The sequence below is a fragment of the Pollachius pollachius genome, assembly GCF_949987615.1.
Source record: "Pollachius pollachius genome assembly, chromosome: 3".
Taxonomy (NCBI): Eukaryota; Metazoa; Chordata; class Actinopteri; order Gadiformes; family Gadidae; genus Pollachius; species Pollachius pollachius.
The window spans coordinates 41,695,901-41,802,905 of record NC_136936.1 but is presented as its reverse complement, the minus strand read 5'-3'; the positions used below and the strand labels follow the sequence as shown (position 1 = coordinate 41,802,905).

Genomic DNA, 107,005 nt, shown 5'->3' with positions numbered 1-107,005 from the left:
CCATACCGGTGTATTTGATTACACAACGTTCGGAACGCTGCACCGCGCGACACTGACGGGACCCTTTTTAATGTCTGCGACTTCCATGACTGCGAGGCGTGGTATTTCAGGCCAACTGGTAAAAGAGTGTGTCAAGGCTTTCAAACATATAAACCATAGCCTATGGGCGCCTCGGGACGGAGTTGTCAACGCGCTGCGGCGTCACTTGCTTAATGTTGTTTTGATTGAAGATCGGCAGGTTGTAGTGGGTGCGTGCGTGAATGAATGAACGTGTGTGTGTGTGTGTGTGTGTTGCGGGCGTATGTGATTTCAAAGTAACAAACAAACAATCTCAAAGCCGATGCATGCATCAAAAACTATCTGTTCAAAACCAAATAAACAAATCCAAAACAGAGTTGCTTATTTGCTTCAAATAATTTCTTTTCTTTTTAAAACTTATGAATTAATACACTGCGGTACCGAGCGGTTGAAAACAATGTTGGCGTATATATATTTTTAAATGTTTATCAGTCACAGCACTCACAGCAGCCTTTCCTCTTTGTGTAAGTTGAGTAATTTAATGCCAACCGTAAATCTTGCATATCAAGTAGGCTAGCAAACACCGTTGCCATTCAATAGCGTGTGTGACAACGTGTGCTATGTCCTAAACTTCAACTCAGTGTCCGCTGACTTTCTGCTTAATGTGAAACTCATAACAAGTCGTGCATGTATGCAATTGTGTGCGGTTACATTTTTTTAAGTACCGGTTCGAGAACCGTTTTAGCACCGGAACTGTTTAAAAAGTACAGAGAAGGCACCGTTATCGGATAAAACCCAAACGATACCAAACCCTACTGATAAACCTTTGTCACGATGACAAAGACACTACTGCATGGGAAATTGCAGCCACATAAATTCCATTCAGGTGAGTTTCTCAGCAGGCAGCCAAGACCACTTCTGTTGAGAAAAATACTATGGTCATTCAATTTAGAATATTCAAAGAAATGGAAAATAAATGGCATGAAAAGTTTTTTGATTTCTCCAGCAATCCTTCCAAAAATACTAATTAGGTGGGGATTGAACCCCGGATGACCAGGTGCAAGTCTGACACGTTACCTCAAGACTATCTCCCTGATTACTAATCTTTGGGTCAATATAACGGTGTTCCCTTTTTGAGTTATTATATGCTTGTACTCCTCATAGCCCTCCCAAGCAGCTTCTGTTCGCCGCTGGAAAAGATCCCGCTCTGTCCTTTTCGGACATTTGATCCATGATTTGACATTCACGGTTCTGGGCTGGTTACATATCTCGTGACCGCGCTTAATCCACGATAATGTTAGCCTGGCTTGAACTAATCTGAGCAAGGCGCGGCTGAACTGGGTTGATGGAACGGCTTGAGCCTCAAGTGGAAGTTGGCGTTAGTTCTAACCGGGCTTAATCAACTAAGCGCCGCTTGCATTAGCGTCTGGAATATCCCTCTGGTAGTGCCGCAGCACCACGTTGTTGTTGTTGTTGTAGTACAGCATGGAGATGGGCGAGAGGCAGAGGGCCCGCTAGCACGGCTGCGTTGGTCCAGAGCGGCTCGAAGTACCTTGACACGTCAATGGCCCGGGGCCCCAGGAAAAACTCTGGGGCCTTGAGCACCTGACCACTGAAACTTGACCTCCAGCTGGGCCAGAGAGAGCTGCTCCACGGGCTGCAGGACCGACATGTTGAAGAACATCTGCTTCTCCACGCAGTCCTGTCCGCCCCAGCAAGACACCAACCTTCCTACAATACAGGAAATAGACTTAGCTCAACCATGTGGGCCTCCAGATTAGGGCGACAAGATTTCTGAAGTGAAAAACAAGGCACTTGTAGTTTGGTCAACAAAATATCCGACATCATCAAAAGGGACATTGCCTGCTCGTTTAATATTAAATGTGGAAGGCCAATTATAGTAAAATATTTGGCAGTACATGCAAAATGGTTTAATAGCCTATGTTGCATTTGACGCTTTCGTAAGACCAAAAACCAGCAAAAGTAGGCATCTTGAATGATAAATAGTATTGTTGATTGATAGCCTATGTTTATGATCTGCCCTGCCTGCCTAAAGACGTGTGTGTGTGTGTGTGTGTGTGTGTGTGTGTGTGTGTGTGTGTGTGTGTGTGCGTGTGTGTGTGTGTGTGTGTATTGATTAAAACTATTTAGATCCTTTGTGGTATGGCCCTGTCGGGCTATGTATGACTCGGAGAGTGGTAAATGTTCAGCACGTGGTTTATTCTAACAGAGACACAAGGTAAACAAGCTTGCGCTCTGGAGGTGGTTCATGAGACATCTTCCGAACACAGGTAAACAAACAGTTATATTGGAAGTGGGCGGAATGGTAAATAACGCCTACATGTTCTAATTTACCCAGGTAAACCTTTGGTCGGTCTTGGCTTAAACGGAAATGGCAAAGTGGCCATGTTTGTAGTCTTTAACTTAACTCACTTTTTTTGTTAAAGTATTTCGGTATGGTAACTATGAAGCAAAAGGAGGGGAATTGTATGGACACGCGTGTGAGCGACAAACAGCAGGCCTCTGTACCTAACTCCCTAGTATGGACTGCCAGATGTTTCTGATTTTGTTGGCTCCAGGCCCTGCTTTAAAGGGGTAGTTCGGAATTTTACTTTACGGCAGCGGCGGACTGATACCTAGGTTACCGGCTCTAATTTTTTTTACATGCCGCTGTCATTGCTACAGACGCAGAGTACAGTGAACGAAGGAATTCTATTATCGTATTCAATGAACGAGATATGGCCACGTTTGGAGGACTTAGCGATGCGTCTGCTTTTGAAGAAAATTATGAGGAATTTGTTGTATCCCACGAACCGTACATGTACGAGCCGGAATACACGGATGAAGAACTGAGAGAGATGGATGCTCAAAGGGCAGAACGAGAAAGAGCGTCTTTAGAGACGGCCCCCGCTGGAGCTGCAGTAGAGAACCGGGACAGAACAGCGGGAGGCTGGTGGTGCCAGTGCAGAAAATGTATTCAAATGCCGACAGAGGACGAATGTTTTTGCTGCAAGGAGTGGGACTTAGTCATCCCACAGATGCAAGAGCTGGAGCTGGACACTAGTTTTCAGGATCTCGATGTGTCTGGACATAGCGCCTCCCGAGACAGAGCAATCTGCATTACGGAGCACCAGGACTTTCCACCCCTTCTAAATCGAAGAGTGCAGGAAACATTCTTCTCCTTCGATAAAATAAATTGAGAAAGCGTAGAATAACTAGCCAGCTATTATTTTTTATTAACTAAAACAGTTTCTTATTAACAATACTGATCTGGTTCAAAAGGTCCCACCAGGACTAAAGGAAAAAAAAGTAACACACGAGCGTGACTTACTTGGACAAAACAGTTTTTACTGTATAGGCATAGGCCGTAGGCTTTTAGCCTGATCAATTCAGCAAATCAGTCTACCACCATGAACAGCAGTAGGGCCATTGTCTCTATGTGGTCTATTACCATAGCGTAGCTGTCTTTGGTAAGAGCTAACTTGTTTTCCTTCTTGTTTTAGGCAGTACCAATTGGTGGCTTACAGAATCGTTCTTGAGTGGGGGTTGAAAGGAACACAGGTGGGAAGAGGAAACCGACGTGTTCTTCCATCCTGTGTAGTGACCAGCATCCGAAACAAATACCCTTCGGCCACTGGACAATATGTTGGCTTCAGGGAAGCACAAGATGCTCTAAGATTGTTCTGAACACAACACTACTCTAGGCTACTAGAAAACATTTTCTACTGCACCAAATCCTTTATATCAAACACAGAAAGAACACATACATTTGGTTACAGATGACACAATACGATTGTGAAGATACTTTGTATAATTTTACTTTTTTATACAAACAATTGCACCAAAGAGGAGATTTGAACAGTGTTCTAATGTTTAAAGAAAAATTTAATAACAATGTATGTAAATGGTTCAATAAAAATATGTTTGCTGTTGACCTTTTGTCTTTTTACGATTTTACTAATATCTCTAATATTTGTCTGTTTGCAGACAGTATTTAGCACCACACTAACTACAGTTAGACTTTCATTTTCCCCTTTTAATCAGGTTTTAAAACGGGAGACGTGCTCTGCAATACTCTGATCTTTGTCCGGTCTTGGAGTGGTGGCTATGTTGTCGGATATAGTAGCTGGTTGCTGGATATAAAAATGTGGCTCTGCAAACTTCACAGTAGGATCCTTGCGCCTTTCCAGGACCCGCTCCACCAAATCCTTCCTGAATGTCTGCATGGTTGGCTCGTACCTCTTCCTGGCAACCCATCTTTTAGTTTGTTTGGGAAAAACCAAATTGTATCTCGGAGTCCCTGAGGGAGACAAAATGCATGACAAACACACAGTAAATTTACAGTGTACTTGTTAATGAAGGCTTAAAATTTTTGCTGTTATCTATTATGTGTAGGCGTGGGCGTGGTGAAGCCTGTTCTGGAGTGGAGATGAACATCTTCAGTGCACCAGAACACTCAGTTGAGTCCTTGGATGATACTGGTCCGGAGGAGTCCTTTTTAGGGGTGGACTGTGGTACAGTGCACATCTCATGTGTTTCCTTTTCAGATAACAATAAGATATAATAATTAAATGTATTACAACACACAACATAAAGACAAACAACTTTCATGGATTTTAAAGTCGATCAAATTCAAGTACAGCTGTACAGTAGGCCTACGAGGTATGAGAGACTGTTGGACCAACCACTAAACCACTACACTTCAAGGTTGCTAATCGATGGCTGCATCCATGATTGTTGCCTGTAGGCCATGCACAGAAGCCTCTTCTGTTGCCAATGCCATACGTTTTGCCCCAAAGTTACAGTACAAAACGTTAGCATAAACTCATGCTCTTGTTATGGAATATATCCTATATGTTTGCAAGATTCTCTCTCTCCCCCTCTCCCTCTGACACTCAACACAGGCCCTGGCCCTGACACACACACACACACAATCGCTTTTGTCCTGATGTGAACTCTCTGCCAGGGAAGTTTGCATGTACACTTTACGAGCTTACATTACTTTTCTATCAGCAATTACCTAAAGTTAGCAATTAGCCATTCAGGTACCAAGTGTGTAGCTATACCATTAGCTAACGTTGTCACTCTCCAAAATGCATTGAACTGTAACTTTACCGCTATGTCCACTAACGTTGTCATCATGAATCTAATCGTAGGCTAACATTATGAAAGGGGCAACTTTTATTAGCTAGAGTCGATTTCGATTTCAACAATGTCTTGCTCTTTAGATTGCTTGGTTTCTCAAAGTCGTCCGGTCTGAAATGATCGCCACAAATTTTCCGATTGCGAGCAGTTTCCACCAGTGATGATGTCCAAGCCAGCAGCAACAAGCCACAATTGAGTCCTTTCTGGATCTCGCAATGGAAATTGGTGAAAACTTTGTGGTGCCCATCTGTAGCGTTTATTTCTACAATTGCTAAATGCACACTGAACCACCATGTTGCTGAGTCGTTCAATCCGCTTCTGTCCCACGCTTGTCTGTTTACATTCTGCTGTAGTGATTCGGTTACACATCTAACCGCAGCAAAGTGAAATTCCGCTGCTGCTGAGAAAGTAGTCCCTCGATGATTCATGCGATGCAAGGTTAGTTTTATTTCTGAAATTATTCTATCAACACAGACATTTAAATCTATAGTCTGTCGTTATAATTGATTTACCTCGGGTGTACTGTGGAGTGGGTAAGACTGTTTTTAATAGCAGGCTAGCATTGCCCGTTGCCCTGCGCTAGCCTAGCACGAACGAACTCTGCAACTAGAAGGACTGAATGAAATGTGTTGAAAACTGTCTCCACTGATAAAGAACACCAAGACTCACTTGGGAATCAGGCCCTATGTCCAAAATTCCAAACTACCCCTTTAATACCGAGTAGGCATGTCCTATGTGTCGTATTGGCTCCGCCCTCCTCACCTGTCTAAAGGTGCTAATAATTGACATCAGTGTGTGTGTGTGTGTGTGTGTGTGTGTGTGTGTGTGTGTGTGTGTGAAACTATGTTTTTTAATCATGTACAGGCTTACTGTGATAATCTAGTCCAGATTTGGAGAGTGTTGGTGTAGTGGTTTTCAATCAGGACCAGTTCTAATGCAGTCTGGACCCCTAAAAGGCATTCAAATTAGTCTTTATTGCATTTTCACAAATAGGGTAAAACTTTCAAAAATCTAAAACTATGTTTTTAATCATGTATAGGCTCACTGTGATAATGTAGTCCAGATTTGAAGAGTCCAGCTGTGGTTTTCAATCAGGACCTGTTCTTATGCGGTCTGGACCCCAAAAAAGCGCTGAAATGTGTCTTTATTGCATTTTCACAAATAGAAAAAAGGTTTCAAATATCTGAAACTATATTTTATATAATGTTTAGCGACGAATCAGTCTCGCCATGCCGCTCGTGAAGAATCCCTTAACCTTTTCCTTAACTGCCGAATCGGATGCTGTGAATTGGATGCTAACTTCAGCGTCGTGTGAAACGATTTCATATGTGTGTGCAAGAGGACATTTTTCAGCTGTGTGTATAAAAACATTTCACTAGTATGTGTGAAAGCATTTCAGTAGTCCATGTAAAAGGTTTCACTCGTTTTTATGCAAGCTTTTCAGTTGTGTATCCGAGCGTATAATTTTTCAGTTGTTTATGTGAGAGTGTTTCAGTTGTGTATGTAAAAGCTTTTCACTTGTATGTGTGCAAGGTTTTCAGTATAGTATGCGCATGCTAATTTAATGACCCATACGGCCCCTCATTTGTATGTATGTTTGATTTGTTTCTCTATGTCTTCTTTTAAACTGCTGTCAATTGTAAAACATTGGAACAGAAATCAAGAGCTCTTCAACAGTAGAGGTATATTTGTGCTTCCTATTTTTTATCACTATGTAGTGGATGAGGTTAAACACCTACATACTCACTATGTAAAGCACTTTGGGTACCTTAAAAGGGGTATATTAATCAATATTATTATACTTATGGTTTAATTAAGATTTCTAGGTGCTTTTTTAATGCATAAGGAGTGTTGGAACCAGTGATTGTCGCCCTTGTGTTGCTTATTGTTCGTTATGTCAATGCCTCCTAACAAAAACTGTTTTGTGATGGCGTTGCACCTACATCCTTCTTTCTTCATTCTATTGTTGCAGTCGTAGGCCTTCATATACATTCCTTAGGTAAGTGTCATTGAAATTCTGTGGATATTCAATGCTGACAATAAACTATATAGAAATGTACACACGTTGTTGATTTTAGGGTACACTATTTCGAGTGACAATAAAAGATTCGGACCTTTGCTGGGAGGAAATTTTAATTTTAAAATTTCTCTTTCAATTTTAATTGAATACCCCTGATATAGAATATATGATCAAAATAAAAAATATGATACAGCGCTAGCAGTGCTTTTTAGCAATGTTGGTAGTATAAAAGCTAGGAATACATAATGTTGAATGAATACGTAATGGGAATACGACAATATAAACAATATAATAATGAAAGGTTATAAGATCCCTTAGCAAAAAGTAGTTTATTAAAGTGTACTACAAGTATACTTATTTTATACTAAAACTGCAGCAGTATACTTGAAGTTTACTTTTTACATACTTTATTTTATATACTTAAGAAAAGTATAGTGAAGTATACTTGGCTTATACTTAAAAGTATAAAGAATAGTCTAAGACTTAGTACATTAATAGACTTATACTTAAATACTAAAGCTTATACTTGTACTTTAGTATATTTCTTACTTCTTTCTGCCACAAAGTACTAATACTTAGTATATCTTGATCCAAGTACAGAATAAGGTCAAGTCATTGACTTGTGCTTACCTTTAATTTAGCAGAATAAAAATGTTTTTCACTAAAGGTATTACCCCTATAAAACTGTTCAAGATCGTGAGTTAGAGCTTAAAAGTTTACAGTCAATAGTATGTGTGCTCAATTGCATCATCTTTATGTACGGTACCTTAAAAACATACACAAAAACAGAGAAACATTTGACTTGACTTTATTGATCAAGTTCTAGTCCCTTTCATAAGGGTTTGGCAATGGTGTTATGTACACAGCATCATCTGTTTCAACAAGAACACATTTTGTTTTAATCATGTTAGGCCAGACAGCATTAACAGTTTCAGTCTTTTTAACCTGATACATGAAAGTACTTTGTACATTGATCTGTGAATCTTTACATACAGGCCTGTGTGATTTAGAAAGTACCTCGACTAAAACACAACATAGTTTAGCACACGAACAGAATGCAGAAATTTGATGTGAACACACCTGTTTAAAAACAACCAAGTCAGTAACTAAACAAAATGTACCATCTTTCAAGCATACAGCACTGTTGTATCTCTTCTTTAGTCTGTCATAGTTTTGACTGTGATACAGAACTCCATCAACCAAAAAACGGTTGTAAGACCAGAAGCAGTTGCTTAGATTTCCACACAACTTTGCAAGGGCAAGCCTATATAACATTTTAATACTTTCTTGCATCGGGGGATGACCAAAACCTCTGACACTTTCATTTAGTATTTCACAATTTTTTGTTTTTCTTTTATTAAAGTAAAGTTCTTCAACAAAAGATTGTACTTTTTCATGTTCTGGGTGGATAGTGTTCTTGGCCCTTTGTGGCAATTCTCTCCACAACAGAAATGTTCTAACTATTTGTGAGGGGACACACTGTGTTCCATGAAAATACTTCTTGAGAGTGCCCATATTGGATTCAAATGAAAAAGTTGATACAGCCCATAATGGCCCCCAGTGTTTGACACTTTGAGCAGTGTGTGTTAGCAAGTGTATATTAAAGGTCATGTTGTTTTTCCCATACAGTCTTTGGAACTCAACGACAATTTTTTTTAAAGCAAGCTCTGCCATCTGGATGCTTTTGGTCTTTATGGTATCCTGCAATAAAGTATATATGCCAAACACCAGTAGGAACAAATGGTTCCAAAATGTTGCAGGGAGTATGCCTTTCAATACAGGTAGTGAATAGAAAAGGAGGAATGCTCGGCACTCTGAAGCTTTCCAGAACTTCCTTTCAGTCAGTGATCTTGGTGTCCTAGTAATCTCCACAGGTGGTTTGATTTTTACAAGTCGCCTATCAACTTCAGCCATTTCTTTACCTATGTACCAGGGGGAATCACTGTTTGTTGTATCAAACCATAGTGTTGAGAGCTGCCGAGTGACTCCAAGGCACACATTGTGTTGATATTCAGGTACAAAGCCATTTATCATTTGGAAGTGTTGAAGCTGCATTAAAGGAGATGGCCCTTTGACTCCAAACACTGGCTCATCAGTTGTACCTGACATTGCATGACTGAAATGGTCCCTCTCATTTCTACGTGGGGGTTCAGGTTGTTCGTATGGATACGATTTACCACCTCTGTGCAAGCAAAAATCACAGCCGTAAAAACCATTGAACTGTTTAGTGTTGCGAAGCAATGGACGAGCCACAGAATCAGAGCTACAAATCAGCACAAATACTTTAGAAAGATGACTGTGTCCTTGTCTGTCTTGCCAGTCAATACCTTCAGTCTCTAATAATGAAGCTTCTTTCACAAATGGTGTCAGCAATGTTAACATGGATGGTTTAGTTGGGCCAAACCATAATGCTGACATCAAAAAGTGCCTTTTTCTCATTTCTGGTTCCAGTTCAATTATCTGGCACTGAATCGGCCAAATGCTGCATTTAGAGCTTTTGAACACTGGTGCACCATCACAATTCCAAATCAGAGTCAAATCATCTTTTCCAAGAACGCCTGGTCGCGCAGGCGCAGCAGCAGTGCACTTCCCGCCCATGTTCCCGCCTTCCTACCTGACTGCCAATGGGAGGAGCCCAATTTAAAATTGGCGCCCATTTACGTGGTTAACGGTCTTTTTTAATTTTTCTTTAAAAAAAAAAAACCCAAACCGTCCGTCCTGTTGTCAACAGGGAAAGAAAGGAGAGGGAAAAGGAATTTTCCGCGTACCACAATGGAATTTGCCATTTATTATTTCAAGGACAAGAGTGTGGAAGTTGGGAATACTTCATGGATGAGTATTGAAGACCAGCAACGATGTCCAAAATTAATCACCCAGTGCCCTAATCTAGAAGATGACGGATGGATGAAGGTAAAGTGGGACACTGGCAGAAAAAAGTCAGACGGTCCAGCCTTTTTCCCAGCCAAGGTTTTGATGTTTGGTGGTAAGTTGTTGAATTTTATTGCTTTCTTTGCTATCCACCACTTTATTTTGTTGGGAAAAACGGTCTGGCTAGTTACTGGACCAGATGAAATGAGACGGAGAGGTAATAAAGTCTATCGGCACGAGGACCTTGGATTTATTAAGTAAAGTGGCAACGGTTATACAGAGTCATAAGCGTGAGAAATCGAATATGTCTAAGTCCCTAATCAGCGCTGATGGTTCGTCCGGAGCTTCGCCTCCGTGGAAGGTCTGCTTCGGAAGAAGGTGAAGAGTCTCAGAGTGATACAGTTTTATGCTGTATCTCCTCGTGATGAGGTGTGTGCGTTTGAGATGTGTGTGGTTCTGTGTGTTTTTACTTGACCTTGGTTCCCAGGCTCTAGTGTATGCATGTATATCTTCTTGTGTTCCTCCTTACGGGGGAGAGCTTCAGAGCATTCATCCGTTGTGGTCCTCCCGTCCTTGAGGATGACTGGTGCATTGTCTGAGTGTCTACTATCTGCCGGGAGGAGATATGGGGCCCTGGCTCTGGCCCTGACCTGGCTATATTCTCATGTATGTGTTATGTGTTAAAAGTTGACTATATTATAAGGTGACTGCCATGTGATGTGCTCATTAAGCTAGGGTAGGAGTTAGCTATATTTATAATGTACATGTGATGTGCTCAGCAGGTTATTTTGCCCCAACATATCCCCCTCAAGTCGTCGCAAGACGACTTTTACTCATTAGGGGTACGAGGGATAGGACTCCAGCGCGGGACTACCATCATAACATTATTAAACAATAACAATATAAATGCAACAATCACACAAATACACTAACGATCACAGGAAAGAAATGTAACCACGAAACGTGTCCCTAAATAATAGCGAAGATATGAGGCAGATAGCGAATGGCAATCCCCCTCAACCCATCCCCAGAGGACCACACACTAAGGATGTGAGGAGGAGTTGACTGGTCGTGTTACAACAAGCAATCACACGCATGGGGCATCCAGGGTAGACCCGGGGCACGGGAACAACTGAAACCATGGAATAGTCCTGAGCGTCATCATGGGCAGGTGGTCGCAAGGCGCCACCTGAGCATTAGACCCTTTTATTCAACTGCGCTCAGGACCTCGTCTGATAAACGGGCAATCAAGGCCCCTGGAATCTCGCCCGTGTGAATCCCCGAGCTCCATCTAGTGGGACAGCGATATAAACAACAACATTTACGTTCCCGGCGTCGGTTGCGTAGACGCGGGCATAGATATGGGAGCGGCTAAAAACAGTGAAGCGTACAGAAGCGAATACAGCCAGGGGTGCCCTCAAGCCGTAAGGGAGCGGGCCGCAGCCCCTGGTACCGGAACGCAGATCCCTGGTCCGGGCGTCGTGGGTGCTTCAGGTGGGAGGGGGGTGATGCCGTTGGCGGGGACGGGAATGGGGCAGCCCACCTGGAGAGGTTACTAGCACGTCACAGGCGGGGGGGGGGGGAAGAGGGAAGGGGTGTTGCGGTGGGGTGTCAGCCGACGGTGATGGAAACAGGACGCCGGGGCCGTGCATCTGGAGAGGCCACTCGCACTCACGGGTAGATGTCCGGCTCGGCGGGGACACAGTCGTCGGCGGGGGCTGGGAGTGTCTCTTCGGAGGCGTAGGTTGGGAGTGTGTAGGGGAGCTCGTCCTCAAAGTCAGAGGCTGCAGGGCGAGGGAAGGTCCCTTGGAGGTCTGGTCGTGCTCGGAGTTCCGACAGGATGCGAGGCGCGCAGTTGTGGGGGGTGCCGTCTGTGTCTGCGGGATACTCTCCGGTCATATTTACTCCTTTTGTTGAGTAGCTCACCGAGGGATCTGTCAGGGCCTCGGTCAACCGGATCTGGGTAATGGCAGCCGACAGGGTGAAGAGTGAGCTCTCCACTGCAGCCTTGACTCCGTGGGTGGTGTGCACTACCGTGGGGTTGTTCATGGTGAGGAACTGTGTCTTCCGTAGGGCGATGGCGATGGCCATGAGATGTCTGGCACAGTGAGGGAGTCCTAGGCCCGGAGTGGGTAGGGCCGAGCTGTGATAGTGGAGGATCCTTCGGGTGCCGGGCTTTGCCTGCCAGAGGGTGGCCGCTACATTTCCGTTTCTCTGTGTGACGTCCAGATGGAAGGGGGCCGTATAGTCGGGGGCTTGGAGGGCGGCGGCTGAGTGGAGGGCCTGTTTCAGCTGATGGAAGGCGGTGTCTTTTCCTGAGTCCCACTCCAGCGGGGCCCGTAGGTTTCGGGCCCCGGCTGTGGTGACCATCTGGCGGAGTTCGGACGTTCGCTCTGTGAATTCCGGGAGGTACTGGCGGCTGTAGTTGCACAGGCCCAGGAAGGCCAACATTTGCCGAACCGTGGCGGGTTTTGGGTAATTCAGGATGGTTTCTCGGGTATCCTGGGTCATGTCTCTGGTATCTTCTCCGATCAGCCTCCCCAGGAATTTCACCCTGGGCCGGACAGCCTGTAGTTTGGGCCGCTTGACCTTGTACCCTGCTTTCCCTAGGGTTTCGAGCAGGGTCTTGGTAGCATCCACACAGGTTTGTCTGGTAGGCGCGGCGAGCAGGATGTCGTCTACATATTGAACCATAACCACTCCGTCGGGAAGTACAGTGTCCTTGAGGTCCTTCCGCACACAGTCGTTGAATATGGTGGGGGTCGATCGGTACCCCTGTGGCATTCGGGTGTAGGTGAGTTTTTCTCCCCTCCAGGTAAAAGAGAAGATGTCTTGTGAGTCTTTGTTCAGGGGGATGCAGAAGAAGGCGTTGGCCAGGTCTATTGCAGAGAACCAGAGGTGGTCGGGGTTAACCACGTGGAGCGCCACCTGCGGGTTTGGCACCCTCTCGGGGGGTCCTTCCGTGGCGTCGTTTATTAGGCGGAGATCATGGGCCATCCTCCACGTGAGTCCGTCCGCCTTCTTTACTGGGAGAATCGGGGTGTTCCAAAGGGACTGAGAGGGCCGGAGCACTCCTACCTCTTTGAGTCCCTGTATGGTGGCAGTGATCCCTGCTTCTGCCTCGGGTCTGACCTTGTATTGGGGCTGATGAATCGGGGTTTGATCGGGTTTGAGAGGTATTTGGATGTTGTGTTGGGGGGTAAACCCCATGTCGTAGGCGCCGGTGGCCCAGAGATTCTGAGGGAGGCCGTCTAGCATGATCTTTACGTCGGGGTCTTCGGCTTCCAGGGGGCTGGGGGTGTCGACCTCCTCAGGGGCGAGCGGTCGGTCGCACTCCACTCGTTCTGCCACCCCCCAGGAGGCCGTTTGGGGGAAGGAGACCCGGATCAAGCCTTTGTCAGGGGCTAGGTGAATGTGTGGGTTGTCGGTGGGGGCCCACTCTCGTACTTGAGTCGCTCGGCAGACCATGGGCCCCAGCTTCATAGCCGTGTGGTGCTTGGCTACTGCCAGGGTCACGTGTGGTCGGGACTCGGGTTTGAGGCGGTACCAATATTCTTGATCCGGGGTGAGAAGGGTGAGGGCCGCCACCCCCTCAGGTCCGATGAACATTGTTTCGTAGAGGCACTTCTGGCCGGTTCCCTCCATGGTGCGTCTCCATTGTTCGTCGTAGCTTTCGTCTGGGTCTCGAAGGACATTGAGGGTCGTGTGGAGGGGGTCGTGCGGTGGGTAGAAGTCCCCCTGTTGATGGATCCAGGGGGCCCACTCTCGGTATGTTTCTTCTAGGGGCTTGAGTCCGTCCGGGGTAGTCATGTTCCGGATCCAATATACGTCTGACGGGGGGCTTCGGGGCGGGGGTTCATGCACCAGCATCATCTGGAGCGGTTGGTCGGCTTCTGTCGTCATTGTAGTCCCTTCGGGGGAACAGCTGATGAGGCAGTTGATTTTGCTCAGGATGTCTCTACCCATGAGGTTGGTGGGACACTTGGGGGCATATAGGAGGGAGTGGTAGAAGGTTTGTCCCAGGATGGTGAGCGGCAAGGGGGTGGTGAAGGGGTTGGTCTTTTCTATTCCCGAGAACCCCATGGTAGTCAGGGTTCGAGTGGAGAGGGGCGGGATTTCATGGTTCAGGTCCCCGATGGTGGATACTGTTGCTCCGGTGTCGACCATGAAACGAATTGGTGTTTGGTTTACGAGTCCGTCCACCATTGGGGCTCCCGTTCCCAGGTTCACCACCTGGGTCCCTCTCGAGGCTCTCGGGTCCCGTCAATATTGGCCATTGTATCCCGGGTCCTCCCAGAGAGGGTACATCGGGGTCCCGAGGTTTGAGGCATGTGTCGGTCCATTTCCAGGGTTACCGCGGGTCGGGCCGGGGTGCTGCTGATGATTCTGTTGGTGGTGTTGCATCGCTGGCTGTCCCGTTTGGGGGCACTCCTTCGCCCAGTGTCCCATGAGCCCACAAATGAAGCAGGGGTAGGACCGGGGGTTTGTGTTTGGGGTCCGGCCTCTTCCTCTCCATTTGAATCCGCCTCTTTGTTTGGACTGTTGGTTCTGATACATCCCGGGTCCCGTCTGTGTTGCTGGGTTCGAGGGTGGGTGTGTGGGGTATGGATACGATGGGTACGGGTACGGGTACGGCGGGGGCTGGGGCCCCCATGCTTGAGCGGGAGGGGCTTGCATCTGGGTCGGAGGGGGTCCGCTGGGCTGTACCAAGGGGTTGGGGGCAGGCAGCGGGGCCGGAGGCGTGGCCACTTCGAGGGGCATGATCTCGGAGGCGTGGTCTTTGTTGGACTCCTTCTTGTCCCGGTTGTGTTCCTGGGTTGCTTTCTTCACGTCCATGCGCAAGAGTCGTTTCTTCAGGTCGCGGTCTTCTTTGACGTCCTCGTCCTCCCGTTCTTGCTCCAGGTTCACGTGGTGTGTAATGGCCTCCTCCCAGTCCATGGCGTTCATTCTTCCGAGTCCAATCACTGTTTTGAGGCCTTCGCGGGTCTTGGTGCAGAGACCCGTCTCAACCGCGATCCGGAACATGGCCTCGGTGGCGGCGGAGGCTCCTGGTCGGGTTCCGAATCCGTCTTTCCATCGTTCAGTGGCTCTTGTGAGGTATTCGCCCGCTGATTCACTGGGTTTTCTTTTCAGGCCGGTCATGCATGCTGCTGAGTTCTGAGGGGGGTATAGGCCCCTCAGGGCCTCCCACCATATGGGGCGGAAGGGGTCGAAAGGGGAGTCGTCCGGCTCTCTGGTGGTTCTGGCTGCGGTTTCCACGTCGTTGACTGCCCGGGGTCCTTCTCCTCTCATGAGGACCGCTCGGATGTCCCCCATGGTGAGCCGGTCAGCTGTGGTCAGTCGCTCGAGGTTTCTGATCCACTTGCCCGCCCCCTGTTTGATCGGGGGAAGGTCTTCCACTAGTCCCTTGAGGTCGCGGTGGGTCCAGGGAACGTACATCGCTCGTCCTGCAGGGGTGTCCATTAGCGGGAACATCAGTCCTGGGCCCTCATCCAGGTCGCGGTTCGTCTGGTGGCCGAGGGCTTGGCTCCGTTGTGTCGGGGGGCCAGCTTGTGGAGTGCTGGTGATGGCCAGGGTCGCGATCGGGGTTGCGGTACTTCGGGCTTGTAATCTGCCCGGGCCAATTGTCCTGTGGATTGCGCCTCTTCCCCACCTCTGATCTCTGCCTTCGCTCCTTTCCCGCAGCTGTCGAGACAGGAGATGGACTTCTGTCTCGATGCCGAGGGACATTCTTTCCAGCGCTTCTTCTTTCCATCTCGTTCCCACTGGGTCCCACTCCACGGTGTCTGCGTCTTCTTCACCTCTTTCGTCTCTTTCCTCGTGTCTTTCGTGTCTCCCCTGGGGAATCCCGGAGTGTCTTCTCATTTCTGTTGTTGCTACTGTCACTTCCGTTTCTTCTTCTTTAGACGATAGGTTGATCAGGAAGGAGGCCAAGTCCAATGTGTTGGCGCCAGGTACGCCGATCCGTGTACGCATCCTTTCTGCTTCCGGTTGGGCTTCCCCTGGTGTTGGTGGCCTGGTTTCGGGGGCCTGGGCTTGGCTGTAGCTGGAGGAGGGGGGTGTCCAGTTCTCGGTGCTGGATGGTTCTTGCCCCAATGGCCCGGTCCTTCCTGGTATCATCGGGCATGGGGAGGGAGCTGTTGTCAGCTTCGGGCTTTCCTTGCTTTGTGGGTGGTTTGTCCTTGTGAAGTGGACCCCTTCTTTGGCTCGTTCCGGTTCCGGGGGGGGGGGTCTTTGCCAGGTCACCGTGACCGGGGACTGAGATGTGGCGTGGGTTATTTCGATAACTGGGCACATGAGATGGGGGGACCCGGGAACCTGGAAGTCGGTCGGGGCATAGGGGAGGGAGTGGTTGTACGGCGGTGGGCGGGCCTGCTCATCGGCCTTCGGTAGGGAGGGATAAGGTGAAGCTGTCAGGCTCGGTTGGGTAGGGGTTACTTGGTCCGTTAGGAAGGGATTCCTGGAGGAGGGGGCTGGTTTTAGGGTGTGGGGCGGGAGGCAAGAGGCCAATGCTTTTAATACTAAGATTCTCTTTTGTCTTTTCCGGTCTTGGGTTTCGAGTGCATCCGTTCGTCCCGTCTTGGCTCCGGCGTTGTCGCGACGGACCTTTGCCCGCTCATACTGGCTGCCAATGTACGCGTGTATGGCGGCCCGGCCGGTGTGGTCGAGGGGTCCCATTCGGATCACGCCCTCTTTCTGCCAGGTTTTAATGTAGACATCACATCGGTTCTCCCATTTCTTCCGGTCTTGGCCTTTCAATATTTTTCCCCGGTTCAGCGTTGAGGCACAACCAGCCCAGCGCTCTGGTCCGTTGCTCGTCCGACATGGTGGGTGTGTTCGCCGTTCCTTAGCAGCCTGGTGTGGGGGTGGTCGGGGTCGTGGACGCCTTTGCACTGGAGGCCGGGTGCGGGGAGGTTTGTCTTTTTATCTTTATTATTCACCGGGATAATTCTTCTAGCAGGGGGTGATCGAGAGTCGGGGTTGGATTGGTATTGATGTTGTCCAGTGGGGGGCGCTGTGGCTTGGGAAGGGTAAGGTTGGAGTGTTCCGGCAGGGGGCGCTGTAGTTGGGGAAGGGTAGAGTTGGAGTTGTCCAGTGGGGGGGGGGCGCTGTGGCTTGGGAAGGGTAAGGTTGGAGTGTTCCAGTAGGGGGCAGTCTAGTTGGGGAAGGGTAAGGTTTGAGTGGTCCAGTAGGGGGCGCGGTAGTTGGGGAAGGGTAGAGTTGGAGTTGTCCAGTGGGGGGCGCTGTAGTTGGGGAAGGGTAGAGTTGGAGTTGTCCAGTGGGGGGGCGCTGTGGCTTGGGAAGGGTAAGGTTGGAGTGTTCCAGTAGGGGGCAGTCTAGTTGGGGAAGGGTAAGGTTTGAGTGGTCCAGCAGGGGGCGCTGTAGTTGGGGAAGGGTAGAGTTGGAGTTGTCCAGTGGGGGGCGCTGTGGCTTGGGAAGGGTAAGGTTGGAGTTGTCCAGTGGGGGGCACGGTGGTTGGGGAAGGGTAAGGTTGTAGTGGTCCAGCAGGGGGCAGTCTAGTTGGGGAAGGGCAAGGTTGGAGTGGTCCAGTGGGGGGCACGGTGGTTGGGGAAGGGTAAAGTTGGAGTGGTCCAGCAGGGGGCAGTCTAGTTGGGGAAGGGCAAGGTTGGAGTTGTCCAGTGGGGGGCACGGTGGTTGGGGAAGGGTAAAGTTGGAGTGGTCCAGCAGGGGGCAGTCTAGTTGGGGAAGGGCAAGGTTGGAGTTGTCCAGTGGGGGGCACGGTGGTTGGGGAAGGGTAAAGTTGGAGTGGTCCAGCAGGGGGCAGTCTAGTTGGGGAAGGGCAAGGTTGGAGTGGTCCGGTGGGGGGCGCTGTGGCTTGGGAAGGGTAAGGTTGGAGTTGTCCAGTGGGGGGTGCTGTGGTTGGGGAAGGGTAAGAGTTGGAGTGGTCCAGCAGGGGGCAGTCTAGTTGGGGAAGGGCAAGGTTGGAGTTGTCCGGTGGGGGGCGCTGTGGCTTGGGAAGGGTAAGAGTTGGAGTGGTCCAGCAGGGGGCAGTCTAGTTGGGGAAGGGCAAGGTTGGAGTGGTCCGGTGGGGGGCGCTGTGGCTTGGGAAGGGTAAGGTTGGAGTTGTCCAGTGGGGGGCACGGTGGTTGGGGAAGGGTAAAGTTGGAGTGGTCCAGCAGGGGGCAGTCTAGTTGGGGAAGGGCAAGGTTGGGAGTGGTCCGGCAGGGGGCAGTCTAGTTGGGGAAGGGCAAGGTTGGAGTGGTCCGGTGGGGGGCGCTGTGGCTTGGGAAGGGTAAGGTTGGAGTTGTCCAGTGGGGGGCGCTGTGGCTTGGGAAGGGTAAGGTTGGAGTTGTCCAGTGGGGGGCACGGTGGTTGGGGAAGGGTAAGGTTGTAGTGGTCCAGCAGGGGGCAGTCTAGTTGGGGAAGGGCAAGGTTGGAGTGGTCCGGTGGGGGGCGCTGTGGCTTGGGAAGGGTAAGGTTGGAGTTGTCCAGTGGGGGGCGCTGTGGTTGGGGAAGGGTAAGAGTTGGAGTGGTCCAGCAGGGGGCAGTCTAGTTGGGGAAGGGCAAGGTTGGAGTGGTCCGGTGGGGGGCGCTGTGGCTTGGGAAGGGTAGGGTTGGAGTTGTCCAGTGGGGGGTGCTGTGGTTGGGGAAGGGTAAGAGTTGGAGTGGTCCAGCAGGGGGCAGTCTAGTTGGGGAAGGGCAAGGTTGGAGTTGTCCAGTGGGGGGCACGGTGGTTGGGGAAGGGTAAGGTTGTAGTGGTCCAGCAGGGGGCAGTCTAGTTGGGGAAGGGCAAGGTTGGAGTTGTCCAGTGGGGGGCACGGTGGTTGGGGAAGGGTAAAGTTGTAGTGGTCCAGCAGGGGGCAGTCTAGTTGGGGAAGGGCAAGGTTGGAGTTGTCCAGTGGGGGGCGCTGTGGTTGGGGAAGGGTAAGGTTGGAGTGGTCCAATAGGGGCGCTGTGGCTTGGGAAGGGTAAGGTTGGAGTGGTCCAATAGGGGGCAGTCTAGTTGGGGAAGGGCAAGGTTGGAGTGGTAGGGGGCGCTATGGCTGGGGAAGGGTAAGGTTGGAGTGGTCCAGCAGGGGGCAGTCTAGTTGGGGAAGGGCAAGGTTGGAGTGGCTAAACTTTTGGCGGAGGGGGAGGTGTGGCTTCGGACTGAGCGAGAGAACTCAAAAAATGGCGGCCCTGATGCTATAACTCTGTGTGGCCTGTCTAACACACAAGAGCGGATGAGAGACTAGGGGGTAACTTTTGTCACTCTTGGAGGAGGAGAACGAGAAAAAGGAGGAAAAAACAGGGGGGAGGGAAGCAAAAAACAACAACAGGGCCTATAGACGTTATTCAATACATCCAGATATTCTTTATAGCCAATAATCGTTATCTATCTTTATTGATTAATCTGCGTCAATCAGACTAAACCGTCAACCAACGCGGCAAAGAGATGTTGTTTAGTATTGTGGTTTATCTATGCGACAGGTCCGGCAGTAATTCAAAGAAACACAGTAAAAGAGATATCATTTATCCTTGTCAACTTGTCTAGGTCTAGTTTTAACGGTTCAAACAGTAAATTGAAGCGACACAGTAAAAAAGGTTATTTATCATTGTCAATTTATCTATTTCCGCTGGTTACGCCATAGAGCAACGCAATACGTCAGAGAGACATTTATTCATTATTATCAATCTATCTATTCCTACATTTACCCGTTTTAACGGACAAAGATAGAGCGGATCACGCATACACACCCACTGATTCACTCACAGATTCCCTCTTTCTCGCAGACGCACCCAGAAACATATCGACAGACTTCTCATTCTGTGTCCCGCACCCACAATCATCAGACACAGCAGAATAGCGTTAAGCATAGCAAAGCAAGCAAGCGTTGCACACATATTTCCATATTTTAGCCGGCCCAAAAATACGCTCGCTCTCTTTCTTTCTCTCTCTCTGGGCCTCTTACACACACACACACACACACACACAGCCACTCCGTCTCTCTCTCTCTTATTCTCGCGCATACACACACTGTTTCCTTTGCAAAGGGACTTTAACCCTGATAAAGGACTCTAAACTTCTCACCACATAGAATTATTTAATACACAGATTATTCCATCTGGGTTCCGAACCCGGCCCAGGCATCCCTCTGAGTCCACTCAATGGCTCAGGCATATATTCCATCTGGGTTCCGAACCCGGCCCAGGCATCCCTCTGAGTCCACTCAATGGCTCAGGCATATATTCCATCTGGGTTCCGAACCCGGCCCAGGCATCCCTCTGAGTCCACTCAATGGCTCAGGCATATATTCCATCTGGGTTCCGAACCCGGCCCAGGCATCCCTCTGAGTCCACTCAATGGCTCAGGCATGTATTATTTTGGCCATCGGTAGTCTTGTATCACTGACCGATTCTTATAGGCCCTATGGTCTCGAGGGTATTCTTTCACCATGCAACGAGCCGATATTCGATGTGTCACGCATTCGGGGTCAATCGGGTTTTACGGGGAAATGCTGGGGTGCAGTCCTATTAGTCCCCACGAGATATCCCGTAGCGAACCGTTCTCACAGTCTCATCTCCTAATGTGGTTCCTATATAACTATGCAGAGTTTGGATTTTATCAACAGGTTCTGCCTACCTTTTGTTGGGCGATCGCGAGGTGAGACTGCAGGAATCGGTCCGGTTCTCCGGGGTCCCGAGGCCGTGCCGCTCTCCGTCTCTCGTTTCCCAGTTGCGGTCCAATTCAGAAAAAATCACGTCGGGGTCACCAATTTGTTGGGAAAAACGGTCTGGCTAGTTACTGGACCAGATGAAATGAGACGGAGAGGTAATAAAGTCTATCGGCACGAGGACCTTGGATTTATTAAGTAAAGTGGCAACGGTTATACAGAGTCATAAGCGTGAGAAATCGAATATGTCTAAGTCCCTAATCAGCGCTGATGGTTCGTCCGGAGCTTCGCCTCCGTGGAAGGTCTGCTTCGGAAGAAGGTGAAGAGTCTCAGAGTGATACAGTTTTATGCTGTATCTCCTCGTGATGAGGTGTGTGCGTTTGAGATGTGTGTGGTTCTGTGTGTTTTTACTTGACCTTGGTTCCCAGGCTCTAGTGTATGCATGTATATCTTCTTGTGTTCCTCCTTACGGGGGAGAGCTTCAGAGCATTCATCCGTTGTGGTCCTCCCGTCCTTGAGGATGACTGGTGCATTGTCTGAGTGTCTACTATCTGCCGGGAGGAGATATGGGGCCCTGGCTCTGGCCCTGACCTGGCTATATTCTCATGTATGTGTTATGTGTTAAAAGTTGACTATATTATAAGGTGACTGCCATGTGATGTGCTCATTAAGCTAGGGTAGGAGTTAGCTATATTTATAATGTACATGTGATGTGCTCAGCAGGTTATTTTGCCCCAACAATTTCCCCATGATCGATTGTGTCACACCACGACAGAAGTCGGTTTTAGTAGCATTCTAGCGAGCGGCTAAGTGGTAGTGTTAGCGGCTTAGTCGTAGTGTGAGCGGCTAAGTGGTAGTGTGAGCGGCTAACTGGTAGCGTTAGCCACCGGTGTAGGCCCCAAATGTGGGCTGCCAAAACCGTTGTGACTAAATCTGATGTTTGTTAAGTCTATTAAAAAAATGTAGCAATCTTAAACTGGTGGTAGCCTGTGGTAGTTTCTCTCCAGGTTTTCCCAGGTTTTAATAGGCTTTTGTATACACACACGCACACACACTAGGGATGACCCAAAAAAAATCGAAGCTTTGTTCGTTGTCATGGTAATTGATCATGAAGTTCGTGATCGATTTATTTTCATTTATTTATTTATTTTTTTCCTTTTTGACACCTGTTCTTATCAGCAACTACATTGAAATAAGGCCCCGTTCACACGAAGCCGATTTCATGGCGAAACCGCAAAGGTCTTGTACGGTTCGGCCTTCCATCCACACGAAGCCGGCGAATCCGCTGACCGAAACCCCAAACTTCTGAAACCACCCTCGGAGGTGGTTTCAAATCTACCCGGTTTCGCTTGGCTTCGTCTTTACGGAGATACTTTGAAACCGGATAGATCGAAACCGTAACGGTTTCGCCCGTTTCGGCTTCGTGTGAACGGGGCCTAAGTAGGCTACTTGGCATCCTGGAAACCTGCCTGAATTTGGGGACATGCACTGTTTGTCTGCCACACACACACATATCTAAAGAGATCCCACGTAGTCATGCTTTTAATTTGATCACGTTTCCCACACAGCCAACTACAGTGATCTGTGTAAGAAGAGACAGGGATTCATAAAGGGTGAAGACATCTGGCAAGAATCACCCAAGAGGAAGAGTAAGCCGAACAACAAGTGGAAAGCTGTGGAAGAGGAGGATCAAGAAGTTCCACCAAAAAAGGTAGTTGCCTGGATACAGTGGGAGCCACATAGAAATTCCCCTGCCATGCTGCTGCCATGCTGTTCCCATGCTGTTCCAATGAGAGCTCCAGCAAAGTCCCAGCAGCTTGAGTGACTCCCTCCTTATCCTGGGTGTGACTAGTTTTTAATAATATAATTATTATTTTGACAGAAGAAAAAAAGAGAAACATGTTCAGCAGAAAAAGAGTCTGCAAACCTCATGATCGAAGAGCTGAAGAAGCAACTTGCAGACAAAGCATCTTCAGAGGTAAGATATTTGACTATATTTTAATTGTGATAATTTGAGTTGATGCAGTAATTATAGGCTGATTTTTTTTTTATTTCCTGTGTTTTGGTGTTGTTAACTAACTCAAATGAGGAGTCATCAGATGAGGAGGAGATGCCCAGAAACTGGAGTGTGGCGGTGCAGAAAATGAAATGGCTTCAGAGAGAAATCAAGAGCCTGAAAGAAGGCCATGTGGAAGAAATACTAGATGCGATGAGAGGTATTTTCTGCACACCACCTTTTAAAGACTTTGGTGGTGTGCCTATACTGATTCCTGAAGTCAGACAAACTGACAACAATCAAAGCTGGTTTTATCTAAATAGAAACAGATAGATATAATTACTGAAAAATCTTCCCAAATACAAAGAAATGACCATTTAACTGATAATTCAATAAATATACTGTGCAGCCTTGAACCAACGTAATTTAACACGGATACTCCAATATTGAAGCACTGACATCTGAATAATGAAAACAAAGAGACTCACAAATCACACAGACAAACAACGGCTGCCAGGGAGAGCTGGGATCTGCTGCCAAGTGTGGAAAAAGGCCCATACCTGGCGACAATCTTCTTTTTATAGGTTATGGCTGATTCAGCTCCTCATACCTCCTGCTCCTCCTTAATCAGCTCTACCTCCAGCCATGCTTTTCATAACACAAATTACTATGTAATGTTTTAAAATTGTCTCAAAACACAGTAATGACACAAAAACTTTTGTTCCCTTGTTCCCCCTCTTGTTTTCATTCCCTTTAAAGAGCTCCCAGCAGTGGTGACACAGCTAAAAGAAGTTATTGAAAAAATCACAGTACAGAGCTCAACTCCTGCATCCACCTGGTCAACATCCCCATCTGGAGACCCACCATTTTCTCCACCCGGCTCTCCTCAAGTGTCTGACCCTAATGAAATGGTAAATACCTCTACATCTTTTGATTGTACACATAAGCTAGAAAGAAACCATATTCATCAACTTTGTGGTGGATTTATGCCATTAATGATGGATTAGTTAGTTTATAGACTATGACTATGCATATTCACTGCAAAGATGAATAGATACAGTAGATTTCCAAAGAACACCGTATTTGTTTAATAATTATTTGGTAAGTAACATTCAAATGTTTTGCAGGTGCTTCTTGTGCCAGGCCATGACGTCAAAGTACCAAGACGAAAGCTGAAGTCTCTGCGGACTACAAATTCAGCATTGTACATTGGGGATCTTGCGGTGCTCATCTATGGTAGAGAAACGCTGTCCAATTCAAGTTTGACCGGGAGGCAGTCAGGGGCTCACAAAGAAGTGGAATCAAAGCCACAACTGGATAACACAAAGCTCGATGCTATACTTGGTGAGTGCATTATTGGGGATTCCAATAACATGCGTGTTAATGTGGATAGTGCATAAAAAATAACACTGAAGTAATGTTGTTTTCTATGTCTGTTTTTTCAATCACAGTCCATGTCCAGGCGAAGTTCCCTGACACCACCATTCAAGATGTGAGACGCATCATAAGAAAGAAATGCAACAATATAAACTATGCCAAGCAAGTGACTGAAAAGAAGTCATAAAAACGTTTTTGGTTTTTATCAAGCTATTTTGTTTGTTCCAAAGATGTGTACCTTTCTTACACCTTTTTTATTTTTATTTTTTTTTTTTACAAAGAAAGACTTTAAGTTTCGCTGGCTGTTAAGGGTGTACAAAATGTGTGTGAGCTGTGCTTTGTGTGCGTGCGTGCGTGTTTGGAGAAAGGGAAAGGGAGATACGGAGAGAGAAAGATAGTGTGTGTGTGTGTGAGAGAGATTGTATGTAGCGCATGTGTAAAATACGTGTCTGTACTGTAAGTGAACTCTTTGTCAATAAAAATGTGAGATATAGAAATATATCTATGTGGAAAAATATACAAACCGAAACATGAATTTGCTACCTACGGTATATGTTGTGCATGTGAACTGTGTGTGTGGGTTTGTGTGAAAGAGAACGTGGAAAATGTGCATACCTCTATCACACCCAAAAAGGATACCAATCAATTATACACACTTACTGAAGCCTATGAACGCACACATCCACATGCTCAGCACATAACGTAAACAACTTTGAAGCAATAGCAGCTTTGCATGCTCGCTCTGTACATTTGTCCATGCGCATGTGTAATACTACCTTTGTAGCTCAGCTCATCAATATTTATGAGATTTTCGTAAACCTGTTTGGGAAAAAAAAAATTGCGGCCTGGTGATGTTTTATTTACTGTGTATCTAATAGGGAGTGGTTTGATACGATGAGAGGAGCGATGGGAGTTGCCGTTGATGCATTTTCGTAAACAACCAAGATGACGACGGACCTCTATTATTTTAAGAAATTAGATTTAAATTAGAAACACAACTGTATAAAATTATCTTCTGTTGAGAACTTATCCGAGATGAGTGCATGCCTAATCCAGTTTAGACTTGTTTCCGTGTTCCTCATACAGAGAGATCAAATTTCTCTAAATAGCTCTGGGTGGGGCTACACATTAAAGTCCAGTGTTCAACAGGTATGCTTGTTCTCTGTTGTGCCAACTGCCACAGTTCACATGGGGTAAACAACTGAAACGTATGTTTGGAGGAGCTGATTTGTATCACCTGGATATGCAAGGTTTGTGAAGAGCAAAGATGACTTCTGAAGCAGGTTGGTTTATTTAAAAACATTTGATTTAATCCCCGGAGAGCTAAGCTGAAATTGTTATTTGTTACAGACTTACATCTATATAGCCTAGACACAGAATGCTGTGTTTTAAAAGCCTAACCCTAACCATTTTGGGCCTGCCTGGGAATTTATTGGATTTAAGTGAGTAGTCTATATGTTCATACAAAACACATTTAAAACAGGTCCAAAGACACCTGTAGACAGTCAATTGAAAAAGACAATCAAACATCATCTCAATTTCATCAAAAGATATCATGTAACTTTTGTATTAATTGTATGATTTTTAGGCAGAAATCGTTTTTTGTTGTGGACTGGAAATGTTAAAGTTACTTTGACTGAGTAGCAATTTGCATGTGTGATGTGCAATGTGTAACGGCATTAGTTACAGTGTTGGTGGTTGTCTAGTGCATATCACATTAAAGATATGCTTTGCTTTCACCATGTTTTACAGAGAGAGATAGACCTGCTGGCAGTTACAGCAGCTTTTGTCCTATCAAGGAGAAGAACAAAGTAAAAAAAATCAACTCAGAACCCTTTTTAAAGCCAACATTTGCTCAGGTAAGATACTCATTAAAGCTACCAAAATCCTAAAACCAGGGTGCAGTGTTTCACCTATATGCATTTTGGATTGTCAGCGCCACTGCAAAAAAATAGTTTCTGCCATGTTCAAGGCACATTTGCACAATGATCTGGTCTCAGCACATACCTTGACTCTGTTGGTTGTTATGTCATATTTGGAAGTTCAATCTGTAATTTTTTCCCCAAAAAATCTCACCAGAAGTAACCATTTTATTTCTCCGGGAGGGCATGCCGCCGGACCCCCCTAGCGTTGCTAGGTGACCAACTTAGAGCACTACTGCTACAAAGAAATCTATGGGAAACACTGAGGGTGTGAATTACAGGGGGGGTCATGATCCAGAAAACAAAATTGTGTTTTGAAAAGAGGTTGAGGGACCAATTGTCGCCAGATATTTCTCACATACACACTCAATTTTTTTTAACAGTTTGCTTATTATTAGTTGATTGTTGATTTAAGAAATGCAAAACATGGCTTGGTCATTTATTGTCTGTGTTGTTGTATGCCTTACAAAGCGGAGGAAACAGCTTATGAAAAAGGTCTGCAAATTACTACACTCAAAGGTGAGAACAAAGCCAGTCTAAGCCACTTAGAAGATAAACAGCATGAATTTTGGAATGTGACCAGGTAGTTTGAGTTGTTTTCATGTCGTCCTTCATAGAATGCGGATCCCACTGCACCGGAACCTGTGGACTTCACCCTGGATGAATCTAAACTCATCCTCAGAGAGATTGCTCAGGAACTGGACCGGATAATGCAGGTGGGTCCAGTTGTGGTCCAATGCTTTGAATGGTATTAACATTACATTACCTGAGATGAACCTAACCACACTCCTCAATCGTAACTCTACACAGACGAGAGATCTCTCACTGTCAACCAAAGTCTGTAAAGATGGGTCTAGTCCGGAGGAGAGACAGGCATTCCTTCTTCAGTTGGCTCAGGCCCTCCCGCCACAAGCACATGCCCCAGAGGTTGGTCATGAAAACAGAAAACAGTATTAGAATTGATTGTAATACAAACATTTAATGTATTCAATTAAGCTCAGAAATAATTATTGCAGGGCCATGATCGGTATAAGAACGATCGATTATTGACATTCATCGTTATTTTGTAAAGAAAAATTCAAGTTTAAATGAAAATGTGGAAGTTTGTTAATTAATTGTGGCTCTATTCTTGAAGTGTGTATTTGTTAACATAGTTGTGATCTGAGCTGTATTTTTACCTTTCTGTACAAATACAATACATGCGAGGTAAGTCACATTTAGGTCATGATTACATAATTGTTCGAAGAGTTGAATGTACACTTCAAAGATATATCAATTTGTGAATTTAAGTCTTAAATGCCTATTCAGTATGATGCAGATACAGGAGAGAGTACTTATGTACGGCAGATATGCCCCAATATAGTGTTTTCTTGGGGCCCATACAGCTCTCCTTCCCTGCTCAAACAGTGTCAACTAACGAAAGAAAATGTGATTCAACTGCTGTACATTAACTTAACTTGCCTTCCTTTGATGTAAAATGTATTGTTTGTGGACATTCTGCATGTGCAGTGACAAACCCCAAAGTACATTGTGTGTTTACCAGATGCTCAATGGAAAAACAGCAGTGTTGAGCCCATGCAGTAATGGGCTGCAGGAGAACAGGGGAGAAGCTTGTACACCAAAGCCTGAAGAGGACAAAGGACTAAAGAAGGCCATTGGTGATCTTTCTACATTGACCTGGACTCTGAAAGGGATGGAAGAGGTAAGGCCAAAACAACCCTCAAGATACAAGACGCTATGGAATGCTGTGGCAGTATCGATGTTAGGCTGATGTTACAGTTCCCCAAAACCAGCTTCTGAAGTTTGTGTATCAGTCTCATTTTCTACATTCTAAAAAACAAGGTGTTTTTGAAGGACATGGGGTTAAGTTAATGAGCATTGCTTTAATTTGCCGCCTCATTGCAAGGTTAGGCGTAGGCGTAGAACAGATAAACATTCTTGAGGGTTTGTGTCATGCTGTATGTGTGGTAGAAAATAACCGCGTTCTATCACTTCAACTAAGAGAGCAAAAGAAATCGAGGGGTCCGGAGCAAGTATGACAAAAAAGGCTTTATCGTTAAAAAAGACAACAACAAAGCCGAGTAGTTTGCAAAGCACTGCCGGTCAACAGATCCCGGCCTCTTTTTTATCCTCACGTACAACGCTGTTTCTCGTGAGGTGTCCGCCCACGGCCCCCCATGGCCGTTCAATCAGACATTCCTTTCCATCAGTGTCCGGCAACACTAATCAATACCCCTGGCTTGGGGTCAGTTCACTTTGACCCCATAGCCTCCGGTATTGTGTTGGCTTCTCAGCTTTAACCCCTGAGAAACCCATTCAGCTCTAATCCCAGACTTCTTGGCGCCGTGCCAAGTCCTAGATGAGATTCAGAGGCGCTTCTAGCTGCTTTCTACCATTAGATATATTGGTATAATAATAATCATGGTTTGTCTTAGAATATAGTCATTAATTTCTTCCACATATGTTGACAGATACAGGCATTGCAGGCAGGTCATGGCAAGGCAGACAGCATTCCATAGCAGCAGCGCATGAATTATGTAGCAATAAAAAGAGTGGAAGGAACACAATACTAACTGAACAAATTTGCAGGACTCGGTCTGTCTGGATACGGATGTGGATGAGGTGGTGAAAGAGATGTGCAAACTGTGGAAGAAGGGCAAACTGCCCAACATACTCCCTGTGCTGGACTTTGTTATCTTGAGTATCCTCAAGCAGGAAGGACAAAAGGTTCCCAGAAACAATGAGATTTCAAATTTATCCAATCTGTAGATTCATTAGGTTCTTGCATTGATTGTTTTTCTTTCTTTTTTTAAACAGCTGTCTATTGCAAAACATTGGAACAGGAATCAAGAGCTCTTCAACAGTAAAGGTATATTTTTGCTTCCTATATTTTATCATTATGTAGTGGATGAGGTTATACACACAGACACATACACACACATTCTCACTATGTAAGGCACTTCGGGTACTTAAAGGGCTATGTAAATGCAATGAATCAATATTATTATACTTATGGTTTAATTTAGATTCCTAGGTGGTGTTTTAACGCACATGGTTTGTTGAAACAAGAGATTGCCGCCCTGCTGTTGCTTATTGTTCAATATGTCAATGACTAAACAAAAACTGTTTTGTGGTGGCTTTGCACCTACATCCTTCTGTCTTCATTCTCTTGTTGCAGTCGTAGGCCTTAACAGGTAAAGGTAGACATAAAAAGAAAGAACATTGTTCCTGCTGAATGTAACCTAACCGGTCCTCTGTGTGTGTGCTTACATGTGATTGTTTCTTTCAATTAGCTGATCCACAACATGCTCCAGATTCTGGTAAGTCTTACAAATTTTTACTTTAGGTTTCATGTAACTTCTTTTCATGTAAGTTCTGTTGTAAGTTGACTATTGAAGATAAAGATTGTTATGGATGACTATTTCTCTTGTACGTTACAGTATGGAAATGGATTACCAAGACTAGAGGTCAGTACGGACGTTTTTTTTTCTTTTCACCAACGCATAGAAAAAAACGTGTTGCATCAAGTCTTATTTTCCCCTGCCTTCTATTCTCTAATACCAATTCACAGCTGAGGTCCGACTAGACCCGTCTACTGCAAACCCTTGTCTGAAGATATCCCCAGACAGGAGAGCGGTGGAAATGGGAAAGATCGTGGAGATGGTCTACGACCCATGGGAAGGCTTCACAAGAACCAAACACCAATATGACGGCTGGTGGTGCGTGTTGGGCAGAGAGGGCTTTGCTTCCGGAAAGCACTACTGGGAGGTGGATGTCAGAGGCAAGACGGAGTGGATGATGGGGGTGGTCAGGGAGTCAGCACCCCGAAATGGCTTTAAAGCTCTGAACGAGGAAACGTATCACTGGACTTTGAAACTGCAATTGGGCCAGCTCATGGCCATGACGGGTCCAGTCACTAAGCTAGCCAGATGTGCACCCAGTGTTGTGGGTGTGTTCCTTGACATGGAGGACGGGAATGTGTCCTTCTACGATGTGAGAAACAGGTTCCACATCTACTCGTTCAATGTCAGTTTCGATCTTGATGAAAAGATTTTCCCTGTGTTTGGCACTGTTGAGACGGGGAGAAAGATGCGCATCTTGAATTAAAAGGAATTGCACTGCATTTAGATGTGTGCAAATGATGACTGGAATTGGACAACTGAAAAATTCATATCAATAGGACTTATATATATTATAAGAACAAAGCATAGTTGGTGTGTGAGCTTTAATAATAGTTTTTGCCCTTTTCCTGGAAGCCGGAACAGCCTTTGCTACATTTCATTTGTTTTTGTTGATCACACATCACACATGTTGGTCCAATCATTTAAACCAGTCTCATGCACACAAGCCACTTTAAAAATGTAGAACACACAGACCTTGTTAAAAGTAGTCAAGTAGGTTAACTAAAAACATGTGTTTAAATATGTACATAATAAGACAATAAGATAAGATATTATTAGTCATTGCATATTGTGGGGGACAAGTTGCATGCACTTCACTTGTAGATGGCATCACAACCTTCAAATCTCAGCACAGACTCTCCACAACATTCTAAACAAGGCTAGCTCACTGCCACTCTCAGATTGAAGTGACAGATTATAGACAAATTCTGCACTTTTAGGATTGGGGTAAAAAAAAAAAATTCTGACCACGGTAGCCTACCTTAGGCATTCGCCACTTTGAATTTTCCCCCCATTTTTTAGAAGTAATGCTTTCTTCTCTTACACAGAGAGACAATCTTCAGCTGGGCCGGTTCATGGCCATGACGTTGCCAGTCACTAATGGTTTCACTTTGTTTGGCACCATAGATATGGGGATACACATCTCACAATTACACCGCTTTGTGTGGTCACATGAATTGGCAAAACTGATAGTCAAGTCATATAAATAGGCCAATTACCAATGACGTTACCACCACAATGCATGAGACTGGTTGGAATTATTGAACTGGGTGTGATATCACGGAAGAGAAATGGAATGCAAAGCAGTGCAGCTTCTTGGAAAACAGAAAAATGAAGATTAGCTGTGTGCGTCATCGCTCCTTTCCTACTGCATCACTGCCTAAATAAGTGAGCCATACAAATATATTATCCTTTTTAATTTATCTCAGGAATTTTTAAAATGTTCTCAGGTAAAAAAAAAGATTCTATTGAAATCCCGCATAGAATAGTTAACTTTGACATTAATCTACAGCAAGTTATAATTTAACCACCCCATCTTTAATTTTTAAGCATCCATTTATCATGACAATGATGATATTTCCTCCTCTTATCTGAAGAGGGCAGCCTGGTGCAGCGTACTGTGCAGCCATTCAGCCTATAAAAAACATTATAGTATTAATCCAGAAGGAAATCCCTTTGTGTCTACCGCATGCCGAAATCGAATATATTAAACATAAAAAAATATGAAATAGTCCTCCTTTCCACAACAATGTTCTTTACTTAAAAAAATAAAGTAAAAAAAGTATCCTATACAAAATGTAAAACTTCTGAACCCCTGTTCCACCACCAGGGGTTTGAGCACTAGTGATGACCAGACATGTCCCCTCACATGCTCATCGATAGCCGCATTCGTCCACCACCATGTCCTGGGGGGTATTCCATCAACCAAGCTAAAGGCAAAGCCGGGCTTATTTCGCTTAGCCTCGCTACTTTCAGCTAGAGTTGCGTTCCATCAACGTGACTTAAGGGAATCTCCGCTAAGTAACCATGGCAATTTATCCGACCAAATTAACCTGGTCGGTACCAGGCTGTCAGGCTTACTTGAGCGGTGTTTCAGGGGTGTTTCAGTCTCATCTGTCAGAAACAAGTGTACCATCAGAAGGTTCCGCCAAGCCTAGTCCTCACGATTTTGTCATAAATGTACATATATGAAATACAAACACCCTATATTTTCAGTAAGGGTCTAAAATGAAATGATGCAAATGAAATAATTAAATGAATTGCTATGTCTTGTTATCGTGGATATTTTCTAAACACATTTTTAGACAAATTAATGTATTGTATCAAAATTCGGAACCAGAAGTTGGGTGAGTGGTCTAGTAACTGCCCTGTAGTACGGGCGACCCGAGTTAGCGTCCTGGGCAGATCCTTGAATTCTTGCTGTTGGCTATTTTTGTAATTTCCTTTATATCAGAGAAATTAGGCCTAACAATTGACTTTTTATATAATAAATGTCTTACAATATCCCTAGAACCCAAATATAACTTGCAAAAACCCATGGTAAAGTTAATGTCAATATTAATGTTACTGATAAGTAGGGTTGAGCACCGAAACTCGGTTCCAGTAGGGAACCGGTTCCAACGTAAACGGTAGTACCGGTACCTCATAATGGTGCCTGACTTTTTGTTACACCCCCTGCCCCGCCCCCATGGTGTTACGCCGTCAACTTGCGTTAGTGCTGGGCGGTATACCGGTTCACACCGAATGACGGTGTGTATTTTCTTTATGATATGATTTTTTTTATATACTGCCATACCAGTGTATTTGATTACACAACGTTCGGAACGCTGCGCCACGTGACACTGACGGGACCCTTTTCAATGTTGCGCTTCTAAACATGCATTGGTATGACTACGACTGCGACTTCCATGACTGCGAGGCGTGGTATTTCAGGCCAACTGGTAAAAGACTGTGTCACGGCTTTCAAACATATAAACCATAGCCTATGGGCGCCTCGGGACGGAGTTGTCAACGCGCTGCGGCATCACTTGGTTGATGTTGTTTTGATTGAAGATCGGCAGGTTGCATACCTGCAAACTAGTCACCTTTCGGCGAAATTCGCCGTTTCGAACTCAAAATAGGTCATTTACGTGAATCGTGTAGATCCAAAGTTTTTTTTATGGGGGGGAGACGACTGACCGACCAGCCAACCAACCATAGACTGTATAATAACCGACTGTATTATGAGCGAGAAACAAGTTTGCTATCTTCACAATAAAAAAAATCTTTGGCCAAATGACTCGCGTTCCACGACCACCAATCATAATCAAAATAAACCACAGCGCGCGTCCCAGTCCCCCGCCATCGTTCCAGTCGATCGAGTGGACAGCTCAGTCGTCAGCGAGTTACAGATACAAGTTTTGAGGTAAGTCTAGTAACCTTACAAAAAAATGTATGCTGTATTTTAACGTTGCTTAAGTAAATTATTAGCAAGACCAGTTCTACGTCACCCAGTTAATGCGAAAATAATACGTTTGTGAAGGCTAATCTCCACAGCATCCGTATTGTTATCTGATATTACTGGCAGCTATTTCATTGTGGTCAGATATTAGAGGGATGTAAACGAACACGTAATGAAAAAATACACATCCGTGTGTGGTTTAACGAGTAGCTAGCAGTAATGGAAACGCCAACTCTTACGGATCATTAAACCTGGACGGATGCAGTTGGGTTTAGCCTTAAACGTTTATGATTAAAAAAAAAATGAGCCCTGACCCAAACAATAAATATTCTGATGATTATCTTTTCAGAATGAGAGAGCTTAAAGGGTAATTCCGGTGTAAAATGGATTTGGGATATGTTTTGTATGATAACGAGTTGAAACGTTCGTTTTGGAGCACAAAAACCACATATAGACGCTTTCTTCAGTTGGCTGTTTTTAGCCGATTCTATCAAAACGCTATAAACTTGGAACGATGGGGGCACTGGTAATGGTAAAAACTAAATCGCTATTTTAAACCACTTAAAAGGCTGTAAGTAGCCCGACACTTCTTTGGTAGTATAATAAGGGTCTTAACATATAAAACGAGGCAATGAGAACTTTGTAAGTGTATAGATTGTTTATTAAAAACTACATTTTATACACACATTACCATCAGTAGATCACCCATCGACGCCATTTTGTTTTTAAGACTTGATAAGTAGATTGGCGAACACAGAGCTTGCGTGTTGCTGACGGATGTCACAATCTCTGTGTTCGTCAATCTACCTATCGAGTCTTAAAAACAAAATGGCGTCGACGGGTGATCTACTGATGGTATTGTTTGTATAAAATGTCCTTTTAATAAACAATCTATACACTTACAAAGTTCTCAATGCCTCGTTTTATATGTAAAGACCCTTATTATACTACCAGAGAAGTGTCGGGCTACTTTTAGCCTTTTAAGTGGTTTAAAATAGCGATTTAGTTTTTACCATAACCAGTTCCCCCATCGTTCCAAGTTTATAGCGTTTTGATAGAATCGGCTAAAAACAGCCAACTGAAGAAAGCGTCGATATATGTTTTTTGTGCTCCAAAACGAACGTTTCAACTCGTTATCATACAAAACATATCCCAAATCCATTTTACACCGGAATTACCCTTTAAAGAGGATGAAGCATTGTATGTAGCACAGCTTGAATCAGGGCTTAAGTGCAGGTGGAGCTGGGCTTGGCTAAAGCTGGAGGTAAAAACGGAGGTGAAGGGACAGCAGTACAACTTCCCGCTGTTACAATATTTTTAAAAAATCGACAAAGCGGGCTATTCCAAATGCAGCCTTTGCGCTAAGGAAATAAATTATGGCAAAAAGGGCTCCCATGCTCTCATGACACACTGCCAAACAGAGGTGCACCGGCAAAAAGTGTGCACTATATTAACAACAGCCAGTGTTCTACGGCATCCTGGTCCAAGCCCAACACAAAGTGCTTCCAATGGGCCTGAAGCAATGAGGGATTGAGTTAGGGTGCCTGTACCTATATTCCAGCGTGTTGCAAATGCAGAGGTGTGTATACATTAAATAGGCTTGTGGTTTACTATGTAAAAAAAAAAGATAACTATTATTTCACCTTTTTCATAGTAGGCTCATGCCATAGCCGTAGGCTACATTACCAGGACAAATTGTACATGGTGTGAGTCAGTTTAGAGTTAGTTTAGATTCAATGTATTGAAAACACACTGGGCAAGCACTAACAGCTGTACAGTAGCAATGGCAATGTATGAATACTAGCCAAAGCCATGGTCACAGGGTTATAATAAATGGCAGGGCAAGGTATTAGCAAAAGTTGTACTGATGAAAATCGAATAATGCTATCTTTGCCTAGGCAATGGTTCTCTCTACTATGGCCGAGCATTCCCTTCCGTTTTCCTTTACACCAGTGATGGTGAACCTGGCCCAAGAGCTGGCAAAAGACAAAGTAGCTCTGAGTCGGCTGAAGCTGTCACGCACATCAGCAGCCTATAAAATGGTGCATGGATTGGGGTTTACTTTTTCTGAGAGGATCTTCACCCATACACAGAAGTATCCATTTTCCATCAACCTCGATGAGAGTACTGCCAACGGTGATAAGAAAGTGCTTACCATCCTGGTAAGCTACTTCAACCCAGACAGGAACACTGTTGAAGTAGAACACCTAGGCTCTTTGGAGGTATTTAAGGTTAATGCTGTCAAGCTTGAGCAGTTGCTGGTCAAGTTTTTTAGGGATAACAACATCCCATGGGCTAATCTTGTCAGTATGCTAATGGACTCCTGCGGTGTAATGCGAGGCTGTAAGATGGGGTTGGAAGCAAGAGTTCGCACTGCCCAAACCTTCTCGATGTTGATGGTGACAGTTGTCACCACATTCACAACGCTGCAAAGGTTTTTACAGCTCCTTTCAGTAGTCATCTTGAGAAGCTGTTCAGTGATCTACATTCCGATCATCAATGGGCCACAGACCAGGTTGATTAATAATATTACATTTTTGATGCAATGCTACTGACTGCAATGCTTTCCTCTACACTAAACTAATTTCATCTTTACATTATACATATCTGCTGCTATACTTACCTGTTGTATACTTACCTGTTGGGAGAGTGCATTTTCTAGATGTGTATTCTAGATCTAAAGGCATACGTTCTAATCTAAATCATTAACATTATTTCATACCTAGCCTACTGTCATTGTATGTATGTATCTTTCTTAAGCCCTTTGGGTGGGGCAAATGATGTGCTCGTTCTCTCTTTTCTCAGTTGGTGTACCTAAATGAGATATGCGAGTTCATGGGAATTTCTAGTACAGCTCCCAAAAGGTTTGGTATGCATCGCTGGCTATCGGCTTATGATGTTATCATTAGCACCAAGAGGCTTCTCCCTGCATACAAGGTTCTCTACTACGGCTTCATGGACAAGGAAGACAAGGCCCTCTACAAGGACCCCCTGGAGCAGCTATTTGCCGATTTCAACATGAACGAAAAAGCGCAGAAACGGATTCGGTACTTTCACGAGGACCTCAGAAAAAAAGGTAACTTATCGCAGTTGTTTCTCCTTGGTTTTGTGATTGCCTACCTGCACTATGGTTACCTAAGGATTGTTAGGTTTTGTACAGAACCTTGTTATGCCTTTGATTTTTCCAGCAATGACGCAGTTGGGAAAAGACCGGAAGAAGAGGGTGATTCGGAAGGTGTGGCATGAAGCAACCATAACTGAGCTGCTCCTTAGTGTTTACACAGGAGTGCTGTCAATACTGAAGGAATATGTCATGGTGTTCCAGGTGAGTTGAACATTGAATGTTCATCAGGTTCTTCAAAAAGAGTTATGAAAATTGGATTATGATAGGACCTGGGTCTAGAAAAATAAATTATGCCAACCCGAAGTCTAATAATTCATGATATTTTCTTTGAGCACAGGGTATCTGTAGTTCCTTATTATGTTGTTATGCTTTTTCATAGCAAAGTGATCCCAGTGAATCCTAATACTTTTCCTGAGATATAACTGGCATGCATTCCTTGTGTGCTTTTTTGTGCATTGAACCACAATGTTATTTTCTTTAAAGGGCAGACAGACACTTGTCCATACACTGCATGACAAACAGCTGCAAGTTTTCATGAACTTCCTGGCCTGCTTTGTCAAATTTGAACACCTGAACCTGATGCCCAAATCCCTGGCTACTCTTGAACTTGACAACAAGCTGCTACCTTTGAGGGAGATGTATGTGGGACGGGTGGCTAGTAGATTCAGATCAGAACATCCACAACATCCTGTGAGTACATAAAAATGAATGACACCAAATGACACCATACTCAGTATAGTGTATCTCCATTTTAAGGGTGCCCAAGAACGCATAACGTTTTTCCATATAATTCCACCTACTATAAGTATTGTTGATCTGTTTCAGCTGCTGAAGCCATTCCTGCAGGAAGTGTCCCAGGCATACAAAACCTGTGCAAAATACCTGCAAAAGAAGCTGCCTTTGCAGAGTGAAACTCTGCAATCTTTGTCAGCTGTGGACCCAATTGTGAGAGGGCACTCCCTAACCACGGTCAACTTGAGGAAGCTCACACAAATGATGGGTCACCTGCTGCCACCAGATGCTGACACAGACCAAGAAATTCTGCGTTTTAATGTTGACCAGGCGCTTCCCAGTTTTCAGAATGGAGAGGATGTTGTCAAGTGGTGGGCCGTCGTCTTCAATACAGGGAAGTATCCTGCACTGTGTCAGGCAGTCAAGGCTGCCCTCTCAATTTTCCATGGTGCCCTGGTTGAGTCGTCCTTCAGTGTCATGGGGAACATCATTGATCAACATCAATGAAAATTTCCACCCTCAGTGCTGTGCAGACTGTTAAATACACTTTGCATACCAGGAACCAGACTGGGGTGGAAATGTTCAGAAGGGATGATTTGAAGTTTGGGGAGGTAGATAGGAGGCTGTGTTCCAACATTAGTGCAGCTGGAACTAGGGACAAAGCCCAACGACAGGAAAATCAACTTGAAATCAGGGAAAGGAGGGTTGAGTTTGGCTGCCAGCCATCTACCAGTGCTGCTGGTAATAGGGCAGAGGTGGTGGAGAACGATAGTGTGGCCCGAAAGAGGCACATTGCCAAGCAGAGAAAACGGGCCCTTGAAAGGCTTGTCCAGGCCAAAAGGATGAAAAAATGAAATTAATATTATGTTGATATTTGGCCAATGGGATTTACTGTTTACCTGTCCTAAATTTTCATGTGTGGTATAACGCCCCCATGCGGCAGCAGAAATAATGGTTATAGTGGATAGACCTTTTCACATTTAAAATGTTCTTAACTGACCAGTTTATGGGTTAATAAATGTGCCATTTTTACCATAAGAAAATGTTGTATTTTCCCTTTATTTTCTTCATGGAGTACACCAGAATGCTTAATTTACATGTTAAAATAGCAAAATTTGGCTGGGGGGATGCCCCCAGACCCCCCTACAACAGTTCAGTTTGTCACCTTTTTCAACCCAAATGAGTTTGCAGGTATGAGGTTGTAGTGGGTGCGTGCGTGAATGAATGAACGTGTGTGTGTGTGTGTGTGTGTTTGTGTGTGTTGCGGGCGTATGTGATTTCAAAGTAACAAACAAACAATCTCAAAGCCGATGCATGCATCAAAAACTATCTGTTCAAAACCAAATAAACAAATCCAAAACAGAGTTGCTTATTTGCTTCAAATACTTTTTCTTTTCAAAACTTATGAATTAATACACTGCGGTACCGAGCAGTTGAAAACAATGTTGGCGTATATATCTTTTTAAATGTTTATCAGTCACAGCAGCCTTTCCTCTTTGTGTAAGTTGAGTAATTTAATGCCAACCGTAAATCTTGCATATCAAGTAAGCTAGCAAACACTGTTGCAATTCAACAGCGTGTGTGACAACGTGTGCTATGTCCTAAACTTCAACTCAGTGTCCGCTGACTTTCTGCTTAATTTGAAACTCATAACAAGTCGTGCATGTATGCAAGTGTGTGCGGTTTCGTTTTTTTAAGTACCGGTTCGAGATGTCAGAAAAGGACCGAGCGGGATCTTTTCCAGCAGTGAACAAGCTGCTTGTGGAGGTCTATGAGGAGTTAAAGCATATAATAACTTAAAAAGGGAACACATAACAATTAATAAAAACAGAGAGGCCGTCTGGCAATAAAATCGCAGATCTTTTGAAATCAACAACTTCTCATGCCTTTTATTTTCTTCATATTTCTTTGAATATACTAAATTGACTAACCATAGTATTTATCTCAACAGAGGTGGTCTCGGCTGCCTGATAAACTCACCTGAATGGAATTTATGTTGCTGACAATTTCCCATGCGGCAGTGTCTTTGTCATAGTGACAAAGGCTTCACTATCAGTGACATTAATATAATTATCTTTACCATGGGTTTTTGCAAGTTAGATTTGGATTCTAGGGATATTGTAAGATATATTGATTATATAAAAAATATATTATGTCTAATTTCTCTGATATAAAGGGAATTACAAAAATAAACCAACGCCAAAGAATTCAATGACGCACTCAGTACGCGAACTCGGGTCTTCCGTATAGCAGGGCTAATGCCGACCACCCCAACCCAACTGCTGGTTCCTGATTTCGATCAAATACATATATTTGTCTAAAAATGTGTTGAAAAAACATCCTGGATAATGATAGAAGGAATTCATTTAATTATTTTATTTGCATAATTTAATTTTAGACCCTTAGTGAAAATATAGGCTGTATGTAATTCAAATAGCCTATGTAAATTTATGAAAAAATCGTGAGGGCTTGGCGGAACCTTCTGATGGTAGGCCTACACTTGTTGATGGTAGGCCTACACCGACAGGTGGACTTCTCTGAAACACAGATCAACTAAGCCTGACAGCCTGGTTCTTTATTAGGTCCATGCCTGCTACCGACCAGGTTAGTTTGGTCGCAGAAGAAAATCTCTTCGCGTTTGCCGCATGTCAAAACCTAATATATTTAACGTAAAAATAAAAATAAATGTCAGTCCCATAAACAATTCTTTATTTTAAAAAAGTAACCTATACAAAATGTTAAAGTTCTGAACCCCTGTTCCACTACCAGGGGTTTTGAGCACGAATGTGGACCAGACATGTCCCTTCGCACGCTCATCGACAGCCGCACTCGTCCACCACCATGTCCTGGTAGTGCCGCAGGACCACGTTGTCGTTGTTGTCGTAGTACAGCATGGAGATGGGCGAGAGGCGGATGGGCACGCAGCACGGCTGCGGGGTCCCGCGTGGGTCCAGCGAGTGCACCAGGGTCTGCAGGATGGCGTGGTTGGTGCCGTTCAGGCTCTCGCTGAGCGGGAAGGGGCACTCGCCGTGGCAGTAGTTTGCCAGGTAGCCCTGCGGCGCGATTATCCAGTCCTGCCACCCCACGTCCTTGAAGTCGATGTAGAGGCGCCGCGGTTTGCACACGTTGCTGGGCGTCACGGGGAGGTGGACGGCGCTCCGCCGCCGTCTGGAGCGACACTGCTGGGGGTTGAGGGACACCGCCACCAGGGCGGCGTGGACCTCTGGTGGCGGCACAGACACGGCCGCCGGCTGCAGCGGGAGAGTGTTCCCGGGGCGGAAGGGGAGTAGCTTCTCCTCTGGGTCATGGCCCTGCGGCTGCAGCGCCAGCACCAGGCCGTAGTTGCGGCCCGCCTTTCGCCAGGTCTCGGCCAGGGAGGTAAGGTCCAGTGTGAGGGAGGCGGGCTCGGGTCCAAGTGCCACCGACTGGGATAACAGGAGCCTTCGGTTAGCCTCGTGGCTCGCGCCCCTCAGAGTGGTTCTAACTACTTTATACAGGGACACGTCGAGGGTCCGGGGCCCCAGGAAAAACTCCGGGGCCCTGAACACACCCCACTGAAACTTGACCTCCAGACGGGCCAGAGACAGCTGCTCCACGGGCTGCAGGACCGACATGTTGAAGAACAGTTGCTTCTCCACGCAGTCCTGGCCGCCCCAGCAAGACACCGATCTGCCTGCAATACAGGAAATAGACAATATAGACACAACATGAGGGCCTCCAAATTAGTGTGACAAGATTTCTGAAGTGAAAAACCAGGCATTTGTAGTTTGGTGGTCCATATGTCAACTAAATATCTGATATTATCCGTTCAACCATTTCGGCCTCCAAATTGAAAAACTGACTTTGGTCGTTTGGTGTCAAATATGTAAAAATAGCTGCCATTTCTGAAACTTCAAAAAATGAATTTCTGATTATTCTAATGGTATGTATAATGCCAACTGTAGTAAGATATTTGCCACTACATGCCAAATGGTTTAATGGCCCATTATCCAGACTCAAAACAAATTAAATTAAAGTGACCACAAAAGTAATCTATCGCTTGTTTGAATTTTTTATTTTTTATTAAAAGTCTGATTAATAGGCCGAAATGTTTTACCCTGGTCCTGCACGTATCGAATGATGTTTCCGCGCACGCCGTACTCGGACACCATGCACGACTCGCTTTCCTGGACCTCGTCGCCCTTACTCCTTCGAAACATCCGCCACAACATGGACGGAACCCGTCTGGGGGCTACTGCGGCAGTCGGCCTGGTGGAGAGCCCAAGGGAATCTAAAAACAAACGCTCTCGAGAATCCACCTCCTCCACGTTAGTTAGGGCAAATGTGCCCGTAAATAAAACGCTTAAAAACATGAAACAAGGCATCTTTTCAAGAGGCGTATTGATTTGACTTATACGCACAATCGCGTCTCGCGTGGCAGAGATGCCTTTGTTTTTATTGCCATTTTAACTCCTGCACCGAGACTCAGGTGACTGAGTAGTGGCGTGATTGGCCGAAAGGACCAGCTATCTATTGGCACCATGGCGAGAGATATCTTATGCTAATTAGTGTCAGCCAGCACATGGGACAGAGGGTGTTGGGGTTTCACTGGATGGCCCTTTGCAAAAAATATATAATGTGTAAAAATAAAAGAACCAAAAACGTCTATTCATTTATAACATTCATCCTAGTTACACTTTATATGTTTAAATCAATGACACATATTAGTTATTCAATAAATAACAGTTCAGTAGGGTTAGGATTAGTGTTGGGAGAAAGGTGGAACCTTTTACAAAATTATTCGACACAAGAGAGTGATAGGTCCATGCCTGGTACCGACCTATGTGTGTGTGTGGGTGTGTGTGTGTGTGTGGGGGGGGGGGAGGGGGGTAGTATGTGTGTGTGTGTTAGAGAGAAAGAGTTTGGGTCAGTGTGTTTGTGTGTGGATGCGCCTGTGTGTTAGCTCACGTGACAACTCTTATCAGTATGAGCTCAACTCTCAGATATGCGGAGGCATTCCGGAGGGTTCTCTGTATCTGTAGCCGTGGGAGACTGGTACTGGGGGACCGCTCCATCCCCCATGGTGCCTCTGGGCCGCTATAAGGACCTCCCCAACCTCCCCTCAAATATGGTCAGAGTTGTGGGGGTTAAAACACTGCCAACACATACAATATACTTTGTGTGTGTGTGTGTGTGTGTGTGTGCGTGCGTGCGTGTGTGTGTGTTTGGGGGAGGGGGGGGGGTTTTGGGGTATTACACAGAGAGAGAGGGGGAGAGGGAGAGGTAGACTTTGAGAGCGGTAGAGAGACAGCCACAGAAAGAGAGGGAGACCAAGGGAAAAACAGGGTGGCACATCCTAGCTGTGGTAGCAGTTATCTTGCAGCAGTGGAGTAAAAGTGCAGGACAGCCCTGTCCGTGTGGGGTCAAGCATTACTTGCTCACGACACAGAGTCAGTGTAGAGCAGGATTCTATTTTTTGGTCGATTCCAAATAACCATTCTGGAGTCTCATGGATCCCAGAAGAGTGACATGCTGGTGAGATAAGTTTTGGTGTTTTTGTGTGTGTATGTGTGTGTGTGTGTGTGTGTGTGTGTGTGTGTGGGGGGGGGGGTTGAAACTCACAGGGAGATCTAAAGAGATACTATGTATACTTGTGTGTTTTTTTTTGCAGTGTATCTGTGTGTGTGTGTGTGTGTGTGTGTGTGTGTGTTTGTTATGCATGTGTGCTTTGTTCTGGTGTGTGTATATGAGTTACACGGACACACACACACACACACACACGCACACACACACACAAACTCAATCATTATTCCCTGTGCTGTAGTTGGGCCTGGGCTCTCTGTATTCTGTGGATAGCAGCAGCAGACCGGCCATTATCCGTCCCCATAGCAAAGGTCTTCACAGGCATGGTTGACAGCCTCACTTCCACTCCAGAACCTCACAGCACTGCCCACACTATTATAGGCTCCAGGTGAGTTCATAGTTCTTTGCTCGATTTGTAAATATATGCTGAATGATTGTATTTGTTTTGTGCTAGTTCTCCCAAAAAAAAAAAAGTAGTTGCACGTGATTCATCCATTTCTGACTTTAAGTTAACTTGAACATTTGACTGATAAGACGCCCGCTTCTTTGCCTGTTTGTTTATGTCTAGAGTGTTTGAAAATGCCTCTGGAGCGCCTGCGTTCTACACCACAGAGTCTGCATCAATACCTGCCGGCGCGAGCGTAGCATCTACCTTTCGGTCAAAAGGGCCGCCTGCACCCCCAGGGCGAGTGGTGCCGTCAGAAGCCCCTCTGGCTCTGTCAACATCACCTCACACGCTGTCCTCCCCGGTGGTTACGTCCATGATCCAGCAACCAGCGAGCCCCAGCCCCACACAGGGCCCCACCAGCAGAGAGGAGAATACTCCATCTGCTTACGGACCTCCAGCCACCCCATCCAGGAGCTCCACTCTACTCACACCAAGCAGCAGCAGCACCCCCCCGCCGGCAGAAGAGAGGAGCCCTCAGGAACCCGCTGTGGAGCCGAGTACAGAGCCCCGGACGGCGCCGGCTCCTCTGTGTGACTACGACCAGTGTGTCCATCTGCAGAGGCCCTGCCCCGAGCTCCAGCGCCTTCAGGGCTGGACCTGCAGGTGCCCGGCCCAGAGCAACGCCGCCCTCTCGGGGACCCCGGGCCCGGTGGTGTCCCTGGAGGTGACGAGGGCGTGGCCGACGGCCGCCAGCGTGCGCTGGTGCGCCCCGGACTCGCCGCTGAGCGCGTTCCTGGTGTGGGTTCTGCGCGCCGACGGGAGCGCGGTGAGCAACGGCAGCGTGGGCTCGCGGACCCGGCGGACGGACGTCTTCGGCCTGTCGGCGGGCGGACACGCGTACCGCGTGTGCGTGAGCGCGCAGAGCACGGCGGGCGCGCTGTCGCACACGCGCTGCGTGAACGTCACCACCCCCGTGGACGCGGAGGCCATCGCCATGCACGTTCTGTCGGGGGCCAGCGGCGTCCTGCTGCTGGCGGCCGTGGTGCTGAGCCTGTGTCTGTACCGGCAGCGCGAGAGGAGGAGGAGGAGGAGGGGAGAGGCGTCGCGTGGTGAACCCACGCACCTCCTCCCCGCGGCGCACGCCTTCCAGGACCAGCGCCCAGCATGCAGCATGGTGTCCATCGCCAACCCCGCCTACACGCCCGCTAGTGAGCAGAGAGCGCCCGCGGCTGACCAGTGTGCCCACAGAGCGCCAGCCAAGAAATCTGCCAATGTGTGATAGGATCTAGGGGTTGTGGTGATTGCAGTTGGGTCTTTTTCTTTCTTGTTATAGTCACGCCTGCACTATGTAACTTTATACCGCAGCTATTTACTGCATCAAATGCCCGAACTGGAGGGTTTGTCATACATAAAACGCACCCATCCATGAGTCAATCCATCTGTATTATATTATTAATATTATTTCAGCTATACCTGCAGCTACAATCCAAGCCGCCAGAGGCTGCTAATTGACAAACATCGTGCTGGTTTAAATCCAGGGTTAATAAATCTACTAGATGGAGATTTGTTTTTCACAATTATTTTTTCTTATTTTAGTCAGTAGTTGATATATTATCTTCATATTTTGCAGGTAAAAATGTTAAGCCATTATGACTGTGGGACTACCTTTGAGTCAAATACTAACAATTAAGTTTTTTTTATTCAAATATATGATAAATGAACGAAGAAAAATTATATATGAACTGCCCGTTTTCCCCAAAAAATATCACCATCTCTCAAACAGCTTCGGGAGACAGTGTGCGGGGCAGCGAACCAAAGCCATAACCAAAGGTTAACTAACAAGTGCTTGGTTTGGAAAGTGAAGGGATATTGTTTGTGTCGGGTTGAATACATGTACTCATACTGTTTAGACCTCACTGCTGTAAGTCACAGGTTAGGCCAGGTGTAGAAGTTGGGCTATGGAAATTGACTACAGATGTTTATTGTTTCATATAGCGTGTTAAAAAATTGATGTTATGCTAGGTCTTGGTAAAGGTCAGGCTGGTGATACATCTTACTGAATAATAAGTGAATAAGTTAAACAGCAGTTTTCAGGAATACTACATACTTACTACGATGAGATATTGAGTATCTCACTTTCTGATTTCTTTGTATTCCAATTAAAATATATTTGCACAAGTTTGACAACTTGCTTGGCATTTTGAAAGAGTAAAAAAATCAGTAAGTTATAAAGTTATATTTTTATTTTATTTTTTATTTACAAAACCCCACTGCACAAAGTCAACTCCAATGCTTTTTTTTAATATATACTTGGAAATCATAGATTTTGTTGAAGATTGAAATCACATTTATTTACAGACCAGTATGTACAGTGCCCAGAGAAATGGAGTATAATTACAATGTGGTGAGGAAGGGCTTTTACGGTCAGCTAGAGCCAGCTTCGAGGTGACACTCTGTTCCATGAGTAATCCTTTCATTCATTTCTACCAAGTCCTACAATACGTGTGCATAGCTCAGACACAGATTCAGCAATGCTTACGCACCCCTTGAGACACACACGCACTAGATATACACAAACTATAAAATGGACAAAGACAATATAGAGAGATATTGTCCACTGGCTCATCCTTAGTTTTAAGAATCACTCACTAGATCACACATATTCCTATGAGGACATAGAGACACACCCACACCCACGCACACACACACACACACACACACAAACACACACACACACGCACACACACACACACACACACACAGTCAAAATACAGTACTTCAGTAGTCGAGCAACTCCCAGTAGTCTTGCGTTACAGACAGGCTATGTGGGGCTTTGGTGCATCTGAATTCTAGCATTTTTCTTCAAGGGAGGCGGACACTGTTCCTGCATTAGCCCTTGCCACGAATGTCTGGCACAGGGTTTGGCAACAGGTGGCCGCAAAGCATCACGGGACAGCGAACATTCATAGTTCCACAGAGCGGGAAGGGGTGGGACTTTGTTTGTCGCGTATGAGATGAGCGGTCAAATATATAGATCTCTAGATTGTGTTAATGTGCTAGGTGGGGAAGTGCGTGGGTGGGGGGTGGGGGGGGAGTGATGGAGGGATGAGGGTGGGGTGACGGGGACGGTGGGGACGGTGGGGGAGGAGGTCAGCAGTAGCAGCAGATGTCCTTCGTCCGTCGCGAGTGTTCTTGGGGGACGTCTCCGTTGACGATAAAGTGTCCTTCTTGCAGGGGTTGGGGGCTTCAAAAGGGGGCTGGAGGGGGTGGGGTTGAGGGGGTCCAGCGACCCAGACTTCCAACCCCCCCCCCCCGCCAAGTGCTCAAGGCCAGCTCAGTGCCGTGTAAAGGTGGGAGGAGAAGGGGGGGGACGCGAGGTGAGGTGAGGTGGCGTCGGGCGGTGAGGACATCAGGACGGAGCTGGTAGGAGGGGGGGCGGGGTGGTAGTAGTAGTGGTAGTAGTAATAATAAGTCCAGTCACCGGGTGGGTGGGGGCCTGGGACGGGGGGGGCTGTCACGTGGCGTTCACCTCCATGATGTGGTCGTCGGTGGCGGGCAGCACCAGCACCTGCTGGGCGTGGCTGTGGTTGAACACCTGCCCCGGGCCGAAGGGCTCCAGGCGGGGCATGGGCAGGCCCCGCTGCTGCTCGCCGCTGCCCAGCGAGTGCACGCTGCCGCGGCTGCGGATGCTGGCCGTGTCGCCCTGGGGGTCGTCCAGGTTCTTGTCCAGGAGGGAGAGGGTGTCGTTCTCCACGCAGCTGTCTGTGGGGCAACAGGCAGCGGGACAGGCGGTCAACAGAGTTCAAACGCAGGTAAGGATGGGTCATCAGTGCTGCTATTAGGTATTTTCCCTCAAAAGGAATACACTAGACATAACGCAAAAAATAAAAGGGGGAGATGTGCAAAAATGAGGGCTAACGTAACCACCCCGATGGCGAGAATGAGGAAGGTTTGCCTACACTCGTACAGTACATGACATTTGTCAAGCCACGTCTAAACGCAAGACCTCTAACGATCTCCTCCGATCCGACCCAATCGAACTGGCTAGTGTCATTGTGGTCAAGGCAGTGCTGGGCAATGGAGCAGGACTGCTTTTGTGGCCGAACACAGACCAAAGCGTTGCATATCATATGAATAACAATAATTTAAGTAAATTCACAAGAACATTCAACAATTATGATATTGTTATTGAGATAGTAAATTATTAGTATTGTGATAAAGAGTTCAGCCCAAAATAAATTGCATATAGAAAATGACGTAATATTTCTTTATCATAGCACTCAAAGCAATTGACATTGCTCATATAATGAATTTTATTTCTGATTAATTTTATTAATGATTCTCACACTTTTTAGCCAATACATCGCCATGGCTCAATCCTCAATGCACATACTGCGGGTCGCTTTGGACGAAAGCGTCAGCTCAACACATGTAATGTCACGTAATGGCCCAGCCCTGGGTGGAGGTCTGTTAGTACACACATCGGGGTGGGGGGGGACTCACCAGGGTCCGGCTGGATGGCCTGCGTGGCCGTGTGCGGCAGGTACTTGAACACCTTGATCTTTGGGAAGGGCAGGTGGCCGGCGAACAGGGGCATGACCTCGATGTGTGCCCTGTGCGTGGCGTTGGCCGCCACGGGCATCGACACCATGCCGGAGCTCTTGCCGCACACCGCCCAGTTGCTACTGCTGTCGGCCACTGTATGATGGGGGGGGCAGGGTCGTTAGGAATAGCCATACCCGCAAACGATGCGATTCGTCAGTTTAGCTACACATCCCTCTGTTCGCAAAGGCTGAGCCACTTTTGTTTTACGTGTTGGTTAGTGTTGATTGATCGGCCTGCCATTTACTGTCTGAATTGTCACAAGAAAACAGAGCTGAAAGGGATGACTTAAATTAGCTGGTAGCTGGGCCACAGCTTTTAAAATCAGTTGAAACCAGCAGGTCATCCTCCAACACCTCTGTCATTCAAATACCATACAATACCAGCCCATGGGTCATAATGTAATGGATAATCTACAGGGAGACAATATCGCTACATAATCCCCAAAATTCAAGTTCTGTTTATTTATTACAGTTCGCTGTACATTCCCCCACTTATTACACAGCTACTTATTGAAGAAATGAACAATTTCACATAAAATATACAAACAAAAAATATTTGATGGATTTAAAAAATATATTATTAGGCCCGTGGTCGTGTAATACTGCCACCAATACAATGTGGGGCGGGGACACAATCCTCACAGTTATAAAACATTAGATGTAGGCTTCCTTACCTTCATACATGAGCTTTGTGGTCCGGAGGCCGTCTGAGTCGGTCTTGCCCTCCTCTGCCAGCTCTCCCTCAGCGGGCTCTGTCAGCCTTGTGATGCACACCTCCAGCCCACAGAGGGTGCCAGAGCGACACTGCTGCTCCCCGGTCGCAGGGAGGATCTCAGCCCGCACGCTGTACAGGGTCTGGTGAGGGTCAAACAACGCCTTAATGGAAACTCACGTCTTACTTTTCCATTTCCATAACGGTACAGTTGTACTGAGATGGCACAGAGCCTGAACCGGAAAAACAAACAACTGATCTGTCTTTGCATTATTCTCACGGGGAGGCGTACCCTGATCTGATTACATCACCACCGGGAATGTGTTTGTGTGCACCTCTCATTAAAAGAGGGAGCGTGAAAGGTGACCGCTGCTTACGGTGACTCTCTCCAGCTGGAACTGGTAGAGGAAGGGCTTGAAGGAGGAAGCGGGCTGGCCCAGTGGGGAGAAGCTGGCAGAGAACACGCACTGGAGACACGAGGGCAGGTCCGTCTTCCACCGCACCTCCCACAGACAGAACACGCTCTGCTTACTGCACACCAGCTGGACCGACACAGACACAGCCACACACACACACACACACACACACACACACACACACACACACACAACGTTAAAGAGGACCAAACAGTGATGCTTTTGGTATGCGAGATCAACATCATTTTTGTCGTCATCTTTTAAAAAGGTCAAGACAAAAAGGGGCACAGAAAAGTCTGAATTTTTTATAGATACACCTTTAAAGGGGTGTAGTAATTTGAGTGACCCAGTCAAGAAAGCTTTTTTTAAATACAAATACCTTTATCCAGATGACCTCTAGTCTACAGTGTCCTTACAATGGCCTTTGAATTAACGATGAAACGGATGATGTCATTACAAACTATTTCGGCATAGTCATTTTCAAAGTAAAGGAAACATAAATAAGAAATGAAATAGCCACAAACTAAGTAAGATAAGGAGTGAGTTTGTGATGGCCACCTGCTGTGCTTTAGTGTTGAGGGACTGCAGCTCCAGCGACGCCTGCTGCTTCTCCGACAGACTCAGCTCAGCCAGCTGGAAGCTGGCGTCCGACACGTTCTGCACGCACACCTGGATGTACTTCCTGAGAGGGTCAAAAGGTGATGCATCAAGAGGGAGGGTTTCAGCAGAGCAAATTATGTGCATTCAAATAGCGCGGTGCAGGAATAAACACGAAAGATCGAAAAATGTCATAAAAAAAGAAAAGTCATTGTTTATACAGGGCAGCACTTCAGTTTGACTGCAAGTGCCAATCCCCACTAATGCCCCAAGAGGTTCATGGGTGCATTTCCAATATTGGCGGCACAAGCATACAATCGTAACATTTGATATGTATTCTCTAACCAACGGGCTGCTCACCTGCTGCCGGCAGAGAGGAGGGAATGTTTGGTCTTGAAGGGGATGTAGAAGGTGAGGGGTAGCAGCGTGGAGTAGATGGACCAGGGGCAGTCTATAGACATCTAGGGATGACAACAGACACTGTGATTGGTCGATGTCCGCAGGCACTACAATCAATAATCTTTCAATGAGGCTTAAATGTTTTGTGGAGGATTCTGGGAAAGGAAACTGCCAGGCTTGGTTTTGAGGAATGGGAATTGAGCTCAAGATATGCAACTGCGTGTCAATTTGAGGCTTTTAATCAAATACCAGTGTAGCAATTGTGTTGTACACAGTCCACAGTCCACCTAGTTGTCTTTAACTGGGCTCCTCCATAACAAAGATGTTGGAACCGGTTTATTGCCACGGTTGAGTATAATGACACAGCAGGTGTAGCATGCCGCATGCCGTAGGTCTCTTTGAGAGTGTATGTAGGTGATTGCTGGTTTAACCTGTGCACGTTGAGTGCTCATTGTGCATACAGGTGCGCCGCGTCACCCAGCCCCAGAGTCCAACTTGGGCCAGGTGAGGCTTCTTAAACCAGCAAGTCCTTTTTTTTTTTTCTTATTCCTTTTCATCTTTTTCTCCCTTTATTTTTTATAGCATATGTGTAATTTCATTGCATGACTTTCATTATATTGTTTGCATGTACTTCCTCACTATAAATGATACTGTTGTTTTTTTCTCTGTAAAGCACATTGAACTGCTTGATGTAAGAAATGTGCTATACAAATAAAATTGCCTTGTCTTGCCTTAAACCAGCCATTGTTCACAAACACAATCAGTTTCCAGTTTCCACCAATTCTCTACAAAGTATTTGTTTGATAATAAACACAAACTTAAACAGTTAAAGCCTAACTTATTGCAGTTCTGCTTAAGCTGAGCAGAACATTAGCAGACGTATGAGGAGAGGACACACTTTAGTCATAAAACCCTGTCCATTCCCAGCAAATTAACAGACCAGACAATTGCAAGTGTGGGTGTTTGCTACCAAGGCCATGCTGACTTGGTTTATAAATTGCATCTTGAGTTGCTCATATTTTGTTCTCTTTCTCTATCAGCAGCTTACAATTTTACTCTTGGACAGAACAACATGCCAACTGCCCAAATAAATAAAAAGGTGCTTGGTGGGGGGGGGGGGGGGTGCAGACTTTTACATTATGCTTCATGCAGTCAGACTGTTGCCCTGCAGCCTGATATGTACATAGAGAGTGAATGAAGATTTGATTATTTTACACTTTCGTATAATATTTGGGTTAGGCTAACTTTTAATAATTTTTTGGGGACATCATAGTTCAGGCGGCAGGCGTGTGTTGCTTAGGCCCTCAGCTGTATGGTGCGGTGGGAAACCCTGATATTATGTATATTGCACTGTGCATAGAGCCTCTGTGAAAGCAAAAAGACAGGGTGGGAGTGTGGAACTCACCCGTTGGTCGATGGCCGTCATCGGGGTGTCGGGGTGGCTGTAGCTGCGGGGCCGGTGGCGCACCTCCCCGTTGGTGAGCCTCTCGTTGGGGGGCCGGTCGGGCCCCGGGGGGATGACGCAGAGCACCTCCAGGTGGAACTCCAGCGTGTGGTAGGGAGGGGTGGGGGGCAGGCTGATGCTGGTCACCTTCTCCGAGGACTGGATGGACAGGGAGCTCTCGCCCACACATTCTACAGACAGACAGACAGACACACACACACACACACACACACACACACACACACACAGATTAAATAAGTAAAAGAAGAAGGGTTGAACCCAAGTAGGGTTGAAAATCTAATTAATTATTCAAAAGTGTTGTCTGAGTATTTCCTTTCCTGTGTGTCTGTCTGTATGTGGGTGTGTGTCTGTATATGTCTGTCTGTATACGTGGGTGGGTCTGTCTGTCTGTCTGACTGGCTGTCTGTATACGTGGGTCTGTCTGTCTTCTGTAAATGTGGGCGGGCCTGTCTGTCTACGTGGGTCTGTCTGTCTGTCTGTATACGTGGGCGGGTCTGTCTGTCTACGTGGGTCTGTCTGTCTGTCTGTCTTTCTACGTGGGTCTGCCTGTCTACGTGGGTCTGTCTGTCTACATGGGTCTGTCTGTCTTTCTACGTGGGTCTGTCTGTCTGTCTATGTGGGTCTGTCTGTCTGTCTGCCTACGAGGGTCTGTCTGTCTTCGTGGGTCTGTCTGTCTGTCTATGTGGGTCTGTCTGTCTGTCTGTCTACGTGGGTCTGTCTGTCTACGTGGGTCTCTCTGTCTACGTGGTTCCTTACTGTCTGTATTCATGTGTGCGTGCGGCTGTGCCCTCACCATTGGTGGGGCTGAGGATGGAGGCCTTGCAGGCGGCGGAGGGCAGCAGGGGCATGGCGTCGCTGTTGCTGAGCTGCAGCGCGTCGCCCTTCTTCACGGCGTAGTGGCCCGTGAGCAGGGTGAACCTCACGCTCTGGGGCAGGCCGGCCAGCAGCGGCTCTGCACGGCCACAATAGTCAGGCAGAGTTGTTCAGGAACCGCAGTTAAGACAGAAACCGCATGCATTCTGCCACTGACTTTGTTATTGGTTTCGGAGACTTTAATGAGTCCGAGGGTGTGGCAAAGGCTCAACACAATGAACAGCAATCATCTTTTGTCGTCCTGTCAGAGCAAATGTCATGCAGTGCTTCTTGATCTATCTCTTATGACGTGCGAGTGCATCTTCAGCATCTTTGCGTTTCAGTGTCTATAAGTGAGTTGATCAGACATATCTTGATCTCTATTTTGCATTTGGAGGTCTGGCCCTAAATACTTTGGATCTAATCCGATCAAAAGGCTGAAGCCAGGGACACTGACCAGAGAGAGGCTCCACGGTGAGCTGGGGCTCCTGGGAGTACACCTCGTACTGGATCAGTGGGTAGATGTGGGGCAGCACAAACTGGACCTGGCCCACTGTGGCACACAGCTGCCTCAGGGTGTACGTGCCCGGGTCACCGCTCTGAAAGCCAAACACAAAAAGAATGGCATATTTATGAGAACGCATTGTAAGGGAATAAAGGGAAGAGCTGAATAATAGAAATCAGAAGGAGGAGGATGGAGCCAAAGGGAAACAGAGCAACGTAGAAGACGCCAACAGCGTTCAGTTCGCAGTGGGAGCCACACAGACACTGCTCTTACCGGCGCCGTGAACACGATGGCGTTGTTCCCGGGCTCCAGCGTCACGTCCTGCACCTTCAGCATCTGCGCTCCGTCGTCCACGGCGACGGAGGGCGGGCTGACGCTGTTGGCCGTATCGGGCGACAGGCCGCTGTCGTGGCGCCGCATGACCAGGTGGGTGTTCTTGCAGACGATGCCCGTGGAGTTGAGCGAGTTGTCCGAGGGGCTGCGGTCCTGGATCTCGTCCAGCTCCAGCGAGGGCGTGGTGGCCGAGGCCGGCACGGCGTTCCCCGAGGAGTGGGGCTGGGTGAAGTGCACCGTGCCCGGGTTGGTTTGCCTCGGCGGGCCCTTGGACCGGCCGTGGGTGCCCGCCTGCTCCAGGCTGAAGTGGATGCTGGCCGAGAGCTGCTGGAGGCACACGGCCACGGGCATCAGGCAGCGCAGGCTCAGCTCCACCTGCAGGACGGCGCCCGAGTGCACGGAGGCCGTTGACGGACGGAACTCCAGCCGCGTGAGCTGGGCGAAGGCGGTCATGCTGAGGGTGACTTTCTGAGGGGCTGATGGAGGAAGGGAACAACATACGACGATTAACTTAGATGCAATGTGTGAGCTCATGAACATTTCAGGGGGGCTTTGTAGCAGACGTGCACACTTACACTTGTCTGTTGATTTGCTTGCAAAGGACAGGATTTCCTGACAGAACTTTTTCCTCTCCTCGTCGGTTAGATTTGCATCACCCGCCAACAGGGCGCACGTCTGCAGATAGCTACATAGCTTGTCAAGGAAATCTGTTCAGACGCTTTTTCGATTCAATGCTCAAAGTGAACCGGTGGAAAACCAATTGTTTCTCATTCAATTTGTGTTGTTATACAAACATTTCCTCATGAGTTATACCGAACATAATAATAATAATAATAATAATAATAATAATAATAAATTGGATTTATATAGTGCTTTTCTATGACTCAAAGTCGCTTTACACTGAGGGACAGTGGTATAACAAGCAACAGACATACAGCAATGAAACACGGGTGGATTGGGGGGGGGGGGGCTAAGAGAAGGCAGAAGAGCAAAGATGGGTATTGGGTCCTCCCAGGTTGTCGTCAACACCTGGGAGGCCATTTACTCTGCGATCCTGGAATCCTCCACACGTATTTAATGTGACGGCCAAGGTCTTTGACAAGGATACTCCTCCGTCCTCCCCAGCAGCTTCTGGCACGCTGCGATGTTTTTCCTGGTGTGCGTGACAGGCAAGCTCCACCCCTCCGACACGTAGGACTTCAGGGCTTCCTGGAGGAAGACCTCGGCCCGTTCGGGTTCCCCTTTCCTCCTGATCCCACACACACACACACACACACACACACACACACACGACGGCTGAATAAATAGGAAGTGGACAGGGAAGTTGATCTGCTGCAACACACAATGGGACTGTCTCTTCCTCACATGTAGAACTCAGCGAGGCTTTTCCCCACCAGCCTGGCTGACCTCAGCCTGTTGATTTCCTTGTACATCTCCATGGCAGCGTGAGAAAGCTCCTGGAAGATGAAGGAAAAGGAAAAAGCAGAAGGAAAAGAAAAGGGGAAGAAATTGGGTGGTAAAAAGGGAAGGGGGAACATTTGTTTAGTTCTGAAAATGACTTCAAGGACAAATGTTCATGTGTGGCAGCGTGTCTTGTGACTTTGTGTAAAGATATTGAAATCGTGTCTTTGCTGAAGCAAACCATAAGACCACTCACGAGGTAGTGCCTCTCGAAGGCCACCACGGACGATAAGGCCTCTTTGAGCTTCTTGTAAGGGCTCAGCAAGCTGTTGACTGTGGCGAGGAAAAAACAAGGTATGTTTAACCATTTATTTTAGCGAACGATAATATATATAATATAATGTAAACCAAGATACACAAAGGGTGTTCTTAATAATTGGGAGCATATCACACCCGTTCTTGCTTCCCTTCACTGGCTGCCAGTACAACAAAGGACCATTTTTAATATTGTTCTTATGGTGTTCAAAGCCCTCAATGGTCAGGCCCCATCTTATATATCAGACCTTTTACACCCACACTCAGCCACTAGGTCCCAAAGATCCTCTAATAAGGGTCTTCTACACATCCCCCGCTCCAGACTGAAACAAAAAGGTGACCGGGCCTTCGCTGTAGCTGCTCCGCTCTTGTGGAACTAACTGCCACCCGACATACGTGATGCCCCCTCCATTTATGCCTTTAAATCAAGGCTCAAAACCCATCTGTACAACCTTGCTTTCCCTCCCCATTAACTATCTGACCCCTGCGCTACTGCCTTTGTTTGTGTGTGGATGTCCGGTTTTATGTATTTTATTCTAATGTTGTTGTTATTTTGCCTTCATGTTTGCCTACTGAATGCACTATGTACAGCACTTTGGTCAGCACAAACTGTTATAAATGTGCTTTTATAAATAAATTTTACTTACTGACTTTACTAATATTAGTTCCTCCCACATGTCTATAAAGAACTTTTTAAAGGTTATTGTTGAATAGGGATATTGGGAAGGAGACCAGCAGCTAGGGAAGCAACTACAGTGTTTAAAAGAACAAGTATAAAATCCATATAAATAAACGTGGTCACTTATGCCTCTTTTCCACCGACAGTACCAGCTCAACTTGCCATGACTTAGCGTGGCACGACTTGGTTTGGTTCCAGGCACGTCGTGTTTCGATATAGAATAAATTACCTCTTCAACGTGGGCAGGTCGTCATAGCACGCATGCGCGAAACTGCAATTACGTTGCGCGAAACTGCAGTTACATTATCCACGCAACACTTAATTAGACAGGGCTATACACAGGAGCGTCTCCACCTCTGTCACAGTCCACGGCGTGTTCTTGCGCGCTGATCCCGCCATGTTCAATAATCAATCACTATTGTTGACTGAACGCTGATGCTAGTATTTAAAGATGTCGGGTGTCGGGTGTCAAGCCCGGAAGTCTCGCTCTTCATTATTCGTCCGGTGGCGTCACTCTCTGACCAATCAGTGGCCAGCAGCCTGTTTACGTTACACCAAAGTATCAGATCAGCTCTCTTGGAACCTCGACGGAGGTAAGACTAAAAAAGTACCAAGTACCTCATTTTGGTAATCGAAACGCAAGAAAAGGCGGGCCAAGTCGAGTCAAGTTGAGCTGGTACTATCGGTGGAAAAGGGCGATTAGACAACAATCAAATTATTTTATTGGTCTTCCAGTTGAGTTGTAAGGATGAGCTGCAAGGGTTAAGTGGTACAGTCTGGTTGACAGGGTCAAAGTGTGACGTGCACATGAAGCACTCTTACTGGTCTCGGGTCTCTCATCGCCCAGGCCTGCCAGCAGGTCCACAGTCCGGTTCAGATCTTCCGAGGTCGGACCCTTCTCTGACACCAGGCCGCAAAGCTCGCCCAGGCACTTGAGCTTTAGAGGGACACAATTAGGGCAGAGTTAGAAAAATATAAGAAAATTAAACTGAACGATTTGATATATATTCTTTTATTATTTCATTATTTACATTATTTTTAAATGTTCATAAATTTTTATGAGCTTTAAGTTTGTTAGACTCAAGTTGTTTCAGGGTGTTTTGGGGAACTACAAAATAGCAGGGAGGGATAATTATGGAAATTGATACTAATCCACCAGTGGCAGCATTATACTTTGAAAGCTGGTGGGCATCATGTTTTGGACTACAAGGGCAGAAGGAAAGGATGCAAAGCCAATTAGTCAAATCAGGCCTACTCTTGATTTGTAAAACTAAATAAAAAAATCTGGGACTAGCATTGTTGAGGGACTTAATTAATATGTGGATCAAGTCAATCCTCCTCGCGGGCCCCGCTGCTCGGCCGCGGGCTATGGAAAGGCCATTATAACCGAACGGAGCCGCACTGTACCGCAACGAACAGTAGCGCACCGCTCGGTGGAAACGAGGCATACGACTGAGTGGGTTTGTTGGTTTTTTAATAGGTCTATGGTTGGTTCTCAGAGCCTAGACTTAAGGGGATAACCCCTCCCTCAAGGCTACTCCACAGCCAGGGCTCCTGCTTATTGGTTCATAGCGCAGCCAACAGATGTAGGCGGGATCCAGATCCCTTAGCTAGTCACACCCACTCAGAGGAGCACTTTCCTCCTCTCTCCAATTGAACCCCATGTCATTCACCGGCCGCCAACACTTTCGGGGAAATTAATGGGAGTCAATGGAGGCTGAGGGAGGAACGTCCTCCCTGAAGTAATTGTCAATAGGCAATGGGGGGTGCTAATGTCCCTTTACAGAGGGAAACAAACAAATTACATATACAAAGGCATTAAAGTAGTCATATTTAAGGGCATTAATTCTTTAGTAGTCTGGGCAAACTCAATTTTCTTATTCTCAACAATGTTAAGGAGGATCTTCCTCCCTCTCCTCACTGGAGAAGCCTCCACTGGCACAGCCCCTCCGTTACCTTGTCTGTAGCGTAGGCCCAGAGGCCCACCATGTGCGAGCAGTTGGCGGCCAGCTGGGCCGGGTCACAGCAGCCCTCGATCCGGTGCAGAACCTCCAGGCAGCTGAGGAACACCCAGCAGTCCAGAGCCCCCTCCAGGACTGACACCTAAACAACATCGTCGTCAGCATCATCAACATCCCCATAAAGCATATTGTTAGCCTCATATGGAAATTGTCAAAAACAAGTCAACTTGATGACTTAGGCAGAGAGTGATTATTGAATGTAAAAAGCACTCTGATTGGCTTAGGATATAGCCAATGAGGCACTGTGAATCAGCAGCGTTAGGAGAGTAGAGTTAGGTAAATTATCACAATTTGGCCAAAATATGACTTTTGCTATGAGGCACTTATGCTATGAGGCCAACGATATTTGAATAGAATCACGCAAGTCAGCCAGCTCTACACTTTAGCAGAAACAGAGGGAAACCGAGCGGAGTTCTCTATTAATCCATTTAATCGCAGCAGAAAATGGAGAAACAGAAGAGGCTGAGGCTATGCTTAACACACACCTCCAGCAGGTGGAGCTCCTGCACACAGTTGTGGAGCAGCTCCAGGGCCCGCTGCGTGACCTCCCAGGGCCTCTGCAGGAAGATGAGCAGGGTGCACTGGCGGGAGAACAGGTAGCTCCGGAGGTCCAGCAGGCTGGCCTCGCCCCGCTGGATGCTGTCCCGCTTCTCCATGTCGATGGGCCGCCGCAGCAGCAGCCCGCTCCAGTTCTGGACCGGCGCGCAGAAGGAGCCCAGCCAGTTGGCGCCGTCTGTTTGGGGCGGGGGGGGTTGGAAGGAAATGCAATGCAAATGGAGGATGTGAATAATATGAATAACCGGTAACTAACGTATAGTTTCTTTCTTATTTAACCTGTTTAAACTTTATTCAGATTTGACTCATTGAGGTTGAGCACTTCTTTAGCGCAGGACAACTATTACTATTACTTTTGGCTCATTTTCACATTCAAATCTTTCACTTGTTCAACAAAGTAAGTAAGAAAAGAAAGGTAGAGATCGATTGAAGAGAACGAAACTTAAAAACATCCCCTACAGCTGAATGCTTTTTGGTGTCTGATGACCACTTGTCCATGCTGGCAGGCTCTACATTTGAACCATGTTTTTATTCTTGAAATGTTACTGCATCATATGAAGCCCACAACCCACATCTGGCTAGTGGGTTTTACCAAATCAAAGTAAAAAAACAGATAGATTACACGTGGCAGTTATTCTCTGTTTGTATCAGTACTAATTAGTTACGACAATGTACACACTACATTCTAAATGATGTACAATGCATTCGTGCCGACATTGTAGAATGCAATTTAAGCCTATAAGACTTTACATCATATTCTCACTGATATGACAACACTAAGATATTGAGATCGGAACCCATCCAGCAAACAAATGTGTTAATTATCAGGAATTGTTTACTGTACCTCCCGCTCCAAAGTTGAGGACGTACTGGGTGAAAAGGGCATCCAGTTCATCGTATTGAACCAAGGCATCCTCGAACTGCTGCAGCATCTCAAACACAAAGGCCAGCTCTTCCTACATAACACACACAACATATGGTCATTACCATTTGGGTAGAACCATGCAAGCGGTCTTGTTTTATCATTCAGATAGACACGCTCCCCCTATTGCCCGTCCTTTGGATTGCCTTCATGGTTTACTTACAGCTGATAGCAACTTTAACAGCTTTAACAACTTTAACACCAAGTCATCACATTCGTGTATACGCCAGGGTAGGAATTGTACTTTTTTTTTTTTTAAACATTATTTGCCCACGTGTTATATATTTTAGGGTTACTTTGATCATTTCAAGGCTAATTTGATTAAATAATTGGAAACGCCTTTCTTCTTACATGGAAGGCCAATATTTTTATGTCAAAATAATGGTCTGATTAATCAACTTTGAAAATATTAATTATATTAATTAGATGCAGATACAGAGTGAAATACAGCCGTTAACTCTTTTTTGACTGAGGCTTTGAGTCATCCCGATTTCAAAGGAAAACTTGAAAAAGAAAAATGTTGGGCCAAATGCGCCAGCTGCATCCCGCACACCTGCACCATGAAGTACTCGCAGAAGCTCCAGCCGGGCTGCGTGCGCTTCTCCCGCAGCGTGCGCATGTCGTCCTCGAAGCGGCCCAGGTTCTTGGTGAAGGACATGAGCAGCAGGGTGCGCAGCTTCAGCAGGAAGGAGCTCCACGACTCCTGGGACCTGGACGAGTCCTTCAGGGGGTCCGACAGTACCACGCACCTGGAGGACGGGAGCAAGGACGGGTTAGGGCTTGGACGTTCACTGTGCCTCTGAGCAAAGCCCCCCTCCCCCGTGAATGACACATTATTGGAATACAAAACATATGACTAAATAAATATATGGCCTGCTATCTGTATAGTGCTATACAGATAACATTTAATTTAACTGAATAACTCAATGCATTTGCGAAAAGCTGCCCCTTGGACATGGGTATTTAAAGGTGACATATAAATGACATATGGTAGACTGATTTTTTTTTTTTTTCAAAAACGGCTTTTAACGGCTAATCACACTCACAACTGGAGTTATAATAGGTGTGTATTTATAAGAAGTTTTCAAGAAAAACAAGTGAATTTTGAAATCACTGATTGGACTTGATCCTGCTGTCCGGGTAGGACTCACCCGCCCCCCCCCTTACCTGTCGTTCTGCTTGTTGCAGAAATCATTGCGGATCTTGTCCACGATGGAGGAGCGAGGCAGGATGTTGGTCTTGTTCTTCTTCTTGGCGTCGTTGGTTTCCACGACGACGATGACCCAGTCGACCGAGCCGTGGCCGCGGAGGCTGTTCTGCCAGCGCGTCATGTCCTCCTTCACTGACCCCTTGTATGCCTCCGTGTCCTAGAAAGAAAGAGAAGATAGAAATAAAATGTCAGTTATTCATAGCACGTGCGTACCATCGCAGGCCCGTTAGACGATTCCCGGCCTAGTTATGAAAGATTGGAGGAAAAAAGGACTATTCGTTATTCACACACTAATAACTCTGTTGCTGGGGAGAAATCTGTTTGACTGGACTGTTGGTTTTAGGTGATCTCATTAGCTTGGTGTCAGTAGTAAGGGTAGAAAACATGCACAGACCAAACTTTGAAATAGGAGAATAGGCCCTTATATTTTCACCAGGGTTAATGAATATTCAAGGGTAATGCATCAAATCAAACCAGGCTTAAACCAAATATTGACAGAATGCCTCTATGTGCACTGCTCAAACAATTGTTTGTGATAGACAATGATAAGGGTCCATATTTAATTCAGACACATAATGTTTAAATGGCTACATCCACAGTCGATACAAGTAGACATCTCATTTGTGTACTTGACTCAGAAGTGCTTCAGAAAAAAATCCTAGAATGAGCCAGGTTATATCATTGTCATTCACTAGAAAGGAATAAAGCCCAGTTCAGAAAATGTGGGGCAGCATTGAGCCCATACAAAGCAGGTAAGATGTATTATAAAAGAGCAGAATATCAGCACTTGTGTACTACAACAACACCTTTATTTCGCCAACTAGGTCAATACATAATAAGCGGTCTTCCTATCTAGTTTCTTTGTTTCCCCATCTACTTCTGTTTGTGGAACTCTATCAGCTATAATCCCAAATGTGAGGGCTTTGGCAGTCATGATTTGTCTAGGCCTGTTAAGTGCTTTGAGATGGAGATGAATTATAACAGAGGGAAAGTGCTTCAATCTTACACAATTGCCTCTGGTGTGGGGAGAGGCACCCTGGCAAAGTTCCCAGGTTGAACATTTAAAGAAACAACATTGGCCATTATTATCATCCTCTGATTGGAATCAGAATCAGAAAGCTTTGCAGTGACATGAATTGATCATTGTCCATTACTATAAATTCATGGCATTCAACTCCAGTAGAACAGGGGAGCTCTTACACAGTGTCCCTTGATATTTTAAGTGGTTTTAATTCTACAATGTTGGTTGCTTGAAGATCAACAATACATAAACGATAAACACAACAGATTGCAAACATCAGCAGCACGGTTGACCTTGGGTTACACAATCTCTCTGGAGTATAAACAAACCTACCGCTCAAAAAGATTGCATTACTTATTTATTGCAGTAAACCAGCTGATGCATGGGAAGTTCTTCAAAACATTTGCTTGATAAGAAACAGACATGGCCTGCAGCTGATACTATGACTGATTGCTCACAAGCGGCAGCCATGACCACCTGTTTCTCAAGCCTCATGCATAAGAGACTAACATGTAGTTCCCCCAACAGCCTTTGGGTGGTTCACGGTTAAGGGCATTAATTCATTAGTAGTCTGGGCAAACTCAATTTGCAGTGACATGCCACCATTCTAAGTTAATGTATAGAAAATGGATTTCATTCACGTAATGCAAAGTCAATACACTTTGTTCAGTAAGGATCTCAGTGGTAATTCATCTCCATATTATGTGTTCTGTGATACGCTGCTTGACATTTTATATTTCATTCCAAAGTTATGAAGGATTTAATATTTATGAGTTTTAGCAAAAGCCTAGACTTTAGCCATTGAGTGCAAGGCAATGTGCCGAATATGGATGGTTTCCGATGGTGATTGCATAGAAGGGCAAAGTCCTAAGAAGGCCAATCCATACCCTCAAAATAGTTGTGTGTAAACCAATGTGTGACATCACAGACGCTACCATCCATATTTATTAAAGTCTATGATTGCCCCTCAGAAAATGTACATTACGCAGGTCCTTCTTCATTTTAAACACTCCCTTGATTTGCTTTCCGGAATAACAAACTAATGGAAAGTCCAGAAGAAACGCGATTGATCGTGGCACAGGTATGGGTCTCTACTTCTCGCACACCCAGAAGAAAGGTCAACCAAAACTATTCCAGTAGTGGGCAATGTAATGCGGGTGTGCATTATATGTGTTTCATGGGTTTCACCGCTTCCTGAAAAAACATTGCTTCACATCCAAATTTCTGGATAGCTGATCAAGCGGATCGAACAAATCTGTGAATGGTCAGCCCGATTGCCAATGAAAAGACCAGGATCCGGATGAATAGATCTAGACAAGCAAATTCCAATACAGCAAGGATTTGCATGAAAAGATGACATCGTTCACCTTAAGCAAATTGAGTGGAATAAAACAAGCGTGCCCATTATGTTTGGCTCGGTAGCATTACCCAATGACCGCAGACAATGCCTGCAGACAATTTAAAAAATAACCCACTCTTTGTTGCCCTCCGATATCCCAAAGATACGTGATAAACTGGTCAATCCAACTGGTTATTTGTTTTTTATAGTCCCTGGATGTTCACATTCTCAAGCAAATCATCTTAGGTTCACATGATATGAGGTCAAGACAGAAGCACCTTTTAACAAACCATTGGTACAATTTAAGCATAGCCTACATATGTAACATTTACAGGCATACATACAGGCATTTTAATAAATACGAAAAGGCGGTTTCTTGGTGTTTATATACTGTAGGCACTTACATACTGTATAAATCTCTAAGGCTACTCACACAACAGTCCGTCCAGTAGATATGGAGAAAGGGGAAGGTTAGGAGAGCTTTGTTGCCTTCCTTGGGAAGGAGCTCCTCTTTAAACTGCACAAAGTTAGCCTCCAGATGGATCATCTTGGGGGCTCGGCCATAGGTCCTGGACACAAAATGAAACAAGTAGGGTGTTGAGCCTCTATCCCTAACACAATAGTATCTATTAGCTATTCAATTATAGAACCTTTATCCTTAACTGTTTCCACTGTGTAATATTTTGATAAACTATTAATAGGTCCATGATATATACTTGAAACTTCCCATTATCAGTTATCTTTTTATCTATCTATCTATTGATCTATTTATCCATGTATCCCTCACCAACGCCTTAAATTAAACAGCAGGGCTACTCACCTCCTCCATTCCATTGGCTCCCGAGGAAGCTGTTGGGCCAATGGGGTGTAGAGGGATGTAAACAAGGCCTGGTCTCCACCACCTGGAAGGATTGACCCGAAGAAGAGGCACCAGTAGAAAGTCACTTTCCATAAGCAGTGCACGAACGGCTGATATCCAATAAATATCAAATCATCAACAGTCAACTGCACATTAGTTTTAAAATAGCAAACGTTGTGCAACCACACATCATGACAAACACATTCAGCTGCACACTATGTTCTGTAAAACTCAAATGCCAAAGGTCTGGCGTCATATCATCACATGCAGCTAATTATACTTTACAGCCATCTTATTATTATGTCTACGTCACAGACATGTTGGCCAACAACCAAATTAAACTACAGCCAAAGTAAACATCCGATTGGATTAGACTCCATTAACACGCCAACCATAGTTTAATGGAAGATGCATTCGTCTCAGCGTTCTAACCAGACTCATCAATCACTCTGACGGTGATGCTAACCATTACCAGCAGTAAGATTACTTTAACCTAGTTGATCTACGCCTATCTCACAAAATAAAAAAGGACTTCCAAAATGTCTTAATGGAATATCTCTGGAGACGGAAGATCAAAAATGTTCTGTTAGGTGTCAGAACCAGCGTTGCACCACTGGCGTAAAGAACGCCAAAAGCCAGAAAATCGCGTCCTTTTAATGACAGCAGAACTAAATTGACAACGGTTCCACTGCCTAGGGCTTTTGCTTCTGTTTATTCGTCATACAAGTCACATGCTTAAGTACAATTATTTTCAATTAACACTAAGCTTTGGGGAACGTTGACATACATACACACATATAGGGCCGCTCACAACCCGAACGTCTGAATCCTTCAAATAGACCAGCCTGCAATGTAAAGTCGCCCCTGGCCCCTCTAGTGGGGTCAATTCTTAAAATAACCATAGTCGCGTGCAAGCGCCGCCAACAAGGGATTTAGGATTGTATTCTGATATAATGCGACCATATTTACTGGCGAGACCACTGGGCTCCAGCTGTCAGTGGGTCGTTGACTGGGAGCTGCAAGGTGGATTCCTGCTCGGTGACAGCAGGTAACCGAGACTGCAGCAGCGGCTAGTGACGTACCAGGGACGGCTAGGCCTAATGGTCACTTTGGAAAGCTCTTAACTGAAATAACACAATTCATGAAATGTGTACACTCAGCTTTTGCGTATGCCACGAAACAAACGGTTGTAGGCAGCCGAACGTAAGCTCAAATGCAGTCCAAACGCCACCCTAGTCCAACCTAATGTGTGCAGGCTTGCTATCCTCCGCTAGCCTAGCCCGGGTTAGCTGTCAAGGCTCGCAGCAGAAGAGTTCAACAGATCCTCTCGAAGAAACACTCACATGTCACGATCGGCTTGTTTTCCATTGTATAAATGATCGGCTTTTCTTCTTGGGGCTCCATGTGTCTTAGCGATAGCCCCCCATGAACATGACACCCAAACAGCAGCCTGGTTGTTAATAAGTGCTTATGTATGCAGTTGTGTTGAATCGGTGGGGCCCGTGTCCACTTTGCACTTCCTGGAACACCTCAAACACAGAGCACGTCAGCCCTGCGTCATTAAAGGGACAGGACCGTGCATTGGAAGGACCACAAGTGTTTGTGTTAGGTTTTGGTGCAGCAAGTAATCGTCTCTTACACGTGATAGACTCGAGTGATGATTAATTAAAATACATAGCATATAAAAGGGCAGGGCAGTCTTTTCGTCTATGCTTTTTTGCAAAGATTGAAAAGATGGATCACAAACAGCCTTTCTGTAACCTGTTGGCTAACAATTCACAGAAGACGATATAACAGCAATATAATGCCGTAATAAAATTCTAGGTGAATATTCTCAGTATTTGTTTATTAAATGAGATGCATATCAAAATACAACGAATGCAATCATGAAGTTGATTTATTCACTTTTATTTTTATAGATTTTTTATTTTAATTGTTTTTTTGGTTTTCACCTTTATCATCATGGTTCTGGTTCAACTTCTTCTCATGTGTTGGTTCTGTCTCGCTGTGACCACCAGGATCTCCGTCTGCTTTAGCGGCTTTATCATCATTTGTATTTTCTTCTCTTTTCTCCCGGCTGCCCTTTTCATATTTTTCCCCCTTATCCATGTCATCTACAATTCTCTCAAAACCTTGCTTCTCTGTCTCTTCCTTTGCGCTTTCCCTACTCCCTCCATCTCCCTCTTTGCCCCCATTGTCACCATTCCCCTGCCCCTTCCCGCTCCCCTCGCCTACCTCCTCCTCTCCCTCTGCCTCTTCTCGCTCCCGGTCCCCCTCCCTTCCCTGCCCCTCCCCTCTCCTTTCCTCTTCTGCGTTCCCATCCGGCTCCCCATCTCCTCCCCCTTCTCCCCCCAGCTCCACCAGGGGTAGTTGCTCCATCTCATCCAACTCCAGCTCCAGCAGCTCCACCCTGCCCTGCATCTTGCGGTTGCTGGACTCCAGCTCTGACATGAGCCGCGCCAGCTTGGTCTGCAGAGTGTCCAGGTTGCTCTCCAGCTGGTCCAGCTTGATCTCCACCTTCTCCGTCTCCGTCTGCTGGCCCTCCGCCGACTCGTCCAGGATGCCCATCTTGGTGAGGATCTGCCGGCCCTTCTCCTCGAGGTGTTGCTTGGCGACCGGGAACTCGGAGAGCACCACGCTCAGGTCCTCCTTGGACAGGCTGAACAGGTCGGAGTGGCCAATGCTACGGATGTTGGCCGTGCGGCGATTGCCTGATTTGTTTCCTGTTATACCAGACAGACAAACGGAGACTCCTAAGCAATATGCCACTCATGATGTTTGTGGGTTGGTTGGATGGTTGTGTGTTGTAGTGTGTGTGTGTGTGTGTGTGTGTGTGTGTGTGTGTGTGTGTGTGTGTGTGTGTGTATGTGTGTGTTCGTGTATCTGTGTGTGTGTGTGTGTGTGTGTGTTTGAGTGTGTGTGTGCACGTGTATTTGTCAATCCAAGTTCTTCACTTCATTACCCTAACCCAAATATGTATTCTAAGTACGATTTTCATTAGAATTCTTACCTTTAATGTTAAGAATGCTAATTTCCCCAAAAAAGTTCCCATCACTGAGCACAGCGTACTGTGTTACTCCATCGTCTGCCACCACTGCCAGTTTGCCCTCTTTAATGATATACATTTCGTGGCCCACATCTCCTTTCTTGCAAACATACTCCCCGGGACTGTACACCTGCAGGACACAGTCATGGATATGAAGATAAAGAGTATTGATTAAGCCTTTATCATTAACAATGTTACCCATCCATCTGATACCGTATGGTGAAAACAACACATCACCTATTTATTATAGTAATAGTATACTTATTGTAATATAATATATATATTTATTATAATATAATAGAGTACACAGAACAACACATACGACCGTGAGTAACCGTCACAGTTTACTTCATGAAATGGTCATCTGATTGAATTTATTAGATAATACAATCACCTGGTTTTATACGCTAGGCTAGACCACAACTAGCATGGATGGATACTTCACTCGTCATTTGACCTCTGACCTGGGGTGTGAGTTTGAGCACGAGCTCCTCTAGCAGGCTCTTCTCACAGTTCTGGAAGATGGTGACCTTGGAGAGGGTGGGCAGGTGAACGCTGACCGCGATCTCCGTCTGCAGCTGAACGGGCAGCTGCTTGAGGATCTCGTTCTCCCGCGTGATCTTCTTGTTGATGTAGAGGTGCTGGTACCAGTCGCTGACTCTCTTACGCAGGTCCTTGCTGATGTGCCGGCTGCGCAGGTAAACCTTCACCTAGAACAGCAAAGAGAAGAATGAGAAGAAGGATCACGCTGATTAGTTTAAGAATAGGCCTATACAATTTCAGTAATTGAAATAAACAGGCGCAGGGCAAAGTTTTAGACTTTGCTCATGTTACTTCATTTATTTTACCATTCAAAATCTAGCTCACCAGCTCGTGGTTCGGGAAAAACACATTATCGCGATCCCTTAAATTTGTGATGACGTTCCCCACGTTCCCCACGATCGACGCAAACACCAGCACGGCGATGAGCAGGTCGGCAATCATGAACAGGTACTCCTCTTCTCTGTCTGGCAGGGGCGTGTCTCCCACCGTGGTGAAGATCTGAGCGGAGAACCAGAAGCAGTAGAAGTACTGCCGCCGCATGGAGTTGAACACGGGCCGACTGGCGTTGGGGTACACCCAGCGGTCGGCCCCCAGGCCAATGTATTTGGATAGTGCAAAGTACAGGCAGGCATTCCAGTGGATCAGGACAAAGATGTAGAGCATGAGCTTGGAGATGCGGAAGGTGTTTGGGTAAGAGGTACGTGTCTCCATGCGGTCCAGGGCCTCTCCCAGGCGGGTCATATGCAGAAAGCGGTTGACCCTGACCAGTGGCGTGTTGATGTCAAAGCAGAGGTAGAGGAGGTCCGTGGGCAGCAGGGAACACAGGTCCAATTTAAAAATAAAAGAGCGCAGGTAGCGCTTCTTCAGCTGAACTTTGTCCTGGATCAGGATGCCCTGCTCCAGGTATCCTGTAGAGAGCAGCACAAATCAAAGTGAATGGTACCCATTTGAAACGGGACGGAGATCCTTATTAAGATTGCAGGAAAACTATCCAGACAAACCTAAATCCGAATGCTTGAAACTATAAATACACTGTCAGTGTCTCAGCACTCCTTAAGCTGCTAATATTCTCCGTTTTAGTTAAATGAATGCATGATGTGAAATGAATAGAACATGTCTTTGACTCTCAGATTACAGACCTTCCCTGATTGGACTCTCATCTGATTTTTGGGGAAATATTCCATACCTTTCTTTTGACATTTTATGGACTGGAATCGCAATATTTAATAGCAAAGGTAAAGGTGTGAGGGGAATGTTGGGTGCATCTGAACTTGAAAGACAATCCTGCCCTCTAACACACAAGCTAATAATACAATACAATGTTAAAAAAATCAATATAATGTTGATATGTAATCACATCAAACAAAAAGTATATCAGAAATTTGGAGTTTCAACGATAAATAAATTCATATGTAATTACCAGTGCGAAATTTAATGACCATGTCAGCTGCAAACATCAGGTCAGCGAGGTAGTCCAATGTTAGCCAAACGCCAAGAAAGTTCATCTGAATTTGTTCGAAGCATGTCCTACGAATGCAAATTCAAAAACAAAACAAAGTAGTTAACTGTCGAATTGAAGAAGAACCAGAGGAAATTGCTGGTTTCATGCAGGACTATGCAGTTCACCTACCTGCAGATAATGATCACGGCATTGTAGAAGATGGGGATGGTCATAACCTGTAGCCATACATAATAGAATTCTTCCGATGGATCAATGATCCCCTCTGTCAGACTTTCCATAGTAACGAAATATAAAAACAGATTACAATAATGATTAAAGTGCTCAATCAATAAAAACATGTGTGCATATACTGAAGTGTACACTTGATTACATTTGAACATTTGAAATGTCTATATGACATTCTTAATGTGCAGGCATCTAAAACTATTAAAGCAGCAACAATAATGTTCAATTGTTATAACATAGTGTTGTTTTGTTAAAAAAAGAAATGGTGGCTGGTTATATTGGTTATGAGGATACTCACTTCTTTTTAAACTTCAGAAATATGTCTTTCTTTCCCACTTCCTTCTTGTCCTCTCCCTCCCCGGTCACCTTCTGTGTCTGACGCCATCCGATTAGCCTCTGCCAGTGGTTCCTTGTGATCTTCGTGTCCCCTTCTTTCTCCATCCTCACTCACGGTACACTGGTCGTTCACATTAATACATGTTCTCTCTTGTGTCCGAAATGACCTTTGCTCCTTGTGTGTTGACGTGACTATGAGTATAACACATAACAACGGCACTAAGAGTACCTGAGTGTCACCTGGAGATGATGCTGGTCTCCATGGGAATGGAGCCACAACAGATGCCATGGGGCCTCTGGGGAGTTTGTCTTAAGTCTTAAATCTTTAAGTCTCCGTCACATGGTTAGTTAGTCAGTTAGTTCGTTCATATAGTGTCATTTCTGAAGATTCTACAAAAACAGTCTCTCATTCTTGGACTAATGCCTATTACATTAAAGAGTTTGTCGGTAAACACCCACCTAAAAACATACAGACCGATCACTAGGTAGAATTTGTGTTAATTCCTAAAAAAATAATTCTTATATTACTCAGAATGTAATAATCTCATATTTTTATTCTTAAATGAATGGCGTTAATATAAATTTACTGTGTGTATTTTTGGTTTCGTCCTGTAGATGTCTCCCTTGTCTTGCTGTAAAATCCATAATCTTGTTTATCTTGAATTGATCAAAGGGTAAAAAAAAAAAAAGTTATCCTGGAAATTATGATTATTTTACCCCCCTTGTTTGCTGTTGCCTTACTCAGCGTTCTAAGGCTATTATGATGACTCCTGTGTGCATGGCTCTTGAGAGCCGATTTGAAAGCAGGTGGGTAAGCAGCAATTGATTTCGATATTCTATCACCTGTCACATATCATAGTACCAGAGGAATGGTGCCATGAAAGAAAAATAACTTTTAGATTGCATTTTTGGTTTGTGATGAGGTACAAAATACGGGGCAAACTAGAAACCCAGTGTGTGTCATCATCATTGGCTATTTGCCGGAAAATGGATGTTATTTTTGCAAGTATGTTTGTGTGTAACGGATATTTCTGTTTTTATTCATATGTTGGTTTATAACCTGACCAACTTTGTGCTTGAGAGGTTTGTGAGATTATAATAATAGACCAAACACATCATTGTGATGCCATTTTAAACTTATGTCTTAGTTGGAACTAAACTAGGACCCTGATTCTGTCGTGCCAGCAACATGGCAGCACTGATGAGAGCTCCTTCCAGCTTCCCTGCTTTTTGTGAGCTGAACTTCTTCTACACTCGCTTCGAGAGGGACAGAGAACCCCCACCCCTTCAAAAAGATCAACCCTCTCAAGGCGCCAGGCGAAGACAGCATTCCAGGTAGGGCCCTCAGGGGCTGGTCATCTAGAAGAGGTTATTAGGGACATCTTTAACCCCTCCCTTCTCCACACCTGCTTTCAAAGTTGCACCATTGTCACTTTGCCCAAGAGCACTAATTTAACCTGTATGAATGACTACTGTCCTGTAGTTTTGACCTCAGTCATTATGAGTGGCTGCCTACCACCTCAAACCTATGCAGTTTGAATTTTGGGTCAACTGATGCACAGACAACGCCATAGCCCTGCAGTACACCAGTACAAAGAGAACATGTACAAAAGGACGGCTTTCAATACCATCATCCCCTCCAGAGTGGTCTCCAAGCTCATAGACCAGGGACTAAACTCCTCCCTATGTAGATGGATCTACAACTTCCTGACAGGGAGACTCCCTGGGTGGGGAGAAACAGTGACCGAACCCTGCTCCCCAGTCATCATCAACACATGCATCCCTCAGAGATGTGTGCTTAGTCCCCTCCTGTTCGCCCTGTTCACACATGACACACATTGATTGCAAAACAACCATTGCGGGCCTGAGGTACCCTGGTAGCATGGTGTCAAGACAAGCCAAGACAACAGCCTCTCTCTCAACGTCAGCAAGGCAAATGAGATGATTGTGGACCAGAGGAGGCTACAGGAGGGGGAACGTGCACGTCAATGGAACTGTGTTGGAAAGGTGCTGCTCCTTTGGTTACAGCAACAACGATGACCGTACCTGATTTGCTAATACAGGCAAGGTGGTCAAATCAGCACGGAAACTTCTCCGCTACCTCAGACTGAAAAGTTTGGTATAGATCCAGTTGTCCAAACATTTTCTCACAGAAGCATTATCGAGCATTCTGACTGGCGGCATCACAGTGTTGTACGGCATGGTCTTACGCAGTGTTGTCAGGATAGTACACATTGTTGGCAGAAAGCTCACAGCCCTACAGGAAAACTACCACACATGCTGCCCCAGGAAAGCTCTCAGGATTATTAAGGGCTCCCACCCGCCAGCACATAAACTTCTCACTCTGCTGCCATATGGCAGGCGATACCCGAGCGTCTGGTCTGCACATTATTGGATTTTGGATATAACAGGATTTTGTTTATTTGCTATATTATTACCCTGTAATATACTTATTGCATTCTAGTATTTATCTATACATAATTACTATTAAAACACATTCTATAATGCTATGCGCTAAATAGGTAGTTGCCGGGGACTTGCCATAAGATTTCAGTGCCCAGTCTGACTGTGTTGTTCTGTGACAATAAAAGACTTAAACTTCAAGCAGATCTTGCACAGAAAAAAAGGGGGGGGGGGGGGGGGGGGGGGCACAGCTCACTTGTTCTACAGGGGGAGAAGACCTCTGGGAGCGGGAGAAATGTCTTGAACACCTAAAACAATAGGGCACTCCAGTCTAGAGGGAACTTCATTCATTCTCTACCAGAGGCATCCTATAGAGGGCATCTATCTCATCTGTCAGAGGGAAAGCCTAGAGGGAACCTTTCAACATGTTCTCTGACATAGGGGCTCTCTGAAGCACACTGGAACACATAATGTTCTCTCTATAGGGCCTTCCAGAGGACAATGCCAAAGCGTCCTTTTCTCTAGAGGCACCGTGAGGGCTCGCCTTTGGTTTTTTTTAGGACCAAAGGCGAGTGTATTTTTATGTTTATTTTGTGCAGCCCATTGCCGAGGATGTACAAACTAGCAGCATCCTACTTCAAGGTCACAGCACTGTGTGACGATACATTGTTGTTGCAATAAGTAACCTACAACATTGTGTGATATACTCTGCACCAAACACAGAGGTGAAGTCCTTTTATGTGTTAAACGTTCTGTTAATAAAGTCAATTCTGATTCTCATTCTGATGTTAATGGCTTGCCTTTTTATTTCAAACTGTTACTGGCAAATCATAATAAAATACATACAATTCAACATTTTAATGTTAAAACATTTGATTAAATGGAAAACAGATAGGCAGAGATAATCTGAAGGAGAAAACAGTTGCATAAGGAATACATGCATATTGCTTATTTAACAGTATGTTAGTTGTGTTCGACCAGAAGATGAAATGTTTCTTTACGGTAAACTCGGGCCTGATAGCTACTGTCCCAGTCCCAAACGTGGAATCATTCACTGGACGAGAGTAATTCCTCCGTGGACCTATTGATGTGATTTCAATGGTTCGGATTACACTTTCATTGTGTATGAATGACACATTGACGCATCTTCACCTTACTTATGATCAAATTGGCCTCATCCTACGGACCTCACCTCTATGCAACGGACTCACCAGCATAACGGCCCGCACCGTGGCTCGCACATCCGTGCACTAAGCGCGTCATAGCGTCCCCTACGTGTGGGTGTTTGTGTGACAGCGGAATCCAAGTAAGATGGCTGCGGAAAAGGGAGAGTGACTGGGAAACCACAGAAGGAGATGTGTATCTCTTGCTCAAGACTGCGTGGCATGTCTCATGAAGAAGTGGTTGTTTACGTCGTTGCTGTCAGCGCATCGGCACCGGATAGCGAGCCTGCCTACGAGCGTTTATCTCCGCGTTAAACGTCCGACCGCTGGGCTGATCTGGTGGATTTATCAGGCAGCCAGCTACTAGCCGCATTAGCGAGAAGCTAACTAGAAGCCGTGGTTTTGGGAATTTACACCCTCCTCACCCCTCTTCAGGCAGGACCCCCGACACTTGAGAACCCGTGGGCATTCAAGGTAAGACACTCCTGCATGTGATCTGTGTCAACGTTACAGCAGAAACGTACTGCAGCTGTTCCCAGGTCAGCTGTACCTGTGAGGGAGTCCTCTGGTAGCTTGGGCTTTAGCAGCGCCGAGCTGGTTTGAATAACGGGCACACTGTTGACTACGGGTTTTTGCTTTGTTGACATAACGTAAAGGCTTTCAGTTGAAATATTGGGAAACAATAGCACTAAACAAATCGTCCATCAAATCTGTATCGTGGATTGGATGGTTACTGTAACAGCTCTGTGTAAGGGGCAATGTGTGCTGCCATGCATCTGAATGTTGCATCTGAACTGTACATGCAGTGCGGGGATTGATGACTTTCATCAGCATGTGACACGTAAACGATTGTTGGGTATTACACATTCATATGTTGTTGTTTTTTTTAATGAAATTCGCTGATTATTTGTAATTTCGATTATCTTTTTTAATGTAACAAAGGTGTGTACTCACTCCAACTCATTGTAAATTACTGAGAACATACATACAAACATACATGCGTAGATACACAGCATACGTACATACAGACCATATATGCATACATATATCGATGCAACAATATGCATGCCTACATACATACTGTACGTACATGCATACACTATAGCATCACTTTCAAAAATGCATCATACGGGCTTGGTTCTACTTCTGTAAAGACACAATATTGTCTTTGTTTTGCTGAGGGCATACTATCCAAGCCTTACAAAAATAATTTCCATTAGCTTGTAGTCTTTTCACTCTGCTTTCCTTTTATTTACTGGAGAATGGAATCACGGTCTTCTCCCCAAGCTGAAAGAAAGAGCTGTGCCAAACTAGAGCATGCCAATGTTTTTGTCATAACAAGGCCCCGTTTATATTGAAAGGGCATATGCTTCTCAGATGGCCCCTAATGGAGTTATGCTAGATCTGATGAATGACATGTGTGGACATGTAACGTGCAGTTCAGTCATCCAGCTTATTTGCAAACATAAAGATACCCTGGTTAAGCAGGTTAGCTGCCGGCGCTGGAACCTGCAGGTGAACTTGGAACCTGTTCCGCATTTTATGGTTCTGAAGTTTTCCCCTAGGGTGGAAATCATTTACCAGTTTTATTTATTTTCCGAAGGCCCATTATGGAGCAAAGGTTATGTCAGATACATAAGATTCCTCTTTTGTGACTGTTTACAACAGCATCCAATGAAATGAAACTCAGCCTTTAAATCAAGCATTTCAATCTATAAGGGGAGTCTGGCTTTAAATCTAAGCATAGGTAATCGTAGGAATTTGCCCCTCCATTAAAACATGTAGGCAGTTACCGGATTTCTGGCTGCTTCTGTTCTTCTGTAGTGTTCTCTTAATGAAGCACACAGGCTGGGTAAGCGGCAGGGGTTTTGGTCTTGGGATGTGATGCTCTGTGCCCTCAACTTTCCCTGCCTGACACCCACTGAAGTTCAACCAGATTGAACTTTGAAGCCAAATCATCACACTCACTTTGGATTTGCTCTGTGCATCTCGAAACCATTCCTGCAGCCTACAAACCATAGGAAATAATGGAGTTTATAGTATAGTGCTGAACACACAAGAAAGCCTTAGATTGCGGAAACCACTTGGATTGCGTCAAGGATGCAGATTATTCTAGCTTCAATTACCTTGCTACCTTGGCCTTGCTTGAACAATTTGCCAGAGCCTCATACATTAGAGTGGAGGACATGTTTGACTAAAGAGAGTAGAAGGGCATCTCAAGATCCGAATCAAGGCACAATGCTTCCTACTCCTTCAGAGCTTTTGTTTGTTTGGTTTTAGATGGCTAACTGAAAGCTGATCACAGTACAAGGGATGCTCTGTTAAACTCCAGTCTGCAGTCATTTAGACATGCTTTCTTGGTTTATTACTGCTAAAATAACTTTGCCTGAAAACAACACATATCTGTAGTATTGACTAGTTATACCCTCTCATTTGAGATCCATTGATGCACCTTTCTTCACATAGGTTTTAGAGGCCGAAGAATGCTTTAGAGATAAAATGACAGCCCTTGCATTGTCTTTGCAAGAACTTTGTCTATTAATGGTAATAATTAACTACACTGCTGAAACAAATTTCTCCCCAGGTAAAGGCACAAGTACTTATGCTGCTAAACATGCAAGGGTTATAAAATAAAGTTGTGTGCTCAGGTTTTTTCTTTTTGAAAGGCAATCAAACAAATGTGTGAATGAAACCAGCCAGGCAACTGGCCATCATTGTCCTCTCACTGCCAGGAGAACCCATTACTAACACTTTGAGCTGGTTTTATAATCTCCCCCCTCAGAATTGTGCAGTGAAAATGAACATACTCCTTAATCCCCACTAATATGCAGCAATCCTCTACTTGGGGAGGGATAAGAAAGTAGATAAACTGATCATTGGAATGAATTCTGTAAAAGATGATAGGCTACCATGTCCCTTCTACACAGCGTCAATTTCCACATATGTTGCATCTGCAGGTACAAGCCCAGATCCTAGTTTGACCGGTCCCAGGCTACCTCAAGTCCCAACATCCACTGGGGCTATGCTTCTCCCTTTCCCTCCATCAGGGCCAACATGAAGATATAGTCTACCCTGCTGACCAGCTACAGTTCAGGTACGGTCGCTTGTTTAATTCATAGCCCCGTTTCTTTTCTGTCTACAAGCCACGGTTTCCATGTAGATTGTGAAGTTATCCTATGAGGGTAACCTACTTTCTTGACTTGCGATCCGTTGCTGGGCTAAGTATAGCCAGGAGTATCGGTACACTGCATATTGTGGGGAGTTTGAGAATCCTGTGCTCCATCACTTCATCGGGCCCATATTTTCTGATTTGTCCTCCCATTTTTTGGTACAAAACAAACTGCTGTAAAAGCCGCCGTGGTTATCTCGGCACAAAGTGGTCTGCAACTGACCTGCTGCATGCCTATAATAGTCAACCCATCGTGACTTTTTCATTTTGGTTGCGTGACTCAAACATTCTGAATGCTGCTTGTCATTTCCAGTCCATTCATTAGCTGGGATCTACACTTTGATGCCAATTATGTGTGGCGGGTCAAGCAAGTATGAGCCTCGTGTACACTAATCCACTTTAATTTTACATAGCTTGTCTGACAAAGAAAACAACCATTAAATAGTTAGAATTTGATCACTGATCACTGGCAAATATATGAGCCAGACACATTAATATTCTAATATCTTATCAAATAATCTTGTGCAAATAATTGTGCAGTTCTTATTCCACTCTCTGCTCAACTCGACTAGCCTAGCCTGTCACAAACAAACAAATATGTGACCTAACTTAACTTGCATCCACACCACAGGTTTCATCGCTGGCCTTAACTGTGAACCACTCAGCCTTGTGTCCCAACAGGTGACATGACGCAGCGTGCCCTCCCTCCCCTGAGAGCAGGCCCTGGAATGGGTTAGGCACAGGTCTGTGCGTGGCCATGCAGAATGATTACAGTTACCGTGCCATCGAATGTTAGGCTTTGCGCAAGAAGCTGTCTGGCTAGCACCATGCGAACTCTAATTGATAAAAACAAACAAGACTACAAGGGACGTTATTGTGTTGCTCGACTGTCATTTTGGATATTAGAAGCATGGACACAATGAATGTGAGTCATATAAAAAGCAGCTTTAATCAGGTTGACCATATCTGCAATAGCGCCGATCTCATCTTGTTACGTCCACTTTAGCCAGCAAAAGAAACCCAATAAAAGCCGATCAATGTTAACCATGTCAGACATATAGAGCAAGAGAAAAGGAACACAGCATATTTCAGGGAAAACGCTGATACTTTTATGCATTTTTAATCATTCAAAAATGTAAATAAATATATTTTATTTAGCCTACATAAAATGTTGAAATGTGTTTAAACTGAAATGTGTGTTTAATTTTGGTCAGGCGGGACTGACGTTAATATAGTTGGTACACATTTACAATACGGTCGGTATGGGTGCAGCCCCAGGGAGATAAACTTCTTTGCGTCTTACAAAGGTGGACTTTGCACCTTTTCCAGTTTAACAGTGTGCACTTTGAAAGGCAGAGCTAGGTTGCGTCTTCCCCAAGCCCTGACTCCAGTCAGCTTAGAAAGTTAGCTGGGCAATAGCAAGGATATAGTGCAGTGAGTTCGCTGTTTTCTCTTTCCGAAAATAGGCAAAAAAAGGGTCAACTGAAGCTCATTTCGGAATTTATTTTTCCAATTAGGATTTTCTGTTCTCAGTTTTGGCCGACGGCTGTTTGCTTTCTTAAAGAATGCCCCAGCCCATTGACACAGAGAACTGATGTCAGAGAGGCCAAGCAATCCCCACATGACTCCTGGAAAATAACCGACCAACCGTCCCTCCCTCTTTCTCCTAGCTAGTTGTTTCCTGGAAGTTCAGGGTGGGGCGTACTGGGGAATTAGAGTGCTTCTCTGTCATCTTCCTCTAGTGTCCGGTACCAGGGCTCTTTCAGGACTATGGTTAGAAAACATTGCTCATGGTTGCTTCAGCCACAGTCCTGGCACTAGACTTACTGGTATGTGGCACCGACAACTGCCTTTGACCAAAAAAACTATCTTCAACGGTCTTCCTCAAAAAAATCAAAAATCCTTCTGAAAACAATCTTTAGTTTATTTTGGGCACAGTACCATTATGTTGAAATAATCACACAGGGTGCGAAAGATGCAGCATTTGTCCAAAAACAGTACAGCTCATACTCAATTCCCAGTGGCTCTTGATCAAGTCCAAATGTTGCCCTGCCCTGCTGAGTGGTGTGCTGTTGTCTTGTGGAGCATTGTTTTCCTCAGTTTATCACAGCATACGTATGATGTGTGTGTTTGGGGAAGTAAGGAAGGAAGGAAGGAAGAAAGAAAGGAAGGATAGAAGGGAGAATATTAAGAGAAGAGCAAGTTCTAATACTGCTAATGCATACCATTTTCTACAATTATAATATATTCATTGGTTGTCTCTTTTATTTCATATTTTTAGATTGAACCAACTTTTCAATAGTGGCATCATGTGCCAACTTTGTATTTTCTGTCGGTGTAATTTTTTTCTTATGTTGATATGTTCCCCATACACAATGGCTATGAAGGAAAACATTTCCATTAATGCTCATACATTTCGAAATGCATATTGCACCAGCTTTCCATGCAAAACCAACACATTAATTAAAGTCCATTTCTCATGGTATCTAGCATCTGATGTTAATTGCAATCAAGGTTGACATTTTTCTTCAGTCACAGTGGTCATTTCTCCCTTTGCTCGTGCTACCCTTCATTCTCCATTGGTAAATCGCATTTTTGTCACCAGTGGCCACTCCACTCCAAACGCTTTACAATATTGCCTAACATTCACCCATTCATTCACACATCCACACTCTGACGGCGGCTTCAGTCATGCAAGGCGACAGCCAGTTGTTGGGAGCAGTTAGGTCTAGGTGCCTCGCACACCTCAACAGTGAGGTGAAGGAGGAGCCGGGGATCGAACTAGCCACCTTGCAGTTACCAGCCAACCCGCTCTGCCCCCTGAGCTACCACCGCCCCCATTGCTCACCTTATGCGGCCCAACTTAGGCCAAAAGGGCTTTGATATTTAGTCCCTTGTTTTGCCCTTCTTCTTCACATCCGTATACACACAGTATATATACGCACTGTGCATCTCTTGGAAGCTAAGATAGCGGTACCAGCAGCCTGTTATGTAATATGACATTGTTTCTCCTTCAGGTCAAGGTTTTTGAGCTCTGAGGTGAACAACACATTGCCAGTCAAACCAAGCCAGTGTGAACAAATTGGAAGCTATTGGTCATAGTCATGCTCACAGAGGATTGATGCTGCTGCTGTTGTTGTTGTCATATTTCAGGACACCAGAGAGAAGGTGTGAAAATGTTAGGGGATAAAAAGGAAAACGTTTTGACCGATAAGGGTTTGTTAGTCCATCCTTGGAAGGTTTTCTGAATGCTTGAATTCAAATTTCATTACGTGTATCATAATATAATCGTATCAGACACATTTGTCTGCCAAATAAGGGCTAGCCAAAAGCCCGCTCTAATCGGATTATTTGCATGTTCATTGGCGTTGTGGACAAGGACACCTCAGTGCAGGTGACACAACACGACACGTACTCCTGTTAAGTTGTTAATGATTACCCTTCTTTTGCTCTTTCCCTCCCACAGAGTAGAGTGGCTCCGTCCGGCCACCTCTATGGAGTGGTGTCGCCTTCAGACTGGATGACAGGATCTGCAGAGTTGAGCTGACCTCCCCCCCCCCCCCCCCCCCCCCCCGCCGGGCTGTGGACCGCAGCCACCTCCAAAGCCGACCTTTTGACCTCCTCAACCAAAACCTCCCTGCTGCCAGTCGCTCACCGGCCTCTCCCAACAACAAGGAAGAATCGGTCCATTCTTAACCTCTCACCCCATCCCTCCCCCTCCCCCTACTCCTCTCTCTACCGGTCTCTGTATTTACCTTCTCCTGGTTGATAGATAACTGTCCTTCCTCCCCCCCCCCCCCCCCCCCCCCCCCTCCTTCCTTCCTCCCCTCCCTCTCTCTCTCTCTCTCTCTCCCTCTTCCTCCTGTCTCCTTTCTTTCTTCCTTCTTTCTTACATCCTTCCCCCTTCCACCTCCCTCCGTTCCTCCATCTTTTGGGTGCCCCTTCCATACACCAGAGCGCCCTATTTTGGACTTGGCCTTCAACACGCCTTCACAGGCCTTCCAACATATTCCTCCACCAACCCACCCCACCCACCCCCACCCACCCCATCCCCAGCCCTGCAGGCCCCGTCCAGCATGAGCTGGCTGAGCCGCCTGAACCCCCGGGGGCCCGGCGGTCGCTCGGGCCGGAGCGCGGCCCCCGCCGGCCCCTGCACCGCCGACCCGGAGACCTGCCTCATGGTGTTTGAGAACCACTGGAGACAGGTGAAGATGGACACGCGCACACACACGCACGCGGGCGCTATTATGACGAAGCAATGAATTGATTCGGATTCGCATTCATAGATTCTTTGATTTGACTAAATCATGAATAAAAATACAAATAAATGGACGGATCAACATCATCTATCAAAAAGGAATTTGAAGGTCATTATTCTTCACGTATGAAGCAGGGTTTGTTCAGAAATGATTGAAAAGTATACTACTTCCCCTAAAGGGCTGTTTCGGGCCAGTCTCGGGCCGGTCTCATAACTGCAGAGCATGTAGCTGATTCAAACTGCCCTAATGGTATCTGGCTACATTCCCTGCTATCGGCCTGTCGAAAATCAATGCTCAGAGTCTCAGGACTGGACCGGAGCGGGGGGCTACTCTGATGCATGCTTTCACGGTTTGCCGTGTTATCGATTACTTCTGCTCTCGTGTGTCGGGGAGAGCCTCAGAGGTGGGAGGGGATGCACTTTCCACTCCGACGTGAGTGCATTAGAAGATGGCATTATGTTACGAGTAGGTGTGTCTGCGTACTGAGTGGCTATCCAACCGAAGGCTCCTGCTCTGTCGTAGGCCGTGCTCTCACCTTAGTGTTATTTGACACGAGGCACCGCAAACTGCGGTACACAGAAGAATTATTCCATCGACCGACCCAACCTGCCAACATTTTCCAAGTCTTCTTTTATAACCCCCCGCGTAGCTTATGGTATTAAGTTGCACAACAATCCAGCTTAAACTTGCAGGCCGTGGAACAGATTATCTGCGTTCTTCTTCCACCTCTGTGAAGCCAATAAAAGAATGACTCACTAAACTGAAACGCCTAGCTTCTCCAGGCATGCGGGCGGTTTCTCACGGTTCCCCCCCCCACCCCCTCCCCTCAGGTGTCTTGGGTGGTGGAGCAGCGCGAGCCCTCGTCATCCAGCGACGACCTGGCGGCGGTGAGGAACCACACCGACCAAATGCTGTGCCTGCTGGCCGAGGAGCGGCCCCGGGCCGGCCCAGACAGCGGCGGGGCGGGGGGGCCCCCGGCCCCGGGCCCCATCCTGGAGCTGGTGGTCACGGAGAACATCCTGGAGCGGCTGGTGCAGTGGCACCTGCGGCGCGGCCTGGACCCCGACAGCCAGGGGGCGCTGCTGAAGCTGTTTGAGATGCTGATCGGCCAGTCCCAGCAGCCGTTGCTGCAGCACATGGCCGTGCTGCAGCCGCTGCTGGGCCTGCTGGGGGCCTGCGCCGACCCCCAGCTGGGCTGCCCCCCCGCCCTGGAGAACAGCCTCGTGCTCCTGCTCAATCAGGTAGGGGACCCTGACGGACGGACGCACAGGCACACAGTAAACAGTGCACACATTGGCCTGAGGTCATTGAAAAAATACCAATCTTTCAAGTAAATGAAAGTGAATGCAAAACATTGTGAAATGTGTTTATTTTTATTATTTATGCATTGCCTATAAAGTAACATCGAGTCCTCCTGTAAACGTGAGGGCCACAGAGCTTCAGGATCCTCTGCAATCTCTACGCTACCCACGACCCTTTTTGAACATATATTTGTATGGGCTTCTGTGCCATTATAGATAGGATAATGAAGAGAGACAGGACAGTGAAGAGAGACAGGACAGTAAAGAGAGACAGGACAGTGAAGAGAGACAGGACAGTAAAGAGGGACAGGACAGTGAAGAGGGACAGGACAGTGAAGAGGGACAGGACAGTGAAGAGGGACAGGACGGTGAAGAGGGACAGGACGGTGAAGAGGGACAGGACGGTGAAGAGGGACAGGACAGTGAAGAGGGACAGGACAGTGAAGAGAGACAGGACAGTGAAGAGGGACAGGACGGTGAAGAGAGACAGGTCAGTGAAGAGGGACAGGACAGTGAAGAGAGACAGGACAGTAAAGAGAGACAGGACAGTGAAGAGGGACAGGACAGTGAAGAGGGACAGGTCGGTGAAGAGGGACAGGACGGTGAAGAGAGACAGGACGGTGAAGAGGGACAGGACAGTGAAGAGGGACAGGACGGTGAAGAGGGACAGGACAGTGAAGATTGGGGGCATTGGGCTGAAGAAGGAAAGGAATGCAAAGTAGCATAGGAGGACCAGAGGTTGGAATTGAACTCGGGTCACAGAATCTGTTAATCTACGTGGTTAGCACACTAGCGAGTTTAAAACCCTGCCCCCCCCCCCCCCCCCCCAACCAGGTGTGTGTCACCATGGCCCGGCAGCCCGTGGTGCTGGAGCTGCTCTTCCGGGCAGCGGCCATCCAGCAGGGCCCGGCCAACTTGCTGATCTTCTCCCTGCTGGTGCCCTTCATCCACCGCGACGGCGCCATGGGCCAGCAGGCGCGCGACGCCCTGCTGCTGGTCATGGCGGCCTCGGCCAGCCACCAGGCCGTGGCGCGCTACATCGCCGAGAACTCCTACTTCTGCCCGGTCAGTGGATGGGGGGAGGGGAGGGAGGTGGTTTTGGGGCAGAGTCGGATGTGTTGCCTCAGCGGTACGCTCACATATCAGACTTAAAGGTGACATATTGTACCACCAGGTGTGAGTGTGATTAGACGTTACAAGCCGTTTTGAAAATCGGCCTCTTCTGACATCACAACGGCTTGTAATCATGCGAAGACCAGCTCGAATCTGGGTGACCGGTTTAAGTTCTTTCGCTTCATGTCTGCCGTTGACCGATCATGTTGTTGGAGGCTGGGATCTGTAACCGTGTCTTCTGTGAGCGTTAACGGCAAACTCAGACTCGGACAGCACTAGTAAACACATTATTAAAGATCATGTCGGAACACCCACGTTCTTGGAAAATAGCTCTAAAGCTTTCAAGTCAACAGCTTTGTTGACTGGCCACTGTAGAAATCCATGTATTAAAATCCCCTTCTGAAAGCTTAATCCCTAGTAGGACTGCCGGATCCGACGTGAGCATAGCGGTAATGCTGTCTTTGGTTTTGACGACTCGTTACAACCCTGAATGCAGGGTTGTGACGCCAGGAAATCCTGAACTGGGGAGGTCAGGCTTGATCCCTCCACTCATTCATTTCCTGGCCATTTTTTGTCTCTGTCTCTCTCCATGTTAGTTGTTGTTTTCTTGAGTGGAGTAGGTATAGTTCAAGTTCTTGATTTGTCCCTTTGAGGGTATTAACTTACGAAAAGACAAAATAAATACAGACAAAAATAATATAAACATTAGTAGTTCAGAAATATAGGTATATTCATGTGATTTAATATGACAACAACCGCAGACAAGTTAATTGTAAAGTATTGACATTGTAAGTAAAGCTCTTGTGTTGAAAATAACTGAAAATGAGTTGCCTTCACAATACCAATAGGCGATGGAGACCTTGTTTACCTCATTGACAACTTGGCATCATTAGGAACTTTGATCTAGCCTTGGGCGACAGTTGGCATCACATGGAAATTTCATCCAAGTTCAACTTGGATCGAAATCCACTACAGCTGGGATTCATTAGTTAGTCTCATCACTGGAACTCAGCGAAACGACAAATTGTGCAAATGTCCAACAGCAATGTGATGACTTGCAGTGCTAATCTAATCAGGCCATGGTTTCAACACCAGGTTTCGTGCGACTTTTCTTGTGATTGTGGTGTATGTTTGTGTTGCTTACACAGGCTGATGCAGCACTGATGGCAGCTGATAATGAACAAAAGGGAAGTGTGTGTGTGTGTGTGTGTGTGTGTGTGTGTGTGTGTGTGTGTGTGTGTGTGTGTGTGTGTGTGTGTGTGTGTGTGTGTGTGTGTGTGTGTTCATCCAGCTAGATACGAATCTCCTCTCAGATGTACTTAATGTTCGACTTTATGCTTGCAGATATTTTGCTCACATTTTCTAAAAACATTTCAAAAACTCTTTTCTCATTTTATCATTAAAACAACCTTAAATGTCATCTTGACCCATGCTGTAGTTTGGCGAACGCTAAGCTAGCCCTGACCCAAAATACATACTCTGGCTTCTTTGGACAGCTGCATGACTACAACCAAGGAAACAATTATATATTTCAAACTGAAAAAGAAGCTAAGATACTGGCCGCCTGCCATAGCTTTGTGTATCACACCCATGTTTGTCGACAGTATTGATTAACGGCGTACGATTTTCGCCTGAGATTTCTTTCTTCCCACCCTGCCCCCTCTACCTGTATATCTCCTCCACGCTCGTTGCCAATGCGCCCACCGCAACACATTCGCACACAAACACACACACATCCTCACGTACGCTGAATAATGTATGAGTGTCGGTCTGACCTACTTAACGGGCAGAAGGACCAGAGGAGGTGCCAAAGCACCAAACACTAGGGCCACAGCTGCCTCCTATTGCGAGAGCATCGCTCCCCTTCTCGCTAGCAACATCCTTCTCGCTCTATTTACTCCTCCCTCCATGCCCTCCCCCCGTCCTGTCCCGTCCTGTCCACTCAGCCCACTGCACATTCTCACTACCACAGAAAAATATTAGTTGTGATGTATCCGTCTACCCATCTATTATGTGTGTGTCTGTGTGCTGTATCTGTGTCCTTTCTCCACATTGTGTTGCCGGGATGGATACTGAGTCGAGCGGTGATGCGGTTGGTTGGGGTGGGGGGTTCTAGTGGGCGAGGTGTTGCTTCTCATCAAGAGGATGCTTTGATCTATCACGCCCTCCTCCCTTTCAGTTCCCCCAGCTCGGAGCACTCCTGTCAGTGTAGTCGGGGGGTGTGCCTTGGTGTGTTATGCAGCTCATCTCTTCAGCTCACTGATGATGCCCGGCCTGTTAAAGACGATCTTTCCACCATTACCACCATTAACGCATGCTGGGATGTATTCCCCTTAGGTCAAAAAGCCAAAGGCCTTGTTTTGATCTGTTCCCGATCAAAACACCATGTACCTGAATGTCTATTAGTAGTTTTTCAGGAGAATTTCAATGCAAATGTCAGGATCCGTTGTTCAGACATTCGGCCCATCAGGATAATATCAGGAGTATATCAGGACTCGCACAAATGTCTGAAAGCAGCTAGTATCTACATTCTATGTACATACAGGGATGGTCGTACAAGACCACGGCCCCTCTGCAGTCGCCAACAACGAACGGGGCCTCAAAAAGCTCATGAGGACTAAGCCGTCACGTCTCGTCAACCGTTGACCGGTTGACCCTCCCCCCCAGCCCCGATTGACCGGCCTTGTTTTCCATCTGTCCCCCAGGTGCTGGCAACGGGCCTCAGCGCCCTCTACTCCTCCCTCCCCAGGAAGATCGAGGTGCGCGGCGACGACTGGCACGCGCTGCGCCGTGAGGACTGGATGGGGGTGTCGTCCCTGGTCCTCTTCATGAACTCCCTGGAGTTCTGCAACGCGGTGGTGCAGGTGTCCCACCCGCTGGTCAGCTCCCAGCTGCTGGACTACCTGCACAACGGCTTCCTGGTGCCTGTGGTGGGCCCCGCGTTGCACAAGGTGAGGGGGGGCGGGGCGGTGGTCGGGACTAGCGGTTGTGGAGGTTGTCCCAACCTCAGAGTGGGAGGTGGGGTCAGGCCATCACTTAAGCCTGGGTTGATTGTCACCGCATCTGAGCACGAAAACGACGTATTTGTTGACCTCATGCCCAGTACATACTCCTCCAGAGTGCGTGACCTGCTGTTTATGCCCTATTAAGAGACTACAAAGGCCACGGCCCTTAACAAAGGTGCATCGCGGCGACTTTCTATTAAACGTGGTCGACGGTTAAGGCTTCCTCCTTAGAGCTGTACGTGAAAATGGGTTGCATGCAAAGGTTGAGCCTACCACCCATATGATGCCAAAGTATTTGCAGCATGAGTCATTTAATCTTGCAAAAAGCAGCATACCAAGGATGCCATTTAAGGCCAACTTGAGGCCAACAAGTCATTTGCATCTAATTTCCTGCTTAAAATGTTGACTTGTTAAGATTAAGTCTGCCAGGTGTCTAGTACATTCCAACTGCAAATAGCATGGATGACACAATCGAAGCGTCCTCGAATGACCCACAGTATGGCAAATCAAATTCTGATGGCCGACACACATCCTTCATCCATGTAATCACGTCATACTAAAACGATTATACTGGTTTCCTTTCCACGCACATAGCATTGGTTTAGACACGGCATTCATTCACATACGTCTCATTGACTTCCCCTGTTGGTTCCGTTTCTCCTCCCCGGCGTCCAGTCGTCTGTGGATGAGATGATCGCCAGCACGGCCTACCTTGAGCTGTTCCTGCGCAGCATCACAGAGAAGGCCCTGCTGAAGACCTTCCTGCGCTTCATCCTGATGCATCGCCACGACAACGACACCATCTTGGACACCCTGCTCACGCGCATCAGCAGCAATTCCAGGGTGAGTGGGAGTGTGTGTGTGTGTGTGTGTGTGTGTGTGTGTGTGTGTGTGTGTGTGTGTGTGTGTGTGTGTGTGTGTGTGTGTGTGTGTGTGTGTGTGTGTGTGTGTGTGTGTGTGTGTGTTTGTCTTCTCGGTCGTCGACATTGTTGCCCGATGGCTGCGGACAGTTCACACAAATTTCTACTAGCAGAGCAAATACAAAACACACAGTACCACTACTATATTAAGTGGCTAGATTTGATATGCCAGCGAGTTACGAAGGCTTTCTTTATATTTTGTTCCAGGACCTTGTACAAGAAGGTTCAGAAAAACATTTCATGACACATTTGAGAAGACAGCATCCCATCCTATTTTGGGTCGCCCAAACAACTTTTGCATTTTAGTACTTGTTATGTGTTGCGATTTGCGTGCAAGGTAACAATAGTAACGTAGTTGTGCCCCGCAGCTCTGCATGGTGTCTCTGAGCCTCTTCAGGACTCTCCTCTCCCTCAACTGTGAAGACCTCATGCTGCAGCTGGTTCTCAGGTAATCCCCGATCCACCTGGCATTCTATAACCCCCGCAGACAAACTAGTGGCAGGGCTCGGTTCCCACTCTGAGGAATTGCTGACCAATCAGGTAATCTGTTCCCTGAACGGTTCAGGGAATCCGTCATGCCTGTCACTGCCATCACAGGTGATTGACAGTTGCCTCGACAAGCAAGAAGTTGATTTGGTTGTTTCGTTTTTAGAACCGAGCTCTCTTCTGCTTTTTTCTGCTTCTCTCTTTGCAAATCTCGAGACTTACCGACAGCGGCTTTAAATGAAGATGTAACACTTAACGTAAAGTACCAAAAGAGGAAGCACCTCGGTATTTAAAATGTTAAAACGATACTGTACTGGAAGCAGATCCTCAAACCGAGACCAATGTCCGACCGTAGGTTATACCAGGTGTCCCATTGTTGTATCCTCCCCCCCCCCCCCCCCCCAACCAGGTATCTACTGCCCTGCACCCATGTCATGCTGAGTCAGCGCCGGGCCGTCCGAGAGGCTGATGTGTACGGCAAGTGTGCGGACAAGTTCCTGTCCCTCATCCCCGAATGCTGCCGGCTGGGGGCAGCGCCCGCTGGTGAGCGGGAGGACGACGTTGCATTCTGGGGGAAAGGTAAGCCAGTGGAAGCGGCCCGAAATGCTGTTTCAGGAAATGAACACACACAGAGTCATCCGGGAGTGGCTCTCAGTGCTGCCTGTGATCAGAGTCACTTGTTCAGACCTCTTGGTTCCTTGTCCTCTGTTACTGTTACTATAACAACGGACTCGGGGCCAGAACACGTGAATCACATTGAAGTCGGGTTGTGCAATTAATACAATTTTGATCACGATTTAGTTTTTTGGGTCAAACGAATCTCCAAACTAACATAATACATTTTTTACTTAGTATATTTTTTTTATTCATTAAAAGTTTCCTAGAAATTGCAGAACAAGTAGATTATTATTGTTTTCAGTTATTTTCATTATTTTCAGTTTGAACATTTTGTTTATTTTTCCAAGGGGCATTTTCAAAGTACCCAGTTACAAAGTGTTTTTTTGAGAGAAATGCTGAATATATGCATTGTGTTTCAAAACAACCAGAATCGTTGGAATAATCATGGTTTCAACATTGACCTAAGTAATTGTGCTAATGGTTTCCCCATGGTGCAGCAGCCCTACATGAGTCTGTTCCTCCGTGCTCTCTTCAGCGCTCAGCAGCCCCAGCGCCGGGTCCCCCGTCCAGCCGCGGCCCGGTACCCCGTCCCGCCTCGCGCTCTTCATCCGCCAGCAGAGCAGCGGGGGGGTGTCGGGGGGGGCCCCGCCGACCCCGACCAACGCGGAGGTGGTGCCCTCGTCTCCGCGGGGCGGCGGTGGGCCGCCCGACACCCCGGACAGCCCCATGCACCAGCAGCAGCAGCAGCAGGTGTCGGTGGACTGCCTGGACTGGGAGTCGGGCTACCTGGACTACCTGCGGGACGCCCGGCGGGGCATCGAGCTCTGCTCCTGGGCCTGCCGCGACTGGTCGGCGCCCTACGACGGCGAGAACCCGGCGCCCGGCGCGGCCACGCCCCCGCCGCCGCTGCCGCCGCTGACGGCCTGCAACCCCTCCATGGCCATTTCCCACGAGCACTTCTCGTTCCAGCCGGGGGGCGGATCCGGCGGCGGTGGCGACCCCCCCGGCCAGCAGAGGGCGGCGATCGTGGCGGCGGCGCGGTCAGAGTGGAGCAGCTCGGAGCGGGACAGCGGCGAGTGGGACGTGACCATCGGCAAGAACCACTGCATCAGCCTCACACCGCGCTCCAAGAAGCGCAGCCTGCAGCGGGAGGAGCCGCTCGCCAGCGCCGTGCCGCCGCTCTTTCTGCCCGCCGAGGCGCCCGCCGCGGGCCGTGACTCTCAGGCCGCCGCGCCCCGCCCCGCCGCCTCCTCCTCTTCGGCGCCTCGCCGCCCGCCCCCGTCGTCGCCGTCGTCGTCCCACCCCGCGGCGCTGTCCAATGGCACGGCGGCGCCGGCGGAGGAAGGGTGCTTCTCGTCAGACAGCCGGGACAGGGGGATGGAGGTCAAGAAGGTCAAGCGGGACTTTGGGGAGCCTCCCCTACAGCAGCAGCATTCAGACGAAAGCTCCACCCAGAACAGCTCCGCCTCCCTCCTCGCTCGCTGCCCGGCGGCCACGCCCCCACCCCGACACCGTCAGGACAACGGCCACCTCAGCGAGGACGAAGCGGCGGCGGCGCCACGGGCCAAGGCCCGCCCGGCCCAGAGCTCCCGCACCCCACCACCATCGGCGGCGGCGGCGGACGTCGACGGGGCCGACCCAGCCGGCGCCACCCGGTATCTCCCCGAGCCGGCCCCCCAGGACCCCAGGCCGCAGTCGGTGGAGAGCCTGATGGAGGAGCTGCTGCAGCAGGCGCCGGCGGACCAGCTGCTCCCCGGGGACTCCAACGGCCAGGGCATCAGCATCGAGGCCTTCAACCAGGAGCTCAGCGAGCTGGAGGCCCGGGTGCGGGAGCGCGGCCGGGACGCAGCGCCGGACGACGACAGACGCCCTCTGGCCTCAATGCAACAGCAGGAAGTGGACGAGGACGACGAGGAGGAGGGGGAGGAGGACGAGGAGGAGGAGGAGGGAGGCCCTCCGCTCTCCGGACCCCCGGAGACGGACCAGACTACCCTGGGGAGTGGAGGCGAGGTCAGGGTGCTTGGCTCTGTGGTGAGCAGCCCTGGCAGACCTCTGGGTCAGCCTGCCAGCCAGCCCTACACAGGTGAGATTCTGGTGAACTCGGGAACACTGATGTGTTGTATTATAATGTTTTCCACTTGGCGGGGCAGTAATGGTCTTTTTTTTGTAGGAGATCCATTATAACTAAAATGTGCAATTTTTAATCTACCATTAAAGTGGTCATCTGGAAGATTTTCCTGTAAATCGATGCATGTGACTGGTGACTAAACCTATGGTCCACTGATGAAAGAACTCGGGTTTGTAGTATTATGAATGTTAAGATCTGCTGGTTGGTGGTGACAGAGTTTGTATCCCTGGGAAAAATGTTAGCCCAAGGTGTCGCTATGACAACAGAATAGAAATATTGTAGGATCATCACTTTATGGCAGAGGTCGGCAACTAAGTTTGCCTTTTTTCAGCCAGCAGGTGGCAGGCCAGAACATTATCAAAGGCTAGTTCAAGGAATTGATTAATGAAAGTGCATCTGGAACTGTGACGGAGGCCCATCAGCTGGCTTAGGCATATACCTACCAAGCACTAGATGACTCTTAAAAGACGTACATATAAACAAGTGTATGCCCTAATCACGTGATTGTCATGCCTGATCACGTTGGGTAGAGGTGTTGCACTGTCTCCACTGAGACAACGCAGCGATATCATCATGAGCAGTTCTAACTGGAGAGAAAGTGAAATCCGCGAGCTGCTGATCATGTGAGAGAAGGTGATGCAGTCATATTAAACAAAGACGTTGAAAGATGGTGCGAACTATGAGAGAGACGCCGAGGAACTGTCCTTACAAGGCTTTTGTCGGGCCGAAAAACCCTAACCCATCCCTAACCCAAAAGTGGTCAGCAAAATAAAGAATATGTTGGCGTTTTTGCACTTGTAAATAGTTAATCGCGTTTGTAGCCTAAACTCAGACATGAACTCATTCTTGCATGCGGGTGTCTTCATTCATAAAAAAAGAAAAACATTTGGGATAATGCAAATTATTCTAAAGAGGTCTAGACTCCGTGCGCAGCCCCGCCTTCTCCAGTGAACCAAGAAAGCCAGCGCCGTGATGAACGGGGGATTTTACCCCCTCGGTTTTACATAGAAAACTTGAAATAAGACGGTGAAATCGCCGGGCGTGCCAAGCCTCGACCGAACTGGCTTGGCAGTGTAGAAAGGCCTTATGGTTGCCATGGTTGTTGTATATAGGCCTATAGAGGGGGGTTCCGTTTCATTTAATATTGCGTAATTTCAGATAACTCCCGCTCAGCCCCTCGCAGCTTACGTGTGACCGTGACGAGTGTGTCTCTAAAAAAAGTTCACTGTATCCGGCCCTTCACATTTAAGCTAACAGATATAGATATTCGATATTCTAAAATAATTAAATTTAAAAAAAAAAAAATCGTATAACTTCAGAATAATCTGGCGGCCAGACATAATACTAGCCAACCCCTGCTTTAAGGGAAGACCTAATTAAATAAACTGTTGCTACAGTTAAATATCTGTCCTGAAGTTTGATGTTTAAATGTCTGTGTAGTCTTACAGTATCACACCTAAAGAACAGTCAAGACCAATTCAACCATTTGTCATTACCGTTTGAAAATACCATGATGGCTTGAACACAATTGCTTACGAAACATTTGCAAAATGAGTGTCTTCTGCTGGCCAAACTGAAAGGACTCCTCTGGGACCTGATACTTATTATTGAACAACAACGGACATCTACTTCCATTGTTCCAAAAATGCATGTGTCTGTTTGCCAATTGCAAGATGGAGAAAGTGTGAGAAGGAGACCAGCGTTGTTGCTTTTATGTTTTAATTAGACTGTATTTCAGTCCCAGTATTTCTAAGGTATAGGTGAACTACCCACACAACAAGCTATGATATGATATGGCTACAACTAACAATTATTCTCAGTCTGTTAATCCACTCATCATTTAAGATCAAAAAAGTCCTGAATAGTAGGAATTCCATTTACAAATTCCCAGACTACAAATTATGTCTTGTCTTGATGTCTATAAGCGAGCACATGGCTTCCTTGGCAATATAATGTAAGTATGCAAGAAAAAAACGAAATGATCCTGACCAAATACTTGAATCAAAGAAGCATCAAGCAAAAATGTTTGGGTATTTGTACTGGCTATATAACCTAAACGATGAATCAATTATCACAATTAGATCTAATACATTTCTCTTTCGGATCGACTCTACGATTAATAACCAAAATCGTTGCAGCCCTACAACGTTGGCTCTGTTCATCAGCGTAAACCAAAAAAAAGCTAGTTTTACGGCCGCCAACACCCCTGTTGTTGTAACGTAATCTGTCATCTCGCCCACACTGTGCTTCTGTCTGCCAGGCCCGTTCATGGTGGTCCTGTTTGCCAAGCTGGAGAACATGGTCCAGAACTCCCTGTATGTCAACATCCTGCTGACGGGCATCGTGGCCCAGTTGGCCTGCTACCCTCAGCCCCTGCTCCGCTCCTTCCTGCTCAACACCAACATGGTCTTCCAGCCCAGCGTCAAGTCCCTCCTCCAGGTATGCCCCCCCATCCCCGGCCTCCTGGGACCGTCCTGATATTTATGCATAACAGCAATTGCTTTTTTGCTAAATAAGGCTGCCGCCTTTGTCGAAAACTCAAGCCAGTCAGAGAGGGGCTTGTGCCCTCTCCGAATTCAGTCAAAAGTAAAAAAAAAAAAGACACTCACCAGGTAGAGCGCGAGCCATTAAGGCCCGGTCCTTACAGCCCAAACCCGGGTTAGATTCCTGCCTGTGGTCATTTGCTCTCTCTCTCTCCCATACCTTCCTGTATCTTCATGAGTAAAGCATAAAAATGCAAAAAAGAAAATCTTTAAAAGAGAAAAACTATTTGATTGCTCCGTAGATAGATGCACTTTCTTTTGTTGCCTTCATTGTTTTGTGTTCTTGTTTGGCAGACTGTGGCACTGCCTGTTAGTCAGGAGTTAAACTCACTCCCCCGACCACCTATTATTTCTAGCATAATTACATTTTTGGAATACATTTGACTGGTATCGAGACCAGACTGATCTGCAAAGAGAAACGGAATGTGAACTCGCGCGATCGAGATAGTTTCACAAAGCTACTGTGACATTCTTCTACTTGATACTAATTGTGATCTGCTGCTTGCACAAAATCGATGGTCCGGATTTGAATGTACAGTAGAAGAATGTCACAGTAGCTTTGTGAAACTATCTCGATCTTGCGAGTTCATATTATGTTTCACTTGCAGATCAGTCTGATTGGTTCAGATGTGCATGGTGCTCCTCTTTTAGTAGTGTTGTATTATAAGCTATTGGGAATCTGACCCACTTAAAGAACACCTTGTCCTTGGTGCACTGTTCTCCCTGGGCTGCCCTCTTGAGCCCAGAACAGACAGGTAATAGCTTTATCTCTGCCATATTCCAACCTCGTTACATCCCGAGGCAGTTCATTGACGAGACAAGGACACATTTGCACCTCAAAGTTTGGTTTTAGGTGCAAAAAACAGACTTTGCTTTCAAACCCATAAAAAAAAAACCCTCCTACAGGTCCTTGGTTCGGTCAAGAACCGGATCGAGGCGTTTGCGGCGTCCCACGAGGACTTCCCCGCCATGCTGAGGAAGGCCCAGCGGTACCTGGCCGCCCGGGGGAAGGTGGACTGGACCGAGTCGCCCACGGCAGTGCCAACCCTGCGACGCTCGGATTCACTGGGTGAGAGCAGCCACACACACACACACACACACAGACACACACACACACACACACACACACACACACACACACACACACACACACACACACACACACACACACACACACACACACACACACACACACAGGGGGGGGGGGGATGTTTAAAAAACAGATTAAGTATCAAGCATGTAAATATAAACACTCTTTTCCCTGAAGCTTGTCAGCCTTTGATGGTGGTAGAGAAAAATAAACTATGCAGGTGAGTTGGGGAGGGGGTGATATTGGACCATCTGGGCCCACACTGCACCCACTAATGAGTGTGAGAGCAACCGCAGGACACTGCTAAAGTTAGGTCATTGTGACTGGAGGCCTGGATCAGAGGCTCTCCCAACCACTCCCTGGTTCTCAAACGAAGCCAGCCCATTGGCCGGTTTCATCCCATTCCATGGACCAAAGCGGTCAACACATCCAGCCAAGCGGCTGTAAAATCATATAAACATGTATTTAAGTATAGAAATGAAGAAAATCATTTGGGTTACAAAGCTGTAATCTGACTGGACGTGATTCCAGAGGCCATCATTCAGCGGGTCAACGTTGTAACTGTGGGAGCTCTGAGCGCAGCGTCAAGGTGGAAAAACGGTGCTGAGGTGGAAAATCAGGGTCAACGCTAAATAAGGATTCTGCATTCGCCTCCATTGGAAAACAGTGGCGTGGCCAATGGCCAATCATGAGTTGATGATGATTATGATTTTGATTTAAATACTATGCAACAAATACCTGGAATAAACTCCCTTATATTATACTCACGTATTTAAGGCTTGCCCTAACTCTGACCCCTTTAAAACATGACTGAAGACTTTTGTGTTTGCTTTAGCTTTCTGCTAAATCTAAAATACATTGAACTTTCTACAATGCATTTCTTAACTTTGCTATTATATTTTATTTATTAGTTTGATTGCATGCATTTTTTGACTTTGCCTTTGTTTAGCTTTGCTTATCTATTTTATTTTATGATTTCATTTGATTGTATGGGAAGCACTTGTGAGTCTGCCTCGTGCATGAAAAGGGCTATAGAAATAAAAATTGCCTTGCCTTGCCTTGAGTGGACTACTTAAGTCCAGACGTCCAACGTCCAGAGAAACAGAAATGAGTCACTCTCCTAAGATAAGTGTAGCGTTGAATCGCATGTCGTTACAATCTCCACAAAGTTAACGACTCGTCGGGTCATTTGTTCTGACCCCTTCCGGGTTTATCTCTTCCTTTCCCGCTGCAGTGAAGAGCCGCAAGCCGTCGCTGGGCGACCTGATCCTGCGCCACACCAACAGCCCCACGCGGGCGCGCCACGCCGCCCAGCTGGCCCTGGCGCACGTGCGCGACGGCGGCCAATCATTGCACAGCGCCCTGTTCCGAGGCGGCGTCGGAGGCGGGCCCAGCATCGGCGGCGGCGGGGGCTCGAGCCTGGAGCGGCAGGCGGAGGCGCTGCGGGTGAAGAACGCCGTCTACTGCGCCGTGGTGTTCTGCGAGTTCCTCAAGGAGCTGGCCGCCCTGGCCCAGGAGCACGCCGTCGCCGTGCCCTTCGGCCAGAGCCAGGCCGCCGAGGAGTGAAGGGGGCGGGGGGGAGGCACCACCACCACCCCTGCGTTTGCCCTTCTACTTGGTACGACCCGAGGCTGCAGGCTCGCGGCCAGCGGGGTCACAGAGGTCACAGCTTTGGGGCCCGTCACTCGCCATAGGTGCACTGCCATTCCCCTACCACACGAGGTCTGGCTGGAACGCGGAGGTTACCCCTACGTTGCCATAGGAATAGAAACAAAACAAAAAGAGGGGAGGGGGGGGGGCTTAGTCGACAAATAGATCTAGTAAAAATAAATGTATGACATTTTTCTTAGACGACGGTGTAGGATATCTATGTAAAGTGGAGTGTGACACCGATCAACTCCGGCTACTGTGCATATCATGTATATAATATTTATGTATGTATACTATATATAGAAAGTATTTGTAGATTCTCTAGATTTCAGAGTTTGTATATACACTACATGCCATAGTTGTGTTTGGCCACACGAGGGCCACGGTTAAAGGAGATCGCTGCCGTACTACTCAGTACATGTCTGCACTCAATTTCAAGACTGTAGGGTGTGCTTTTGTGGGAAACCATCGACACGGCAACCGATAGTTCATCTTTATTTCGAAGAGAAAAACATGGACAATGGTGGCTTTTCAATTCACTTCCATTGGTTTACAAATCTCTGCTCGGCTTAAGCAGTCACTGAAGTTAATTGATATTGTGTCAGACGCCAGTGATACTTTGTAGAGTATGGATAAGGACTCTTAGCGGAGAAAGAAACAAGGGTCTAATACTAAATAATGAAATGAATTCACCAATGACCTGGGAGCATAAAATTGCTTTGAGTCTTTGGGTTTTATGATTGGTATTTTTCAGCATTTCAACACACATCATGTAATCTCAGTGCAGATTTCGTTCATTGAGTGTGGTTGGAACTGGAAATTTTAAGTCTCATTTTCCTAGTTTTTAATTTGTTTGATGCAATCTCAATGCCTGCCTTCATCATCTTGTTTAGGATACATTGTACTTTTCAAAGGGGGGAGGGGGGGGTTATTAACATATCAGTGAAATGGGAGAGCAGTGTCTTTTGTATTATTTTTTTCATGAGTGTGTGTGTGGATCCACACGTTTCAATTTCTAATGCCATTCTCCATCTCTTGAGGCCGTGATTGCGCGGTGCACCTGTTGTTGTTGTTTTTATTTCACACCACCGACTTGAATGATTTTGCTTTTCATTTAAGCTGGTCCTCCTGAGGCATTTTCAAACTTGGTTTTATTAAGTCTCCAAACAGTGGCGGATTGAAAAGGGAGTATTAAGCGTAGTTTTGGTTAAATGTTTTTGTTTTTTGGTTGCAAAAAAGGGCCCAACTAGACAGTCTGACTGTCGCGTTGGGATTTGAACATGCTGCTAGTTAGTTAACACCAATAACCAAGTATAATCAGTGTCATGGCTTTTCAGTTCTGTTCTGATACCAAGTTATTTTAAGAGTAGACTTCATGCGTTGCAGTAGACAGCTGTACCTTTTTTTTCGTTCACTTTTTTTTGATTTGTTGCCAAGACACTATAATCACTTTATTTTGTTTTAACGGAAAAGAAAAATTGAGATGTTTTAAGTTAAACATGTCATTTGTGGCTACACCAGTCTAAGTCAAAGTACTTATTTTTTATTAGCGCTGCATTTTCTAACGAAGAAAATATTTTTATTTGCGCATAATACCAACTGACTCATCTGTCTGTGCCACCTCTTATGTGTCATCTCTCCACATCTACCATCTTCTGTGTCAAAAAAGGTTTAGGTATGTTCCAGTACCCATTTAAAAACGGGAAAAACAAAATGTTTGGTCATTCAGTATTTCTTTCCAGACGTTTCTAAGGAATACCATTTCTAGGAATCATACCAGGGCGTTTATATTGTGGGAGAGTTGGGTTCTCCACAGGAGCCCCAGCCCCGCGGGCTTGGTCTGTTGAAAGGCTTCTCACAGGGGCCCGGGGGAGGAGGGGAAGTTATGCCCTCCGTCCATCCATCTGTCCATACAAGTCTTTCAACCTCTCTATCTCTTTCATCCTTTCGCCCTTTCAACCTCTCTTCCCTTTCTTTTCTTTTTTTTGGGTCAAATTTGCATAATGTCATAATGTTTGATAAATGTTGTTGTTTGGATGATAATTTGCATTTTTTCAATGTCATTTATATTATTGTTTCCAATATTTTTAGGCTCGTCATTTATGCCCTTATTTTTGTTCCAACACACCAAAGAAGTTACCTTTTGAAGGAGACATGTTTAAGACTATTTGTTTTAGAAAACCAATGTTATTTTCTTCAGAGAAATCCCACGCTGTAAACCTATGTTGCAAAATTACCATAAGAAATCAGATATTTTACTAGAATGGCCCCAACATGGAAAGAGTATAGGAGTACACAACTCCCCGTCTGTATTCGTGTTACAAACGGGTAAAAGTGGTTGACAAATAACAAGGATTTTGCCATCAAGTCTCAGTCCAAACCCTTATCAATGGCAGTAGTAAAGAAAGACATCAAGGTAGATTTGATTTTCTTACCATGTATTAAACATGTCCTATTCCAATTTTATCTGTATGACAATGTTCAAAGTTAAACCTGGATAAAAGCTAATTTTGAACTTGCTTTCGATTTGGTTAAAGTGTCTGACACACAAATGCAAGGCCTCAATAATCTGGCAGCGCTGTTTTGTCTCCATTGATTTAAAATACGGTGTTTAATGTGACTTACCAAGTCAAGGGAATCATGTTCTTGTGCTTATCACCTCTGATTGATTGACATTGCTAAATTAATTGTTCAAATGGCATTAACAAGAGAAACAATACTAACACACATGGACAAAGAAACTATATTGGCCCAAAGATTTACCTTGATGTATAGACATGTGATTGCTTACACTCGTAATATAAATGCCTGTGGGGGGGGGGAGTTTGTTTTTAGACTAGTGATTCTGCAGGATTTCATCTTGATACAAGTCAAAGTCCTTGCACAAGAGCCATACTGTTCAACACAGCGAGGGATAAGCCAATGTTGTTTGAAGATGATTAGAGTTATCGTATGGATTGATTTCTGGTAAGGCCTCCTCTCATGGTGCTTCCTCCACCCATCCGACCAGGAGCCACTCCACTGTGTCCATCAGACACTCCACCAAGCCTTGCCACTGCGATGCCTCCGAGGCATCAGTGTAATGTATGGAACACCTCGCTCCAGCCCTAGCTCATCCATTGTTTTCGAATTTTGTTCACCTGTCTGGGTTTGCTTGTCAAAGGTTATGTTTTTATGTTGTTTTTTTTGTCTCCCAAGACATGTACATCTAAGTACTGCAGAATTGGTGTTTCCAATTCATGGACATTCACTCCAGAGAGTTGTTTTGGGTCTGTACCCATTCTGAACATCATGTTGTGCCATATTCTATGTTTGGAGAGCACACGCACACACACACTTCCCTGTTGCCTGCTTACAAATAAGCTCTGCACACCCCCGCCCTTTCTTCCACCCACCTCATTCCCCAACAGATTTCTCCCCTGGAATCTATGCAAACATGCCCTGGTGTCTTTGGCAGGAGCTGAAAGAGGAGATGGACTGGCTGATCACTGTAAATAATGTATAAACCGATGGGTCTTAAGAAGAATTCAAGGTGGGTGGGCGGCTTAGGAAGAGAACGTCTATGAATGAACCAATGAGGGACTGAATGAGAGTCATGCAAAATGATGAATGTCGTCCGATATTTTTCTATAATTTTAAAAAATCATTTTAGCAAATGGACATTGATCAAAATGTGGGGAAAATGCTGTAAAAGAAACACTCAAAAGGGAATGTTTTTATTAATTTATAAATGTTTTACCCAGCAATACTGCCTCTGTCCCTGAGTCTTCATTGTCTGATGCCTGTAAAAACTTAGTTCTAATTATAACTTTATGAATAACTCAACTTGTTTACCCAAAACTCTATTCTTTACATGCAAATTTCTTCAGCGTGTTACAAGGAGATGAACAAAAGATGACTTGAGCACTTTGCAAAGCTAAGTGTAAATCTTTTAAGAATTTATTTCCCCTTCAAAAATTCAAATTCTTCACATTTTTCCTGCAGATGTTAAAGTTTGGTTTTGTGATAAGGGAATATATTCCTTAACTGATCGCACTATAGGCGTATATATATATGTATATTTAATTTGTAATAATTTATATTAACCATTGGGAAATCATTCTGCGCATATAACCCAGTGCTCGGGCACCAAGTCCAGGTGTACTGTCCATAACTTGCTTATGGGCAGTGTTAATGTCATGGTTCTTGTAGTGTTGGAGGAAACCCCCACCCCCACCGAACACGGGAAGAACATACAAAATCCACACATAAATAATCCTCTTAAGAGCTGTGTGTTTTGGAGCAAAAAACTGTATTTATGCAGACTTTTATGTACATTATTTTCTTTATCGTCTTTCTTACCTTCACTTGGAGGATGGAGGTAACACACACACACACACACACACACACACATTGTTCTGAGGGCCCTCCTGCGGTGCTGAGGCTTTACTTGTTTGAAAGATACAGGGGAGCTTCTTAAGAATGATAGATTCTTCTTTCACCCAGCAGCTACCGAGTACAGTTGTGCTCTGGATTATTTCCTCGGTTCTCCTGTTGTTTGGTGGAGCGCTCGCCTCCATCCTCTTCATCCCCCCCCCCCCCCCAACTGCATCGTTCCATAAAGCGGCCCACTCATCCCTTCTCCATCCCTCTGTCCTTAAAGCACCTCTGATCTATCTGCCCACTCCGCTTGTTCGCATGCACAATCTATCTTCGCCGTCGGATTTTGCCTCTATATCTGTTTTATTATACCCAATATTCCACAATCCAGGATCCGCAGAGACGGCCTCACTCATAGCAGATGGGAGCGATACATCGGCTTCACGATCGCGTCCCCCGTATGCAAGATAACGAATAGGGTCATCACGTGAAACGATTCCATCAAACCATTGATGTGGTTTCACTTCTGTTTTCCTAACTTTAAAGTCGAAAAAGAAAAAAACATCTTAAGTGGTCGTCTTTTCTTCAGTCTGGAATAAGGACAAAAAGAAAGTAAATTAAGGACTGCAAATAATGAATCAGTTGGTTTGATTTGCTTTGTCAGTAATGACCTCCTTGGCTCATCCAAACCTCATGGGGTACCTATTGCGCCCTGAGCCACTACTGCCATAATCAGTCTTCCTGGCCTCATATCTCCTCTCACCAGGTAGAGCAGCCTCACACACGCCAGGGCAGAGTGGCCATCTTTCATCCAACATGTGTGCGTTTGTATTGATCCTGCCACCTGTATTCACCATGGAAAGAAAAGGACAAAAATAAGATATTTGATCGATGGCATGTTATGAATCAGTTTGTTTCATTTGTTCTGTGACTAATAACATCCTTGGCTCATCCAAACCTCGCCGCTCACACACACAAGCCAGGGTGTGTGTGAGTGTCTGGGCCAGAGGACTCACAGTGTCCTTACAACCCTGCCAAACAGCCTGCACCTGAACCCCGACCGTAGCCACACGAGAGAAGGAGCGTTCCAACTTTCCACATTCGCAAACCAAAACCCACTACAACATTTGAGGTGCATGAAGAGAGTAGCTACTCACTTTTGAGTCATGGTTGTTTTTGACGCCCAGGGGTTTTCACTGAAGCTCTTGAGGTCAATAGCTCAGCAGCCAAACAAAAATGTAGAAGTGTGGAAGTGAAGAAATCCTGAAGAAAACGTGAAGAAATTCCACAAAATTCAACATTTGGATAAAATACATTTGACTATATAATGAACAAGATTGAATGTTCCTCATAGTTGTCAAGTATGTCACCTGGGCTTCAGACAATGTAAAGGTCCCCTTTTATCACAGATTAATTGTATTGATAAATACCTAATGGTACAGTGAATGTTTTAGTTAAGGAGATATGATATTGTATTATATACCTAAATAAGTGCTGAAATATAAATAGCGGCCAACTCCAGACCCACAAAATCAACATTTCCTAGCTAATCTCGGGCATCTCTGGATTCCTTCCAGTAAAATAAATGCTTTTGAATTGCTACACTGCGGTATTGACCTAGCTTTCCTACTCCTGCCTTATTTTCGATTACCTGGCAGACTCTGTCTGCCATGTCCAGTTGCACACAGCAAACCGAGCCATCGTTAGGCAGCTCGTTCGCCTCTGCTGTACTGCAGCCAACAGTTTTGTTTGTTTAAATGTAAAAAGCAATTAATCACAATCCCTAAACTAAATAATTTGGTATACGATGTTTATCACTTCTAGTTTGCATGCTTGGATGGGTTCAAAAATCATATTATCCCACAACAATTGTTCCCCTAGAGACCTATCATCTGTTGTAGGCCCCTCAATTTTTGTTCCAGGTTTCCTTATCTCCTTTTAAACAGTGTATGCTGATAACCTTATACTCTATACATTAACCACACAACACAATGGGATAGAATTGTTGGCATTATTAGTGTATCCCTACTCTCTCAGTTCACAGACAATGGCTGGTTCTTATGGAAACTCAAGTTAGCGAGGTGGTCGCTTAGCAACGACGAAGAAGAGGAGAAAACAAAAACAAACGACAGCCGGGACACTGGGAAGACCATGCAGAGAGAGAGAGAGAGAGAGAGAGAGAGAGAGAGAGAGAGAGAGAGAGGGTAGTGGGGGAACATGAAGGACTCAGGTGCCCCGTTGGAGTGACAGGTCAGAGTGTGTGTGTTTGTGCAGGAGTATTACAGGTCAGGAAAAGTTACATCAGTTTTATGAAGTACTATACTTTCATAGGACGCTGATCCACAGGTAAATATATGATTTCAGTCGTTTTGTCTTTTTCTATTTGTAGAATAATATATACTGAAGTCTCTGGCCTGGTTATATTTCGTCTGGAATGTTTTGGATTTGTTTCATGAGTTCAGCATTGTGAACCCCAACGGTTTCTGCAATACTTTGTTATTTTGTGTATAGTTTTTGATGATGAAGTGTTCTTTTGGCGGCATTTTGCCTTCTACTTTGGTCTAAAGATGTCAGAACAGTGACTATCACTTACCCACTGGATAAGCAATTGGATCCCCCCAACACACAACTCATCCATAATGTAGTTGTCTGGTAATGTGAGTGGAATCCGTGAAGTGACAGCGAAGCGGCTGACATAGAAAACTGTTTCCTCATAAGAACTGCAAAGTTTTCTGGTAAATGATATCTGTGTTAACCCTTTTTTATGATATCTTAATAATTTGAGTGATGTTATTGTTGTGCAATAAATAATATAGTAAACGGTTCCACTGCTGCTGTGGTCGCCTGTCAACTGCGACTGAAAGAAAACTCAACCGTTCCTTGATATTTGAATAGTTTGTTTTATGTTTTTATTCCATTCATGTCTAAGGAATACAAAACTGCATTTGATTATTATTCAAAAAACAGTACCTGCTCCAAACAAGTGTGGGCCCAGTATACATTTAGTGGATCTTTCGTTCTTTCAATCATTCGTTGACAAATGCTTTTGTATCTGTATCGGCCTCCTTCTTAATACTTCTTATTCTTAATCTTTTTCTCTCCTGTATAATCCGCAATCAAAAGACAATACTTAAACTGGTTCAGGAATGTATGATAGACAGAGAGGTGCTGGAGAGAGGGAAGGATATGTCATTTATCAAGAGCAGGTGAAGAACAAGTGAAGCAGGATTAAAATACGAAGGAACACTTTTTAAACCTCAGGGCTGGCCTTGCTGTTGTGGAAGTAAAACCTGCCAAAAGGCCGGCATTTCCATGTTTTTCTGATCACTGAATAAACAACACTGTTTTCCATTGTAGTACAGACAGATTCAATAGGCTGACTGAACGTTGACTAGTGTCCGGACTTGAATTCACTGTTTTATTTTGGTCATTACAATGGAGAGAGGATGGGCAGCTATGGAATTTATATCTCTTAAATAAAAAGTCTGAAGCAGAACCTGCCCTTTTGTAAATGTCAGAGTTGTTGTGTTTTATGTATACCAAGGCACTATCTGCCGGTCCAGAGGGTTTTAAAAGAAAGTGTAGTTGAGATGTGATGTATTGTTCCTGCCGAGAACATGACTTCTTCATGGCACTGTGTTGCTATTCCTAGGGGGACAGACAGCCTGTCACACACCATACTTCACTCTGATAGGCTAGACAGATGCCTCTCAGTGGCCATTCTCTGCTGCTTTTTGTTCTACCTCATGAATAAAACACCACAGGCTGCCCTGGATGGTCTCTCTGATGGCACAACCTCACACACACACACACACACACACACTCTCACACACACACACACACACACACACACACACACACACACACACACACACACACACACACACACACACACACACACACACACACACACACAAACACACACACGCACATACGCACACACACTAATCCTTGCTGGCCCATTTACACCCAGTGTGATGGGAAGGTGGTTGGTAGTGCTCCTGCCACACCTAGGCTCCATGAGAGGTACTGCTCATGTTGTTGCTGTCGTTATTTTGGGTGGTGGTGTTTTTTGCTTGTTTCCCAATAGAGGCTGCTGCTGCCGGTCTGCCTGCATGTGAAATGCTAATATACTGTTCCCTTCGCCACACTGTGTCCTATCTCTTTATAGTGGATATACTTAAATCTGTCTCTGCTCTGGCAGCTTAGCAACCGGTGCCGCTGTGTCATCTGCGATGATTATGTGGGGTGCAGTTTGAGCTGTTCTCTCAGAGGTAGTCGTTTCGGGTGACCTGGTCGTGAGATGCCGTACAGGTCATAGAAAAGAAAATCATCATCTTCAAGGGGAACCATCAAACAAGTGTCTATATTTTGGCTGTGTCAAGTCATAGATTCTGTCTGACTTGGAGAATCCAAATGAAGATAAAAGAGATATTCTTGCCTTCTCATGTTGGCATTAACCAATGCAGCTATAAAAGCAGCATTGGTTAATGCCAATGCAGCTCATAAATGTTTCCATCTTTTATAAAGTTTCCAATGAGCATGACCAATTAGTTGTGATAACTTAATATTGGTTCAATGGTAAACCATCCAAATTCCACAGGTTCAACTGCTTTATAGGATGTTACAGGGCAGCTTTCATGGCATGAATTGTTTCTTCATTTTCTTTTTCTGTCCCCAGGAAGTGAGGAACTGAGAAGGCAAGATTGGGTGACTGCAGGCACACCTCAACTTCATCCGGCCAATCATCAATACTGCAAGGCATCCATAAATCAACTCATCCATCTTTGCTATCATGTATTTGGGATCTCCACTGAGCAGCAATCCTACCTCCCCTATTCCGAACCTCAGCCCTCAGTTTCAGCCCGATGGGGAATTTCCAGGTGAGCCGGGCTCCGCTCCTTTGCCCCTGTCTCCGCTACCGTGCTGGGCTACCCAGGCCCTATGTGATCTGGCCCGGGCCGAGACCGAGTTGCGTCGCCTGCAGGAGTACCAGGCAGCCGAGATGGAGGCAGTGAAGCAAGGGTTGGAGCGTGCCGTTCTGGGAGCTCGTAGGGAAGAGCGCCGCCTTGTGGAGAGGGTGGAGCAAGACCACCGAGACGCGCAGCAGCGTCTGGAACAGGTGCAGCGAGACAACACAGCGGCCGTGCAGGTCAGCCAGTCACTGTTGGACCAGAGACTCCGCAGACTGGCCCATCTGCGCAACCAGATCCAGAGGGGAAGCCAGCATCCAGGTCAGAACCAATCTGGGTCGGACCACAACCTGGTACTGCAGCAGGGAGTGGCAGAGCTTCTCCAGCCATGGGAAATATCCCTCTCCCTCAAGAAAGTGTCCTTCAAGCCCAGCTCCCAGACCAACGCTGTCGACTTTGGGGACATTCGTGTGCAAGATCACAGCCTCAGCCTGCCTGTTGGCCAGTGTGGACCCCAGGGCCAGCTTTGTGCTTTGCATTCTGGCGAGATAGGATGTGGGGAGGCGAGCCACAGAGGCGCCAGGGAAGAGAGGACCACTCCAGACGGCGGCACAGGAGCAGGACAGTCGTTGAACATATCAACAAGTAGGGTCGTGAGAAAAATCCGCCTCTCTGCTCAGAGTGACAACAATTCAGTCATGGAAGTGAAAGTACCCTCGGTGCAGACACGCCGCTGGCCTCCAAAACGTGATCAGTCTGACTTAGAGTCATCCCAGGAGGATGATATGGACTCTCCTACCGCTGTAAAAAAGGGGGTGGAAGTCTTGCTGTCTGGCCCTGCAGCTTACAACACAGGTGATCGTGAAGGTAACGAGCAGTCCAGCCGTGGCAGACACCACATCCCAAGAAACCAGAGGAAACAAGGCAGTCTGCGTTCCAGAGATTCTTCTGTGGAATGCAGCCATTCGAAGCCGAACAAATTGAATCAGTATTGGAGCTTAGACAGTCAGGATAAAGGAGACAGAGGCAGAGTGAAATCAAACTCAAAGATGTACTCTTCTCCACCCCACACATTATCCAATATGGCTCACAAGGAGCCTGTGGCCAGTCAAAGCTGTTTGGACCTCACCTACAGGGCAAAGTGTAACTCTCGCCTGAGCCAGTACTCGGATGACCACAGCACCCCAGGGGACTCTGGGCGTGCTCCATCCCCAGTGGACAGCCTTGACTCCTGCGACACCTTCATTGTCACCTCACCACGTACAGAATACAGAGGGTCTCTGAATCACAGCTCTCGTCTGTCCAGGTCTGCAGCGGACCTGACGTGCAAGACACTGCCCCTGATAAGCGGCGACAAAAGCAATCCCAACAGCGGCTGGAAGGTAAATCGCAGCTGCAGTCCCCGCTACTCTGGCTTTGCCCTCGCCTCCCCATCTCTCCGGAAGAAAAGGTCAAGGATCGCCAATGTTGGGGAGGTGCTGCCTGGACATGGAGGGATGGACAGTGGCCACCAGATGGAGGGAAGACCTATGCAGGGCAGGGCGAGCAGAGTAGCCCGGTCACTCTCCATGTCAGTCATAGACGGCGCCCCACAGGAACAATGCAGAGGCAGGGAGCGGAGAGAAGGAGAGCCAGCCCTGGAAGAGATAGAGGAGGATAGGGACTCATCGCTCGCAATGCTGCATGGTGAAAGTGGCCACCTGATTGGACAGTTTGGGAAGCAGGGTTCTGGACGATCAGATCTCACCCTCCCTAGTGGGGTGCACTCAACACCACAGGGTCAAATCTTCATAGTGGACTGTGGAAACGCACGTGTGCAGGTAATATAATAACAATAAAATAAGTACTCATATGTACTAATATCTTTAAGGGCCTGATTAATTTAGTATAAAGTATGTTTGACTATATAGTGTATCCAAGTATAAGATATAATATTTAATTACAGTAGGCGTTCAATTTTTACAACTGTACATAATGACACAATAATGATCAATACAAATCTCAATTCAAAACTATTCCTCAATCAGGTGACAGACCCACGAGGCAACATCCTCCAGCACATCACCTCCCCGACTTCTAAAGGCTCCGTGAGACGATGTCGAAACTACTTCGACATAGCTGTCAATGCCAAGGGCCTTATTGCTCTCAGCTGTGCCGCAGAAAGGGCCTTGCTGGTGTTCAGCCGCCACGGCCGCCTTTTCAACACCTTTGGGGGCTCGGGTTGTGGTGCCAGCAGAGAAGAACTGGAGGCTCCCAGGGGCGTCACAGTAACAAGGCAGGATGAGTTTTTGATCGCTGACATCCGCAAAGGCACTCTTGTGGCTCTCAAGCTGGACCCCAAGACCGGTTCCTGTCTAGAGCGAACGGTGGTCACAGGATTCCACCGGCCCTACTTGGTGGCGGCGTGTCTGACGACGGGCATGGTAGCTGTCTCCGAACGGGGCAGCGAGACCGGTCGAGAGCCCTGCGTCAAGGTCCTGGAGCCAGGGTGGAACACAGTGAGGGTGCTGGGGGTGTGCTCGGGAATGGGCCCTGTCCTGGCTTGCCCCTGGGGCCTCTGCATAGATGGGGATGGGAATGTGCTAGTTGCAGATTGGGGCGAGCAGCACAAAGTGGTCTTGTACCCAGCACAGGGGGTTGGCTGGCCTATTATCAGCCAGGGGCTTAGCAGTCCCCGGGGCCTAGCTCTGCTGCCCGAGGGCCACCTGGTGGTGTCCGACAGCATGCACCATTGCATCAAGATCTACCAGTACAAATGAAGGCCAGAATGAAGGGAAAGGCCTGCTGATGTAGGCAGACGTGGGTAAGATTTTTTTCTTTTGAAATTCTTACTAAACTAAACAAACCGGTTTCTGCCGGTAGCACACCCTCATGCACGAATGTATTCGCACCAATGAAGCATGACAAGAACAATTGCACTGAGATGTTTTCAGCCTATCAATACATCCACAACTTGCAAAACCAATGTTGTGCATTACATTTGGGAAGGGGAGTTATAGAACTTGAATGGTGGATATTATATCATGCAGATCAAATTAAGTTGGTTTTTTTCACTTTAGTTGAGTTTGATTACCAAAATAGCCTTTCCAAAATACTAATTGTTCTTCCTTAGTTTAATGAATAACAAAACTTGTTCTATGTTCTAAACTGTCATAACTAGCAAAACAAGGGTGTACCG

The 107,005-nt window shown here is 46.2% G+C and overlaps 7 protein-coding genes and 1 long non-coding RNA gene across 10 annotated transcripts; 5 read left to right on the top strand and 3 right to left on the bottom strand.

The window, feature by feature from the left end:
• Positions 1–9,955: 9,955 nt before the first annotated feature.
• LOC307073866 (BEN domain-containing protein 6-like) lies at positions 9,956–24,227 on the top strand (the record flags this gene model as incomplete). Its single annotated transcript, XM_079733825.1, has 7 exons — positions 9,956–10,166; positions 22,236–22,378; positions 22,550–22,645; positions 22,760–22,883; positions 23,423–23,574; positions 23,791–24,007; positions 24,115–24,227. The coding sequence occupies 7 exons, from the start codon at positions 9,956–9,958 to the stop codon at positions 24,225–24,227; spliced, it is 1,056 nt and encodes a 351-aa protein (XP_079589951.1).
• Positions 24,228–24,979: 752 nt separating this feature from the next.
• On the top strand, positions 24,980–31,917 carry LOC307073283 (E3 ubiquitin-protein ligase TRIM39-like). Its single transcript, XM_079732987.1, has 11 exons — positions 24,980–25,323; positions 25,793–25,899; positions 26,434–26,481; positions 26,580–26,678; positions 26,773–26,889; positions 27,506–27,664; positions 28,552–28,689; positions 28,780–28,831; positions 29,256–29,282; positions 29,403–29,429; positions 29,534–31,917. Exons 1-11 carry the CDS (start codon positions 25,308–25,310, stop codon positions 30,067–30,069), a joined length of 1,326 nt encoding a protein of 441 aa, XP_079589113.1. The 5' UTR covers positions 24,980–25,307; the 3' UTR covers positions 30,070–31,917.
• A 454-nt stretch (positions 31,918–32,371) lies between these two features.
• Positions 32,372–38,256, top strand: LOC307072259 (uncharacterized protein). 3 transcript variants are annotated; one of them, XM_079731491.1, is made up of 5 exons: positions 32,372–33,048; positions 36,022–36,160; positions 36,273–36,409; positions 36,692–36,898; positions 37,034–38,256. In XM_079731491.1, exons 2-5 carry the CDS (start codon positions 36,040–36,042, stop codon positions 37,445–37,447), a joined length of 879 nt encoding a protein of 292 aa, XP_079587617.1. In that variant the 5' UTR covers positions 32,372–33,048; positions 36,022–36,039; the 3' UTR covers positions 37,448–38,256. The 3 variants fall into 3 exon arrangements, with proteins under 3 accessions (XP_079587617.1, XP_079587616.1, XP_079587615.1); XM_079731490.1 differs by having other exon boundaries at positions 35,890–36,160; XM_079731489.1 differs by lacking the exon at positions 32,372–33,048 and having other exon boundaries at positions 33,740–36,160.
• Positions 38,257–39,753: 1,497 nt separating this feature from the next.
• On the bottom strand, positions 39,754–41,304 carry gdf3 (growth differentiation factor 3; the record flags this gene model as incomplete). The annotated part of the gene is made up of 2 exons (XM_079733581.1): positions 39,754–40,613; positions 41,037–41,304. The coding sequence occupies 2 exons, from the start codon at positions 41,302–41,304 to the stop codon at positions 39,754–39,756; spliced, it is 1,128 nt and encodes a 375-aa protein (XP_079589707.1).
• Positions 41,305–45,161: 3,857 nt separating this feature from the next.
• trappc10 (trafficking protein particle complex subunit 10) lies at positions 45,162–64,591 on the bottom strand. Its single transcript, XM_079731424.1, has 23 exons — positions 64,439–64,591; positions 63,057–63,138; positions 62,670–62,805; positions 59,834–60,033; positions 59,220–59,415; positions 58,589–58,700; positions 57,675–57,922; positions 57,125–57,271; positions 55,991–56,105; positions 54,431–54,507; positions 54,139–54,230; positions 53,882–54,022; positions 53,349–53,458; positions 52,714–53,249; positions 52,393–52,534; positions 51,877–52,035; positions 51,024–51,253; positions 49,580–49,680; positions 49,181–49,304; positions 48,584–48,748; positions 48,169–48,349; positions 47,394–47,588; positions 45,162–46,652 (listed from the first exon to the last, which is right to left on the bottom strand). Exons 1-23 carry the CDS (start codon positions 64,497–64,499, stop codon positions 46,405–46,407), a joined length of 3,798 nt encoding a protein of 1,265 aa, XP_079587550.1. The 5' UTR covers positions 64,500–64,591; the 3' UTR covers positions 45,162–46,404.
• Positions 64,592–65,024: 433 nt separating this feature from the next.
• Positions 65,025–68,424, bottom strand: cnga4 (cyclic nucleotide gated channel subunit alpha 4; the record flags this gene model as incomplete). Its single annotated transcript, XM_079733824.1, has 6 exons — positions 65,025–65,818; positions 66,106–66,271; positions 66,606–66,851; positions 67,009–67,592; positions 68,105–68,211; positions 68,315–68,424. 6 exons carry the CDS (start codon positions 68,422–68,424, stop codon positions 65,025–65,027), a joined length of 2,007 nt encoding a protein of 668 aa, XP_079589950.1.
• A 4,011-nt stretch (positions 68,425–72,435) lies between these two features.
• On the top strand, positions 72,436–78,996 carry LOC307074040. Its single transcript, XR_013811757.1, has 3 exons — positions 72,436–72,747; positions 75,231–75,367; positions 78,909–78,996. It is a non-coding gene; the product is annotated as an uncharacterized lncRNA (long non-coding RNA).
• Positions 78,997–79,281: 285 nt separating this feature from the next.
• Positions 79,282–98,256, top strand: fhip1b (FHF complex subunit HOOK interacting protein 1B). Its single transcript, XM_079733057.1, has 11 exons — positions 79,282–79,647; positions 80,532–80,942; positions 81,837–82,067; positions 84,821–85,066; positions 85,796–85,963; positions 86,409–86,488; positions 86,936–87,105; positions 87,680–89,227; positions 91,533–91,711; positions 92,722–92,884; positions 94,140–98,256. Exons 1-11 carry the CDS (start codon positions 79,519–79,521, stop codon positions 94,469–94,471), a joined length of 3,657 nt encoding a protein of 1,218 aa, XP_079589183.1. The 5' UTR covers positions 79,282–79,518; the 3' UTR covers positions 94,472–98,256.
• Positions 98,257–107,005: the final 8,749 nt, after the last annotated feature.

Excerpts from the sequence above, each read along its gene's own strand:
- LOC307073283 (XM_079732987.1), top strand. Across the intron at positions 29,283-29,402 it reads ACAACATGCTCCAGATTCTG|TATGGAAATGGATTACCAAG; the intron begins GTAAGTCTTACA and ends TGTACGTTACAG. Across the intron at positions 29,430-29,533 it reads ATGGATTACCAAGACTAGAG|CTGAGGTCCGACTAGACCCG; the intron begins GTCAGTACGGAC and ends ACCAATTCACAG.
- LOC307072259 (XM_079731490.1), top strand. The coding sequence starts at position 35,920 with ATGGGAATTTCTAGTACAGCTCCCAAAAGGTTTGGTATGCATCGCTGG. Across the intron at positions 36,410-36,691 it reads AATATGTCATGGTGTTCCAG|GGCAGACAGACACTTGTCCA; the intron begins GTGAGTTGAACA and ends TTTTCTTTAAAG. Across the intron at positions 36,899-37,033 it reads CAGAACATCCACAACATCCT|CTGCTGAAGCCATTCCTGCA; the intron begins GTGAGTACATAA and ends GATCTGTTTCAG.
- trappc10 (XM_079731424.1), bottom strand. The coding sequence starts at position 64,499 with ATGGAGCCCCAAGAAGAAAAGCCGATCATTTATACAATGGAAAACAAG. Across the intron at positions 56,106-57,124 it reads GGGCCTACGCTACAGACAAG|CTCAAGTGCCTGGGCGAGCT; the intron begins GTAACGGAGGGG and ends GTCCCTCTAAAG. Across the intron at positions 46,653-47,393 it reads GGCCATCCAGCCGGACCCTG|ACAGCTGCGTGGAGAACGAC; the intron begins GTGAGTCCCCCC and ends GTTGCCCCACAG.
- fhip1b (XM_079733057.1), top strand. The coding sequence starts at position 79,519 with ATGAGCTGGCTGAGCCGCCTGAACCCCCGGGGGCCCGGCGGTCGCTCG. Across the intron at positions 80,943-81,836 it reads TCGTGCTCCTGCTCAATCAG|GTGTGTGTCACCATGGCCCG; the intron begins GTAGGGGACCCT and ends CCCCCCAACCAG. Across the intron at positions 85,964-86,408 it reads GCATCAGCAGCAATTCCAGG|CTCTGCATGGTGTCTCTGAG; the intron begins GTGAGTGGGAGT and ends TGTGCCCCGCAG.